General features: G+C 38.6%; 13 protein-coding genes, 1 non-coding gene and 2 pseudogenes across 25 annotated transcripts; 6 read left to right on the top strand and 10 right to left on the bottom strand.

Moving 5' to 3' along the window:
- Positions 1-6,405: 6,405 nt before the first annotated feature.
- Positions 6,406-8,364, top strand: LOC133733116 (protein OCTOPUS-like). The gene has a single exon (XM_062160721.1). The coding sequence runs from the start codon at positions 6,421-6,423 to the stop codon at positions 7,996-7,998; it is 1,578 nt and encodes a 525-aa protein (XP_062016705.1). The 5' UTR covers positions 6,406-6,420; the 3' UTR covers positions 7,999-8,364.
- A 472-nt stretch (positions 8,365-8,836) lies between these two features.
- Positions 8,837-9,717, bottom strand: LOC133733118 (uncharacterized). The gene is made up of 2 exons (XM_062160722.1): positions 9,621-9,717; positions 8,837-9,451 (listed from the first exon to the last, which is right to left on the bottom strand). The coding sequence occupies exons 1-2, from the start codon at positions 9,652-9,654 to the stop codon at positions 8,997-8,999; spliced, it is 489 nt and encodes a 162-aa protein (XP_062016706.1). The 5' UTR covers positions 9,655-9,717; the 3' UTR covers positions 8,837-8,996.
- A 511-nt stretch (positions 9,718-10,228) lies between these two features.
- On the bottom strand, positions 10,229-31,558 carry LOC133728329 (protein NRT1/ PTR FAMILY 8.1-like). Of its 5 annotated transcripts, none has more exons than XM_062155744.1 (6): positions 31,496-31,558; positions 30,160-30,225; positions 12,698-12,866; positions 12,379-12,596; positions 11,398-11,951; positions 10,229-11,282 (listed from the first exon to the last, which is right to left on the bottom strand). In XM_062155744.1, exons 3-6 carry the CDS (start codon positions 12,849-12,851, stop codon positions 10,448-10,450), a joined length of 1,761 nt encoding a protein of 586 aa, XP_062011728.1. In that variant the 5' UTR covers positions 12,852-12,866; positions 30,160-30,225; positions 31,496-31,558; the 3' UTR covers positions 10,229-10,447. The 5 variants fall into 5 exon arrangements, with proteins under 5 accessions (XP_062011728.1, XP_062011727.1, XP_062011730.1 ...); XM_062155743.1 differs by lacking the exon at positions 31,496-31,558 and adding an exon at positions 30,339-30,401; XM_062155746.1 differs by lacking the exon at positions 31,496-31,558 and adding an exon at positions 30,352-30,384 and having other exon boundaries at positions 12,698-12,871; positions 30,207-30,236.
- On the bottom strand, positions 25,258-26,365 carry LOC133730137 (uncharacterized; annotated as a pseudogene).
- Positions 27,522-30,166, bottom strand: LOC133728330 (protein NRT1/ PTR FAMILY 8.1-like). Its single transcript, XM_062155747.1, has 4 exons — positions 29,996-30,166; positions 29,677-29,894; positions 28,696-29,249; positions 27,522-28,580 (listed from the first exon to the last, which is right to left on the bottom strand). Exons 1-4 carry the CDS (start codon positions 30,144-30,146, stop codon positions 27,746-27,748), a joined length of 1,758 nt encoding a protein of 585 aa, XP_062011731.1. The 5' UTR covers positions 30,147-30,166; the 3' UTR covers positions 27,522-27,745.
- A 3,604-nt stretch (positions 31,559-35,162) lies between the features above and the next one.
- On the bottom strand, positions 35,163-35,256 carry LOC133734924 (small nucleolar RNA Z101). Its single transcript, XR_009858669.1, has one exon. It is a non-coding gene; the product is annotated as a small nucleolar RNA Z101 (small nucleolar RNA).
- A 1,261-nt stretch (positions 35,257-36,517) lies between these two features.
- LOC133733556 (uncharacterized) lies at positions 36,518-37,681 on the top strand. Its single transcript, XM_062161187.1, has 2 exons — positions 36,518-37,148; positions 37,291-37,681. The coding sequence occupies exons 1-2, from the start codon at positions 36,688-36,690 to the stop codon at positions 37,460-37,462; spliced, it is 633 nt and encodes a 210-aa protein (XP_062017171.1). The 5' UTR covers positions 36,518-36,687; the 3' UTR covers positions 37,463-37,681.
- A 6,735-nt stretch (positions 37,682-44,416) lies between these two features.
- Positions 44,417-48,419, top strand: LOC133734532 (laccase-4-like). The gene is made up of 7 exons (XM_062162163.1): positions 44,417-44,513; positions 44,642-44,841; positions 45,696-45,847; positions 46,112-46,356; positions 46,445-46,573; positions 46,790-47,716; positions 47,868-48,419. The coding sequence occupies exons 2-7, from the start codon at positions 44,740-44,742 to the stop codon at positions 47,996-47,998; spliced, it is 1,686 nt and encodes a 561-aa protein (XP_062018147.1). The 5' UTR covers positions 44,417-44,513; positions 44,642-44,739; the 3' UTR covers positions 47,999-48,419.
- A 14,674-nt stretch (positions 48,420-63,093) lies between these two features.
- LOC133733273 (transcription factor DIVARICATA-like) lies at positions 63,094-65,138 on the top strand. Its single transcript, XM_062160917.1, has 2 exons — positions 63,094-64,211; positions 64,421-65,138. Exons 1-2 carry the CDS (start codon positions 63,787-63,789, stop codon positions 64,896-64,898), a joined length of 903 nt encoding a protein of 300 aa, XP_062016901.1. The 5' UTR covers positions 63,094-63,786; the 3' UTR covers positions 64,899-65,138.
- A 3,926-nt stretch (positions 65,139-69,064) lies between these two features.
- On the bottom strand, positions 69,065-73,536 carry LOC133730496 (uncharacterized). Its single transcript, XM_062158074.1, has 9 exons — positions 73,231-73,536; positions 72,958-73,162; positions 72,567-72,657; positions 72,193-72,338; positions 71,511-71,754; positions 70,933-71,037; positions 70,667-70,849; positions 70,227-70,428; positions 69,065-69,795 (listed from the first exon to the last, which is right to left on the bottom strand). The coding sequence occupies exons 1-9, from the start codon at positions 73,397-73,399 to the stop codon at positions 69,302-69,304; spliced, it is 1,839 nt and encodes a 612-aa protein (XP_062014058.1). The 5' UTR covers positions 73,400-73,536; the 3' UTR covers positions 69,065-69,301.
- A 170-nt stretch (positions 73,537-73,706) lies between these two features.
- On the bottom strand, positions 73,707-80,840 carry LOC133730495 (uncharacterized). Its single transcript, XM_062158072.1, has 5 exons — positions 79,171-80,840; positions 78,066-79,087; positions 77,507-77,923; positions 74,541-77,099; positions 73,707-74,302 (listed from the first exon to the last, which is right to left on the bottom strand). Exons 1-4 carry the CDS (start codon positions 80,333-80,335, stop codon positions 74,589-74,591), a joined length of 5,115 nt encoding a protein of 1,704 aa, XP_062014056.1. The 5' UTR covers positions 80,336-80,840; the 3' UTR covers positions 73,707-74,302; positions 74,541-74,588.
- A 1,156-nt stretch (positions 80,841-81,996) lies between these two features.
- Positions 81,997-87,249, top strand: LOC133731533 (ATP-dependent zinc metalloprotease FTSH 9, chloroplastic-like). Of its 2 annotated transcripts, XR_009856703.1 has the most exons (14): positions 81,997-83,025; positions 83,330-83,395; positions 83,484-83,618; positions 83,747-83,812; positions 84,131-84,316; positions 84,409-84,495; positions 84,615-84,728; positions 84,846-84,970; positions 85,096-85,204; positions 85,309-85,434; positions 85,626-85,943; positions 86,030-86,153; positions 86,601-86,781; positions 86,893-87,249. XR_009856703.1 is itself a non-coding variant. In XM_062158898.1 (13 exons), the coding sequence occupies exons 1-13, from the start codon at positions 82,162-82,164 to the stop codon at positions 86,726-86,728; spliced, it is 2,448 nt and encodes an 815-aa protein (XP_062014882.1). In that variant the 5' UTR covers positions 81,997-82,161; the 3' UTR covers positions 86,729-87,249. The 2 variants fall into 2 exon arrangements, 1 of the variants encoding a protein (XP_062014882.1); XM_062158898.1 differs by having other exon boundaries at positions 86,601-87,249.
- A 5,775-nt stretch (positions 87,250-93,024) lies between these two features.
- LOC133731535 (phosphomethylpyrimidine synthase, chloroplastic) lies at positions 93,025-97,523 on the top strand. Of its 6 annotated transcripts, none has more exons than XR_009856706.1 (6): positions 93,027-93,767; positions 94,214-94,542; positions 94,681-94,808; positions 94,946-96,455; positions 96,860-96,938; positions 97,115-97,523. XR_009856706.1 is itself a non-coding variant. In XM_062158900.1 (5 exons), the coding sequence occupies exons 2-4, from the start codon at positions 94,223-94,225 to the stop codon at positions 96,451-96,453; spliced, it is 1,956 nt and encodes a 651-aa protein (XP_062014884.1). In that variant the 5' UTR covers positions 93,025-93,767; positions 94,221-94,222; the 3' UTR covers positions 96,454-96,455; positions 96,860-97,066. The 6 variants fall into 6 exon arrangements, 3 of the variants coding, with proteins under 3 accessions (XP_062014884.1, XP_062014883.1, XP_062014885.1); XR_009856705.1 differs by having other exon boundaries at positions 96,860-96,958; XR_009856704.1 differs by having other exon boundaries at positions 96,860-97,019.
- A 16,263-nt stretch (positions 97,524-113,786) lies between these two features.
- On the bottom strand, positions 113,787-114,491 carry LOC133730367 (uncharacterized). Its single transcript, XM_062157974.1, has one exon. It carries the CDS (start codon positions 114,489-114,491, stop codon positions 113,787-113,789), a length of 705 nt encoding a protein of 234 aa, XP_062013958.1.
- Positions 114,492-114,857: 366 nt separating this feature from the next.
- LOC133730366 (2-oxoglutarate-dependent dioxygenase 19-like) lies at positions 114,858-116,196 on the bottom strand (annotated as a pseudogene).
- A 1,181-nt stretch (positions 116,197-117,377) lies between these two features.
- On the bottom strand, positions 117,378-119,088 carry LOC133730091 (type I inositol polyphosphate 5-phosphatase 2-like). Of its 2 annotated transcripts, XR_009856590.1 has the most exons (4): positions 118,976-119,088; positions 117,903-117,990; positions 117,696-117,800; positions 117,378-117,482 (listed from the first exon to the last, which is right to left on the bottom strand). XR_009856590.1 is itself a non-coding variant. In XM_062157766.1 (3 exons), the coding sequence occupies exons 1-3, from the start codon at positions 118,019-118,021 to the stop codon at positions 117,479-117,481; spliced, it is 228 nt and encodes a 75-aa protein (XP_062013750.1). In that variant the 5' UTR covers positions 118,022-118,050; the 3' UTR covers positions 117,378-117,478. The 2 variants fall into 2 exon arrangements, 1 of the variants encoding a protein (XP_062013750.1); XM_062157766.1 differs by lacking the exon at positions 118,976-119,088 and having other exon boundaries at positions 117,903-118,050.
- Positions 119,089-121,896: the final 2,808 nt, after the last annotated feature.

Below are 121,896 nucleotides of genomic sequence, written 5' to 3'. Positions count from 1 at the left end.
TATAGTGTGGAGGTTAAGGAACTCTTCCCCTTTAACGTGATTTCGAATTCACTTTGGATGCAAAATTACTGTAGTACGGTAATAATTATATTCCTAACTGTGAAGTGTTTGAGAGGAAATATCTCACATTCGAAAAGTGATAAATAAAATATAATTTAAAAGGGGGTGGATCACACCCAATTATACTGGCTATGATTAAAACCTAACACCTAACGGGTGTTTAAGTCAGGATAATATCGGTACAATGGTGGATCAGGGGTCACACTTGTCTTTGTTTAATATGGTATCAGAGTAGATCCTTATTCAATTACGTCGCCATCATGGATCCGGATTTGGGTTCATTAATTGATTCACCAGTCTCTTCTCCAATCATGGACCTAGTTTGGGTTCATTAAAGCCATCAGAAAATTCTGATTGGATTATTATCAAGTGTCCGATGTGGGCCTTGGATTGTTATGTGATTGGTCAAGTCGCTAATGTGAGACTTGTGACCCGATTTCCAATGTGGAATTGGGTTCGTCAATTAATTTCACGTGCATACTTAGAGCTAGGTTGCACATGAGGAGACATGTTGGAGAGGAAAGATCTCACATTGAAAAAAGTGATAAATAAAATATAACTTATAAGTGGGTGGATCACACATAATTGTACCGAGACCTTTTGTGTTAAAACCCGACACCTACCGAGTGGTTAAGTTGGGACAGTATCTGTATAATTGTGAGCTACGGGCCACACTTGTTGCTGTTTAACATGAAATATCTTAGCTCGTAAATAAAACCTTATCCAATACTGCATATACATAAAAGGAAGGATATGCTTTTTTGTCTCGATTAATTCTGGGTCCTTTTCATTTTAGTCTCAATTAGTTCTTGGCTCTCTGTCTCTTTATATATATATTTTTTCTGTTAATTACTATGGATTGGATGCCATCTATTTTTAGACTAGTCTTTAGTTAGGAATACTCTCTACTCTGAAAGAAATTGAAACTTGTTATGATCTAGAGTGCTCTGATCTTTTCAGAAGATTCCTCATTTACTTATTTCCAACCTTACGAGTTAACATGGGCAAGAGAGGGAGGGGGAGATATATATATATATATATGAGAGAACTATTAAACTCAACCTGAACTGTTCGTGTAAATTGCAGTTTTGGATGCCTTAACGATCATCAATTTGACTGAAAATTTGCATAAGTGATCTATTTTAAAAGCTAAGTAGTTCACCGAGAGAACTATTATGGTAGTGTTTTATTTAGCTTTAAAACACCTGTATCAACATGCATGGGGTGCACTCCACTGGCTTAGAATGAAATATATGTTGTTCATTTGAAAATTCAGTTCGTGATGCAGTTATCTCATGGCCATGGTGGTAACTCGGATCATGATCATCTCTAAAAAAAAAAAAAAAAAAAGGGACGTATCGTCCTTTGAAAAACATAAACATAACGTTCACATATATATATTTTTTTTTATATAAAGAGTTCATAGCATTAATATGACCCTGAATCATGGGTTAGAATAGTACAAAAGACTACTCTGTATACACATTGATAGCGCAGAGTAGTGTATGTTAGCAAAAACACCTCGCCTCGTAGGCAATCTCTTCTACCTGACTCCAAACGCCGAGCATGCAATTGTGATACGTTGAAACCAAGTACTTCTACAAAGGCTCCTAGAGGAGCTTCAACGAGCATAGACAAGACAAACCCGATCGAGCTAAAAATGATCGAGATTTGTCACCTAACTAACGACTCAAGAACTAAAGAAGCCTAGACTGGGCCGAAGCCCACTAAAACAATCCCCTATAGAACAAGGGGTTTATTGACAAATAAAAAACAAGCAAAACTAATTAAGAGCAGCAGCCCAAAAGCCCAAGAGAGGCCCAGCCCAGACGCAAACCAAAATCTGGCCCAGCCCTGCTTCGCTGTGCAGCATCATTAGACCCAACGACCACCGCCTCCGTCTCACAGACTGGATCACCATCAGAGCCAGATGAACCTTGACATCATCTCCAGAGGGCTTGCCGCAACAATCCTCCCAAAAAACCGCACCCCGATCCGCCGCCTCTGTGGTACCAAACATAGCCGTCACCATCTGGTGACAACCTTACACCAACACACAACCGCTGCCGTCTGGTGAGACCATCCCACGCCGCCTAGCGCCGACCCATGAAACCAATCATGATCATACCGCCTCAAGCGTTGCAGTGAGACTAGACCACAGACTGACCACCACCATTGATCCGCCTCCAAGCAAAGCCATCCCAAGCCCGAAGGCAAGCCAAAACACCACCCGTCCGGCAGCAGCTCTATAGCATCAACGCAACCAAGGTCAACACCAACGCTGGGCCGCCGCCGGACGAGCGCCACTAGAAGAAGAGGAGGAGACTTGGACGGCTATGGGAGAGAGAGAAAGCTAGGGTTTTTCCATATGTGCGGTTTTATGTGATAAACATAACGTACACATTGTCAATAGGTGTTATGTTTATGTTCTTTTTTTTTTTTTTTGAAAGGATGTTTATGTTCTTTAAAACTTAGAATGAGTTGCATGTAGTATTGAAATAGTAAAAAAAGAAAATATATTTAACAAAAATATTCCAAAAGAAGTTCATTATTAACAAAGACAATGGCAGTTACAGGATGTTAATTATGATCTATATGTTTCATCAAACAGCCAATAGAGGATTAGAGTATAGAACTCTGGCCATATTAAACCCTACCCAATCCAATTAAGAACACAAAAGTCTCCCAATGTTTCACTTTTACAAATTACGGAAATCAATAAGAACTTCCTAACATATTTTCTTATATATTATTAGCATCCTTTAAGTTCACAAAGTGAAGTCAATCCTAAATTTTTATTGAGACTCAATCATGAGATGATAAATGTAATATTGACGGAGATTAAATATCCAAGTTTTTGACGGAGGCAAATTCATTTGAAGTAGGGATGGCAATAATCCCCATCGGGTAGGGTACCCATCGGGTATTCGACCCTAATGGGGAGAAATTCGGGGGAAAACGGGTAATGGGATGGGGATCCCCAGTATTCGATTTCTGAAATCGGGTACGGGGTGGGGATGGTATTTTGATCCCCATCCCCATACCCACCCAATAAGAATGATCTAATATATATATATATATATATATATATATATATATATATATATATATATATATATATATATATATATATTATTTATAAATAAATATCTATGTAAACTTCATCTTTTTGTCAATATTTAAATTCTGTCAATATATTTTTGATAGTATTCAATTCACCTTGTTAGAGTGAATGAGAAGTTGTTAGGTTACACTAAGCAGTTGATTGTGGAATTTTTTTGTCGAATGCTGACTGTTTTTGTTCTTTTTTAAGTGAGACTTGTATTTGTTTTTGTTTGATTGAAATAAAGAATTTATTTTATGTTGATGTTTGATATTAACTTCATACTTTACAATCAATAATTATTTGTATGAATTTTTATATAATAAATTAGTAATATTGTTAACGGGGATTGGGGCGGGTACGGGGACCTAATCCCCAATGGAGACGGGGACGGGGAATCCCCAGTTTCTTATTACGGGGATTGGGGCGGGTAAGGGGATGGGGAATGAAGTCGGGTATGGGGATGGTAATTTAATCTCCTTACCCTACCCTCCCCATTGCCATCCCTAATTTGAAGGGAGATAGATTGTTCTGCAATCCATAACACTGACACCATATCCAACCCTTTCTAGAAGCTTATTCATTGAGATTAATTATCACAATGATTTCTATACTTAACTCCCACCCTCCTCATACCTCTATCCAAGAAGTTGTGAGTAGTTTGTAGACGAATAAGTAGTTTGATAAGGAATGAGGATCTTAATGCGCTGCTTAACTCTAAAGTTACAAATTTATCTCACGAAATAATTTTTTCTTAATTAATTTAATTTTCTCCAATATCTTCATCTACTTGATAAACCCAAATTAATAACGATAATGAAAATAATTACATGTCTCGTTCAACACATATGTACATTACCAAAAAACTAATATTGCCTTAAGAAATCGGGAAATATCAATGAAGAACTAGATAAATCTCTTGGTGTCACATTTTTATGATGAGAAAAAGAAATGCCATTACAATATTCATTTCCATTGCTCATGTAGATTCAGAGTGTTTGTTTGGTAGGCTATTTAATTTTCACTAGTTATTTACTGGAACACCAAAACATATTGAGCGTGTAAAACATATCGCGGTTAAAATTTTCAAAATGTCGGTACTAGCTAAATTCTCATTCTGGTGACAAACTACTAGCCATCAACAGTTGCACAGCGTGCCGATTGATTTTTTCTCATGTGAAAAAGTAACTTTTTTTTAATAAAAATTCTTGGGCTAAATACTAGTTAGTACCCTGTGGTTTAGGTCCAAAATCAATTCAGTCCCTAGACTTCTAATTTCATCAAAAACACCCCTGCACTTTCAATTTTGATCTAATAGGTCCAATTCGTTAATATTCTGTTATGAGTTCAAGTTATAGTTGGATTATTTGTTGAAAAACTATTTATTTTTAATAGTAGGACTCACTCCTAAATTGACTATGCAGACCACCTCAACACCACATCATAAAACATAGGCCATATATGAGCCACATTAACAAGTTAAATAACTCAATTGTCGGAAAACTAACAAATTGGACATATTAGATCAAAATTGAAAGTGCAGGGGTGTTTTTGATGAAATTAGAAGTTCAGGGACTGAATTGATTTTGGACCTAAACAACAGGGTAGTAATTTGTATTTAGCCCAAAATTCTTTTACTGAAGTTCAAAAAGTCTTTTAAAAACAAGATTAGCCTCAGACCAACCATTACAGGAGTTGACCTAAAATTTATATCTACACGTACCCAACAAATAGTTGGAATTTGGTAATATTTTTTGTACGGAGAAATCAAAATCCAAGACAATGTAGGGAAAGGCTTCCTTCATCTTCACAGTTCACACCAATATATCTGTGGTTATTGGTCGACTTCATTTACAAGCAATAGTACCATATTCGAGAACAAGTTGAGTTTAAGATAATCAAGAACAAGGTAAAGGGTTTAACTTCCTAAACATAATCGTTTATCCTGAATGACCCAACACCATTTACTGCCTTACCAGCATTATAATTCTTCACGGGTAATTCACTTCATTGTAGTCTTATCATTGAATTTCCAATAATGCCATAGCTCGTGAGTAATGCATTATGAACATATCCATGAGGGATAGTTGGTGATAGCATTCATTATTTCACAATGATGTACGTGTATTTCTAATCTCTTTAAATTCTGTTTTTGGCCTGCATCATGACCATTTTAGACTATTACAACTTTTTACATAATTTTCTTGTATGTGACATATTTTAAAGTATCATAAAAATTTTCACAAATCTTTAGGTAGAGTTACTTCGACATTAAACTTTCAATTTGGGTATTGAGCAAGTGTTGACCGTTGTCTTTGACAATCAGAGGAACTATGAAAACTAGTAGGGAAAGAGTAGTCACTCTTCTTCTTGCTACGATCTCTGATATCCAGAGCATAACGACCCACGAAGGCTTATTTTTGGGAATTATGAGATAGATTTGTCTAAAGCTATATGGAAATATCGCTTTGTTTTTAACAATATGGCCATTGAGTGTCACGTATGCAATTTTAACATTAATTAACATCAATGTATTAAAAGTATTAAATTAGACACTTTTTTGGTTTAGGCACCTTAGTTATTAATTCAACTTTATCATTTTAAGAATTAGCAACTTAAAACTTCTTATATGTTAACTACTTGATTGGTAAGATTGGTCGAGCGACCTAGTATTTAACTTCCACTAATTGTGGTTAGCGGGTTTGAGGGGCATTCGGGTTCGTGCACCTGCTGTAGTAGATTAATCTGGCTTTACTGAGATACTCTCGTAGACTTCAGTTCAAATAGTGACTGGGTGAATATGTTACTAACTCGCTAACAATCTCCAATAACACAAAATTCTTATATGTTCACAAAGTAACCTCAATTACCTCACAAACAAAAACAAAACAAAAAATCCAATGTTAAGATTTTGAAGGGGTTGCAATTTTGGGTGGTTTTTTCCTTGATAAAAAACAAAAGCCCATGGCTGCTTTCATGGGATTCTTCTCAGTTTCTGAGAGACAGATCCTCCATCTCTCTGTCTATAATTTAATGCCCAAACAGGTAGAAAAATAAATTAATTTCCCAAAATAACATTTCTTGGGTTAGTGGGTCGGGTCATGGATACCATAAAAATCCCAATTTGGGGGTTTATCCGGGGTTTCCTTTTTTATCACTTTCCCAACTTCCTCTCTCTCTCTCTCTGTCTCACTCTCACTCCTTCACTTCCTTCTTCTAACATGCACCTCAGCACCGCCCTATAACCACCACCAGCCATGACCCAACACCGCCAAGCCCAAGCCCAGGCCCAACCCCACCGCCGCTCCACCTGTCACCGCCACCCCACCACACCCATCACCGGATTCTGCGCCCCTTGCCTCAGCGAACGCCTCGCCGGCCTCGACTCCTCCTCCCCATCCGCCGCCGTTGCTCCCCAGAACGCGCATTCCGGGTCTTCGGAGCTCCGGCGCAGCAAATCGTGCTGCGGGACCCGACCCGAGTCGTCGGCCTACCCGCCGGAGCCTCCTCGGCGCAAGTCGTGCGACGTCAGGAACCGGAACACTCTCTCGGAGCTCTTCAACATCGACGACCACCGCAAGGGCCTGCCCAGAAGGTTCGAGATCGATTCCAGCGGCCAAGGTTTCGAATTGAAAGAAGAGCCGGAGGAGGAGCACAATGGGGATGAAACTAGGGCTTCGGACGCGGAGTTCAAGACGATGAAGGAGCTGATAGATCTCGAGTTGCAGAGGAAGAAGGGCAACGGTCGAGATTTGAGAGAAATCGCAGGGACATTTTGGGAAACTGCCTCGAACAAAGTGAGGCAATGGCGCCGGAAGCAGAAGCCCAAGAAGCTCGAAAGCGAGGGTTTGGGGTCGGAGAAGCGAAGCGCGAGGCGTGGGTTGAGGGAGACCCAATCGGAGGTGGGAGAGTACGCATTGGGCCGGAGATCGTGCGATACGGATCTGGATCCGGGTCGGATGTCGTTGGATGAGCCTCGGGCTTCGTGGGACGGGTACATGAGCTCGAGAGCGTACCCGAGGATGACTCCGATGGTTTCGGTGGTGGAGGATGTGAAAATGAGTGAGGAGGAGGGTTTGGAGAGCTTGGAGAGGAGTCCCGGGGGGTCGGCTCAGACTAAAGACTACTACTTTTCGCAGACGAGGCGGCGGCGGAGCTTTGAGAGGTCGAGTGCTTGTGCTCATAGTAGCAAAGGGGTAATGCCGGCGCAGGTGGATGAGTTGAAGCTGGTGTCGAATGGCGCTACCGAGTTGTTCTATGGGGCGAAGCTGCTGATTACGGAGAAGGAATTGATGGAGTCGAGTTCTTCGAATTCAAAGTCTGTGGAAGAGGATGGTGTGGTGGGGGGTGGTGGTGTTGGCAGCATTGAAGGTGTTTGTGGAAATGTAGCTGCTGTTTCGTCGAATGGGGTTGATCAGAAGCCGCAGAAATGGCACAAGAGGTGGAAGTTCTGGGGTTTGATGCAGAGGAAAAGCCAGGCGAAACATGGTGGTGGTGCTCAAGAAGAGTCTTGGAAAAAGCTGAGGAGGGTTGCTAATGGAGAAGCCAATAATGCCTCTGTGAGCCAGAAGCTGATTCGAAGCTACAGTGTCAGCTGCAGAAACTCCTGCAAAATGGTGGGTTTGTTTAGTAATGTGAGCACTGTAGAGAGCAAAGGCAATGGCTTGAAGACGTTGCATAGGAACCGGAGCGCACGTTACTCACCCAGTAATCTTGATCACGGCCTCTTAAGGTTTTACTTGACACCATTGAGGAGTTATAGGAGGAGTGAATCGTGGAAGAGTAGGCTGCCAAACAACAACTCCCCACAGACTTTGGCCAAGAATGTGTTGTAAAGGTGCATCACCACTTCACATGTTCTTCTATGGATGTCATGATGATCAGGTCATGTTGTAAAGCCATATATAAATGCATTTCTCGTTCTTTTTGAGAGCAAGTCTCTCCCTAACATGTCTTTCCGATCTGAAGAGTTAATTGTTACTATATACTATGTAATTTTCGCTATATTCTCATAAGGATGTTAAGGTAGTTCCCTTTGACAAACTAGTTTATGTAGCTGCATATGATGTTTGAAGAGTCTGTAATAATACATTGCAGATTCGGATATTTGAATCATGGGTTGGTCCGTGTTTTTATTGTAACTTGTAACAATGCAATTTAGGGTTCTTCGGGTTTCTTGAGATGAAGGGTTCATTTGCTTATTCCCCAAAGGAGCAAACAAGTTTCAAGAATGAGAAGGTTTGTATGAAATGCTTTCTATAAAAGCCCTTTTACCAGCTCATTTGCTGTATTCCCCAAACAAGTTTCAGATGGGAGAGGAAAAGCTTGTATGGAATGCTTTTTTTATAAAGTGCTTTTATTTGTTAGCAGTTTTATGCACCTCGTTTAAAAGCCATGCGTTTCTTTCTTGCATATGTATCCTCGCATCATGTCCTCAGATGGGACCTAATAATTGCCTCTTTGCGCAAAGAGACAGTTTTGTCTGGTTCATCCAAAAGCTGCCAAGAACCAAAGAGTGGGGGAAAAACAAACCAACTTTAAACACAACCCAAGTAGATTGTCGCAACTTTTACTACATTCTTTGCATCAGAAACATTCCAAGGCGAGCTTTTCCGAGTTCTTACCCCCTTTTAACCAAAACTTTAAGGATGAGCTGAACATCAAATCAAAAAATACTGCGAAAACATGATAACATTTCATGCTAGTTTGTTCCACAACCCACAATTTCGAAAATTATTATCAACAACCCAGAGTACTACAAAGACTACTCAATTTTGATACCCAACAGCAGCAACAGGTGAAACCATACACCAATTCACTACCTTACTTACATTCACTCAACATCGTAGCCCTTCTCTTGAAGCTCCGAAACTACCTCATTCCTCATCCTGATCCACAGCTTCTGAGCCTCCTGCTCAAACTTCTTGTTCTGCAACTCCTTCTGATAGTTCAGCGCATCTTTATCCGTCTCAATGAACCCTTTCGGACCAATTGTCGTGCCAATCATACCTCCCTTGGCCACAAACTCTTCCATTGCTTCTTCATCTCCCGGGTATGGAAACTCTCGCCGCTCATACAAGTGAGCTAACTCCCTCTCCTCCTTGGGACGAGGCTTCAGTGTCCACCATCCGAGCGGCGATGTCTCATTGTAGAGCCAAGCTACTCCACCTAGTGTGTACGTGCACAGTAAAGCCTTGCCGATTTGTTTCCAGAAGTGGTAGTCCTCCTTGCCGCATCCTATTTTCTTCAAGAACTTCTGGGCATTCAACGATTTCGCCGCCTGGTAACCTGAAACGTCAAAGAAGAAGAAAGAGCTCAAGACATTTTGAGTCAAGCACTTCATCAAACACATGGTGTGCACTTCTACAACTTGAAAAATTGAACCCAAATACCACAGGAGAACATAGAAGATTTAGATTTCGTCTTTGATTGCTCGCTGAGAACAGTTAGATATTACCTGCTTGAGCCTGCTGATACCGCTTCCAAGTCATTTGCGATTCTGTTTCTTCTGATCTGTTTTCAGTTTTTCTAATAGAAGCTGATTTATGGGCACTTATATGCATATTATCTCTTTGGGCCATCTTTTTGACAAAGCCCATTGCACTTTGCCTTTTTTATTATTATTATTTTTTTAATTGAATTACACGGTTTTTCAAAGTTTTCTAAAGTTCAGAGACTAATCTGTGCCTAAGATTATGTCAAAAAGCTTCATTCCCCCAGCCACCAAGAATAGATTGAGATTTAACTACAATTAGTGTTAGCGGGATTGACAATAAGAATTTAATATAGCTAACTTTCTTCTTCTTCTTTTTTGTCCAAAAACTCCAGCAAAACTACTCAACTTTTGACACACACAAGTCCCATTGTTTACAGGTTGATCATCTAGACCAATTTAACAGAACGAAGGAGAGAACAGCACTAAATTTGGTGAACGCTTAATAGATGATGCCATATTTTGAGAATAAAATCAGTACGCAACGCTTTTGGTCAGTTCATGAACTCTGATGCTTGAGAGTGGTAGATGTGTTGGAAGCTACTAATGTGGGAACAAGGACAAAGATTAACTTGATCAAACAAACTTGTGACTTGCTTCTTTTCTAACATTCTTGCTTAATAAACAGTTTAACACCACCATATGAGTAATTTTACCACTGCGGTCTTACAGCATTGCATACATGCACAAGCTAAATGCTCCTTAAACAGATTATGTACAAGTGTTCTAATTTTCAGACCACCAAGTAAAAGCTATAAGCCTGTAAGGACCAGTCATTTCCTTCTTAGCCATCAACGGATAGATCCCACCGTCTTTTTGTATGTGTACCACTGGGCAATCAACAGAAAAGCTCCAAGGTTGAGAACACTCAGCACTGCCAGCGTCCAGAAGAAATAATCGAGGTGACCGTAGTTCAGATTGTCTGGTATCCACCCTGGCTTGTTGTTCTTTGTAGTCACATTGGTAACAATGGTCACCAGCAGAGAGTTGAAGTAGTTTCCCAGTGCAACAGTGGAGAGTGAGAGAGCAGAACACAAGCTTCTCATTGCGTCCGGTGCTTGATCATAGAAGAAATCCAACTGTCCGATGAAAGTGAACACTTCTGCAGCACCTATGAGGAAATACTGAGGAGACTGCCAGAAAACTGACATGGGCATGTGTTCCCAATCATAGTAGTTGTTCTCTTTAACGCTTCGGAGTCTGATGAGTTCCAAAATCGCAGCACATACCATGGAGAAGATGGAAATGAAGAGACCAATTCCCATTCTTTGCAGTGTAGTTAGGCCATTCCTGTGACCTGTGAATTTCCTTGCAAATGGGACAATGAATTGATCGTATATTGGGACCCATATAATGACACTGAGGGGGTCAAAAACAGAGAGGGAGGCTGCTGGAATTTCAAAGGACGACTTGCCAACATGAAGATCCATAAGGGTGCCTTGCAACACAAAGAAGTTGCTCATCTGATTGTAGACTGCAGCAAAGATAATACCAGTGGCCCAAACAGGAAGTAACCTTATAATTGACTTTAGCTCCTCCACTTGGGTAACTGTAGCAAGTCTCCAAGGGTCTATCGAGTCCTTTATATGGTCTGTTGGTTCCTCAACAGCTGCTTTGTCAAAGAAACTGAACAATAAAAATACAGGTCAGTACAGAACCAACCACAATGAAAGTAAAACCGCAATCCTATCTTATAACTCGAGTAAATAATCTCAAGTTTTTTTTCAGTTTAGAAGCAAACCTAAATTCATTTGTGTGATCCAGCTTGCGGCTTCCTTTGATCACAGACTCTGCATCAGCGATCTCATACAAAAGGGACTTGTCTTCAGGTGCTATGACTTTGTATTTTCTCACAGATGCCACCAGCACCTGAATTATTCGGGTCAGCGGGCTACCACCTGGCTTCTGATTCCTATATAACCGAGTACCCGAAAAGAAACTCACTACAGCAATTGCCATGGCAGCTGCTGGTATGCCAAAACCCCATGACCAACCTTCGTTCATTTGAACCCACACCAGCACAGAACTCGCAATCAAAGCACCGACATTGATGGAAAAATAGAACCAGTTGAAGAAAGAACCTTTGTGCTTCTTCTCAACCTCATCATCATCATCAAACTGGTCTGCTCCATAGGATGAGACACAAGGCTTAATTCCACCAGTCCCCAATGCTATAAGGTAAAGAGCTATGAAGCATGCTGCAGTTTGTCCACTGTTTGCATAGCAATCATCTTTTGAAACACAGGTTGGCTTCATGCCTGGGATTGATGCTGACAATGTCAACAGTGTCATCCCCTATGCAAATTAACAAAGAATCAATAAGTGCCTATTGAGGGAGAAAGAAAAAAATTCCAACAAAAACTTACTTGAATGACCGGGGGAAAGTTTCTGAATTAGCCAGAAACTTACTTGAATGACCCTTTTTAAAGAGTCCTAAGAATATAACCACCATTTAGTGCAGGACTAAAAAACTCTAAACTGTGAAGAATTTGGGTATGTTTTACTCATTTCGATAATGAGGGTCAAAATTTGGAAACATTAAGGTCATGTCTATGATTTTAGACCTGAATATAATTCTGATGCTAAAAGGGTAAACTAGAAGACTCCCATAATGGAATGCCCTCAATAGGGTGTTCAAGCAATCATTTTACTCCATCAAGTTGAGGTCAGAAGCATACAACCCAAACTAGTAAATATGAAATTGAAGGCAAGGGAAACTTACAATGACATAGATGATTGAGAAAAAGGCAATAGTCTTATATCTTCCCAAATAGGCATCAGCCAAAAATGCTCCAAGTAAGGGAGTGAGATAACATGTTCCACTCCAATTTGAGTTGCTCTTAGCTGCTTTAGCACTGCTTTGGTGCAGATGTCCCTTGAAATAAGTGATGAGATTTGAGCTCATCCCATAGTATGCCAATCTTTCACAGCATTCAGTCCCTATTGAAAAATCAAACCCAAAATCAAATATCAGCATACATACACCTCACATCTGATTTATATCCACTAATCCTATTTTAGAAATCTTAATAAAACAGTACCCAGGATAAAAGGGCAGGCTTTCCAGGTTCCTGTGACTTTTTTATTAGCTGGGTTTCCTTTGTAATCCACTGTCCCATCTTTGGTGTATGCATCATCATCTTCTGCAATGGGTTCAACCCTCCCATCTTTTGTATACACATCATCTTCTCCCATGGCTTTTAGACTGTGCAAACCTGAAAATCAGCTACAACCCTGAAACTGAATCAAACATACAAATCTTTCACATCAGCAACAATTTTCTTCAACAGGAAAATGCATTAAGCAAAAAAAAACCGACAAATGTTCTTTCCCAGATCAAAACACATACCAGAACATCAATTCTGGGAGTGTGAAAGTTTTGAGGGGATAAGAAAGTTTTGAGCTTTGGAGAAAAGCCAAAGCAAGAAGAAGGCTTGGGTAGATTGGTCCAAGGCGGCCATGGAGAAAAGTCAGCAGTGTGGGCATGTGGGAGCCAATTGATTGACTTCAAATAGAGTTGATGAGGAAATGTCGTCCCCACATTTTTCTGTGTATCTGGCCGAGGAAGCGGGAAATATCAAGACTGAAAATTGACGGTAGAGATTCCAATTTTTTATTTTTTTTATTATTATTATTTTTTTTTCACTCTTTCTTGACGTCGTTAGTGAATAAGAGACTGAATCTGATGATATGCATGAATAATTTGACCAAATTAACTCAAAGAAGGGAGTTTTACCACTTAACTTGAACTAACATCTTAATTTACTTTTTTAAGACGTCGGTTATGCTGTTTTGAAGAGTATCTAGGGGTCCTTCGTCCTTGGTAAATTTTAGCTAAAATTCAAGCAAAATACTACTTTAAGTCTCTATCCTACTAATACCAAAAAGTCATATTTAAAATTATATCGGGCAAAATTGTGCTCAGGTTTTACAAAGATAGAACAGGGTTCAGAAAATTTTGTCATTCCCATAGAGGTGAGCGCATAGATCACTCCCATACAAATTCTTCATGAATCAAGTGTTGAGCAGTCGAATATATGCTACCAAAGTACCAAATATAGAGAGGCTAATTTAGTAGTATGGACTGTGGACTACAATAAAGGCTCAATTTTATTATGTTAATAAAAATTGATCCCCTGACTACGAGACTTCATAAGTTTAGAGACTTAACAACATAACAAAGTACTTGGATTAACATACAAGCTCACAAAGTACTCCATGTATTTATTGTAACTCGTAACAATGCAATTTAGGGTTCTTCTTCGGTTTTGTTGAGATGAAGGGTTCATTTGCTTAGTCCCCAAAGGGAGAAGGCTTGTATGAAATGCTTTCTATAAAAGCCCTTTTACCAGCTCATTTGCTGTATTCCTCACACAAGACAAGTTTCAGAAAGGAGAAGAAAAGCTTGTATGGAATGCTTTTTTATAAAGTGCTTTTATTTGCTAGCAGTTTTATGCAACTCGTTTAGAGCATCTCCAATGGTTTTGTCTTTTGGCTTTGGTCAAATTTGAATTTGACATATGACTTTGCAAAATTGACATGTTAACATTTTGATTAATTTTATCTTCAATGGAGATGTCAAATTTAAATATTATTTTAATATATATAATTCTATTTGTGTTGTTTTCCTTTTTTTTTTTTTTTTTTATCTTATAAATCGATCAAAGATCATACAATGAATGCTTTCGGTAAAGAGATGCAATTGAGATTATGAGAATTTGAGATATGAGAATACATAGCAGGAAACCCAAACAAATGAAAACATAAGTAACATATAGTACTTCACTGGAAACCAAACAAATTGATACAAACTAAAAAAACTAGAAGGCATTTCTTGACCCCCATTGCAGAGAATGTCCACTTTTTGGGTTATATTGCAAAGCTGTCTGGAAAGCAGTCAGAGCCTACACAACATGTGACGAACACAAGGAATATCAGCAGTACTGGACCAAAATCAAGCGGTCTTGCCCATAATGCCACTAGAAACAATGGAAAGAGTTATCAATTGCAGAAACGCAGCAGCACGGTTGCTGAAAATTGGAACAATTAATAAGAAAGAAGATTCATCAAATGGCATGCATGCTTTGTTACATGTAGAAATTCAACCTATATAGCTTATTCTTTTGACAGTGCTAATTTGTTTAGTACAAGCTATTTACTTCATATGAAGACTATTCTATGTTTTGCATGAACCACTACTAGCAAAATTGACCATACACACTTATTAGAATCAGGAAGTATAATACCTAATAGTTACTGATATTTGTGTGGAAAGCCCAATAACCACCTTACACTCATATGAAGACTATTCTATGTTAACATCCTTAAAGTTCAGCCAACAAGAGAAAAAATCCTAACATATAATATAAAAATGTGAATACATAAAGAAAGTCGAATAATTGTCATTCTGCAACTATCCCAAAACGATTGGAAATAAAAGTTAGGCGTCTCCGAGTTTCTCGGAGCAACCTAGGGTTTTCGAAACTTTTGTTTCGATGGGCGGTGGCGCACTTCCCTTGGGCAAGGCGGCGTTCGTGGTGTGACAGTTTACTGCGGCGACGAGGGGCAATATTCAAGCGTCGATTGTGTTTGCGGCGAGAAGCTCCCGTTTGGGGGCCTCTTTGATCGTGTTTCAGGTTTCATTCCTAAACCAATTTGGACGGTGCTGGGATCGGTGGTGTTTCGATCAACTTCGTCTGGGTGGTTGCGGATCAGAGCGGGGCGATCGTGTCGAGGTCTACGTCACAGTGACTTCACCGGCATTCTGCGAAGGGCGGCGGGTTGTTTCTTTAGGGAAGCAGTCTGATTGTCGCTTGAGTCCGGCCGGGTCACGGTCCAAGTACGAAGGCGATGGTGGAAGATAGTGGTCGGCCGCCGGATTGGTGATGGGTCGCTGCTCTTCCGACGATTTTCTACATGTCGATCTAGGAGGGAGGGGAGGAGGATGGGATCAGCTTCGTTTCGAGTCGCCGAGGTGGGCCAAGTTTTGGCCCAAGCTTTGGTGGAGCGGCCAGAATCGTCTGGTCTGCGTCTCCTTGTTTCTCGGCCGGAAATCCTAGGTTCAACTAGGGTTTTGGGTTGGGCCTGGAGATGTGGGCCATTCCATTTCTTTTTCTTTCTGTCGGATCGGGCCTATGGTGGTTGCTGGCGGGTGGCAAAGCCCTTTTGTTTTTTGTTTTGATTAAGACCAATAGTTTTCGGATCAAGACTGCTACGGGAGTTGGTAATTATCTGGAATAAGATTAGTTTTTTCAAGAGGCTTATGGATAAGGAATTGCTCCTATTTGTTTGCTAGGAAGTGGCTCTCTGTTGGTACTGCAATTGCGCGCCTGGCTAATGGGGATACTAGTCAATGATTTTGCCCTAGAAGACACGGAGTTATTCTTTGTTTATGGGTTCGCTTACAAAGCGGGCTCAAAATCGACTTGTAATGAGTTTACATTACTTAGATAGGAGCGTGGTTGTTACTGTCACGCCCCGTATTTTGAATGAACGTGAATAATAACAATTACAAATAAACGTCCTGAATTTTTTTCTCACAAACAACCACACTTCACACCTCTCAATATTACAATAAATCAAATCCTCAAGTTATTTACTACAGCACACTCTCACTAAATCAAATTGTGAGGCTCAAATGAGCTTAACTCACCTCACTATTACAATTGCTGTAAAACTATAACAAATGCTCTAACTGCACGATCACCGCCCTGATTCTCCTGTCCTGTAAGATTACCCGCTACACAATTTGAATAGTGTACCGGGATTGCAACAACACAAACCCGGTAAGCTTTTGACAGCCCGTATGAGTAAACAAGGAATTGCACGATGTTAAAGTAACAATTCAATTTAAGTATCTCTTAGCATAATAATTGAAGTGCACAACGTCACTTCAAGCATCAATAAACACACGTCTCATCATGATTACTCAAAAACAAACAACTATTTACTCAATATATACTCACAGGCTTATGATTAAATATATTAATCATCCCATACCGTATATTATACTCACGTCTCAACCTGACTACTCAAAAACAAACAACTGTTTACTCAATATATACTCACAGGCTTATGATTTATTTATATAAATCATCCCATGCAGTATATTATACTTACAGGCTTATGATTAATTATATTAATCACCCCATTCAGTATATCATACTTACAGGCTTATGATTAATTATATTAATCACCCCATTCAGTATGTCATACCCAAGGGCATAGATAACTCGTTTATCCCCCAAGCAGTATGGTGTACTCAAGGGCATACGATAACTCAAGGTTATCCCCCAAGCAGTACAAAGGCAGACAGACTAGAGCTCTAACTGAATCGTAATGTGTCACCTTGGCCAAGGTTCACCCTTACGAAAATATTTGCCTCAAATCACTCGACTCCTCATTTAATTCATCTCAACGACTCAACTATCGCACTTTACTCAATTACTCTTTATCATAATCAACTCAACATATAAGATAATTTATATCTTCTAAAGAGTAATGCTCGAATAATAACTCATTTAACCATATCAATACTTCACCCAATATCACACCATCCAATATATATTCCACGTAAATATATATATACGTAGTCACCCACACAAGAATGACTACTAATACCAACTATAGTTCACATGCATTAAAATCTAGAAATTCATTTTTTTATAGTTCAAATACATTTTACTTACCTATGGACCGTAGTTGAGCAAGTCCATATAATTTAAAACAAATATTTATTTTTATAAAACAATTTCCACAAATTCCCAATTAAATAAAATCACCGAATTTCGGTTCGTAAATGAACCATGTGCGATTTACTCACCTCTAATCCAGCTGCGTCTTCTTAACAGCTTAAACAATCACTCTCACAAATCGTCCGCCAAATAAATCCATCGATCACCTAATCCAATAATTATCTTAACTTAGCCAACAACTCAAAAGCACACATATACGGAAATCCAACGGTCAGATTCTAAATTAATGATGATCCAACGGTCGGATTTTAATTAAATGATGATCCAACGGTCAGATCGAAATTATACGATGATCCAACGGTCGGATCCTCACGGATCGCCCTTAGGATCATCCTCCAAAATTATCACGAAGATCCAACTGTCAGATCTTCCTGAATCGTCCTTACTAACATCTTCACAAATTTATACGAAAATCCGACGGACGGATTCTCACGAATCGCCTCCCTAATCACTGTTTTGCATTTATACGAAGATCCAACGGTCGGATCTTCGCCCATGACCACACAAAACCACTGGGACAGTCATAAGATCATCATATCAAAACTACAAGTCCATCGGACGGTCAGATCTTCACAGATCATAAATCGAACGATTCGAAATCGATCTAAACGTAAAAATTCATAACTTAATCATACGATATCCGAAAAATGCGTATAATATATCAAAATGATCGTATTGAAATATAGAATCTAAAAATGCACAGAAACTATATTTTTGACCCCCGGAGGTGGCCGGAAAGGGCCGCCGGAGTTAGTGGCAGAGCTGCCGCCGACCACCGCCAATGGTGTCGGGGCCGGGCTGCTCTTCTTCCTCTCATCATGCTTAACAACTTTCATAACTACCATGTAAGCTGAAAAGGACCCGAAGTGGTCGAAATTACCTAACACAGTCGGGGTGGCCGGATTTTTTTCCAGAAACCGGTGAGAAACTGCAGAAACCGGCGAGCTCCAATTCGACGTACAAAATTCAATTTTAGGCTTCGATTCCTTCTGGAGAGTTGTTAAGAACATCAAGGCTAACTCACTGGTTCAATAATCAATCAAAACGATGCACTATAGCTCGAGATATCACGATCGAAAGATTTTCGTTTTCGATCGAAAACCGGTCGAGCTCCGATGAACGTGAATCCGGTCACTCCAGGTGCGATCCTTCTGGTATGATGATCAGCAGGTTGAGTCGAGTTCATAGAGCTAAGGATCAGAAGTTTTGGTGGCCGGAACTAGGAGAAAACCGGCATTGACTACAATCGAACTCAAATCTGTTCAAGCTCCCCGCCGCCGCTACAGACCGCGCCGCCGTGCAAGGCTGCCACAGAAGGGTGGGCAAGGACCAGGCGAAGCCAAGGGAAGAAGTTTGGTGAAGATTGGTGGCCGGTGGAGGAAGATATGGCCGGTGGAAGTTTGGAGGCGATTTCCGGCTTCGGGAGGAAATCTGCAGCCGGTTTCCTTTTTTGGAAATTCTGAAAATATTTTCGGAAATTTCCGAAAATGGAAGCTTTATACTAAATTGGAAACTTTTTCAAAAAATCAAAACTAATTCATACGAACTCCGATTTTTGCGTTCCGCATGTCCACGAACTCGTATCGACGCGCTCTACAACTTTCATGAAGGAAGTTTTCCCAAATTTCTAATGTATAAAAAGTCAACTCCTTTGACCCCCCTAAAACGTTCAGCTTTCGAAATAAAATCGTTCGAACTAATTCCACAACTTCTCCAAGCCTTGTACTCGCTCCCACTATCGTGAAATCATTTCTAAAAATCCACGGAATTTAATTTAGACTTTTCGGGGTATTACAGTTACCCCGCCATTTTTCTGTCTTTAAGTGTATGTTAGACTCTGGCTTTTTGGCTAGTCATTTAATGCAATGAACCTTTGTTTCAAAAAAAAAAAAAAAAAACTGTCCCAAAACAACAACAACCAGAGAGAGAGAGAATGTCCACCTACCTAGAAATTAAAACCTCCTCCATGTTTAACTCATCTGCATTTATCACAGTCTGCACAACAGAACCACAAAAGAGCTAAGTGAGACATTTGATCAAATAACTTGCAGGCATTTAACTCATCTACATTTATCACAGTCTGCACAACACATTTCATAAACCAATGAAAAAATAAGGGTTAAATACTGTTTACTCCCTGAACTTTCAGGGAAAAAACAGTTCAGTCCCTACCTTTTCAATTTCACACGTTTACTCCCTCATCTCTCAATTTTGAACCAATAGGTCCATTCCGTCGAAAAACTCTATTAAAATGTCTATTATACCCTCAGTTCATCTTTTTTCTTTTTCTTAATTTATTTTTTTATCTTTTTTTTAATTATTATTATTTTTTTTTTGAAAAGATTTTTTCTCTTTTGTTTTGTTTTGTTTTTTTTCCTTTTTCCATCTATTCGATTCCTATTTCACTTTCCATTCGATTCAATTGAGGAAAGTGAAATCGGAATCGAATAGATGGAAAAAGAAAAAAAAAACAAAAACAAAACAAAACAAAAGAGAAAAAAATCTTTTCAAAAAAATTAATTAATTAAAAAAAAGATAAAAAAATAAATTAAGAAAAAGAAAAAAGATGAATTGAGGGTATAATAGACATTTTAATAGAGTTTTTCGACGGAATGGACCTATTGATTCAAAATTGAGAGATGAGGGAGTAAACGTGTGAAATTGAAAAGGTAGGGACTGAACTATTTTTTCCCTGAAAGTTCATGGAGTAAACAGTATTTAACCCAAAAAATAAATATCAGATTACATATGCTTCATTGAATTGACCCCTATAAACAACTCAATTTCTCACAACAAGCTATTGGAAATAAAAGCAACTCAGTTTTTGTGCTGTGAGCTTATGATATGTGAGGCCTTTAAGAATTTCTCACCTGCAAGGCCCTTAGGATGATGGAACTAAACTTATGACAAAGGAAGAATTCCACAAATGGTCACTCATTCTACACTTTGATCACTCAACTTTCAAATATATCACTTTGGTCACTCAACTATTACTCTATCAATCACTTTAGTCACCCAAGGGGCATTTTATCTCACTTTAATCATTTCTCTCAATCATTCTAATACAGATTTCTCAATTTTTCACAATTAATTGGATGAAAATATCATTAATATTGTGGCAAATAATTTTTTTTTAATGAAAAACTTAACAAAGTGACTAAAGTGAATAACAGAGTTAAAGTTGAGTGACCAAAGTGATATATTTGAAAGGTGAGTGACCAAAGTGTCGAGTGAGTCATAGTTGAGTGACTATTTGTGATATTCGCCCTATGACAAATACTATCTAACAAATACACGTAAGGCAATTGCATATATGGATACCACAGTTTTGATTGATCAACAATAAAGAACCAAACAGCTGTTCACAACAAATGAAGGAACTAAACTTGATCATAAATACATAATAATCTAGAATAAACAAATATAAAGAAATTGATACAAACTAAAGAGGGGTTTGGTGAGCTGAGATGAAAGCCAAGGAGCCTAGCAGAGCTGACCCTTCACCAGCAAATTAATTAACCTATCTGCACAAAACCATTGCACACTAAAGCTCAAACCTTTCTTTCTTTTGTTGGGTGAAAAAGCTCAAATCTTTCTAGGTAATAATCTGCAAATTGATCAATTCTTCGTCTGATGATGAATTGGCAAGACTCCAAAATTCCACATTTGCAGCATCTGAAGATGAATCTGAAATTTTTTTATCCATGTTCCTGATATTCAAGAAGAGAGAAGAATTTGAAGACACGAAAAGTGCTTGTTTCTTTGAAATTTTGAAGTTCTGGGTGAGATGAAGGAAGAAAGACGCTAGAAGGAAAGACAGAGACGCACTGAGAAACAATAAAAAAAATAAAAGACAGAAAGAGAAGAAGCTGTCAAATTTGACAGAGGAGAGGCTTATGGCAAATCCACGTGGAAAAGGCATATCGGTTGGAGAACAGTTTGGACTGTCAAAAGTAATCGTTGGGCTTCCACATGGCAAATGACCACACCGTTGGAGATGGTCTTAAAAGCCATGCGCTTCTTTTTTGCATATGTATCTCACACCATGTCCTCAGAAACGATTGAAATATCTGTGATATTTTTGATATATCCCCCCAATATCTATCTATTTGAAGAGACCGATATATCATAGGGGAAAAATATCTTATCTTCCACAATTTCTGCGAAAATTTTCCGATATCGTCAAATATCTTCAATATATAAGATATATCCCAATAAAATGAAGAAATATATGTAAAATCTGATGGAAAAAAACAAAAAAAATAGAAAGAAAGAAAAAAACTCTATTATTCACAGAGAAACATACATTATGGAATATGGAGGTTATGTGGAGATGTAAAATTTTAACAACGGTTTCTAGTCAGGATATGACCTAATAAAGAGGAAAATTAACATGTTTGAGAAAAATATCTAGAAGTGAAACCTCTGAAGGTAGATTTGAGTGAAGCGAAATCCCTTCAAAGAAAATCTAGGTGAGGAGAAATCCTCTCAAAGAGATTCTCGGTGAGAAGTAATTCCCTAAACGTAAATATGTGTGAGAAGAGATCTCCGCAAGACAAATAAGTGTGAGGAGAAATCTCTTCAAAGCGAATCTAGGTGAGGAGTATTACCTTCGAGGAAAATCCGAGTGGAAAGTGGAATCCAGGTGAGGAGAAATTCCCTCAAGACGAATCTGAGTGAGGAGAATTCATGATGGAGCAATTTTAGCAAAAGAAAACAAACTTCATGGAGTCATGTTTGAAAAACTAACTCACTCACTTCATCTTACGGGGGAAACAGTCGGTAGCTCCAAAGATATTTATAACTATCATGTTCATCACTACAATTCGTACTATATGGGTCATATGTCTTAGTCTGATTATTGTACTTTTGTAGACTAGTAAGCGACTTTTTTTTTTTTTTTTGGTTATGGGGCTCGAACTCTTGACCTCTTATATATGAGACCAAAGCCTTACCACCCCACCAAACGCAACCACCTAGAGTCTCTTTTTGGATATAGAGGAAGTTGATATTTATATATATTTATATGTAAATCTAATGAATTGACTCATTCAAAAAAAATGTATTTTCCAGAATAATCCTGATATTCGTTTTTTCAAAGTTCCGATAGATATCTCTATTTTAATCCTTAGTCCTCAGTCCTCAGAAGAGACCTAATAATTGTCTCTTTACGCAAAGAGACAATTTTGTCTAGTTCAACCAAAAGCTGTAAAGAACCAAAACAACGGGGAAACAAACCAGCTTTAAACACAACCCAAGTAGATTGTTGCAACTAGGGAAAACCAAAGATAACAACAATTAGGGAAAACCATTGTCTCAAATATTACAGTACAACGATTAGAGTTATATGTGTCGTGTGAAAGCACACATGCACTAAATTTTGTAGTCATCACACCACATCTCTGCCAGAAGAATAGTCATGTGTATAGAATTTACACAACGTCTTAAAAATAAGAACCGACTTCTGAACAACCAATAGATAAGGCTGGGATTATAAAACCCGTTGTGTGAATAAAAGTCACATAACGGCAAATTACTGTCGACAGCTTGTTGACAAATCTATTCATCCCATCATACCACTGAGTTAGCTGAAAATCGTCGACCCTATGATCGGTATATGATGATGAAAAACCGTCTTCATCAGACGACGCCTCAATAGACCAAGGAAAATCTCAATGCGGGACGACGGTTTTAAACTGTCGTGTGAAACCATTTGTGTAATAGTGCCTTTACTAAATTCTTTATATCAAAAACATTCCAAGGCTAACTTTTCTGAGTTCTTAACCCCTTTTAACCAAAACTTGAAGGCAAAGTTTTGGGTGCTGAACATTTCAACTCATCGAATCAAAAACACTACAAAAACATGATAACATTTCATGCTACTTTGTTCGACAACTCACAATTTTGATAAGGGGAGTGAAATTCACACTTATTTTACAATCTACATTCATGTTTCCTTCTCTAGTAACTTAAAATTTGTTGGACTAAATACTGTTTAGTCCTTGAGCTTTTGACCATAAAACACTTCAGCCCCTGACCTTCTACTTTCACACTTTTAGTCTCTGTACTTCAAAATTTCAGACCAATAGGTCCTTACCGTCTAAAACTTGCAGCAAAATGTCTATTATGCCCTCAGTTTTTTTTTTTAAATAAATTTATTCCTTTCTCTTTTTTTATTTATTCTTTTTTTTTTCAAACAGAAAGAAAGAAAGGGAAAAAAATTCCTTTTCAAAAAAAAAAAAATTTTAATTAATTAATTAAAAAAAAAACTAAGGGCATAATAGACATTTCACCGCGACTTTTAGACGGCAAGGACCTATTGGTCTGAAATTTTGAAGTACAGGGACTAAACGTGTGAAATTAGAAGGTCAGGGACTGAAGTGTTTTATGGCCAAAAGCTCAAGGACTAAACAGTATTTAGTCCAAATTTGTTTTTAGTGACTTAAGGTTTATCATTTTATAAGAGTCTCAACCACAAAAGAAAGGGTTTTTATCCATTTACCCCATTTTTAGAGATTTTTTTCCCACTTACCCAATTAAGTTTTTTTAATTCCCTCTTACCCAAAACACTCTAAGGAGGTCTTCCCTAATACCCCATTAAGATTTTTTTTTTTTGTTTTTTTTTTTAATACCATTTTACCCTCACCTCTTTGTTACTTAGAGAGAGAGAGAGAGAAAATGGAAGAAAGAGAAATCATATGAGACTTCGCCGGAGCTCGGTCACCGGCCACAGGAATCCGGTCACCGGTCGCCGGAATCCGGCTAACTTTTGCCCGAATCCGGTCACCGGCCGCCGGATGCCAATCACTTGCTACCGGCCGCCGGAAAGGTTTATTGCCCCCAATAGACGTCTATTGCCCCCCAATAGACGTTTATTGCCCCAATACACGTGTATTGCCCCCCAATAGAGGGACAATAAACCCCTATTGCCCCCTAATAGAGCTTTCAGTCGCTGGAATGAGAACTAATCTCTCTAATTTTAAACAAATAAAACTTCGATTAAAGAAAAAAAAACGAGAATATTACATCAATTCAAAATGTCTATTGCCCCCCAATAGATCTTTAACAAACCTCTATTGCCCCAATAGAACCCTTTTTTTTTTCTTTCTTTTGATTTTTGGCCCCCAATAAAACATTTTTTTTCCTTTTTTTTGCATTATAGGCCTTCTGCCCTTATTTACTAAAAAAAAAAAAATCAGAACGACACCGTCAGATCCCTGACAGCAAAACCAGGCGAAGTTGCGCGTGGAGCAGACTCGTACCCAGATCGACTCCGCCTTGAAATCAGAGCTTCCTTTGAACTCAGATTGACTCCGGAATCTCGACGAAATCCCTGCCTTCAGATTCGGCCTCCGACGAGGCGTCCGAGTGGTGCAGCTTCGCCAAGTTCCTGTACGCCGACTTGATCTCCGTCTGCTACACGTTATTCTTCACCTGCAGAACCTCGTAGAGACTCGAGGATCTGGCTAGATCAGATCGTGAGAGAGAGAGAGAGGTCGCGCTGGGGAGAGAGAGGTCGCGCTGGGGAGAGAGAGAGGACACAGTGGCAGTGCTTTGTAATTATTTAATTGGGTTGAGGGCAAAATAGTCATTTTCTTTTAATTTGGGTAGGTGAGAATAAAAATCTCTTGCTGGGATAAGTGGGATAATTTTTCCTCATTTTGGTGCTTTGGGTCAAGAACCCAAAAAGAAAAGGAGTGTGGGTTGTAAAATAGGGAGTGTGAATTTCACTCCTCTTTCGATAATTATTATCAACAACTCAGAATACTACATAGACAATACCTAATAGCAGCAACAGTTGAAACTTCTACACAAAAGCATACACTTATTCACGTCCTTGTTTACATTCACTCAACATCATAACCCTTATCTTGAAGCTCCAAAACGACCTCATTCCTCATCCTGATCCACAACTTCTGCGCTTCCTGCTCAAATTTCTTATTCTGCAACTCCTTCTAATAGTTCAGCGCATCTTTATTGTTAGATATCTTAGTGAACAAGACATTGTATAAAGTTGAATGTATATATATGTATGATTGGTTTTTGAGTTCAAGCATTGAAATAAGTACATAGACCATATTAAATCATATTTGGTCCGATTTATAATCTGTTAGAATTATAAAATTCAAATGAATGCAGTTTTGAGGTACTATCTGATATTTATTTTCAAAATACAGTTAACACGTGATGACAATTTCTTGATGGAAGAAACTGACGTGAATGGCTAACTGTGTATATATCAGATTTGGTCCCTGTTGATATATATGTTGTTTTCTCAATCTGAAATAGTCCCATCAACTGAAAGAGAAAAATAAAATGGACAACTCGAGTGGTTCAAGTAAGATCGTTGTTCACTTTCTTAGAATGTTTTACACAAAAAGTTTAATTTCATGTATTCATTTTGAGATAGTCTACAGTATTTACTACGGAGATTTTACTATGGTGATTTGTTCACGATTGTATTTTGATTTAGGTGATTTGTTCACAATTGTGTTTTGACTCCAATGATTATGATTTAGAATTTCTTACAACAATCATACCACCCTTTGCCACAAACTCTTCCATTGCTTCTTCGTCTCCCGGGTATGGAAATTCTCGCCACTCATACAAGTGAGCTAGCTCTCTCTCCTCCTTGGGACGAGGCTTTAGTGTCCACCATCCGAGTGGCGATTTCTCATTATAGAGCCAAGCTACTCCACCCAGCGTGTACGTGCACAATAAAGCTTTGCTGATTTGTTTCCAGTGGTAGTCCTCTTTACCACATCCTATTTTCTTCAGGAACTTCTGGGCATTCAACGATTTCGCCGCCTGGTAACCTGAAATGTCAAGGAAGAAGAAAGAGCTCAAGACATTTTGAGTCACGCATTTCATCAAACATTGGTGTGCACTTCCACAAAACTCAAATACCACAGGAAAACATAGAAGCTTGGATTTCGTCTTTGATAGCTGGTTGAGAACAATTAGATATTACTTGCTTAAGCCTGTTGATACCGCTTCCAAGTCATTTGCAATCAGAGAGAGAAGGACAAATGTTTTTGTTTCTTCTGATCTGTTTTCAGTTTTTCTAAGAGCAAGTTTACATGTTGGGTCACCGGGTCAGTTACTATTCACTTCTTTTTAGTGTTTATTTCCACCCTCTTGGTCACGGACACAGTTTCCAAACTGACCTGGGTCACTGGGTCAGTTTGCAGGTCACGAAAGTGACCCAAAGGTCACAAGGTCAGTTTGGAAACTGTGTCTGTGACCCAGAGGGTGGAAATAAACATAAAAAGCAGTGAATAGTAAGTGACTTTGTGACCCAACGGGTGGACTTGCTCTAATAGAAGCTGATTTATGGGCACACACACACACACACACACACACACACACACACACACACACACACATATATATATATATATATATATATATATATATATATTATTATCTCTTTGGGCCATCTTTTTTTACCAAGCCCATTGCACTTTGTCTTTTTTATTATTATTATTATTATTATTATTATTATTATCATCAATATCACACGGTTTTTCAAAGTCTTTCAAGGTCCAGAGACATTTCTCAAAAAAAGGTCCAGAGACTAATTTGTATCGGCGATTATGTTAAAACGCTTCCTCCCTCCTAGCCACCAAGAATAGGTTTAACTCCAATTAGTGTTGGCGGGATTGACATTAAGAATTTAATGTAGCTAACTTTCTTTTTTTTTCTTTTTTTTGTTTGTCCAAAACTCCAACAAAACTACTTGACTTTTGACACACACAAGTCCCATTGTCTACGGGTTGATCATCTAGACCAATATAACAGTCCGACCACCTAATAAAAGACTTTGGCGTCATAAATAGTTTTGTGGTAAAATCATAAATTACAATACGGTGAAAGTATAGTAAATGCTGAACTAGCAAGAAAGAAATAAGCACATTAGAAGAACAATCGGAGATAATAACAAAACGAACGAGAGAGAAGAGCACTAAATTTGGTGAACGCTTAATAGATGAGGCCATATTCTGAGAACAAAATCAGTAAGCAATGCTTTTGGACAGTTCATGAACTCTGATGCTTGAGAGTGGTAGATCAGATGTGTCGGAAGCTACTCAATGTGGAACAAAGACGAAGATTAACTTGATCAAACAAACTTGTGACTTACTTCTTTTCTAACATTCTTGCTTAATAAACAGTTTAACACCACCATATCAGTAATTTTGCCACTGCTGTCTTACAGCATTGCATACATGCACAAGCTAAATGCTCCTTAAACAGACTATGTACAAGTGTTCTAATTTTCAAACCACCAAGTAAAAGCTATAAGCCTGTAAGGACCAGTCATTTCCTTCTTAGCCATCAACGGATAGATCCCACCGTCTTTTTGTATGTGTACCACTGGGCAATCAACAGAAAAGCTCCAAGGTTGAGAACACTCAGCACTGCCAACATCCAGAAGAAATAATCGAGGTGACCGTAGTTCAGATTGTCTGGTATCCACCCTGGCTTGTTGTTCTTTGTAGTCACATTGGTAACAATCGTCACCAGCAGAGAGTTGAAGTAGTTTCCTAGTGCAACAGTGGAGAGTGAGAGAGCAGAACACAAGCTTCTCATTGCGTCCGGTGCTTGATCATAGAAGAAATCCAACTGTCCGATGAAAGTGAACACTTCTGCAGCACCTATGAGGAAATACTGAGGAGACTGCCAGAAAACTGACATGGGCATGTGTTCCCAATCATAGTAGTTGTTCTCTTTAACGCTTCGGAGTCTGATGAGTTCCAAAATCGCAGCACATACCATGGAGAAGATGGAAATGAAGAGACCAATTCCCATTCTTTGCAGTGTAGTTAGGCCATTCTTGTGGCCTGTGAATCTCCTTGCAAATGGGACAATGAATTGGTCATATATTGGGACCCATATAATGACACTGAGGGTGTCAAAAACTGAGAGGGAGGCTGCCGGAATTTCAAAGGAGGACTTGCCAACATGAAGATCCATAAGGGTGCCTTGCAACACAAAGAAGTTGCTCATCTGATTGTAGACTGCAGCAAAGATAATACCTGTGGCCCAAACAGGAAGTAACCTTATAATTGACTTTAGCTCCTCCACTTGGGTAACTGTAGCAAGTCTCCATGGGTCTATCGAGTCCTTTATATGGTCTGTTGGTTCCTCAACAGCTGCTTTGTCAAAGAAACTGAACATTAAAAATACAGGTCAGTACAGAACCAACCACAATGAAAGTAAAACCGCAATGCTATCTTAAAACTCGAGTAAATAATCTTAAGTTTTTTTTGAGTTTAGAAGCAAACCTAAATTCATTTGTGTGATCCAGCTTGCGGCTTCCTTTGATCACAGACTCTGCATCAGCGATCTCATACAAAAGGGACTTGTCTTCAGGTACTATGACTCTGTATTTTCTCACAGATGCCACCAGCACCTGAATTATTCGGGTCAGCGGGCTACCTCCTGGATGCTGATTCCTATATAACCGAGTACCCGAAAAGAAACTCACTACAGCAATTGCCATGGCAACTGCTGGTATGCCAAAACCCCATGACCAACCTTCGTTCATTTGAACCCACACCAGCACAGAACTCGCAATCAAAGCACCGACATTGATGGAAAAATAGAACCAGTTGAAGAAAGAACCTTTGTGCTTCTTCTCAACCTCATCATCATCATCAAACTGGTCTGCTCCATAGGATGAGACACAAGGCTTAATTCCACCAGTCCCCAATGCTATAAGGTAAAGAGCTATGAAGCATGCTGCAGTTTGTCCACTGTTTGCATAGCAATCATCTTTTGAAACACAGGTTGGCTTCATGCCTGGGATTGATGCTGACAATGTCAAAAGAGTCATCCCCTATGGAAATTAACACAGAATCAATAAGTGCCTATTGAGGGAGAAAGAAAAAAATTCCAACAGAAACTTACTTGAATGACCGGGGGAAGGTTTCTGAATTAGCCAGAAACTTACTTGAATGACCCTTTTTAAAGAGTCCTAAGAATATAACCACCATTTAGTGCAGGACTAAAAAACTCTAAACTGTGAAGAATTTGGGTATGTTTTACTCATTTCGATAATGAGGGTCAAAATTTGGAAACATTAAGGTCATGTCTATGATTTTAGACCTGAATATAATTCTGATGCTAAAAGGGTAAACTAGAAGACTCCCATAATGGAATGCCCTCAATAGGGTGTTCAAGCAATCATTTTACTCCATCAAGTTGAGGTCAGAAGCATACAACCCAAACTAGTAAATATGAAATTGAAGGCAAGGGAAACTTACAACGACATAGATGATTGAGAAAAAGGCAATAGTCTTATATCTTCCCAAATAGGCATCAGCCAAAAATGCTCCAAGTAAGGGAGTGAGATAACATGTTCCACTCCAATTTGAGTTGCTCTTAGCTGCTTTAGCACTGCTTTGGTGCAGATGTCCCTTGAAATAAGTGATGAGATTTGAGCTCATCCCATAGTATGCCAATCTTTCACAGCATTCAGTCCCTATTGAAAAATCAAACCCAAAATCAAATATCAGCATACATACACCTCACATCTGATTTATATCCACTAATCCTATTTTAGAAATCTTAATAAAACAGTACCCAGGATAAAAGGGCAGGCTTTCCAGGTTCCTGTGACTTTTTTATTAGCTGGGTTTCCTTTGTAATCCACTGTCCCATCTTTGGTGACTTCCTCATCTTCTGCAATGGGTACAACCCTCCCATCTTTTGTGTACACATCATCTTCTCCCATCTTTTAGACTGTGTCAAGCTCTAAAACCCTTCTGGGTTTTGGGATTATAAAGCTGCAAACTTGAAAATCAGCTACAACCCTGAAACAGAATCAAACACATGAATCTTTCACATCAGCAACAATTTTCTTCAACAGGAAAATGCATTAAGCAAAAGACCAAACAAATGTTCTTTCCCAGATCAAAACACATACCACAAATCCAGAACATCAATTCTGAGAGCGTGAAAGTTTTGAGGGGACAAGAAAGTTTTAAGCTTTAGAGAAAAGCTAAAGCAAGAAGAAGGCTTGGGTGGAACCGTAGAAGAAGGCTTTAGAAAAATCAGTAGTGTGGGCATGTGGGGTAAATTGATTGACGACAAATGAAGTGATGACAAAATGTAGGTCCCACATTTTTCTGTGTCTGTATCTGGCCGAGGAAGCGTGAGATATTAAGACAGATTCTAGCTGCTCAAGATGCGTTGTCACCAGAAAATTGACGGGTGAAGATTCCAAGTTTTTTTTCTTGTTTTTGTTTTCTTGACGTCGTTAGTGAATAAGAGACTGAATCTGATGACATATGCGAATAATTGAGTCAAAGAAGGGAGTTTTACCACTCACCTTAAACTGACATCTGAATTTACCACATCTTAGTTGACTATATTAAGATGTCGGTTTTGCTGTTTTGAAGAGTTTCTAGGGGTCCTTGGTGAATTTTAGCTAAAATTCAAGCAAAATACTACTCTAAGTCTCTATCCCACCAATATCAAAAAGTCATATTTAAAACTTATATCGAGCAAAGTTGTACTCGGCTTTCTCAAAGTTAGAGCAGAGTTTTAAAAAATTTTGTCACTACACTCGTATTTGGGAGAGGTGAGCTCATAGAGCAAATTCACCTGTTAGGTCACCAGGTCACCCACTATTTACTACTTTTTAGTGTTAATTTCACCCTCTGGGTCACGAACACAGTGTAATTCGTGACCCAGAGAATGAAAATATACACTAAAAAGCAGTGAATAGTAGGTGACATGATGACCCAACGGATTAACTTGCTCATAGATCACTCCCATACCAATTCTTCTTCATGAATCAAGTGTTGAGCGGTCGAATCTATGTTACCAAACATAGAGTGGCTAACTTAGGAGGGCGGACTACAATAAAGGTACGATGTCATTATGTTATATTTGATTCCGTGGTTAATATACTAGAAAAACTAGACTTAATAAATTTAAGGACTTAAGAACTGAACAAAGTACTTGGAATAACATATGGACACATCTTAAAATTACTGTATAAGACTTAACTCCACATCAAAATTTGAGAAGTATACATAGCCTATATAACATAAAGAGTATGAAGAGTAATTGACTTACCAAATGCATAGAAGAAGCAGTTGTTGTTCTCTGAACTGCAGGTCTGAACTGCAGGAGGCAGCAATATATGAAAATCCTATTGCTCCTTGATTGTTACAAATCCTTTGGCAATTCAGGCTTTTAAAGTCAGCTGCCTTCGGATGGAGCTAGGTCATAATTGGCTGGTTCTTGTTGGAGCTTTCGTTGAAGTCAGTGTACATTGTTTTAGCCTTCTTCTTCATCTTGTGCTGTATTTAATTGTTCTGCTGGTTTTAAATACTCATTGCTTTGTAGAGAAGCGTGTAAAACTATGCCATCAAGCCTATATTTCAGATGTTTTTCTCCTTGCCGTTGGCTTCACGAATTTAGCAATCAGAAACGGCCATAACAGATGATCACTCGAATAAAATTACACATTATTATATGCTTTGGTCAGCTTCAAATAGGGTACATAATTTTATATAATACGCAGATACGTAATCTATTCTTCTAAGAGATCATATTTTGAACAAAAGAAAAGCAACAAACTAGTCAAAATACATACAAATCAGACTTCCAAAAAGTGAAGTGTGAACAAAAGAATAGCCAGCACTTGTGTTGTGGAAATCTAGTCCAGAATGGTAAGGACGGACAATGTATAGGTAATATAGGTCAAATTAAGAAGAGCTTCATTCAGGCAAATTGGTTATCTAGCTCGATCATGTTGCTGTTAATAGATAGTACGTTACAGATGTTTTTCACTTTTTCTTGAAAGAGATGGCTGCAGCTTGTAATTCACTACCACCCATCTCTATCAGCACAACTTGCAAATTCCAACTTATAGCCGAATTCAAAACCAACCATTTCATACCCATCATCTTCTTATATGATAAGATTCGATCGACTAATGATATTCAAAATAATTGATAGAATAAACAACACGTACATCTGATAGTAAGAAGGAAAAAAAAATTAATATTGGGTTGAATTTCTAATGGTGTTTTCAACTTTGATTTTATGTTCAACTAATTTAATATACACATTGACCCGCATCATCGACGATGCAATCCAGACCTTTCTTGCCCTCAACCATACCATCTTTAGACAACAAGGGTTCGTTGTTAATTTAATGATTTTCAAGGGCGTTCAGTATATGGAACAGTTGCACTGTCAATATGCATGTTACCAAGCCAAGCCCTAGAAGAAACATGTGTAGATCTCATACTTATTTATTTTGCCTTGTTACACAACTTTAATTTTTGCATGAACATTATGGAAAAAAAAAAATAACAAATAATAAATTATGCCTTGGACTATTTTGCTTTGTCTTCCCATTATTTAGGGGAAACTCAAATCTAACATGAACATGAACAATCTGTAACCTGGAATGAAGAACTTAAATGTTTGTATTGCCTCTTCATTATTTAGTGGCAACTCATCCATATATATCTCGAGTCTTATATTTTCTCTATATTTCCATGGCACTTGAGTTTGACATGGGACATCAATTTAATTTCTTTCAATATCTCACTTAAGGATTCTATGAAGAAAGACTGGAATAGAGAGAAAAAAAAAAAAAAAAATCATGGAAGAGATCAAATTGTATATGAAACAAAATAATATGTTTCAACATGATATTAATAAATATAATTAATATTCATATAACAAGTATGAAAGGATCGATCATGTTAACATGGTGATAAATTTAAATGTATATTTCATAAGAGCATCTTTAACAATGCTAGCTATTTTGTAGTTAAGTTTTAGCCAAAGTAGCTAAAAGTTATTTTGACTAGTCACTTATAAAATACGTCTGCATCTGTTGGAAATTTTATGATTTAAAATTAAAATATATATTATTTATTTCTTTATTTATTTTGGGGGTTATTTTTATTTTGTGTTTATTACTCTATTTATGGTTTAACAGTTTTATGTTTTAAATATATGATTATTATTTGACCGTTATATGGTTTATGAGGCTAATTATGGTCATGGCAAGTATGACCTATATAAGGGTACATGGCTAGAGTTGGAGGGCATATGGTTGGAAGGCATATGGTGAGGCATGAAACATGCACATGTGTGGGAGTTTAGATTGTCGGATAATGAGGGTATACATGACGGTATAATCCACCATAATGCAACCACTCTAGCCAAATACCTCTACCAAAGATATTCTTACAAACTATACATATACATACTTTACTTATACACCGTTTTGAGTGCATGGGTGATTAAGGTTCAATGGGGCTTCTTAGCTGCACGACGGAGCTCGAAGAGTTGTTGTATCTTGGGGGAAGTTCGTCATTCAACCCTGTGCAGTAGGGGACGAATCTTCTCTTAGGACAGTGCGCTTGCACGCCTCGACTTTTTATAAGTTTTCCTATATAAAAATCTATATATTATATTATTTTCTTACTTTATTTTATTCTCTCATCTATATCATTATTCTTATTTCCCAAGATATTACCATATTATTCTGTGTTTTATTTTTACAGGAATTCCGTCCCATATTTTTTTACAACACATCAATTAGGTCAGGAGGATCGCTAGTATCTTCCATAACCACCATGTCATCCTTTTCAGCAAACCCACTCTTCATATCCACCAAAGCATCATCCCCCACTGGATCCTCCACAGGGAGAGACTCCCCCTTAGCTTCCTCCTCAAGCATATATTCTTAGAAATCTTTTCCTACCTTTCACTTTAGATCGAGGCATCTGAACGTGCATTAATTTTCCCCCATCATCTATACAGACCATATTATTTCCTATACCAAAGTTTCACAATGGCATTAACATGTTTTGCAATTACAAAAAGATAATCTCTATCTTTATCTAATATTTTATAAAAACAATTCTTTGATTGCTTTTGCACAAGGAAATACTTTGATTGCTTCTCAAAACCATTTTTTTAAGTGCTTATAAAACTTACCCAAAAGGCCAAGACATCATTTTTTTTATTGTGACTTTTTATTATTATTTCAAAACGCTTCTGAATCTTTAAATTCTACAATTAAAACAAAATCAATGTTTGTTGTGCATAATCAAGTCAACAACCTCCTCTTTTGTAATCACAATACAATTTAATTTTATCAGATAATTACCGTTAAGAAATGTCAGTTTATACAATTTTATTCTTATTTCGTTTTAACTTTTTTTTTTATCGGATGTCATTTTAACTTTATTATATAAATGCTTCATACAGGCCCGGCTGATCTTGGACCTAGATAAACTAGGTATGGGCCTATGATCTCCATCCGAATGAATTCCAAAAAAAAAAAAGTTATATGTAAAAGTAGGGCTGGGCACAGGCCGGGACCGGCCCGGTTACTGAGTGATACCGAGCCCGGTACCGAAAATATTATTTGGGACGGGCCGGGACGGGATTATGTTTTTTTTAAGTTGGTACCGAAACCGAGCTGGATCAGGTTGGGCCCGGGCCCAATTCGGGATACCCGACTCTCTCTCTCTCTCTCTCTCTTTTTTTTTTGCCCACACTTAAGTACTCAAGTACTTAACACTTAACAGGTATCCAAAATTTCCAGATTTCAATCATTCCAGGATGCAGCTGTAATGATCAAAACTTTAGCCAACGAAGCAAACAATACTTGATAAATCAAAATTGAGCACTACAACAAAGATAATCCCACAAAATTGAGCCAAAAATAACAGAAACTTGATAGAACTTGGAAACCGAAAAAAAAAAACTTGGGCATCAGTTCTCCAAGGTGAAAGTAAAACATCATTGAATATTTAGACGCAAATTACCCACAATACCATGAGACTCATCAGCTGCCCAGATTGAAAGAAAAACAAGACAGAAACTTGAGATCCATATGTGTGCGTGAATGTTATGGAAAAATGAGAAAGAAAGTGATCAAAACCACAGCCAATTCAGAGTAACATCACAACCAATTGGTTGTGATCAGAACCACAGCCAATTCAAAGTAAGACAGTGAATTGTAGATATGAATTTTTATCGTCACTTCACTTTCTTTCATTGATCCACAAATTCTTAAAACCCATTCAACTACAACCAAATACAGAAACATGAAAGTGGGGGGAATTGGAAGTGGAAAACGGATTGAAAGCGATCAAAACCTGTCGGGATTCACTGTAACATCACACGTTAGTCACCGTACCTTCCGACGGTGTCGGCGATGCGATCGATACAGGGCTCGGGAAATGGCATGCCGTTGTCCCAGACGAGCCCGTCGTTGACGGGGAGGGGATCTGGGATTTAGATGAAGAACAAAAGAAGATCTGAAGATCGAGTGGAGAAGAGAGTGAATTGGTGATCGAGGTCTTCCGTTTTCGTTTAGCAGTTTAGTCGATTAGGTTAAAGGTTAGTGATCAGGTGTGGTCATTCCTTTGTGTTCCCAACTAAACTATCCAATCAAACTCAGCCAAGTAATGTAAAAAATTAAAGATTTAATTTAATTAATTTAAACGGGACGGGACGGGACCAATCAGTATCTATTGGGCTGATACCGGTACCGGACCCTTTTTCTCGGGACGGGACGGGCCTAAACAGTGAATTTCATATTTTGATACCGGCCCGTATCGGTGGTTTTCGGGACGGTTCGGAACGGAATCGGGTCTTCGGTTTTGGATGCCCAGTCCTATGTAAAAGGCGAAACATGTTTACTGACAACAAAAACCTCCCATAAAAAATAAAATAAAAAAGAATGCATCTTTGCCAATGAATTATTTGGCGCTAAAACACTCACATAAAAAATAAAATAAACAGTGACACACGTACCTTTTACAGACAAACTAATTGTCGGTAAATATCTCCCATAAAATAAAATAAAATAAAAGAATACTTATATGCCGATGCATTTTTTGTAGGAAAAATCCTCCAATAAAACATACATATGTATAATTATGACACATCTAGAATTAAATTCGCTGTATACTTCAAAGATTTTTGCAGGCAATTGACCGGTTCTCAAGGATGATTCCAACATCTTCCCTTAATAATAGCATAAAGCACCAGCTAATTTCTTAATCACTGGCCAGAAAGAAAACTTGTGAATCACTAACCAGTTTTGTCAATTAGTTCTCTTTATCACATGTCACTTCTCTACCCTCCATTGCAGGCCCCCTTATTTGAAAAAATTTGTGACAACATTGGGTAGTTGTGGTGTTTTCATCCCCGCCGGGGAAAAGTTCCGGTTAATGGTGGTGTAGACTGTAAACAGCCGGACAATAACCATACGTATAGGAGACATGCAAGCGCCGGCAAAGAAAGTATTGGTGGTGGCAGATCCGACCCGAGATTCATCGGGTGCGCTCCAATACGCACTTTCTCATTCAGTGCTCGAACACGACGAGTTGATCCTCCTTCATGTTGAGAACCCAAGTAATTGGATACACGGATTCAATCTCAATACATTGCTCAAAATCCCGCCTAATCTAGCTACCGTCGCCGCCCAAGCCATGTCGTCGTTTGATCACGGGAAAGGAAATGGAATTGCAATCTCAGGGATTGAGCCAGTAAAGGATTTTCTTGAAGAAATGAAGAATGAATGCAATCGGGCAAAACCAAAACTAAATGTGCGCATAGAGAGGGTAACATTGGAAGCTGGCAGAGACAGAGCAAACACTATTTTACATCATAGCGAAGTTTTTGGGGTTGACATCATTGTTATAGGGCAACGGCGAGGTCTTTTTCCCAAGGGACATTTAGGGTGAGTACTTTTCGAGTTTCTCTTAAACATTCTAGTTTCATTGCATTCACAATTTCACATATACTAGAATGCAAATATATATGCATCTTCGACTTGTTGTGTTGTCGCCTGACTTTCGATTTTGAATATGATGAATGTGCAGAGCATATACATGGCCTGGAGGGCGATCGACAGGGTCGTCGAAAGGTATAAACACAGCAGAGTATTTGATTGAGAACTGCAAGTGCACTTGTGTTGGAGTACAGAAGAAGGGCCAAGCTGGAGGCTACGTTCTCAACTCAAAAACCCACAAAAATTTCTGGCTTCTTGCATAGTTTACAACTACCTGCACCACATCTCAAGTGATGTAATCTGCTCTTTACTCGTTGTTGTTTTCTTCTTTAATTTCTCATAGCTATGGAGTACTGAGTCATGATATGAAATGCATCACAAATTTTGATGAAAAAAAAAACAATATATAATAATAATAAGGGACATTTTTGAAAACCCTAGCTGGCCTTTTGAAAGCCCAAGCTAGCATGCATGGCAAGGACTGAATCGGTATTACATATTAACGTGACGGATTGAAAGAATGACAACGTAGATTGTTTCACCACGAAGGATGTACGTAGTTTGATTATTGAAATCCCAATTCATCCTTTAGGTCCCTCCAAGTCTCACTTTGATGATCCATAAAATTTAAGTCAAACAAAATTTGTCCCAAAAATGCATACAAAATCATGAAATTGAACTGGTGGAGACGTTAATCAAATGACTAATTGTTTGTCCCAAAAATGCATACAAAATCATGAAAGTGAACTGGTGGAGACGTTAATCAAATGACTAATTAGCTTTTGATTTGGTTAATTTTCTTGCGAATGATAATCGTGAATACAAACGAAAAAGAATATTGATCATTGAATGTAAGCTATGGAGATCGAAAGTGAGGACTTTTAACTATTTCAGCATGTACACAACCTTTCTATTGATGTATAACTTTGTCAAAATCCTGATTGAACTGTAATAGCTAGGTCGGACCCAAAAGTCTTAATCTGAATGCTAACATTCCAGAACTGTGCCAACTCAAATGTTAATATAAACAAAAGATAAATTTTATTCACACGCTTCTAAATACTAAATATACATTTCTTTTTTCGTATACCCAAAATTTTATTTTATAGGTATATTAAATTGTTTACATCAAAAAAGAAAAAAAATATTTGCATCAAAAATAAAGAAACATAGTTAGAAAATTGGAATAAACTATTCAACTTTATTGTTTTCTTCTCCTTTATGTGAATGACTGTGAATGAAGATGCAAACTTGAAACCCAAGTTAGAAACAGTTAAAGACAACGATCAACGAACATCTATAGCTCCAAGAAAAATCGGCAACAACGTAATGGATTTTGATATTGGTGTTTGTTAACCCTCAATTGAGCTAGGTATGACTTCTCCATCTTTGACTGAATTTTATTTACTATAAAATTTAGGTTTTCAATTTCAATTGTTGTCTGATGAACTAGTACTGAAACTTTTTTACTATTTTTCATGGCTTCTAAATTGTCTCTTTGATTATTATAACATATTTTATTATTTTGTCAAGCTAGTATATGTTACACCCCGTATTTATCAATTTAGGGGTTGCTAGAAGTTGACTTTTTATGGGTTAACAATTTGAGAAAATTTCCTTCACGTAAGTTGTAGGGGACGTTAAACCGAGTCCATGGACATGTGGTACACTTAAATCGGAGTTCGTATGCGAAAGTTTTGAGTGATTTAAGAAATTTACTGTTCATGGTAAAAAAATATATAAAGTTGGAAATTTTACTGTGGTAGGTTTCCAAATCCGGAAACCTACCTTCCTCTCTCCTCTCCCCTGATCTCTCCCTCTTTCCTCTTCGGGCGGTTTGCTTTCCCCTTCGATTTGCCGCCGTCCGGCCATCAACCGGTGGACAACCGGCCACCACGGGGTCGCCTCCTTCCCCTCAACACGCTGGTGCCCTTGGTTTTCAACAATTTGGCCGGAAAACCTCGAATCGAAGCAAGTTCCCTCTTAGGGGCAGTTTGAGTTTTTCCGGCGATTCCACCGTTTCCGGCCGTCCCCGACCACCAAATCACCATCGAAGGTTCGGTTTTTGCCCAGGATTGTTTTGCCCCTAGCCTTGAGTCACGATTTGCAGTGTGGAGGTCGAATCGACGATTTCAAATTCTAGGGTTCTTGAGTTTTTCTGGAAAAACTTCTCTAGCCGGTTTCGACTGTTTCAAGGTAAAATTGTAATAAGTTGTAGTTGAGAAAATGGTTGGGCCTGTTTTGAAGTTGCTGTTGTCAAAATTTGGTGGTCATCGGAGGTGGTGGTCACCGGCGGGTGGGGTCCACGCGCCGCCACTGTGGGTGGCGCGTGGTAGCGCGTAGGGATGAGTTTTAATTAATGCTTTGGCCCAATAAATCGTACATTGGTTGTAGAATGTTTATACATGAAGTTTGTTTGAAAATTTGAGGAGTTATGAATTGAATATAAATTATCGGTTGGTGATTTACGTGAATTCGATCGCCGAATTTCTTTCGAATTCACTTTAGAATTTATATATCGATGAATGAATATTATTGGAGAATTTCGGATGGATTCGATGTGAATTAAGGAGTTGGATGTTGAAGGGGGACGCTTTAAATTTCAATTTTTAATATTCGTAAAGTTAATTTCCGTCCTGTAAATATATTTTTACGAGTACTATTCGTACAGGACCAGAGAAGTCTTCGTACGAGGAAAATACCGAGCGACGTCAGGATTGACCATATACTGTGAGTGGACTTTTATTTTCAAAGAATGATGCATGCATTTATTTATTTGTTTCCGAGATGATAATTTATTTATCGTATTACTTTCTCGTGCATATGGTTATTTTCTGAAATGGTTTTGGATATTTGATTATTTGAAGATTTTATGGCGTGCGGGGTCACGTCATTGGATTATGCTTATTTTATCTTATTTATTTTTTTGAATCTGAGTTTATCTTGGCGTGTGGGACATGTCATGGGAATTCTTTTGCGAGAGTTGGGGAAGCCTTAAGTATTTATGATTTTACTGTGGTGTCCGGATTTTCTTTTGCCATACTTTGGGTGACTTATCATTGCTAGCTTTGATCTTCCGCCTTTGTGGCGAGGTGATGGGATCACCGAAGCCCTCCGCCTTTGTGGCGCTGGTTACTGTCTCTGTGACAGTAATTCTGAAGCCCAGTATCCTATCGCTACACGTAGTGGCGTAAGGGTATATTACGGGAGTAATGGGAGTACTTTAGCCTAGGAGGCTATCACCCGAGCCTGGGAGGCTCACTCGTATGGCTATCGTCTTCCCCTACTCACTTTACTATTTTTGACTAGCGGGGCTAGTTCGATTTCTGTTTAACCAACGGGGCTGATCCTATTTTCTTCAGTACCGGAGTTTCAATCTTTTCTTTTAGTTTGTGACTAGCGGTTTTTCTTGTACAGAACTTCTCTTGTTTTGTTGTCCTTAAACATTGCATGCATCGGGAGTTTTTAGAGAAATAAATGGGGAAAGTATTAAATTCCTTTTGTTAAAATTTGTTTATTTTTGTCCACTCACGCTAACGTGTTTTTCAATACTTTTCCCCTGGGCCCTTCGGTTTCAAATGCCCAGTTTACAGTATTGCTGCTCGGCGTTCAGGAGTGAGCCATAGTGACCGCATCCGCTTCCGTCATCACATTTCGTAGGTTACCTGTTTAACCTACTGTACTCTATGTTAATTTACGTTCCTAGATTTGCTCTGATTACTATGGGATTTGTGACCCAGACTTGTAATGAATTATATTTGAGGTCTACGACCTAACTTTGTGAATTGTAGTATCCTAAATCTTGGAGTTTCTTAGACTTGAAGTAATTGATACACTATTATTATTTTTGAGTTTGGGTTGGTTGAATGATGGGAGCAGGGTGGCTCCAGAAGTATGTGGTTGGATTATTAGAAGTGAAATTTGTTTTCCACAGGTTTTTGGGTTGTCCCTTTTTAAGGGAGGTTATGCCGAAATTTTTGGTAAACCTTCTTTAAAAGTGGGTCCCGCAGGGCCACTTCGGATTCCAGGGTGGAATCTGAGGCGGGTCTTGTCAGTATAAGATCAATATATATGAATATAGGGCTAATTAGTATAATGCCTGGGTTTGTTATCTTTATTGAAGGAGTATTGGCGTCTGTTGTTCTCTAACTTGGTTCTAAAGTGTGCAAACAATTTTCATCAAAAAAAAAAAAAAAAGTGTGGCAAACAATGCTCGATCTTGTCTGTTTCCTTATTTGGCTATGTTGTTAATTATCGAGTGCGTGAACAAATATATTGATAGATACTCTTGAAGCAAATCTGCTGATTTTTTTTCCCTTCAAAATAACGTTCAAATGATGTATAATGAACCAAAGATATAAGTATGGTATTTTGGTTCTGTAAGGTGATTAAATAAGGGAAATTTATTTTGAGTTGGAAGATGGAACTAGTAATACCTGGGTTGCGTGTGCTACACCTGTTATTTGTCTTGTTGAGATTCAATTGTAAAGTTTTGAATATGGATCAGAGCACATAATGGTTGAACTGATAGAAGGACAAGTACGTTTAAATTAATGGCTTGTGGGCATAAGGCCAAGTAGATTTTAGCTTGACAACTTGAACATAGCAAATTAATGGTTTGTGTCTCCAGCTCCAGCGCCTTCTAGTAGCTGGTTCTCTTTTGTATTTGCAGCTTTTCTTTAGTTGTATTTTTCTATGGTGTTTGTTTTTGGTTGCTACCTTCGTTTATAAAATTTTCAGTTGACCAAAGAGAAAGAAAAAAAAAAATTGGATGTGTAGTGGATAGGTATGGTGTATTGTGAATGAAGATGATTTAGGAAGGTTAGGGTTGTATTTTTAGTAAAATGTTAAAGAAGTGGTGTGTCATCTAGTATTTATTATTTAGTAATGTGTGAATAAAATTTCTCTAAATAAAAATTTTACTTATAGATTATGAGCATACTCACATACTCAATGAATTTTGTGCTCAGTTATACTCCATTACTATAGGATCGATTTAGATCAACGGTGGGTAATAGTTAAGAAAATAAGTAAATTCAAACCATCTTATTATATAATATTCTCCACTCTGTGATTTGAATCCAACAGAAATTGAGCACGATTGAACAAAAAATTCATTGAATGAGTAGGTGAACATGACTGTATTGATTAAATATTAGAAGTCTTTTGTGGAAATTATTCATGCACCGACGGTGCAAGTGACTCAACCCTTATAAAATAATCTCAACCCTTGATATTTATTATCAACTTTATTTTTAATAAACAAAAAGTGTATTTAATGCAATCTAACCATTCATTTATGTTGGTGCAAGTGCACGGCGGTGCTCTGAATAATCTCTCAGTATTTTGTACTTTGTAGGAGATTGGAAGTCATAATTTCTTTGACGTACTTATATATATAATAGAAAATTTATTGATTGAGTAGGTAAACATGACTGTATTGATTACATATTAGAAGTCTTTTCTACTTTTTAGAAGATAATTAACGCATAATGATTGTTGGTATGAATGTATGTAGTTTCATGTATGAGTCCATTTACATTACATTTGAATACTAACTAATCATATTATTACTAATGGAATGACCCAATCGTGGGAAACGGGAAAAAATAAAAGAACAAACTAGAAAATGACAAGAGCCTTAAGCTGATTAATTATAATTTTTAGCCTTGAATATATGAGAGATTTGTAATAAGACAGCAACAAAGTGATACATGTGAAATTATTTAACTCTTGCATGCCAATGTAAAGGTCGATAGATGAGCTGTTACCCACCTCCAAAATCAATCTTTAGCTTTCCACTTGATTTGGCAATCCATGAAAACTATCGCTCAACTATCTGATGAAAAAAATTGGGTTTGGGTTAACATCTCATCTCCTCCATCTGCTATCAATGTATCCATCGTCCACCCACCACGATAATATTCAAATTTCACGTTCACACGCTTAGTGTTCTTCCCCAATCATCATGAAATGCATGCCTAATGGAAAGTTGACCATAATTAGTATCATAATCTCTATTAATTAATTCGTTATAGTCATAACGACAATTACGTACCGTTCCTAATTAGTTTCTTTAAACATCTAGCTAGCCGATCTATCTTCGATCAAATGAGAAATACAATAAACTAATTTGGAGATCGGATTACCGAAAAGGCTTGGTATATAAACCGGGATCGATCATATTTAATAATACACTAATAAGCCCCCTTTAATTTTCATTGCATTTATTAAAACGCACAAGTACTTAGGTTGACCTGTGCAAGAAGTTTAATTAAAGCAAAAGAAAACACTTGGACAAAAGGTTCTATCAAAAAAAAAAAAAAAACAATTGGACAAAAGGAAACTACCAAAAACTAGCTAGTGACAAAAGCTCAAGCTCTCCTAACTTTTAACAACTTTCTCCAACGAATCGAAGACTAATTTTACTTGACCAACGGCTAGTTATTAATTAGCTATGAGAGGATTGAGAGAGAGATTTAATTTAGTGATCGACTTAAATTTCTTCTTACTATCACGTAAAATACTACTAATTACAAAATCTAGCCCTTGTGTAATATATTCTACCACCAATTAATATCTGAAAATTTATACAAAACATTAGGCTGGATCTAGAAAGGTTGAAATAACATCCGCAAATGAAAATTTGTGTAGATCGACTTCTCATTTCTGACCACAACACAGATATAATCTGACAACAGAAACTGGTCATTTCTTCTACATGGATTATAGGTGCATGTAAAATAAAAATTGCCTATAGTAGTGATAATTGTTTGATGTTCTGAATAAAGAAACTTAAACAATGAACGGTTCTGATAATTTAATTGCATAATGAATTAGGGAGAGTTCAAAAGCACCCTCTAAGAAGGGGCAGGGAGTTGATGTATGGATCATATATCATTATTCAATGACAAGTTACCAATGCAAACTAAAACGAAGGAGATGGATGCAAATTAATAAAGTGATTAAATGGATAATTCTGTTGAGATTGTGGGTCGTTGTCCATGTCGATCATCTTCCTTGACCTTTATTTCCCAGTTCTTTCTGGTTTGTTAGCTGGGGTTTGGGTGTACTTTACCCAATACGGGTTCACCAAACCAGTGGCTGACCAATATCAACTAAGCTCGTTGATTGCTTAGTTTACATGGCTTCAATCCAAGTGTTTTAGTTGACATATAACTACTACTATACTTTGAGTAATACCCAAGATGATTAACTCCACCTTCTTCACCACTAGAGAGGTCTACCTAGCCGGCCTGCCCCTATATATTATTTCTCAAGTTCTATACGGTACGTATAGGGCTTCATTCTCAGGTACTCTTCCATATCTCTCTCTACCCACCAAAAATTTTAAGCAAAAACGACATTGCAGCTGAGATTTTATAGTCTTAATTAGTTTCCCTGTTTATATATATAACGTCTAAGTTTCCATTGTTTCATAGGCTTGGTCAATAGCAACTAGCTACTGCAATACATAGAAATATTCGAAAGAGTGAGTCTAGCTTGTAGAGCTTGCTTTCGGGGATCAAAGAAGAGAGAAATGGAGATGGTGTCGTCGGTTAGGGCCCTGCTTTTGGTGGCTTGTTTCAGCTGGTTGTTTCTGGCACCAGCGGAATGCCTGGAACGACATTACAAGTTTAATGTAAGTACATCCATTTTCATGTATATACATCTGGGAATGAGTGTTTCGCCGTTACAAGTTCAGTCAAAGCTTTCTATTTACATGTTCTTAATCTGCAGCGCACAGCTAGCTTCATACAAGCAAAAGTCCGGTTTTTTTGTTTGGTTCTTTTCTCTCTCTCCTTCAAATGATTTGAGATCGACAAGCTCATTAATAGGTGTCTTTCTTGCATACACTAATTAGATATAGAGAGGGTCCATAGATAAACAGGTATCCATTATCAATATGTAAACCAGTTGCACAAGAAAACCAAGGCTTATAGAAGGAGCGTCTTGGTTGGCCTCTCTTGGTTCCATGCATTGCATGCTGGGTTATTTTTTGTCTTTCTTTCTTGCTAAAATCTTAATGAAAATTCAGTTGACGTGACTAGCCAACTTACAAAATTAGTTCCAAATTATATCAAAAGTTATTTCTTTTCAATAAATTTTAAATTTGTGACCCACAATATCTTTTTGTTAACTTTATGACAAGTTTAACAGTTACATGTACTTCACGTCACCTAATATAATTCATTCACGTGTTTAGTTGTAATGTCACATACGGAAGATAAGTTGAAAAAATAAGTTCCACAATGAAAATAACATGTTGATACAATTTCGAGTCACCCCGATTATCTCTTAATTTAATAAAATTACATTGTTTGTTCTTTAAAATAAAATAGTTAAACAAAATAGCTTTATCAAACGGAAGTGTGGTTGAGAAAGCCACCAAACCACTGTCAGCATTGAGCATCACTCTTTTTTATGTATAGCATTTTGCGGTTCAGTAATTTATTATAACGACTTCCGTTCTATAATCTGCCTGGATTGTCATAGGTGGTGCTGAAGAAAACCTCACGGCTGTGCTCAAGCAAGCCCATTGTCACCATCAACGGAAAGTACCCCGGTCCCACCATATATGCCAGGGAAGATGACACCGTCCTTGTCAAGGTTGTCAACCACGTCAAGTACAATGTTAGCATCCATTGGTACGAGATTTCTCACCACTCTTATATGCGTTGATAAGATGTTTGATGAAATGTCTCAAATAAATAAACTAAAACAAATGATTAATTATATATTTTACATCCCACAAAAACTATATCATGAATCTGTCAATCATTACTGTTGCTTGTTGTGAATAGGCACACTATTTGTGATTATAATTTATGATTCTCTAGCATTATTGATATGATGTTACCTTGATATGAAGTGTTTAATTTTTCTAATACCTAATGATGTTGCCATGAAAGGCATGGGATCAGACAACTGAGAAATGGCTGGGCTGATGGACCTGCATACATCACTCAGTGCCCAATTCAGCCCGGACAACAGTATGTGTACAACTTCACCGTCACCGGCCAAAGAGGCACACTTTGGTGGCATGCACACATCCTCTGGCTCAGAGCTACCGTCTACGGCGCCTTGGTCGTCTTACCCAAGCTTGGAGTCCCATATCCCTTTCCTACACCCAAGAAAGAAGTTGTGGTTATTCTAGGTGAAACAACGAGCAAGTACTATTTCCATTATATACCATTTTAATTTAATGGTGCTTCAAAAATTGCTTATTATTGTTTAAATTGCAGGTGAATGGTGGAAATCAGATGTGGAAGCTGTTATCAATGAGGCTCTGAAATCTGGGGCAGCCCCAAATGTTTCTGATGCTCACACAATTAATGGCTACCCAGGCCCTCTCTCACTCTGCTCCTCACAAGGTATACACCATATTGTATTACTACCGTACTTAGATTGTTCGATAAATGCCTCAAAAAGATTGTTCTAAAAGACAAATTTTGGGCTCCGACACTGCCTTATAGTATTACTGAAGCATAGCATACATTAGCTCAAGTCCATCTAAAGTTGTAAACTATCGTGCTCAATATGCATCCAAGTTTCTAAACTAATCTACTAATGATCTGATGTGCGTGCAGGAGGGTACAAATTACCAGTACTACCAGGCCACACATATTTACTAAGAATCATCAATGCTGCACTGAATGATGAGCTCTTCTTCAAGGTTGCCAACCACAAACTAACCGTAGTTGAAGTGGATGCCGTGTACACGAAACCCTTCGAAACCACCACCATTCTCATAGCACCTGGCCAAACCACAAATGTCCTTCTGACAGCAGACCGTAGCACAGGCAAGTACTTGGTTGCTGCCTCGCCTTTCATGGACAGTCCAACGGTAGCTGTAGACAACAAGACTGCCACTGCTACCTTGCACTATAGGGGCAGCCTTGCAAGCACCTCCACCATTCTCACCGTCCCTCCTCCTCAAAATGCCACACGCCTAGCCACAAAGTTCACAAAGTCCCTTCGCAGCCTAAATTCAGTCACCTACCCTGCTAAGGTCCCATTGAAAATTGATCACTCGTTGATGTTCACTGTCAGCCTTGGACTTCAAACTTGTGCTACTTGTGCCAATGGTAACAGAGTGGTGGCGGATCTTAACAATGTCACATTTGTGATGCCAAAGATTTCTCTCCTTCAAGCACATGTCTTCAACATAAGTGGAGTTTTCACTGATGATTTCCCCGGAAACCCTTTGATGCCTTATAATTATACCGGAGCACAGCAGCCAACGAATATGCTGACCATGAAGGGCACTAGGCTTTATAGACTTGCTTACAACTCTACAGTGCAGCTAGTACTACAAGACACTGGAATGATAGCCCCTGAAAACCATCCAGTGCATCTTCATGGGTTCAACTTCTTTGAGGTTGGGAGGGGAATGGGAAATTTCAACCCCAAGACAGATCCGAGAAGATTCAACCTTATTGACCCTGTCGAGAGGAACACAGTTGGAGTGCCATCAGGTGGATGGGCCGCTATCAGATTTAGGGCTGATAATCCAGGTAAACACATTGTACGTCCAAAATTATATTCAACATGATTAGGGAACTACATTGATACTGTGAATATAACATGTCCACCTGTCTAGCAAGAATAAAGTTCCAAAATAACATAACTTCCAATGTAACCATGTTTTTCATGTTGTATTTTCAGGGGTTTGGTTTATGCATTGTCATCTTGAGCTTCACACAACATGGGGGCTTAAGATGGCATTTGTGGTGGACAATGGCAAAGGCCCCAACGAGTCTGTTCTACCCCCTCCAAGCGATCTTCCCAAATGTTAGCGATGAAGAACACCACTACACAAACTAATGCCAAATTGATTCTGAATTTCTGATCAACTCGAAGCATAAAAGGAAATACAAAGCAACAGAGATCCAAATTATGGCAAGGTGAGGTGAGATCAAAACTAGTACGAAGAATTTTTTGTAGCATCCAAGCTAAAGGAGCATGTTGAATAAGACCATTGGAATTGTGTATTTCAAGGTTTAGCAAGTTGTGTTTGAGTGTCTATGTAAATCTGGATTTGTTGAAGGATGTTGAATTCTAGTGTGCCTCTTCAAACTAGGGTTTAGTTCTAGAGTTGTAATAGGAGAAGGTTCTAGATTTCTTAATTGTATTCAGATTCTATTACCTTGTATGTACTCTATAAATCCCTATATAAAAGGCTCCTATTATCAATAATAGAACACACCATTTCTCTCATCATTCTCTCGAATCATATTTTCCTACAACACGTTATAAGCCCGAGCCCTAACCCTAGCCCTAAAAACCTAAAAACTCTAAACCCGAAACTCCCCACACCACAAACTGCCGCAAGTTCCTAGCTCCAGCCGCACCGCCGCTGCCCTCTTGCAGCATCGCAGCATGCCCGCTGCCCCTGCAGCACCGCCGCACGCCCGTTGCATCCTTCTCCCCTCACTTTCTCTTCTCGTTCCTGTGCATATCAGTCTGTTTACAAGCCCCGAAACGTCTAGTTCGGAACCTCTGATAAAAATTCTTTCTTCATCAAAGTTGTTCACCTCTGTCTCTTCTATCTGACCTCCAAATTTCAGCCCTATTGAAGTTGTTTTGAGACCTATACGGCTGTACACCAATCGAAGTGAGAGCTGTTCAGAAGCGAATCTGCCCCGAATTTCAACAAGTAAGTTTTTAAGATTAAAGTTACTGCTTTCTTGTATTTTAAATTTCTTTCTTTTTCTCGGGGACTTGCAACCTCTCTTTTTCTACATCTCACCTTTCTTATAACGTGGGTTCGATTCTTGAAAAATAGGAATCGTGGGGATTCACGCTATACGAACTAAGAACATTCGTAAACCACGAACTAAGAGTGTTTGTGAGCATCGAAACATTACGGACTAAGAGTGTTCGTAAGCTTCGGACTAAGAGCGTCTGTAAGCATCGATTTATGACCATATAAACATCATTGTTTCAGTCTAATCCAAAATTTCTTGGAAATCGATTTCTTGGTAGCATAGCTCGGAAATCTCATTATTATTAGTTTTTGTGGAAGCATTGACTCCGAAACTAACTTGTTCTTGTTTCATCTTTCAGGATGTCGAACATGAACAAACTCGATTTTGTTCCATTGGATTATGCAAGCAAAAGGTATTTAGAATGGGCTATTGACATCGAGATCCACCTTACTGCCCGTGATTTATTGCATACAATCCAAGAGCTTTGTCCTATAGAAACAGCTCCAGACCCTCAAACTAAGAAAGATAATTCCAAGGCACTTGCCTTCATGAAACGTCACATGGATAGTGACCTCCAGTTTGAGTTCATAAATGAGGATAGCGCTATAAAGCTGTGGCAAGCGCTTCGCAAACGATATGGCAATGTTCGTGACTCCATCCTTCCGAATACAGAAGCAGAATGGAAAGATCTTCGCTTAACTGAATTTGACACAGTCATGCAATTTTATTCGGAAGCCCTCCGCATCAGAGCAATGATGCGTCTCTGTGGAAAGACGATCACAGAAGACCAATTGATTGAGAAAACCCTCAATACCTTCCCTGTCTATGGTATGAGGTCCTCTGATTTATTCCGGACTCATGTAAATGCAAGACGGATCACAAGTTTTCAACAGCTTATTGAAGCTATGACCACTGCTGAAAGACATGGTAACAAACTTGTGAAAAGGAAAATTGATAGGCTTCAAGATAGCCATCAAGAGCATCGTCCCATGGCTAGAGAAAGTCGCCATCAACGTTATGATCCATACGACCGAAATGCTCAAGAAGGTAATCGCCAAAGGCGACAATCACGCGACCGTAGGAGCCGTGACTTTGAGGTACGAAGGGTTGGAAACCATGGAGCCAACATTGGTCATGGTCATAATTTTCCAACGCCTCAGGTCCTAGGGACCATGCACATTGCGCTAATGCGCCTCAATCAAGGGAGAATCCTCTTCATGGTATCTATTTCTGATATGGAACGTCTGTTCAATGGGCCTGAGTTTGCAATGTACCTAAGAAGGTAGCCGCCTCACGGTGATCAAGACATCGAGTCAAAGAAGACTTTAAATCTGGCGATGAAGACAAAATGCCGCAGATTTCTTTAGTATAGTCTTTTATTTTTCCAAGAATTATGTAATGGCAATTCTGCCTTAATCAATAAATGATATTTTGTATCAACTCTCTCTCACTAGGCTCACCCAATTAAGTATGATGTCTAGGAAACTAGTTGAGATTAGTGGTACTTAAGAGAGCCTCGCTCCACTGATATCTCTTCTGACTTTCCTGGTCATGTTTAATTGGAGTTACCAAAAGGATTGAGTGACTACAATTTGTCTTAGTTTGATTTTTATTTTGGATTAGATTTTTGGTTACGAAACTTTGATGTAATCATTGGCTATTAATAAAGTGTTGATTCTTTAATGTCTTGGACATACTTTAATTCGAACTTTATTATTTCAAAGATATAAGAGCCAATGATTTTCATGTGGAAACACATTGTGAGAATGCACAAGAGTTCCTTTGCATCACCTCTAATGACTACGGACATAAACGAGTATTAGAGAAACTTATGTGTCACTCTAGTGGGTTGTATGCAACCACTATTCGCATCACTGAACCCAACCATGTCATGAGAGATGACTTCTGGGATTTTGACACATATAGGCTATGGCATGACCGTTGGGGACACTCAGGTCATGATATGATGATCCGTATACTAAAGACTTCACATGGACATCCATTTTTCAAAACGAAAAGAAGTAAAAACTGAAATTCAGTCCAAGGAAGGGCACATGCACCACACGGGACCGTCCCTATGCACAACCGGCCATCATTGGCCGGCACCGCCTACCCCATGCGGCCCAAAGATGCCTTTGACGCCACCAATGCCTCCTTGGCCCATTTTCCTACTTCTAAAGTCCATTGTGACTTCGTGGCTCAACCAAATTCTTCCTTGGTTGCTTCTAAGGCCCATCGTTCGTTTTACAAAGCCTGTTCTTTAGCAAAATTAGGATCAAGACCATCCTATGCAAAGGACCCAACGGAAATATTTCCATTCTTACAAAGAATCCAAGGAGATTCAGTGGACCGATTCAACCAACGTGCGGACTGTGTAGATGTTGGTTGATGTGCGGACACGTTGGTCACATGTCACGCTATCGCCCAATCGTAATGCTGCTGATGATAAACTCCTGACCCAGATCATATGACTACGGGCTCACTACTCGGATCATCTCATTCAGTCAATTCGACTTGATAATGCTAGAGAGTTTACATCAAAAAAATTTTTGATGACTATTGCTTATCATTATGGATTGATATTAAGCATCATATTCCCATGTACAAACCCCAATGGTCTCGCGGAAAAGCCACCATTAAACGACTATGATGCCAGCCCGGACATTAGTAATGCGCACCAATATTTCCGCTTAGGGTTATGCAATATCGCATGCAGCTATGCTAATTCGTCTATGACTCATAGCCAGTCAACTTTTATCTGCGTTACACCTAGTGACTGGGTGAGAGTCTAAATATCTCGTACTTATGCATATTTGAGTGTGCGGTTTATGTGCCAATTGCGCCACCACGGCGCATCAAAAGGGGTCATTGCAACGAATATGTTGGATATAAATCTCCAACTATCCATCCGCTATGTAGAACCCTTGATAGACGATCTCTTTACCGTTAGATTTGCGGATCGTCACTTTAATGAGACAGTCTTCCCGTCGTTAGGGGGAGATTAGAACGTCAACGTTCAACAGGAACGACAGGAATTGTCGTGGTCTGTCCCCACTATGTCTCATCTCGATCCCCTAAAAGTGAGGAGATCACATATACCTGCTGCAAACATGCCTGCAAGGATAGATGTCCCCTCAAGAGGACATGGCGCCACCCAGAAGAGATGGGCACGGCACCACCACCATGGATGGTGGTATAGTGACGCCACAATGTGGCATAATGGCGTCATAGGTCATGGGTTCCGCTAGAGAGTGTAAGAGACCCATAGGTTCGATGGATTCTCACTCTAGGAAGAGAGTGAGTTTGGCACAACTTGATCAATTGATTATTGATACTCAAAATCCGTCTTATGAGAATATTCTGGATTATAGTTATATCCAAGAGACATCGTTTGGGGACGCCTCAACGTTAAAACCAATTCATGTGAATATAGAGATCTCTACAAACTACACTAGTGTACATAAGGACGTGGGATTATTGAGACCAATGACATCGAACCTTACTCCGTTGAAGAATGTCAACGTAGAGAAAATTGGCCTAAATAGAAAATGTGGTCCAGGTTGAATTGGATTCACTAACGAAGAGGAAGGATTTCGGGCCTGAGATGTCGACACCTCCTAAAATAAAGCCTGTTGACATTAATAGGTCTTCGTTAGATAGCCTGATGAGAAAAAGATATGGTAATCTCGCCTTATGGCCCAAGGCTTCTCACAAAACGCTTTGGAATCGACTACGATAAGACATATTCTCTTGTAATGGATGTCATTGCACTCCACTACCTTATCAGTTTGGTAGTTTCCGAATAACTGAACATGCAGTTTACGAATGTAGTCACTACGTATCTTTATGGGGATCTAGATACGGAATATAATGAAGGTTTTTATGAACTTCATTTACCCAAGTCAAGTAGCTCTAGACCACGGAACGCGTTTGCAATGAGATTGAAACGCTCACTAAAGTGACTACTTGATTGGGAAGGGATATGATGAACTATGCCCACGCATTTCCATGACAAGTTCCCAATTTGTAATTGTCGCGGTTTATGTTGATAAACATAATTTGAACCCTTGAGAGTTAAGGGAAACCACTGAACACCTGAAATCTGAGTTTGAGAGGAAGGACCTTGGGAGAACACGGTTTTGTCTAGATTCAGAACTTGCATACCGTGTCAATAAATGCTTAGTCATTTTTATAAAGTCAAAGATGCACTCCCATGGTCCTCCGTAGTCTTGACCCTATGAGGGATTTGTTTCGTCCCAGGGATGATGACGAAGACGTGTTAATAGCAAAAGTGCTTACCTGAGTACAATAGACGCATTATTGTACTTATCACAATACAAGACCGGACACCTCAATTGTTACGAACTTGTTGGCTAAATATAGCCCCGCGCCAACGCAACGTCATTGGACTGATATAAAGACAATTTTTCGATACCTAAGAGGTACGATTGATATGGGCATATTTTATCCCTACAGAGAGAAAAGTAATGACGGAAAATTGGGATCGGACCCCAAGAGGTAAGACGCCGCCGTCCATTGCATGACCGCCAACCATGCCACCGCCGCCGGCGTCCAAGGTGGCCGGCGTTCTACTCCTCCCCTCCATCAAAATGACAATGATGTTTTGATGGGTACCTCTCTGACCCTCACAAATGTCGCTCACAAACGGGTTATGTCTTTACCATGGGAAGCACTGCGATATCTTGGAGGTCTACGAAACAAACCCTTGTTGCTACTTCCTCAAATCATGCAGAGATTATTTCTCTACATGAAGCCGTGCGTGAATGCATATGGCTAAGGTTTGTAATTAGACATATTCGAGGAACTTGTGGTTTGAAGTCTACCACAGATGAACCTACATGCATTTATGAGGATAATGCAGCTTGTATTGAGCAAATGAAGTTAGGTTTCATCAAGGGAGACAACATCAAGCATATATCGCCTAAGTTCTTTTATAATCAGCAGCGTACAACAAATCACTTCTAAAGATTGAAGTAAATCAAATCCGATCAGAGGATAATGTAGCAGACTTATTCATTAAGTCATTACCTAAATCCACCTTCGAGAAACATGTGAAGAGCATCGGATTGAGAAAGTTATCCGAACTCCCACGATTGTAGCAATCAGAGGGAAATATCAACATCAGGGGGAGTTATGATGTCTACATGTTCGATCTCGAAGAGTGAAGGACGTGTTGTGCTATTTTTGTCCTTCGACCAGGGTTATTTTTGTCCTACTGGGTTTTTGTTACCTGGCAAGGTTTTTAGTGAGGCAACGATCAAAGCGTCATCACCAAGTTTGAGCAGCACAAGGGAGAGTGTTGAAGGATGTTGAATTCTAGTGTGCCTCTTCAAACTAGGGTTTAGTTCTAGAGTTGTAATAGGAGAAGATTCTAGATTTCCTAATTGTATTCAAATTCTATTACCTTGTATGTACTTTGTAAATCCCTATACAAATGGCTCCTATTATTAATAATAGAACACACAATTTCTCTCATCATTCTCTCTCATCATATTTTCCTACAACAGAATTTTTGATATACTGCTAATTACGGAAACCAACAAAGGATTTGTTTTTTTTTTTTTTTTTAGTTAATAAAAATGAGTTCTAGTAATAAACCTTCCGGCCCCTGCCTCAAGATGCACATAACTAGTCACAGACTAACTAGCCCAACGAGCAATAGCGTGCTGATCTTCTTGTATGGGCTTTCTGGATAATTGTCGCTAGCCTCATATCTTTTGCAATCGGTGCTTGGTAGTATGCAACAAACTGGTGTATCAATCAGTGTTAGCGTAACCTCCTAACTTGACGCGGTTTCATCTGTCTTTAGAAAATTACCTAACATTGATCTATTAATTTATTGCATAAAATATTTAACATCAAATTAATAGCTAATACAACGGAAGCTTCAGCCTTCGGAAATGATTATATCCAAGCTACAAATGCCGGTCTCAAGACTGAAGGACATTAAAGTAGAAAAGTGATTTTAAGCACCAATGGTTCTTGACTTCTTGTGGCATCCCTTGGAGGCACAATTTCAATTATAGGAATCATATGCAGACTTAAAGGCTCAATTCTTTTGCTTTTCAGTCTTTTCAAAGAAGCCAAGTTCACGTGTTGATGTTTTAGTAAATTATGATCACTGCATTTATGAAAATCAGACTCGACGTAACAATATTTCTATGAAGACCCATCATGTCTTTAATTTCAAATTTTTGGCACTAATGACCTTGAAAAATATTGTATTTATTTAGTTGGGAATTATTATCTATGTACATCAAATTGCATTAAGATGTACAGCTAATTTTCCGTATAAAATAGAGTTGGGAATGATTCTTATTAGTGTTGTTGGGTTCATATTTTAAAGGAGATGAGGTAATGCACACGCTAAACCGGAAGAGAGGGAGTCCGAGTTGCCACAACTCTCAATCACACAGTGTGACTTTTTGACTTTTAGGGAAAAGGGGGGAAACATATGAAAGGAATCTTTCCTTTAATGGCAACAAACTGGTGGTGGGCGCCCACTGCCCAACCCCCCAGCACCCTCCTTATTATTCTATTGAATTCGCCATCGCCATTTCCAACCAACACTATTCTCGGTAGTTTACCCAATTCAGTTGGCTCCAAAATACCCGGGCTGTTCAACTTTATTTTTAATTAAGAATTTAAGATAACTATAACGGGTGGTCGAGTTGTTAAGAGTCAGATGTGAAATCCTCACATCCGGGTTTGAATATCACCCACGCTGATTGGAATTAAATCTCAATTTATTCTTAGTTATTAGGGGAGAGAAAGCATTCTGACATGACTCCCCCTTCAGATTGATTAATCTCTAAGCTCAGAAAATCTTTAAAAATACTGTAGGATCTCGATAAAAATAAAGGGAAAAAAAAAAACTAGCTTGAAAATATATACCCTCCTCCTTCTCGCGACCTCGCCCTTTTGTTTACAATGACGAAAGGGTGAACTATAGAGCTTATTAACGTAAAAGAGTATTGAAAAGCTACTTGACTACGTTCTTGTTTGTCCCGTTCCTTTCATTGACATACAAACTTAGTGGATGGTAGAGGGTGCTAGGGTTTTGGACAATGGAAGTTTAAGTAATAACTCTTCATTTCGTACCCCCTAAAAGTTTAATTGTTATGTGCCAAAACCCCTATCCTCATCTTTCCATAAAGAATTCACAACAGCGCCTACACTACTGAGGTATGTTTGCAAATTGGTAGGAACACCCAATTCAAACACCGAAGGAGTTGCAACAAGAACATTAGGCTAACAAAAGAAAACAACACTCTTCCCTATCGAGTTGTGGCATCAAAAATTTGTTTTTCTATTTTCTATCTTTTTAGATTTTTTTCCTTTCCTTTTTTGACAAAAAATAATTCACAAATCACAATTATACAACGATCCAACGGTCGGATCCTCACAGATCACCTAGAGGATCATCTTTACCGATTTATTCGATGATCCAACGGTCGGATCCTAACGGATCACCTAGAGGATCATCTTTACCGATTTATATGATGATCCAACGGTCAGATCCTCACGGATCGCCCTTAGGTTCATCCTCTCTAAATTATACGAAGATCCAACGGTTGGATCGTCTCGGATCACCCTTAGAATCATCCTCACAAAATTATATGACGATCCAACGGTCGGATCCTCACGAATCACCTTTTGAATCATCTTTTCATAATTATACGAAGATCCAACGGTCGGATCCTCACGGATCGCCCTTAGGATTATCCTCTCAAAATTATACGAAGATCCAACGGTTGGATCGTCCCAGATCGCCTTTAGAATCATCCTTACAAAATTATACGACGATCCAACCGTCGAATCCTCACGGATCTCCTTTTGAATCGTCTTTTCACAATTATACGAAGATCCAACTGTCGGATCCTCATGAGGAATAAGAAAAATTATAAAAATTGCCCAGTTGAAAAAATAAAAAATAAATAAAAATGGGGAACCCGCATGGGTAATGGGAAACCCTGCCCCCGCCCCCGCTAGACAAATGCGGGGAAAACCAGCGAGTACCCCGCCCTCGTTTGCCCATTCCTAGTCATGGGGGCACCTCCGGGAAGGATTACCCCCTCCGCTTTCTTCTTGTCTTTAGCAAATGACCCTTAAGGTATTGTTCTTTAGTAAACGACCTTCATGACAGAACTAAAACCAAACCCTAAATCATAATACAAAATTACAAATTGAATCGAGGCAGCACATGAAGTCTATCCATCTTATTTGACATCAGAACCAACATGTTTTTTAATTAGTGGATTTGAATATTGATTACTTTAACAACTTAAAAACAGCTCTTCAATTAGTATTTTATTTGTTCTTGTTCCCCATGCTTTGTGGGCATGCGCAAAGCATATATACAAATAATTAATACGTGACACAAGCACAGCTTTGTGAAAAATGGTATTCAAATATATAAGCTCAGATAATACTAATGTGTTTGTTCTGACTTCAGACTTCATACCACGCATCCATTTCCAATGTGAGATCACAGGTGAGAAATTCATGTTTATAATTATGACAGCCTTCATTTGATTATTACTTGTTCCTCGCGCCCAAAGTTGAGGTTTCTCCAAGTACAATATGCTCAATCTTCTTGTTTGGATGTCTTGGCTATATGACTAATTACTTGAAGGATCGAGTGTAGACCTGTAAATGGACCGGATTTGGATCGGATCAATCTAAATTCAAATCCGTTTACTTAAAAAAAAACTTCGATCCAAATCCGCTCCGTTAACCCGACGGATCATTAATAGTTCGATTCAAATCCGTATCTGCTGGATTAACGGATACCCAATTCGCTAATCCGACCCGTTTATAATTTCAAATATTTTAAAATTTTAAATAGTAATATTATATTTATATCATGATACTTCATAAGATATTAATAAAATATTAAAACAACATGAAGAGTATCACCAAAAGTAGAGTTACATTATCAAAATTCTTAATGCTTCTTGAAATTTTGGGTGATGAATTGTTCCTTAGATTTCTGGAAAAAAATTTGTATTAGAAATTCTTAATATTTTATATTTTTAAAAAAATAATAATATATTAATAAAAAATAATATTTTATTATTATGAAAACGGGCCGGATTATTAATGGATCAGATCGACCTAAATCCGTATTTGATCCGTTAAATAAACTGGTTAACGGATTCGAATCATTAACGGATCAAAATTTTCGATCTAGACTTGTCCAATAGCCACGGATCTGGAGCGGGTCCGGATCAAAATCCGGTCTATTTACAGGTCTAATCGAGTGTTTGTGAAGGTGTTAAAAGACTTCCTTTTAAGCACGAGTCATCAGAGTTCTTATGTAGGGATGAACTCGGTGTCAGTAATTCGGACTTTTAGCCTTAAATACAGACCTTATTGATGATACTGGTTGTCCAATATCTAAAACGATAAGGTCATTTTAACAGAATGTTTAGAGTTGGCTCATATTAATTTAAGTTAGCTTCACAATCACCATTAAAGGAATTGAAATCTACTGATTTTGAACATTGCAACTCGAATTGAATTGATTTCAAGTGGGATTCGAAGGGTTTGAACTTATCAATTTCATAACTAATTAAAGGTTGGAACTGAAGGATTTGAACGATCAATTTTGAAATTTGAGACAAGATCAAAATTAGAGTTTTGATCAATAAGATGGAAGAAAGGATATAGGGTTAATTTTTGTAAGATATTTTACGATAACAATTGTACATGCAGAAAAAAATCGATATTCACGAAAAAAGAAATATTCTTAAATTTATCCCTCTAGACGAGTTATAATCATTTGAATTTTTGAAATGTAGAGTCGATTTCTTTCTCCTTTTTGTTGAACCTGTAGTGAGCAAGTTGTGATTCTCCAACAGAAACGACACTGTGTTATGGGACTCGATAGAAGTGTTTGAGGAGGGGGGGGGGGGGGGGGGGGGGCTATTGGGGGGATTGGGACCTTGGCTCATTAATGGACACGTCCTATTAATTCAATTAAAAGGTGCGAGATTCGAGGTGTGCTCTTTTAAAGATGATGATGATGATGCCCTACCACCCCCAGTCAACAACGACAACATGTTTTCCACAATTAAAAAGACACCATGTTGCATGTGATGCAATTGGCAAAGAGCATCTTACACAAAGCACAAAATTTAGGGATTTTTTTTTTTTCATCTAAATTAAGGCAAGTTCATCCCTGGGTTAAATATTATTACAGCATTTTGATATTTATTTCCATTCTCTGGGTCAGTTTCGTGGCCTATAAATTGATATGGTGATCCCAACTCAAAGTCAGTTTGAAAATTGTGTCTGTGACCCAGATAGTGAAAATAAACATAAAAAAAAATATATCTGATCCAGTGACACAACGGTGAACGAAAAGACAGTTTCACGGTTCTGAAATATAAACACTCGAGTATTAATACGAGCTTTTAAATATCACTTTTTGACTTTACACTCCCTTCAGTCATTTCACACATTAAGTGACAGAGAGAGTGGAGGTAAAGAGTAGTGCCACCTTTATTTTGTTACAATAGCGTAAAAAGTGTGTTATATATTGCCACGTCACCAGGTGACCCTCACCTAGGTGGATAGCAGAATTTTCCTCATTCTAATATCATAAATATTTGTAATAGTAGTCTGTCGCATGTACAATATAACCGCTCCATTCATTGAACCTAGGTTCCTCTCAGTGTATCAAGTGGAAACTAATGCCACTGAAAACAACTTTTTAAAGTCGAGTGATTTTTGAGCTTAAATTGCATATCTATACTATTATTAAAAGAAGAGGTTTTGTTAGCCAAAACTGAAAATTTTGACAGATTTAATCCTAAAAGATTAAAAAACTTTGACAATAAATAAAATCACAAGGGTAAATAGGACAATTATAAAATATATTTTATTAAGAAAATTGAAAAGAAATGATCCCATAACCTCCACTTTTCTCTCCAACTATTTTCTCTCTGCAATAACTACTCACTAAATCTATTTCTTTTGAAGATAACCTTTTTTTTTTTTACAGTTAAAATTTTTCTTACACATGCAGAGCATGTGATTGCAGACTAGTTATTATTTAATAGAAGAGCAGGTTGTCAACCATATTTAAAAAATTTGATATAAATCGGTGTATTAAAATTCAAGGAACTCCTTGCTTCGTCAAATGGTCGCAACCTTTCAGTGGCAGGATGAAACTGAGTGATACCGGATTGTTTTTCCGGTGGCAACATATTGGGAAAACTGATAATATTAGTAAATTATGGCTCTGCGTGAGAAATATCTTTCCAGTGTGTCGCCGCAATTGTAAAGCGAATAGAGTAGCCAGTTGTGCACTCTTCGCTAATTGGTGTTTGTTAGAATACATATATTTAGTTGAGACTCCTGTTATTATCTCGGCATGTTTTCTTTATGCTTATTGTATTTTAGGATTTAGGCAAAATGTCCCCCCATGTATTTTACGGTTTCATTAATGATTAAGACTTGACGGCAGCCGTACTGGCTCCATTTCAAAAAAAAATTAAAGGAACTCAATTATTTTTTCAAAACCTAAAAAAGGAAAGAAAGAAAGAAGAAAAAAAAAATTGCAAAGGTGTGCCTGACGCCTATGTTCTTGGGCTTTGCTATTTATACAATATTAAACAGCCCAAGATGAAATTATCTATAACCCAAAAGATTAGTCGTGGGTTAACAATCATTAGTTTGGATAATGACCCTGGTAATGGTTAGTAGATATATCAAAGTACGCCCTAACTAATAGGATAATAGCCCACTAAGGCACTACATAATAAAAAAGGAATGATGGATCCCCCTTTCACTAATCTACTCACCCCCTAATTATGATTCTAAAGTTGAAGGCCCCCCATATAAGATCTAGAGTTCTAGACATCCAGGTGACTGCCGCTGTCAAAAATTAGGGTAACTCTTAACACAATAACATAGGTCGTAATGTCCTAAAAGGCTAATCATAAGTCACTAATGCATACGAATGTAAATGGGAATGTAGAAAGCAGGCTTTGAGACTAGAGTACAATTTCACATCTAATCAATTCCAAATGTCCTATAAAGCTAAACATATGTCGCCAATGCACACAAGTAGGGGTGGCGACTAGAACCTCTTGTCGGGGTAATTGTTGATTAAAAATCTCCTATGAAATATGCATCCACCAATGACTAATAGTCACTCACATATATGTGAATGACCACATTATTTGAAATTATACGTATAATGTCTGTGGTCGTTCACATTTTAACAGTGAATGACCACAGAAAATGACGGTGGGGTGTGTGCCTTACTAGATTCTTCCTATAGCAAACCAGAGTTGGAAAAGAGATGAGAATGACAAAGCAGTGGAGCAGTTGGTCACATCGGACGGGGACCGCTCGGCTGTGCTCGTTCTATTATAGAGCAACTCAAACACGAAGTAAACATCTTCATCGTCAGCGCGTGTATAGCACGCGTTATGCAAATAATCCGATTCTGTCATTGGGGGGGGGCTTGAGATTCTAGAGTGACCGACACGAGCCGAAAAGAGAGTGGATACGGCATTGCTCTCCTACTCAATTCCACTAGCCAACATCTGGAAGGCAAAGAAACGAATAATAAGTGAGCTGAGAGCGGGGTGGTGGTTGGCGAGACGTTGGTTGCGATCCGCTGCGACACGTCAAGTACGCCCCGGGTCCATGATTTGTGACACTTCCTTACGTGGATCCAGGTCATTGGCCAGTCTGTACCAGTAAGTTTCCGTCGTGGACCCCCTCACAAAGTGGTGCTTCTGCTGAGGCGAATGAAATTGGAACACGTGTAATGGGTCATCGAGTTCATCCACTTTTCAATTATATAGGAGAGTGCCCAATGAGTGTCCTGGCAGTGAGGTAAAACCAGGGTGTGGTCCCCACCTCCACTCTGAGGTTGCAACCGTAAAAAGAGTTTGAAAAGGATTTATGGGAGCAAATCTAGTCATGTACATGTAATCCTTTTTGTTAAACCTGAATCAGATCAGATGGTTGGGATTTTATCATAACAGAAAAAGGGCAAAAATGCAAATAGATATTAAGTTTTCGACACTTAATTCACTTATTTTAAAAAAGAAACATTTTTATTCAAAATGTTTGATTTGAGCGTAGTACCATTTGGTTAAATGGCATAAGTCTTCATTTTATAAGTGGAGTTCAACTCACAATAAACTAATTGTTGTATATTTGAAAAAAAGTCTTATTTGATATTTTTGTTTGTTTGTTTGAAAAGCAAATGAATTGAATTCATAGATCAAGATTTGCTACAATAAGTACATGTAAATATAGCGAATTACATCTTTATTAAATATATATATATATATATAGTGAATTACATCTTAAAATAAGAGCATCTTGAGCTAGTATATGAGCAACTTGCAAATCATGGTCATTCTTCTATTTTCGTTAAAAACCATCAAGTATTTAGCCATGCGCCTTATTTTCAAGGCTAACTTCATTCCTTTTAAATCACATGATTGGTGAATTAAAATATGAAAAACTTTTAAATAGGCAATTACATGAAGATTTTTTTTTTTTTAGAGTTACATGATGATTTTTAACAAGTAAACAGCCCATAATGATTGAAGTGTAAGAAGAGATCTAAGTTTAGTGACAAAAGTAGTATCTGTGCATTTATTTTTAGCCGTCAGATTCATTTGTCCCTCACAGTTCCTTAAAAACTGTCTATTAGGTGAACATGCCTTGGAGAATAAATATCGTCAAAATATCAGTACAGTGTTAAATATTTAAAAATTATATGATTATTTGTGATATACTTTTTCTAAAAAAATAGAATAAATTGTTATTTAATAAAATAAAAAAAGTGTTATTTAATTAAAAAAAAGAAATAGAAACATAACAGAGCGTGAGTGTTATTATAATACAGGGAAGCTCTTTTTTTTTTTTTTCTTGCATAAATTTCAGTATCTACAGACTTCTTGCTATCCAATCACAGAGTGATTCTTGCGTGGGGCCAATTCTTAAGTGCGGCTGCCCCACGCAAGAATCACTCATTGGGGCCAATTCTTAGGTGCGGGCAGCCGCACCGTACACGTGGTGCGGCTACCCGCACCTAAGAATTGGCCCCAATCACAACAACCCACCTCTGAGAGAACTCTTTCCCTCTTTCTTCAAAGATTTTAGCAAAATTTAGATTCATTTCTTGAAGCTCGGCTTATCGGCTATGCTGGCTTTGCTTTTTTGAAGCTTCTATATTTCCCTTTCTCTTTCCATTGATAGCTCAGACACACACTTTTTTCTTTCTCCTCTTTTCTTTGTTGCTCAGGCCTCAAGGAAACAAAGAAGAAACAAGAGATCTTCCAACCCCCCCCCCCCCCCCCCCCCCCCCAACTTTCTTCCATTCCTCCTCACTCTCTCTCCCAATTGGGGTTCTCACCCACTTGTGCTTCTCTTCCTTAGTTTTCCTAGTTGGGATTCCAAAGAGGTACAAGAAGCTGCAGATAAAACTGTGTTAGCTTTCTTTACCTCTGTTGCAAGCTTTACCCAATTGGGCTTTATCCTTCTTCTGTGTTTGTGGTTTGCTGAGACTTCAATGGGTTCAGATCCCATTAGTGGTTCTGGGGTTTTATCTTCGAGTTTTTGGTTTTAATATTATTTTCAAGACCAATTCTTTGAATATCGGAAAGGTGGGTCTTTGTAGATTCCTATACAGATAAAGGTATTCTGATTCCTTTTCTAAATGCTCCTTGATTTAACACTGATATTATCATTCTGAAACCTCCACCTCTTCTTCTGCATTTCCTGTACGCACTTGTTCTTCGTCTCTCTGCTCTGTTCCTCCTCTGTTTCCAATCCCCAAAATTTTAATGCTGTGAATTAGAGGTACTTGATTTGGTATTATGAAGCTGGAAATGGAAATTCTCTCCCCTTCATCCTATTTCTTAGCCTCGGATTGGCTCCTTGAGGAGACCAAGAGCTCGAAATGGACTCCAGCGGAGAACAAGATGTTCGAAAACGCCTTGGCCTTGCACGACAAGGATACGCCGGACCGGTGGCACAAGGTGGCGGCGATGATACCTGGGAAGACGGTAGGGGATGTGGTGAAGCAGTACAAGGAGTTGGAAGCTGATGTGGGAAAAATCGAGGCGGGCCTAGTCCCAATTCCGGGATATGGTACCTCCCCATTCACATTGGAATGGGTGAATAGGCATGGCTATGATGGATTCAAACAAACTTATGGGATTGGTGGCAAGAGATCTTCATCAACTAGACCTGCTGATCATGAAAGAAAGAAAGGAGTTCCATGGACAGAGGATGAACACAAGTAAGTTTCCCGATTTAAATTTGTTTTTTCGCTTTGATTGTAATGCAAAGTGATCCCATGCTCAGTTAATAGGTAATTGGTTCTTGAACTGAAATCATTAGTATGTATGCAATGTCAAGCATGAGCAGGACCCTAGTTGTTTGTGCTTTTAGGCTTAACTTTAGTTTTTGGCCTTGTTTTGATGAATGTTTTGATGGTTGTGTGCATAGGCTGTTTTTAATGGGACTGAAAAGGTACGGCAAAGGGGACTGGAGGAACATTTCTCGGAATTTCGTGGTAACCCGAACCCCGACTCAGGTGGCTAGTCATGCACAGAAGTACTTTATCAGGCAGCATTCAGGGGGAAAAGATAAGAGAAGAGCGAGCATACATGATATAACAACTGTGAATCTCAGTGATACCAGAACTCCATCTCCAGATAACAAGCCTCCCTCGCCGCCGGATCACCACCACTCAGCTGCTTTCCCTCAGCAGCCGAATTCTGCCAGGATCCCGCCTTTCCAGTGGCATCAGGGCGGCAATGGAGCAAACATGGCTTTTGGTCAAGCTCATGGGAACATGTTCATGTCCAATACTTTCGGTATTGGTTCTTATGGACTTAACAAAAGCGCGGTTCATGAATCTTACTATGCACCTCAGAATATGGTTTTTCAGATGCAATCCGCACAGCACTACCCTCATGGATGATAATCTAGCAGCTTTTCTACTAAATCATCTGCGGGATTTATGTCCCATTATGGTCTTTTAGTTCATTAGTAGAGCGGGGCGCGCTATATCTGAGTCTTGTTTTTTGCTTTCATGGTTTCTTGTGAATATGTCATTCAGAACTTTGAGTTAGTCTTAAGTATTATAAGGGGGAACAGGATCAACTCCTGGAATTTCAACTTATGGAATATGAATGAAAACCGAGTTGAAGCATCTCGAAAACCCTTTGCTGTGTTTTTTTGCACCCAATGGATCTCATATTCCGTTATCTGATTTCAAACAGTAATGAATTATTGCTGAAGGCATCTAAAATGAGCAAGAAGAGCATATATGACAGAAAATGCTGTTACATTTCAAAGTCCGGTACACTGAATAGTTGACTGCCCCTTTATTTTTTTGATACCTTAAGAATGAAAGTGGGAATTCAATGAGATAATGCATCTTCAATCCTCTCGCAGACATGAAATTCCAAGCTTTCCTGGAATATGAAATAAAGGGGCATAATCAAGATAAGCATCTTCTTCACTGTGGCTTTGTTTGTGATATGTCTAAGTAACATAAACTATGATTTAACTTGAATACACATGGGATCTTCAGATATTTACTATATTTGAATTTGGAGTCATATGACTAATGATTTTGCCACGAAGGCTTGGACTTTGCAACCATATTAGAATACGAGCAAAACCAAAATATAGAAAAATATTCGACCAAAAAAAATAAAATAAATAAGCATCCCATATTCCCATATGACCGTTGGTTTAATCTAAGAGCCATTTGGGATTCTTTGGTGAAGGTGTTCAAACAACTCTGTCAAAAAAGGAAAAAAAAAGAGAATAAAAAAAATTAAGTGTTTTAACAAAAGGTTAATCGTTTTTATAATTAATAAATCACTCTAAACTATTTCTTTCAAATCCTGTCAAAAGGATTTTTGGCGGTTTTATAAGCAACGCTAGCTAAACTTTAAATCTATAATGTGGCTTGATTATTCCCTTCCATTGAAACAAATAATATTCTCGCTTTGTCGGTAGTTATGCACTTAAAATCAACTTGTAAATTCCGTGTTAGCCTACTTTTAACTGTTTAGTCTGTGTCACTAAACTGACTTTCAGAAAAAATGGCCAAGTTGACTAGGAAAGACCATGAAAGTTCAAAACTTTGATCAAATGCTGACTCTGCATGCACTAATGGAAGAATCATATGCTTCAATAACCTTTTCTGGCTTGGTAATCTTTCTTTTTGTATGAGATCTTCTTATAATTAGAAAGAAGAAGATCCCTCCTAGGAGTGATGATTAGTGATTTAATTATAATAATATGTAGCATTTAGAGTAAGATATTAGATTAGGCCCTGGTATTGTATTTTAATTTGTGGTTCATCTTTTTCTGTAAAGTTTGTTCAAGATTTCTCTCTCTCTCTCTCCTGGATTTGGTTTTTTGAGCACTATGGTCTTTCTGATTCTTTTTTTTTTTTTTTGGTACAATATGGTTTTTCTGATTCTAAGTGTACGGCACCTACCCAACTAAATAAAATGTCAGAAAGACTTCATGGTGCTCTAATCAAATCTAGACCTGTGACACCAAATTTGGAGACAAATTTTGTGTAGCTTTTTCATTAACAGAAAAGACTTCTTTACCTTTGGTCTTGGTCATTACATATTATAATTTGGTATTTCACTACTACATGGGGTTTGAGATTCTCTTTGGTGGGGGAAATCTCATTGACTTGTATCCTTTCCTTCCCTCTTTTATTTATTTGGATCAAGAATCTTCTTCATAATTGAGTGCAACTTTGAAAGAGTATCTGACATCTAGTGAGTGAAGCCTAACAATTATTAATACCAACCAGTAAGCTCCATACTTGTATAGAGGAGGTTTAAGATCAAGGTTTTGTTAAGTAAATGATTTAGTTTGATGCTAAGGTAGTGTCACCAGCAAGCTTGTCAATCAGTCCAAAAGACTAAGGCTTCGCTTGATGTTATCATCAAGGCAGAGCTTCTCCGGTGCGGACGTCCGCACTTTTTGCTTAGGTGCGGATTTCCGGTTTTGACTCACTTTCCGATCACATTTTCACATCTTAGCCGTTCAGTTTTTAGGTCATAATGTATAGATCACCTCTACAAAATTTCAGCCAATTTGGTGATCGTTAAGGCATCCAAAAATGCAATTTACCATTATAAATACGAACGGTTCCGGTTCGACAGATTCGGTCCGTTCGTGTAAATTGCAATTTTGGATGCCTTAACGATCATCAAATTGGCTGAAATTTTGCAGAGATGATCTATACATTAGGATCTAAAAACTGAACGGCTAAGATGTAAAAATGTGATCGAAAAGTTGGTCAAAACTGGAAATCCGCACCTGAGCAAACTTCATCATCAAGGTGTTTTTATTTAGTAGCGGTCTTATTTATGCTTTTGTTTTCGGTTAAAATTTTCCGAATGCTTCATGTAAAAGCATGTCCTCATCACTGTCAATGAAGATTGTGGTAAACTTCATCTTAATCTCTCACTACATAACTATCACAGTTTTAGATGTTATATTTTTTTAGGTTTAGAATAAGTTTCCTCATTGTCTTCTTTACCTCTATCCAGGGGCATAGCTAGGATTAGACAATGGGGTGGGCTATATTTTTTGGGCGAAGCCAAATTTTTTTTTTTTGATGTCTCTATAGCCAAACCTGCATAATATCAATGAATCTCATCAACCCATTCCCAATTATCGACATCAATCCATTACCCATTCCCAATTCCGACCTCAGTCACCTCACACTAAACACCAAACATCACGAATTCACGATTCAAACATCATCAGCATGGGTATTGGGTATTGGGTATACGGTGTTTACCTGAGAATCTAAGCATTAGGGATTGAAGATTTGAAGCCTTCAAGAGTTCAAGGAGTCGCACTGTTGCAGGGAATCCAAAGATGCAGACCGCAGTGGAGGTGGCTCGGTGGACGGTGGCGGAGGAGGTAGCTCAGGTGTGGAGCGGCGGAGGTGGCTCGGCGGACTGCCGGAACTAGCTAATCGAACCTGGAACTCTGGAAGGCTGGAAGGGGGAAGCAAATGGGGACAGCGCCACAGCCCACGGGGGAGAAACCGAAGAAGGGGAGAGCTGAGAGTCGACCTACAAGCATCAGTATGTATATATATAATTTTTTTTATTTATTTATTGGGCTATACCCATACTTGGTCGATTTTGGGCCAAATTTTCCCTTGGGCTATAGCCGAAGTAGCCTTTGTCTTGGCTACGCCCCTGCCTCTATCATCTCTATCATTTATCCACTCCATCTTTTCTCCCTTCTTTCCCCTGAAAAAACAAAGAACAAGGTCGTTATCAAACCAATCTCACTATTTCAGAGCATACTTTGTTACTATCCAAACTGACAAACAATGATATTGCTCAATTTGTACTGTGCTATTTTCATCTACTTAGCTTTGTAGCAAATTTTCTTTTGCTTTTACCATGAAAAGCAAACCACCCCTATTTCTGTTCAGTCCCATCCCATTATGCAAAGTATCCAGGCCAACCTGGGCAAAATTGTCATTCTAATCAGAATTTCCACAACAATTGACAAAAATGATCACCATTTTTTTTCAAAAGCCTTACTGCAACTTGCACCTGAAAGCACTCTCTATAGTACTCTATACCACTTTATTCCCAGATTGATTAACACCTTGAAGAATAGTGGAGCCACAAAGATAGTATCACAGCTTCAACTTTCGGTCTCTGTAATTTCTCTGATATGTTCTGATTCTTATCTCTCAAAATGTTACTAGCTCAATGCACTTCAATATATATAAATCTCACTAGGGAATTAAGTGTAGAAGTGGGTTTGATTCTATGTGTTGCTTCAATGGCCCACTAGGATCTGGGAATAACTCTTGTGGGGGCTTAAGTTCTGTATCAAAGAAAAGAATATGGAAAATTGGAAAGGTCGGAAAGTAGAAGATGCATCATATCTGCAGAAACATTAGTTTATGCAATCACAGAATCACAGAGTGACAGTAACAGTTAATTTAAACAGAAATAAGACAAGCGAAAACAGTATAACAGATGAGACAATATCGGTTGGGATCTGAGGCTTTAGTTGAGACTAGGGGATTACAAATCCTTTTCCCGGTTCCACTTTACTAACATGAGACAATATGACAAGTTAACTATTGTGCATTGATGTGATCATAACATTCTCAGCAAACATCTCACACATACACAGATGATCATGTCCAAATTGATTATCCTTATTCAATTAGTACACATTAAAAATTGAGCACAGACACCTTTGACATCAACAGAGACTCAGCCGTTCTGCTTTAACGCCTTGAACAGATTCAAGGAACTTGGTCTAGTAAGGACTTGAGAATGGCCTCGGTCATCAATCTATCTAGTGTGTAGCATTGTCCTTATTGTATTTCAAACCGAAGCCGAAAGGAAACAAAGGGTCATATGAATTGCTTCCAACATTTAATGGCAGCTGTATAATACTTCTAAACCATGTCACCGGTAGCTTGCCCTCGAAGTCATAATCTCCAAAGATAACATCTGTAATCCCCTCTCCTTCACTACCAGGCAACCAAGCAGCAATGAAAGCATCCATCTTTTCCAGGAGATTTGGCTCTAAAGTTAAGGGTCTTCCCGATATCAGAATCACCAATGCGGGGATTCGGTCTGCAACTGAGCTTATGATATCAGGTCCACTAAAAGGGATCACAAGCTCCGATTTGTCACCAGTGAATTCTGCATATGGATCTTCACCAACAGCTACAATTGCGAAAGAGATATCTTGACGTGCTAAGGTGTCTGTTGATGGATATGGCTCATAAATTATTTCTGTTTCTTCTCCAACTGCCTTCTGGATAGCTTCCAAGATGGTTGTGCCTATGAAAAGAGTTTTGAAATGTAAATCCAATCAGTTAAGTTTGCCTGTCCAAGCTAGCTTAAATCAAAAACATGAAAATTCACAATCGATGAATTCTTGTCCTCAACAGAATTGCAGCAGAAATTATTAGACTATTTTTCACCCCAAAGAAAACTTTGGTTTAAGGTGACTATAGAGACAACAATGATTTAACGAGTAACACATTGTTGGATTTACGAGTTACAAGAAAAGAGAATTCTGCAACCTATTTTATTATGATGGGCTTCAAATATTTTCATACTTTTGGTTCAATTTGAAATAAAAAATTTACCGTAAAAACCTAAGGACCTAGTATCATGAAGTCTTCGACCAAAAAAACGTTAATAATGACCATGCATTCAACATATAACCATATTAATTATTAAAATCAGGAAATAGAAACGTTCCATACCAATTGTTATCCTGCCACTTTTTCCATCCCAAGTAGCTGTCCATCCTCCACACTGATATCCAAGATCATCAGCATGTGTTCCAGTAACAAGAATTCTTTTAGCTTTTCTATCTAATGGAAGAAAAGGCTTTTTTGGGTCCTTTCCATTCTTCAACAGTACCAAGGACTTGCGGACAGCTTCGCGTGCTAAATCTCTATGCGGCTGCACAACATACAGTATAGTGATATTAGTAAAAGCGGTATATCAGGTATTAAAATGATTTGGGCTGTTTATATAAGATGATTGGTAATATTAAAGCATTGAATTTATCCACTAATGCCTCAAAACAGGAGTAGTATTACTGAGTATATGCCCAATATGGAACGTTCAAATAATAATATGCAAAGCATGTGTTTCTGAATCAGGTGAACATAACATACGCTGAGTTTGCAAATTTTACCTTGCAACCAACTATGTCAAGCAAAGATCTATCGGCAAAGGGATGCTCGAAAAGACCAGCAACAAACTTGACTCTCAGTATTCTTTCAACAGCATCATCTATTCTGGACATTGGTATCTCCCCATGTTCCACTAGATATACTAAATCCTCCACAAACTGTTCAAATTTGAAAGGCACCATAACCTGCATATACAAACATAGTAAACTCAAGGAAGCAACGAATAGTTTAGGCTTTCAAACTTGGACTATAATAGGTAGTTATGTACCATGTCAATTCCAGCATTAATGCCAGATAAAATGCAGAATCTATTGTTTGACCCTGGAGGTTCGCAAATTTTGTCAAGTGCTGCCCAGTCAGAGATCACAAAACCCTGCAGCAGAGCATACCTTGATATTTATCCGGACATACAGAAATTTAATGGCACAGAAACTGCATTTAATTAATCACACCAAAAATATGAAAGCGGCATTTAATAGACTAATACCAAGGAATAATGTGCCACCATTTTTAAATTGAAGTTTTCTGTATCACTCTAATGTTAACAAAATTGTTCACTTGGAAGTATATGAGGAGCCCAGAAATCTACTAATTAATCAATCAAAATGTGCAGTACTGTATTTTGTATTGAATGTCTGATTTGGTTACTATGCTTACTATTACTGAGGAAACATGAAATACCAATACTATTGTACTTTGGAGGAAAATAATCAAATTCACAGTAGAGTATCAAAAATATACTGCCTTGTACTGATAGGGTAATGACTGAGGAGGGTATGGGTAAATTCATGGGGTCATATTGTTCAATGATTCCTTTTTTTTTTTTAACATCATCTGATTTTTTACCTTAAAACCTAGCTTATCTTTCAGAACTTCTGTCAGGAGAAAGCGATCGGCATGTAGTTTACTTCCATTCCAGCTGGAAAAGGATGCCATGACAGTGGAAACTCCTTGAGAAATACAGTCCAGATATGGTGCCATATGAATCCTCTCTAAGTCATCATAAGATGATATGGTATTCCCCTCATTTAGACCTTTATGTGTACCCCCATCTCCAACAAAATGCTTGGCACATGCAATAGTATTGTTTCTGGAATAAAAAGAAGGTAAAATTAAGAAACAATTTCTGATACTTGAGAGAACTAGATAGGACTTAGATTGGAATACAATATCAACTCATCAACTCATCAAGGGATGAATGTGTTGAGAGAGATGAAAAAGAGAGTACATGCAGAAGATCTATGATGACGTAATTTACATGATATTGGTACAAGTAGGAAGAAAAATCTTCAGAAACCAATCTTATTGGTGTCCAGGTGCATCAATCTCCAACAAGTATTCTTTATTTTACTTTTCTGTTTTCTAATTCGCATGGAACAGTGTTTGAAAACATATAAAGGACAATTTGATTTCTTTGAATGAAGATTATTAAGGACCGAAATGTATTACTTGACATATTCAGACAATATGAAATATATTTGGCAAAAAAGTACAGATAGAGATTTCAATACTAGTAAGTCCTCTTTACCTTCCCATTACAAAAGGGTAACCCTTTTCATGTCCTTGGGGTGGCTTCCCCTGCAAGCCTGAAATAATAGATGTCATCTTTCGAACAATTTCAGTGTCTTCACTGTAACTCTCATAGCATCTTCCCCATCTGGGATCTCTACATACCTATCATAACCCATTTACATGAATATACTAATAAGATCAAATGTCAAGTTAAGATAGTACACTCCACAATAGTATTCTATAAAAATCAATCAAGTCATGAATTGCTAATTTAATCATAGACACAAACTGTGACACCAGTACCACAGTAATCTTTTCCGGCTAAAGAAACATTTTATGGATTGACATTGCAGTCTAATGAACTGGTTACATATATCCATAATGACTTACAGCCACACAGGGAGCAAAAGTGTACTGCATGCCGCTCGCCCTGACTTCAATAGCAGTTGCCACACCAATCCTCTCAGCCAAATCTGCATCTCTGTCACATAATTTAAAGTTTTAGGGACAAAGGAGGGGATTGACTGTTGAAAAGGTTTGGATCATAATGAGTCACTGAAATCCCCTTTTTTTCTATAACCATGTTACTTGACGTGAAAGCAAAGTATCAATAGGACACGACTGAAACACACAACACCAACAGAAAATGAAACCTGATCATCACATACTCACACACAACACCAACATTACAAAACATTTCAATTCTGGGATTTACAATCCCAACTTAAATGGAGTTTCCCACATTTTCTTACTAAACCCAAGAAAGGCATCAAAGACTAACCTGGTAGCCCCAAGACCAACATTGTGAGGGAAAATGGTGGCACCATACACATTATTGTTCCCATGAACCGCATCAATCCCATACACAATCGGAATCTGGAGCCGGGTTTCGAGAGCGGACCTCTGAAACCCGTCCACCATATCGGCCCAGTCCGCCGACTCAGCATTCTCAAACGGCCCACTGCCTCCAGCACTCAGTATACTCCCTGATACAATTCAGTCCGCCATCATCATCAATGACGTAATAAATATATAAACATAGGGAAAAAGGTACCTATGTAGAAGTCTTTAATGGCAGAAGGGGTGGCAACCCGACGCTCTATTTGGGTCATCTGGCCCACTTTTTCTCTCAAAGTCATGCGAGACAGGAGGTCCTTCACTCGAGCTTCAATGGGCTCATTTGGGTTTCTGTATATGCAATTCAAGTCCTCAGCTTTTTCCATCTTCGAAGCTACTACTACTACCCAATAAGCTCTTCAGCTTCTTTAGCCTCTCAGTTCAAAAACCCAGGTAAACAATCTGAAACTTCTAGTGAAGTGGGTAGCTAGAGTTGCATTGCTTCATTATTATAGACCCATCATATTGAATTGAGTAGTGGTAGGTAGAATTAGAGGCCAGCTTCCTCTTCTTCCTAAATGATTGGAGGTCAAAACTAACTTTCTGGTGGATTTGGGTGCTGCTTTTCTATACTAGGCTTGGTTAGTTGACTGTTTGTCAGCTAAATACAGGGGTAATTTGGGCAACTTGTTCATTAATCATTTAATCATAGGAAGATAGGGAGGAGAAAGAGCACAACTTGTCTATGACAAATCTGGTTTTTATTATATAACAGTTTGAAAATGAAAGCTTCGTTCTTTGCTTCTTATAGTACCCAAAAATGGATAAAATATGTCTTGGTACAAAGAACATATCTACAAACTAAAGAGGGAAATGAAAAATGAAGTTTAACATGTTACATATGCTTTTAAAGCTTTCCTACTCTACTCTTCTTGAAATTCATATGAATCAGGTAAACTGTGATTGCACATCATATTACCTATCCCTTTACACCAGTTGCATGAACGAGGAAATTACTTTTTACTGTCCACTTTGAATATGAATCAACAGCCTGTGCACAACATTGATTTTTGATTCACACTGTAGTATTGTACATCTTGGCAGGCTATTCCAAGTTGCCTCCTGCTTAAATTAAACTGGCTTTGATGAATGTGTGAACTCCACAGGTTCGCCTTCACTTCCTCCGATAGGCTTTCTTCTTCCTGCACGTCTTCCTTGTCACTCGCTACTGAGATCACTAGCTTCACTAATAACTTCTTCAGGGACTTCCTTGGAGAATTTTCAGGTTCCTGTTCAATTGAACAAAATTTGTATACGTTAGTCCGAGTTATCTTTTTGCTGGTATGTTGGAAATTTTCTTTTAAATTTCTTGTCCGTTATACACAATTTAAAGTATATAGTGTGGTTGTTCAGAAAGAATAAAATGTAACTATGTAAAGCAAAACACAATGAAGTTTGTGAAGTGTTGCTTGATCGTCCAAAAGAAAAAACTGTTACTGAAATGTAAAAGTTATATATCTTGTTTACCTTTCTAAGTACTGTGATACATTTTCAGCATCTTCAACAATTTGTTCGTCATGTTTTGATTTCTTCAACTGATTTTTTCAATTCCACAGGAGCCTCAACTTTATTTTGCGGTACATTACCAATTTCTTCAGCTGATTTTTTCAATTCTGTAACAGCCTCGTTTGCCTTTTGTGCTAAAGTTCCAATCTCGTCAGTTGTTTTTTTCATCTCTGCAGCAACCTCTGTTGCTTTTTGTGAAACATTTCCAGTTTCCACAGTTGGGCTTTTCAACATGGTAGAAACCTCTTTTGCTTTTTCTGATACATCTTCACTTTTTTTAGCTGGATTTTTCAGTTCTGCAGCAACCTCAGATCCTTTTTGCGACACATTTGCGATTTCTTCAACAGTTTTTTTAATTTCCAATGGAGCTTCTTTTTCTTTTTGTGATACACTTCCATTTACTTCAGCTGGTCTTTTCAGTTCTGCAGTTGTATCTGGTGCTTTTTGCAATGCATTTCCAATATCTTCAGATGGTTTTTTCAATTCTGCAGTAGCACCTGTTGCATTTTGTAAGACACTTCCGATATCTGTCTTAGATTTTTTCATTTCTGCAGTAGCTCCAGTTGCATTTTCTGATACACTTCCAGTTTCTTTAGCTGGACTTGTCAATTCTACAGCAGTCTTAGTGGCCTTTTGCATTAAGCTTGCAGTGTCTTCAGCTTGGTTTTTCACTTCTGGTGGACCCTCTGTAGCTTGGTTCCTCACACCTGCATTAGCCTCTGTTTCCTTTTGCGTTATGCTCCCACTTTCTTTGTCTGATTTTTTTAACTCCTGAAGAACCTCTGTTTCTTTTTTTGTTACAGACTCTGCAGAAGCCTCTATTAATTTTTTGGATACACTCCCAACTTCTTCACTTGATCTTTTCAATTCTGTAGAAGCCTCTGCTGCTTTTTGTGAAACACTTGCTGTTTCTTCAACTGATTTTTTCAACTCTGCAGAAGCCTCTATTGGTTTTTCTGATCCACTCCCAACTTCTTCACTTGATCTTTTCAACAGAGCCTCTGCTGGTTTTTGTGATGCTCTTTGTATTTCTTCAGCTGGTTTTTTCAATTCTAGAGCAGTCGTTGTTGCTTTTTGTGATACACTTTCTACTTTTTCAACTTGTTTCTTCAATTCTGCAGAAGCCTCTGTTGCTTTTTGTGAACCACTTTCAATTCTTTCAGCTGGTTTTTTCACTTCTGCAGGAGCCTCAGATGCTACTTTTTCAACTTGTTTCTTCAATTCTGCAGGAGCCTCTGTTGCTTTTTGTGAATCACTTTCAATTCTTTCAGCTGGTTTTTTCACTTCTACAGGAGCCTCTGATGCTTTTTTCAACTCCTGAAGAACCTCTGTTTCTTTTTTTGTTACAGACTCTGCAGAAGCCTCTATTGATTCTTTCGATACACTCCCAACTTCTTCACTTGATCTTTTCAATTCTGCAGAAGCCTCTGCTGCTTTTGGTGGAACACTTGCTGTTTCTTCAACTGATTTTTTCAACTCTGCAAAAGCCTCTATTGGTTTTTTCAATACACTCCCAACTTCTTCACTTGATCTTTTCAATTCTGCAGGAGCCTCTGCTGCTTTTTGTGATGCACTTTGTATTTCTTCAGCTGGTTTTTTCAATTCTGGAGCAGTTGTTGTTGCTTTTTGTGCTACACTTTCTACTTTTTCAATGTGTTCCTTCAGTTCTGCAGAAGCCTCTGTTGCTTTTTGTGAATCACTTTCAATTCTTTCAGCTGGTTTCTTCACTTCTGCAGGAGCCTCTGATGCTTTTTTCAACTCCTGAAGAATCTCTGTTTCTTTTTTTGTTACAGACTCTGCAGAAGCCTCTATTAATTTTTTGGATACACTCCCAACTTCTTCACTTGATCTTTTCAATTCTGCAGAAGCCTCTGCTGCTTTTTGTGAAACACTTGCTGTTTCTTCAACTGATTTTTTCAACTCTGCAGAAGCCTCTATTGGTTTTTTTGATACACTCCCAACGTCTTCAGTTGATCTTTTCAATTCTGCAAGAGCCTCTGCTGGTTTTGGTGATACACTTTGTATTTCTTCAGCTGGTTTTTTCAATTCTTGAGCAGTCGTTGTTGCTTTTTGTGATACACTTTCTACTTTTTCATCTTGTCTCTTCAATTCTGCAGGAGCCTCTGTTGCTTTTTGTGAATCACTTTCAATTCTTTCAGCTGGTTTTTTCACTTCTGCAGGAGCCTCTGATGCTTTTTGTGATATCCTCCCAATTTCTTCAGCTACTTTTTTTGATTCTCCAGGAGCGACTGCTTCTTTTTGCAGTACACTCCCAACTTCTTCAGCTGGTTTTTTCAATTCTGGAGCTAGCTCTGTTTCTTTTTGCTTTACATCTCTTTTGTCTGTTTTCTTCAATTCTGCATTAGCCTCTGTTGCTTTTTGGGATACAATCCCAACTTCTTCAGCTGGTTTTTTCAATTCTGCAGCAATTTCCTTTCCTTGTGGTGAGACATCTTCTGCTGGTTTTTTCAGTATAATGTTGGCTTCCTTAGTGGACTTCTCCGGAGGCTTACATTGTTCCTGTTGAATATGAAAATGCTAACATAAGTCCAACCGGTTTTTGTGAATTGCAATTTTGGTACTACACACTTTGAGATCTTATTAGTAGAGAACCAAATAAAGAAAACATGAAATTTAATCAAACGCTTGTTTATTGATGTTTGAGATTTATAGTTGACTAAGCTGAGCTATTAGATTAGATTGTAGCAAAATATAAGAATTAAGAGAAATGAACTGCTTCCTGTTCTAGACTAATAAAATATCAATTGTTTTTATTCTTGGTGTTTCTTTCTTCTTTTCTTGGTGGTTTTTATATATTTGTCAATATAGTTATGTTTCTTATTGAAAGATAGATCAAGGTTCAGTAGCATCAATAAAGACTGACTTTCTATCTAATAATGTGTTTCAGTCATTCATGAGTCACAAACCTCTTGAGTCGCCAAATTTTGCTGAACAGCTGATGCAATGGGATCTTTAGAAGCCTGCCTTTCCTCAGAAATTTTATTTTGTGAAGTACGTTGCTCATCTTTACTGTCTTGATTTGGATTAGTGTTCTTTATAGCATCAATTGGCTTTAACATGTCCTTGCTGCCCTCATTTTTAGTTACCTTTTGAGGATCTCCTGCAGGATTATTATTGTCCTTTATTGGTTGTATCACAGGATTTACAGAATCTCCCTCCTTGCTACTTGATTCTCCAACAGTCCCCTCACTTGGTTTTGACATCCCACTCTTCGCTTCACCATCTCTGTCTTTCTTCTTCTTTTCATCTTTCAAATCATTGATTGTGTTGGCAGCCACAGCATTCACCTTAGTAGTCTCATCAGGAGGATTAGATGATGATCCCTGTTTTATATGAAAAGAGATCAGAAAGAGAGTTATTAAAATAAATGATTACTGGACAGATACTTATGTATTATATAGCAAATGGATAGAAGAATAGTTATTTCTTTACTATAATACTTCGTTGCAGCTCAAAACTACTGACCTTTGGTTGAGATACTAACTTCTCTGACGACTTCAGTTTTTCGACTTGATTTACAGGTGAAGGTGCATTTGACAAACCAGAAGTGCTTGGCTTCCCAACTTCTTCCACTACTTGTCTGACATCCTCTAAACTCATTGAATGGGTTCTACTGTCTGCTTTTATTCCTGTCATTGTAGATGACAATGAGTACATGTCATCTAGTTCATCCGGCTGTTGCAAATGCATGGAGGATTCAGCAACGTCCTTGGTGTTCTTACAGCTGTTTCCTGAAAATCCCATGCTTGGTAAGTCCTTCTCACTGAAGCCACGCATGTCCCTGAATTTTGATTCACTTTCTTCTGTTCTGGATGATTGAGATGATGATGCTGCCCACATATACTCTCTCTCGAAGTCCCCATCTAAGTTCAGTGATTCTCTATCAGTGGGCGAATTCGCCCCATCAACTGTTAGCGGAGGTGAACCAATGTCTGAAACCTCCACCTGCAGATCAGAAGCGATAGAGTACGTGGGAGTATGACAAGGACCCCTCTCTGCATAAAACAAACGGTCTTCCAATCTTCCCCTTTCATTTGATGGGCTAGGAATTGAACAGTTAAGAGGTTTAGGCGGAACACGTCCCACTCTTGATGCTGCATGTTGAGAGAATCCAGATCTATTAGCAGTAAAGTGGCGTTCATCTTCTTCCGATGAGGTTGACTCATCATTGCTGTCATCAGTTACATGTGGCTCCATGTGAGCTGCACTTCTAGTAGACATTACATCCACATTTTGATCATTTTTCGTCTCTCTCATTTCTTTGATATCAGTCTCTCTTTGGGTTTGTCTACTTCTTTCGTTTTTGGCTTCCCCTGAAGTTGTCACTTGATTACGTGTTGTAGCTTCGCTGTCAACAACTTCAGAAATGCTGTCAATATGGGAGATGTTTTTTGCTTCTACTTCTGCCAAAAGTGTTTCAACAAGCTCGTCATGCTCTCCTTTGTTCGACAGCATTCTTTCAATACGCCTATCATGAGGTCCCAAATCTGAAGGAAAAATTACAGTCAGGAAAATTACAAGTAACAAAGGCATTTATGGAAGAAGGAAACAGATGAAAAGTCTGCATTACCTGATTGGTTTCTGAATCTTGAGAACCCCACTCCATCTACTGCTCTGTTCCTAGGTTCTAATGGGTAAGCAGCACCGTAACAGAAGCTCTCATGCCTACAATATAGCATGTCTTTCTGGGCGACTGCTGTGAATTCTTGTTGGAAACTATCTGCCTTAAGATCCGGCTTCTCCTCCAGTGCATCATATGGAAGATCAAATGGGTTTTTCGCTGGGAACATTACCGAAGGGGCTGAACCAGGCGTTTGCATGCCGTCCATCTCAGTAATGAATGGATTGTTCTTTGCAATAAAAAGGGGAGCAATTTGACTTGGTAGGATAGTATCCAAGTCAATTAGGCCTTTCTCAATCTGCATTTTGAATAACTTTCTTGCTCTTCTTCTGGCAATCAAACTCTCCAGTCTCTTGTTTCTTTCTATCTCGGAATGTCCAAGATCCATTAGATTCCTTTGATCATCGTCTGTCCACTGCACTGCCTTAGTCCCATCCTGTTGTGCTGCTTCTTCCTTCCTACCACCACCTTCAAAATTTTCAGACTCGTCATCGGATGAGCTTGATGACAAGATATCTCGATCAGAATCTAGGATCGAATGGTCGTCATTAAGCACTTGAATGGATTCAGCGGTGGACCTTTTTGCATTGGAACTCTCTCCATGATCAAATGCTCTTTCTCTCTCGCGCATGTTCAAGGCCCTTACTTCTTTGCCAAGCAAGACAGTTTTACTAACCAAATCAATAGGAGAAGTTGCCAATGTAGACAACTCTTTTTCCTTCTTCTCGCTTTGTGCATCCCATTGCCTTTTGACATTAGTTCGTCTACTCTTCTGCTTTTGTATGCAAGAGCTCCCGTCTCGATTAACCACAGCAGCACCTCCAGCAGATCCAGAATTTTTACCCGGCATTTTATTACTTCTCGGTTTCTCATTTCGCTTGGCTTCTAGGATTATCAGTCCTCCAGAAGTCCAAAAAATTCTAACAAGAATAGCCACGCAGACGAGAAATGGAGAGAAGAAAACAAATAGATTGAAAAATGCATAAAGGAGGAACAAGAATAAAAAAGCGCCTGAAACAAAGGGGTGGTTCTGCATACACTTGGAACTGGTTCCCATCGAAAAGTGAAGGAACCTCCATACACAAACTAGTATATCCTCTGCACCAAAACCCATATCTATAATCTATACAAGAACAGGACCAATATAAACCAAGTGAATTCTAAACACCTATGAGGTATACACACATTCAAACCTAGCACAATTTGGGCACTAGTACTAGGAATTTAGAAATGTAAAATCAGAAGCAGACCCACATTCTGAAAAGAAACGAAACTCGGGTTTCGGCGAAGGCGAAGCAAAGAGATGAGTGGGGAGCAACAAGAAATCCAGAAATGGGGGATGATGTTTTTGATAGAAAACCATAAGAGAATGTGAGAAGCACAAAGGAAGAGCTAAACAAGAAAAAAGGAGGCTCAAAAATGGCGAAGTATCACAATCTTTGCTTTGTTTTCCGGTGAAGCTCTGGATTTGGGTTTTCCAATTTTAGCAATTTTAATTTTTGCTTGGCTGATGGCTCTGTTAGATCCTTTATTGTAGGACTACTTCAGCTTCTGTCTCTACTTTCTTTCTCCTCCATCATTCTAATGACACAATAAGGACAAAATAGCAAACAGGTATTTCCAAGAATTGGCGGTTGTTTTTCACTTAATATTGTATACACTGCTTTCGGGTTAAGGTCCAGTAGGTGCCAAATTGGAGCATGTTTAAGTTGAATTTCGGTTGTAATTGGACTGTTAGAGTAGATTTCTTTTATTTATTTATTTTTTCTATCAAGGCATAGAAACCACCAAACATTGGATGGAATAACATTTTGGTTTCGCAATGTTTCAAACATAGACTTAAGCGATAACCAGTCGTCTCATTAATTGAAAAATTAATGTATAGAATCAAACAACCGAGAGATTCTTCTGTAGGGCAGACGTATCACGTGTTTAGTAGGACTGACAAATCAGTGCACATGTAGATGGGGTGTTGTGGGTATTCACTTTAATAAAGTAAAGATAGCTTCTGAACACACTTAAAATTTTCTGGGTTTTAGTTGGGCAACCCTACCGTCACGTGGTACATTTGTCCTATGTAAGAATTTCTCATAGGTAGCGTACCCATTGGTTCCGCAGCCTCCGCTTAGGTGCCTAAGCACTAGGTCCATTCCCACCATCGATCATTGCCAAACGATTTTTAGAATATTAGTTATCGCTAATATGTATTTTCTTTTTCCTACATTTTTTGGCTCTGGTTTTGCATAATACAATTATAAGCTGGTCGAGCTAGTGTCACTCAACTTTAACGATTATGTGTCAAATATTATATGATTTAGTGACATAAAAAGTCTCCAATTTATAGGTGTGATGTTGTGAGTTTGACTTACAAAACACTAGTTGTTGATGAAATAAAAATAAAAAAAAGTTTAATTAACATGACATGACAAATAAAAGAGTTGTTACGATGAGACTTGAAGATCATATTGGTTTGCTTGAAGACAATACAAATGGGGGCCGGGAGTCGGGTCCTGCGGTCCTCCTCCCTCCGCCACAAAATCGATAAACACTGGTGGTGCGTTAGCACACGTGTCACTAAACGTCACCTCAGACCACATACCCCCTCCTGGCCCGCGACGCAGACGATCTCCCTGCCAAACTGGATAGCGCTAACAGCCTCCTACGGTAAAAAATAGCCTCAAAACGGAAACTTAACGGCCGAGATCTCCACCTCCGTCTTCATCCAACGGCTCACATTCCAAGTTGAATCTCCGTCTTTTATAACTCTCTTTCTCTCTCCTCTGTGTCCCAAAGCTCCAGCCTTTACCTCAAGAAAACCAAAACCTCCCACCAAAATTGAAAAATTCCTTGGAAAATTAGGATAGAGATTTTTATAGCCTGTGTATAAATATATGAACTTTTTGAATTTGGGTTTCTGGATTTCCTAGGGTTCCGTTTGGGATGTCATCGGCGGTGGAGTATTTACGTCCGACAATCCACACTCGGTTCTGCTTGTACTCCAATTCTAATCTCCGTCACTGCAGTAATGGATTGGGCTTCTTCTTCCTCCGCGGCGCCCAGTCTAGGGTTTTCAGTCCCGACGTGAAACGCTGCGTTTCGGCGGCGCCGTTCCCGAAGGTAGCGAGGGTCTCCGAGAAAAGGTTCGGGCACAATGGAGGAGGGTTCAGGACGGTTAGGGTTTTGGCGAACGAGCCGGAGAGCGATTCCGGCGAGAGGAGCGAGGCAAGCGAGGGGCAGGGTGTGAATGGCCAGACGCCGAGTCCGAGTCCGAGCTCGTCGCCGGCGGCGTCCAATCCGAGAAGAGGAGAGAGGCAGAAGAAGAAAGAGAGCTGGTGGTTTTCGAAAGGAGGGAAATGGAAGTGGCAGCCGATTGTGCAGGCCCAGGAGATTGGGATTCTGCTGTTGCAGTTGGGGATTGTGATTTTCGTTATGCGGTTGCTCCGGCCCGGAATTCCGTTGCCCGGGTCCGACCCGAGGCCGCCGACGACGTTTATTAGTGTGCCGTATAGTGACTTTTTGAGTAAGATTAATACTAACCAGGTGCAGAAGGTGGAGGTTGATGGGGTTCATGTTATGTTTAAGCTCAAGTCGGAGCCGGGTGGTGAGGTGGAGAGTGAAATGAATGGTGCCAGTAAGCTTCAGGAGTCGGAGGCTTTGATAAGAAGTGTGGCGCCGACGAGGAGGGTGGTTTATACGACCACGAGGCCAACTGATATCAAGACGCCGTATGAGAAGATGCTTGAGAATGAGGTGGAGTTTGGGTCGCCGGATAAGCGCTCCGGCGGATTCATGAACTCTGCGATGGTGAGTTTTTGGCTGAACAAGCTGTAGAAATGTTAATATGTTGTGTAAACAGAGCAATGGTTGTGAAGTTACGACTTTGGTTAGTTGTTAAAGTAGTTAGCATAAGCAGTTATGATTAGAGTTCTGAACTCTTAATTGATTTAATGCTTTGAAAATGAGTTTTACAATCTTGATCATCCTCCAACAAATACTACAGTAAGGATGATTTTATCCGCAATATTTCATAATGTGTATTGTAAAAGAATTTTCCAGTACTTCATGCGAGGAAGTTCTAATTTATTGGCATTGGCTCTGCCTTTTGCAGATAGCTTTGTTTTATGTTGCTGTGCTTGCAGGGCTTCTCCACCGGTTCCCTGTTAGCTTTTCTCAGGTGCGAGTCATGTGTTGCGACGTTTTGTTTCTATTTGTACTTTGAAACTTGTGCCCCATGGTTCTGAGTAAATATGTGCTTTGTACAGCATACTGCTGGTCAGATTAGGAATAGAAAACCTGGGGGCTCTGGTGGTGCCAAAACATCTGAACCCTCGGAAGCAATAACCTTTGCTGATGTTGCTGGTGTTGACGAGGCTAAGGAGGAGCTAGAGGAAATTGTGGTATGTTTGACGCTCAATTTACTTTTAAATCAACAATAGATCATTGGTCTTGTAGGAGGTAAAACTTCCTTACTGTTTTCCTAAAATCGTGCGTTTCAATTTTATATATGCTGATGTTTACTTGCCAGGAATTTCTTCGGAATCCAGACAGGTATATACGACTTGGTGCTCGTCCTCCCCGTGGTGTTCTGCTGGTGAGCTTTAATTAGGACTTGATGTCTGAATGCAATTATCATACTTTTTTTAGTGGTCAATTTTGATTCCCAAATATGATACGTCTTTCTATTAGAAATCTCCCATTGTATTAGTATAGAGTGCTCCCTACTAAGGGTACTTTCTGGTCATTGTTTTGCTTCTGGCATCCTATTCTTATTTAGTTTGAATGTAAAGGTGTGCAGTATACCTGGCGAGAAATATTCATGCAAATAGTTTGGAATGTTGGGAATGATATGTAAAAAAATTCCCCCGTTGTTTGTTTCATGGTTGCTAAGTATGGCTTGTATATCTTGCAGGTGGGTCTTCCTGGGACAGGTAAGACTCTTCTTGCAAAGGCTGTGGCTGGGGAAGCTGAAGTACCCTTTATAAGTTGCTCTGCTAGTGAGTTCGTAGAGCTCTATGTGGGCATGGGTGCCTCTCGTGTAAGGGACCTATTTGCACGGGCAAAAAAGGAAGCACCGTCAATAATATTTATTGATGAGGTTTGGATATTGATATGTGATCATGTTGCGTAAGTATCTTGATTCTTGACCTACTACTGTGGATTGAATTTCAAATTTCTTCTGTTTTGCAGATAGATGCTGTGGCAAAAAGTCGTGATGGAAAACACCGCATTGTCAGCAATGACGAGAGAGAACAAACATTGAATCAGTTGCTCACTGTAAGACTCTTGGTGCAACTTAGTTTTGAGCATTTCGGTAACTGGCTACAATAAAATTGTATTTTGGTTTATGATTCCTTTAATAAATTAAATCAAATGAATATTATTTCAACTTGCAGGAGATGGATGGGTTTGACAGCAACTCTGCGGTTATTGTTCTTGGAGCTACTAATCGCGCAGATGTTTTAGACCCGGCACTTCGTCGACCAGGGAGATTTGATCGTGTAGTTATGGTTTGTATTACAGTTGTATATATTACCTATCTGAATGTCAATAATGATATGAAAGCCGCTTCACTTGGAATAAGTTTTTTTCATGTAATTACACATCTTTGTGTGTATAAATGTTAGGTGGAAACGCCTGATAGGATTGGAAGAGAATCAATTCTCAAAGTGCATGTTTCCAAAAAGGAACTTCCTTTAGCTAAAGATGTTTACCTTGGTGACATTGCTTCTATGACCACAGGCTTTACTGGGTAATTGCCTTAGTCTTTCACTCTGTTTAGGTTTGCACTGAACAATGAAAAATTTAAGTGGTTGGAGAAGAAGTCATGCTTGTGACTACTTTATTGCCACTAATTGTTCCAGTACATTTCTGCAGGGCTGATCTTGCAAATTTGGTGAATGAAGCTGCTTTGTTGGCCGGAAGACAAAGCAAGGTGGTTGTGGAAAAGATTGATTTCATTCAGGCTGTGGAGAGATCAATAGCTGTAATTCTCTCTCTCTCTCTCTCTCTCTCTCTCTAAACACACATGTGCACACAATTTTAATGTATGCTAACTCTATGTTCTCTTGGTTGAATTTCTTGTTGTAGGGAATTGAAAAGAAGACTGCCAAGTTGCAGGGATGTGAGAAGGGTGTAGTTGCACGACATGAAGCTGGTCATGCAGTTGTAGGGACAGCTATTGCAAGTCTTGTTGCTGGACAGCCACGTGTGGAGGTGAGTTATTACAGTTTTTTTTTTCCCTTGTTTTTTTTTCTCTCATTGAATTGTTTATAGATCAAATGATGTTTTTATTAGAGTAACTTGAAATCATTTGCAAGAGTTTGTAGATAACTGAAGTCCTGCTCATACAATAGCACATTATTGACTTTCTGTAGAGATATATAACAATAACTATATGTTGACAGAAATTGAGCATATTGCCTAGGACAGGGGGGGCATTGGGCTTTACTTACACTCCTCCAGCGACTGAAGATAGATATTTACTATTCATTGATGAGTTACGTGGACGTTTGGTTACGCTTCTTGGAGGACGCGCAGCAGAGGAGTTTGTATATTCAGGTCGTGTATCAACTGGTGCGCTTGATGACATACGGCGAGCCACGGAAATGGCATATAAAGCAGTATCTGAGTATGGTCTTAATGAGAACATTGGCCCTGTGTCTATAGCAACACTTTCTGCTGGTGGAATGGATGAGTCTGGGGGACTTTTTGGAAGGGATCAGGTCCTGTGTTTTTTTTTTTTTTTTAAAAACTCTATTCCTTGTTAATTTATTTTCTGTAAATGCTGATCCTAGAATGATAATAACAGGGACACCTTGTTAATCTTGCTCAACGAGAGACTCAAGAATTGCTGCAATCTGCTATGGAGGTAGCCCTTTGTGTTGTACGTGCTAATCCTGTTGTTTTGGAGGGCCTTGGTGCTCATTTGGAAGGTAATATTCTTTTGCTTTGTTTTCCTTTTTTCTTATTTAATTATATTATCATGGTATTTCATATGTTCCTAATTTTGTAACTTTGAAAAAGCATCCACATTTTAGTTTACTGGGTTTTCAAATCAGTAGAAACCCACATGACATTGTTTGGGAGATGTTGAATGAAACTTTTATTTGGGTATTTTTGACATGTAGGCATGTTGGGTCAGATGTGAAATTTCTAAATATATACATGAGTTTTAGTGTCGTTGAAAGATGCTTGCTCATGGTTGTAATTCTAAAGAATAAGATTGTGGCTTGTACATATTCTTTTTCTCTCGGGTCTCAATATAATTTTATGTTCTTTTTAGTTGGCAACTTTCGGCTTAGGATGTGGACTCTGCTCCTTGCATCATAAAAGTAACTCTATGCAGTTGACATGGTTTTCTGATAATGTTTCTTTCTCAGAAAAAGAGAAAGTAGAAGGTGAAGAGCTACACAAGTGGTTAAAATTGGTGGTTGCACCAGCAGAACTTGCTGCCTTCATTAAAGGCAAGCAACGGGCCCTTCTTCCATTGCAGACCACCTCTGGTTAACAACTACAATCTTGCTCCTACTCCCCGATGCCAAGTAAATTATGGAGTCACTTATATCCTTTTTGCCACTGTCATGTCAGTGAATTCATCCTATTGATTGGCAGCAACTCACCCGTACAACTTTGTATATTTTCTTATGGTGAATTTTGGGTTCATTTTCGAACGTGCCAGCCTACTCAGCTCTTGGTTTGAACTCACACTTTTCCCACCCAGACAGCAAATAGGGATAGAAACCGGTGATCAGTATCTGCCTGAGCCTTCTCAAGTGTGCCAGCAATATTACTACGACTCAAGCGGGTTGGTAAATGAAACTATTGTACATTGACTATTTGTCTGTTAATAACTACACATTATCTGGCTATTTGTGAAGTTAAGCAATATTAACTCTTAATCACATTATCTGGCTATCCGCAATTGTAATTGCCATCAAGTTGTATACAATATCTGGTTCTTTTTGTTGGTGAACAGTATAGACGATGTTTCTTATATGATAGATATATATTCCGCATTTATTGGTTCAAGGAGTTCAGATGAATGCTGTGCATATTTATAATCTGTTTATGGCCAGTTTTGTCCTTGGTCACTTGGTGTACGGTAAAGTGGAGTCGAATGCGTTAGGTGATGGTTGGTCAGTTTGGCTTTTTCTTTGTTGGGTTTATTGTTTTTCCCTTTGCTGTGCTAGTTTTGTTTTCACTGATGGAGTAGATATGATGATTTTTTAATTTTTTTTTATATATCATTCATCCTGGAATACTGGAATTATGATAGAATCTGGAGAAAAACTGAGTCGAACAATTTTTAAGGTTTGCTTTTCATTTTTTCTCGTTGTGATCAAAAAGAGTATATGTAATCCTTGGCCCAAAGCAATGATGGATAGTAATTGCAGATGATGTTGTGACTTTGATGCATTGATATTTTGGGGTACAAAATATCAGTGTACTTTTCTGAAAGCAACCCATCCATTTTCTCTCTTTTGGTTTTAGCCAAGGAAGAACAGGAAAGCTTTACCTGCAAAAGGACCACTGTACCATGTGGTTCTGTTTCTTTTGTCCATTCACAAAGTCTATTCATTCAGTTGTTTTTAGTGAACTCCCACATGTCTCCCATTTTGATCTCGTTATTATTAGTGAAACAAGCAACTAAAAAAGTTAAATTTGTGTTAAAAGGTTTCCTACATTCTTTCACCACTTGAACGAAAACAAGGGATTGGATCATATAGTACCTTCTTTTTAGATGATTCTATGCACAATGCAATGGGGAAGTAATAGAGGTAACATCAACTAATAAAAATATTATCATTCCTTCAGGGGAAGTGATTGCATAGCCAGTATGCATGGAGTAATTTGCTTGAGATGGGTAACAATCCATTCGGGAAAGCAATTGACAAAATTTCTTTGAGCTTCCTATTCTTTACAAAATAAGTGGCATTATGTCTTCCCTTCCCTTAATTGGAAGCAATGTGGGGCAAGATCGTTACATATGTCAAGAATCATAACAGCCTTTTGTTATTACTTAACCCATGATAGTAAATCTTATGTCCGTCCTTTTTAGCCAATCAACTCTTTTTTCGTATCAATGAATGACACTGAAATTTTGAAATTATTATTCATTGATGTTATATGTCTCAGTTGATGATAATTGATCATTTACATATGCACGAATATCTTATATGCATTAATTATGCCATTATCTCTCATATAAAAAATATATACACTTAATGCGAAAGAACGAACAATGTTATCTATATCCATAATTCTTGTTGTCTTCAGGGGCGTAACTAGGATTCGATAATGGGGTGGGCTAAATTTATTGTGGCAATTTTTTGGGCGAAGTCCAATTTTTTTTTTTTTTGTGACCTGCATAATATCAATGAATCTCATCAATCGATTCAACCCATTCCTAATTATCAATGAATCTCAGGCGGACTGAAACTCTGAAAAGGGGGGGTGGCTCGGTGGCTGGAGCCTGGAACTCTGGAAGGTGGAATCAAAATTGATCTGAAGTTCTGAACGGGGAGATGAGGAGAGTGAGAGTAGGAGGTGGCTCGGTGGACTGAAACTCTGAGAATGGAGGTGGCTCCCGGCTCCGTGGCTCGCAGCGATTGGAGGTGGCTCTGTGGCTCGCAGCGATTGGAGCCTTGGAGGTGGCTCCGTGGCTGGAGCCTGGAACTCTGGAAGAGTGGAAGGCGGAACCAATCTGAAGTTCTGAATGGGGAGACGGGGTTGGTGTTTGAGAGTCGGGACAGACTGGTCTTGGGACCGACTGACCGACAGCAGCAACCCAACAACTCTTCGAAGCATTAGTATTTTTATTTTATTTTTTTATTTAGGCTATACCCATACTTGACGCATTTTGGGCGAAATTCTCCCTTGGGCTATAGCCCAAGTAGCCCTGTGAGTGGCTACGCCCCTGGTTGTCTTCTAGCAATAGTAAAATGTTACGCTTAAAATGTCAAATGACAAAATTGAAATTGTAAATAGTTAGTTGTTTGGATTATTTGATTCGTGAAAGTCAAGAAAAGTTCAATATTTATAAATAAAAATACAAAATAAACCTGAATATATAGTATACGGGGTTTTAAATATCGGTATCTTCATATCTATCGGTACTTTGAAAAAGAGAGATATCGGAAATATCGGGGATAGAGGAGAAAATATATCGTTTTTGAAAAAAATCAATTTATTAGAAATGTAGAATTACATATAAATACATATGAATGTCAACTTCATCTACATCCAAAAGGAGACTCTAGGCTGTTGAAAAACCGCTCGTTGGTCTACGAAAATGTAATAATCAGACCAAGACATATGACCTATATAGTGCGAATTGTAGTGATGAACATGATAGTTATAAATCTCCTTAGAACTGCCGACTGTTTCCCCTATAAGGGGATAATAAGGATGAACCCAACTGGATGACTGATCATATCCATATTGATTATATCCATAAGCATCATAACCAAATTGATTGTTACCTTTATGAGATTCATTTGAGATCCCACTGCGCTCTGTGCCTAAACTGATAGAGTCAAAACTTAAGGCAATTGAAGAAACATCAGATGGGGTACTTTGATCATCAGTTGCACCTCTAGTCCTCCTCCCATATCGGGTCTTCTCTTGAGCCATGACCAGCTGTTCTCACTCTGTGGTCTTCATATTGGGTGGTATGATCAAAATTACCTTCACAGGTAAATTGGTTTAATCCTCCATCCACAGAAGATTGTCCATATTCATATCTTTCACCTTCACCACCTGTTCCGCTTCCACCCTCTCCACCATCATCAAAACTATCTGGAGTTGTTGTAACACCCCACGCATCATCACTATCTGAATTATCTTATGGGTTTTTAACAACTTCTTAAGATAAGACTCTCTCTACGTTGATTCCAGCATTAGTTGCAGTTTCTACAACTTGTGGAAGAGGTCTTCCAGCTTCATCATCGAGGTGTGCAGGCATAATCCAATCATGAAGTGGATCAATGCCATTATCAAGCGGCTCGCTTGCAACATGAAGTAGATATATATAGTTGTTTTCATTGACCACATTATTCTTTGCCTGTCTATCTCGCAGGCTCGCAGCCGCAGCTTTCTGTTGTAGTAGCAGTATACAAGCTTTTCCAACTTCTGATATGCCAAACGGTTCCTTTTCTCCTCACTCAGATTTGTCTTGAGGAGATCTCTCTTCACACAGATTTTCATTTAGAGAATTACTGAGTTTTTTTTTTATATATTTTTATGTCAAATTTTACAGATATTTCTTCACTTTATCGGGGATATATCGCAAATATCTAATATATTGGGGATATTTGACGATGTCAGAGAAATTTCGTAGAAACGATAGAAGATAAGATATTTACCCCCCAAGATATATCGGTTCGTCGAAAAAAAAAAAAATCGGAAATATCGCAGATATTTAAAACCTTGAGTATACCAAAAGAAAAATTGCACTCAAAAGTTGAAAATTCTTCTATGCACCGACGGTGTAAGTGACCTAACACTTATAAGATAATCTTAATCCTTAATATTTATAATCACTTTTTTTTAATAACTAAAAATTGTATTTGATGTAATACAGTCATGGGAAATTCGTCCAAACAGTGTCTGAACTTTTCCAGACTATTAATTTTCATACCTATACTTTGAAAAATGTCATAATGGTACCTGAAGTTTTGGCCCCGACCCAATTTCCGTACCTAGCAACAGTAAAGTCGTCAACGGCGTTAAATTTTGAGGGGTAAATCTGGAACTTCAGGTATTCTCAAGAGAAAATCTTCCAAACAGTGTCTGAACTTTTCCAGACTATTAATTTTCATACCTATACTTTGAAAAATATCAAAATGGTACCTGACGATTTAAGCCCGACCCAATATTCATACCCAGGAACAGTAAAACCGTTGACTCCGTTGAACAGTACCAGAAAAGTATGCCAATAACTACCGTTGGGTTCAAACATTGCCCCCCAGACCTCGAAGTCAAAGGTCTTCGTCTTACATCTATAGATGTATGATCCGATCGCAACTTCGAATATGGGAGTTGATTCCAAAGCAGTTGAGAGCCGCAGAACTCAGCTACCTACCTCAGTTTTCTATCAGAAGAAAAAATTGAACTCGGGTTCTTTACTCCTAACAGAAGCTCTGGTACTAGAAGATATGTTGGAATTCGCTAGTACAGATCGAATCCACAATGTGAGGCGTCAACCACCCAATTATTCCCTCTCAGTGATGGCTTCGCCGGCAACGCGATCTTCTCCAGCATCTTCTCTGCTTCGATTTCAATCAAAAATCCCAAAACCCACAATCCAAAAAATCAAATTCAATTATTTGCAGCTGAAATCAATTTCAGTTTTTCTTTTTTTGATGGGTTTGGGAGAAGACAACAGAGAAGAAGGAAAGAAAAGTCGTGATTAGGTAGATGCATGTGGAAATTTTGGTAGCTATAACAGCAAAAATGGTTTGGTTTGCAAGTGTTTGCTCGGTTTTAAGCCTAGTTCACCAGATAATTGGAATCATGGAGATTATTTGGGTGGATGCACAAGGAAATTTCAATGCTTTAGGTTGGAATCCGACGAGTCTAATAACAAAGGAATCTGAAATTTTGGTAATTCCACTTTGGGTCAAGTCTGGGTCCGATCTCTGTCGGAAATGGAATGGCGAAGCGATTCCGATCTCTGTCAAAACGGGATGTCGTAGTTTGGGCAATCTGCTAGAAAGCCTTGACGCGGGACCCTAAGTCAGGTTCTGGGGTGTCGGAGGACGATTCCGAATTCAGGTCGTCGATGTAGATGAAGGTCGGGTTCCGATCAAGTATGGGTCTGAGCACGGCTGTTGGCGGTGGTCTGGCATCGTACGCGTATCTTCCTGAGTTCTTCTGGATACGGGTATATGAATATTTAGATCTAGGTATACCATGTTGATATTGGTATTTGAATCTCGTATTGGGCATGGTAGTTATTGGCATACTTTTCTGGTACTGTTCAACGGAGTCAACCGTTTTACTGTTCCTAGGTATGAATATTGGGTCAGGCTTAAATCGTCAGGTACCATTTTGATATTTTTCAAAGTATAGGTATGAAAATTAATAGTCTGGAAAAGTTCAGACACTGTTTAGAAGATTTTCCCTTGAGAATACCTGAAGTTCCAGATTTACCCCTCAAAATTTAACACCCTTGACGACTTTACTGTTGCTAGGTACAGAAATTAGGTCGGGGCCAAAACTTCAGGTACCATTATGACATTTTTCAAAGTATAGGTATGAAAATTAATAGTCTGGAAAAGTTCAGACACTGTTTGGACGAATTTCCCTACAGTCATCTATTCATAATTCATTTAAGTACACCTCGGTGCTCTAAATTCTTCCCCATCAAAAGCTAATATTTTGATATCTGAAAAATATAAAATTGGGTTGTTGTTTATTTACTCCAATTTTAGAGATTTTTTTTCCCACTTACCCCATTAAGTTTTTTTAATTCCCTATTACCCAAAACTAGGGCAGTGAGATTTTGGCATTTTTTGCCGGAACCGAAACCGAAACCGTGTTGTTTTTACCGGTTCGGTTACTTGAGTTTTCATTGCCGGAACCGTTTTGGAACCGGAACTATTTTTGTCGGTTCGGTTGTGCATCATTTTCGGTTCCTATACACAGCATGTCAAAGCCCCAGTTTTGCAGTTTTTTCAGGCCTAATTCCACACTCCAGCAAATATTGAAAGGGAGGAGAGGAGGGTTTAGACGGAGAAAGGTAGGAAGGGATTTGATTTATATAGAAAGGAGGTGGAGGAGGTGGGAGAAAGGGTGGGAAAGTCCGCCGAGGAGCGATGAAAAAAATGGAGAATTGGTTGTTGGTCTCGGTGAGGCTGAGGTACCAGTATGAGCTAGAAAGAGCCGAAGAGGAATAGGGAATTGGGATTGGAATTGCAAGGAAAACAAGGTGAGACAGAACAAGGAGGAAGAAAAGGGTGAGCCTTACTTTGAGAGACGAAGAGGAGGTTGGTGGAATGGGAGAAATGGAGGATGAGTTTGAGCTGTTTAATTAAAGAAGAAAGTGGGTTTGTGCGGCAGAGAAAAAGAAAGAGTTGGTATATGTGGATGGGGGACATACGGTTGGTGGTAGGTTCTCAAAAAAATTCATAGCACATGGCTCATATGGATGGGGTGAGTACGTAAGGTAAGGTAAAAAAATCATAGCAGCACATCAGAGGTGGTTTCCCACTAAAAAAAAACTGATATTTTGATATCTGAAAAATATAAAAATTTCTATATTATTATTGCATTTGCATCATCCTGGTAAAGAAATTAGAGAAATATCTAGAAAAATGGAAGTCACGCAGGCATGCCCTTTTTGGTATTGATTGGATTGGGATTGGCAGTCACGGGAGGCGCACTTATCGTTCAACTCCCTATAAAATGCTGCGCAAAGCTCTCAGATAGTGTCATAGTGGCCATTGAAACTTTCAGTGTGAGAGAGAGAGAGAGACTGTGAGACACCCCAACGCAAGATAAGATTCAACCACACCCCTTCTTCTCTTCCAGCCCCAGATTCCCAGGTATGTCTCCTCTCTCTGACCTTCAAAACCAACTTCACCATCTCTCTGTTTAAAGCTCTAGCTCACTTGGGTCTTGTTTTTCTGGTTCTTTTCCCCAGAAATGTGAATGAACCCAGATTGTGAATTTTTTGGTTGTAATGAATGTGAATAAAAATAGGAGCAGATCTCGATCATATGTATTATGCTGTGTTGTTCTTTTGCTTTGTTAGTAGTATGTCTCAAATCTTTGGAGCCCTGCAGGTATAATTGAGAAGGAATTTTCATAAAAGAAATGCCTTTTCATTATATTTCTATCTCTCTGTTTTTGTAAATCTCATATGTTGTGAAAAGTAGTGTGGTTGGAGCCAAGTTGCCTTTAGATTTTCATCATGAAAAGAAAAACAAATTGATCTGCTAGCCCAAATTTTGCTTGGATTTATAATGTCTCAATTCTTCGTTAAATACAGAGATCAGAGATGGCATCGGTGCATAGTGCCTTGACATCAGTTGTTTGCAAGAATGGCAATCATTCTTCCCCTGCAAAGTTCCCGAGTACTCCCTTCTTGTCTGGGTTTGATGCTGTGGGGCGTCTTTCAAGCCCATTTAAGAAGGAGATATGTCTGAGTTCCATCAGCTCAGGTCCTAAGGCCACTTTAACTTTTGATCCTCCAGCAACCAATTCAGAGAAAGCCAAGGTACCCAACCTACCGAGGCATACAATCGATCCTGCTTCTCCTGATTTCCTGCCTCTTCCATCCTTCGAACAGTGTTTTCCAAAGAGCACAAAAGAACAAAGGTATGTGTCCCTTTCTCTTCCGTTGATTTACATGATGTGTTTTTCCTATTGTACATGTAACTTGTAACATCCAGTAACACACGCAAGGTCCATTTTTGAAATGAGTTGTGATGTGCTGATTTGTGATATGGTCTGCAGGGAAGTTATTCATGAAGAAACTGGTCATGTGCTCAAAGTTCCCTTTCGACGAGTTCACCTGTCTGGAGATGAACCAGCCTTTGATAACTATGACACCAGTGGTCCGCAAAACATTAACCCACGTGTTGGTATGCACAATAAGTTTATTTTGTTATCTTTTTTGTTGGTAGTCTTTGTTAAAGATTTCTCACATTAGCTTCAGACTTTGTGTTGGATTCTGTATTTAACATTTTTTTATTCACCCTTTTGGTTGATATTATAACAGGGCTCCCTCAACTAAGGAAAGATTGGGTTGACAGGCGAGAGAAATTAGGTACACCAAGATACACTCAGATGTACTATGCTAAGCAGGGAATTATCACTGAGGAAATGTTGTACTGTGCCACCCGTGAGAAGCTTGATCCAGAGTTTGTGAGATCTGAAGTGGCTCGTGGGAGGGCAATTATCCCTTCCAATAAGAAGCACTTGGAGCTTGAGCCAATGATTGTTGGGAGAAAGTTTCTGGTCAAAGTTAATGCAAATATAGGAAACTCTGCTGTTGCCAGCTCTATCGAAGAGGAAGTTTATAAGGTCCAATGGGCAACTATGTGGGGTGCTGACACTGTTATGGACCTCTCTACAGGTCGCCATATCCATGAGACCCGTGAGTGGATCCTACGTAACTCTGCTGTACCAGTAGGGACTGTACCCATCTATCAAGCACTTGAAAAGGTAGATGGAATCGCAGAAAATCTTAACTGGGAAGTGTTCAGACAAACTCTGATTGAACAAGCTGAGCAGGGTGTAGATTACTTCACCATCCATGCTGGGGTTCTACTACGGTACATCCCACTAACAGCAAAGCGTATGACAGGAATTGTCTCTCGAGGAGGATCCATTCATGCAAAGTGGTGCTTAGCTTATCATAAAGAGAATTTTGCTTATGAGCACTGGGATGACATACTTGACATCTGTAATCAATATGATGTTGCCCTGTCAATAGGTGATGGCTTGAGACCCGGTTCCATTTATGATGCCAATGATACTGCACAGTTCGCGGAGCTCTTAACTCAGGGAGAACTGACCCGTAGGGCATGGGAAAAGGATGTGCAGGTAATGAATGAAGGACCTGGACATGTTCCAATGCACAAGATTCCTGAGAACATGGCAAAACAGCTGGAATGGTGTAATGAAGCGCCTTTCTACACTCTCGGTCCTTTGACAACTGATATTGCTCCTGGATATGATCACATCACCTCTGCCATTGGTGCTGCCAATATTGGCGCTCTAGGCACTGCCCTTCTCTGCTATGTAACCCCTAAAGAGCATCTTGGATTGCCCAATCGGGATGACGTGAAGGCTGGAGTTATAGCATATAAAATAGCTGCTCATGCTGCTGATCTAGCCAAAGGTCATCCACATGCTCAAGAGTGGGATGACGCATTAAGCAAGGCAAGATTTGAGTTCCGGTGGATGGACCAGTTTGCTTTGTCTCTAGACCCTATGACTGCCATGTCCTTCCATGATGAAACCCTGCCTGCAGAAGGTGCCAAGGTGGCCCATTTTTGCTCTATGTGTGGGCCAAAGTTCTGTTCTATGAAGATAACAGAGGATGTTAGGAAGTATGCTGAGGAGCATGGTTATGGAACTGCTGAGGAAGCTGTGAAGCGTGGTATGGAAGCCATGAGTGCTGAGTTTCTTGCTGCCAAGAAAACTGTCAGTGGAGAACAACATGGTGAAATTGGTGGAGAAATTTACTTGCCAGAAAGTTATGTAAAATCCTCAGAGAGGTGAAGGTCAGTAGATGTTTTTGGTTTAACTTTTCCTTACGAATACACTGTTTCATAGTATACCTGAACTATAATGGTTGCAATCTCTCCTAATTTCAAACCAAAGATACAATTTGCATGTTATAAAACAATAGTCAATTCTCAAGCTGGACAAACTGGGCCAATAGTCTTAGGATGTCACTCAACTAGAGCACACCATATGGTAATCTATTATTGTTGAAGCAGCATGGATATATGGACTGCTATATGGATATAATAGCATACCTCATTTTTTGCACCCAGCACAGATATAAAACTTCTTTGTGGCTTTAATTTCTACCATCTGCATTTCAGTATGTGTTTAACTAGGCAGTTTGGTACTGATCTATTCCCATTTCCTTGTTCTAATATGTGAATATGCTTATTTTTAGGATCAAGTGTAACCAGAACCAGTTTGACAACCCTGGAGGCTTTCATCCATGATTGGCTTGTCCAGAACGGAGATCTTAGGTTTTCATTTTCATTCTGTGGTATAGACCAGTAGTTGGGTTGAAGTACTTTCCAAGACTTCTATCTATCTTTTTTCTGCTTGTGCGTGTGTTTCTCCGTAATAAAATGCTTCCTTCATATTGCATAGACATTGGCTTTATCTTTTTGGCATTCTATTAACATAAACGACGCACCAGGGGTGCCTGTATTTGCTCGAGCTCTGGCTCTTTGGCTGGGATTTGAGCAGGTCAGGCTGAGATAGTCCCTTTGAACCTGAACAGGTTAATGCCTGCGTAGGGAGTGTGCATTTCTTTTTCCTGTCTATCACAGGGAGAGAGGTTCATGGCTCGGGCTAGCTGATTAGTCACGTACAAGGCTGGGAGCAGCTGGCAGGCAATTCTATGATGCTTGCTCTTCTTTAAGAAAGCTTTGCCAAACAGGAAAGCTATGCGATATTAACCCCATAAATTTCCTGCAGAGTATAGTAAACCTTATTTCTTTCCTCTCTTGTCTACTCCAGTTGTCCTTGGAACTCGGTTTTAGATTCATTGGTAAACTTATTTGAACTAATACTAAATTCAATAGTAAGCTACTATTCAACCATAATCGGCAATTGGTAAACCAGAAAAGATAGCCTATACCAGCTAGAAAGTGACCTCTTGCAGAAACAAAGACAGTCTAATAATTCTGCAGGGTCATTTCATGAGACCATATTAGATTTGGAACCGAGTTATATACCAGTAGCCTAACGAACATGGTCATGACTGCAAATCTCATTAGAATCTGCAGGGCAAAGCATAAAATTTGAGTAGCATACATGCACACGTATGAGCTTGTATAGTAGAATTTCCGATATCTTTTGCTGAAATCTATACCCTATTGGCTTGTTATATTCAACACCACATGGTTGGGAAAATCTATGACTTCAGGATTAACCCGGCCCCTCCGACTAATTTTTGTTCTATTTTTGGTTTACTAGTTTTATTTTTCTTTATAATCTGATTGTAGCATCGAAAGTTTGGGTGATAAAATTTAGATGTAGGGTGGCAATAATTTACTACATATGATATCCAAGTAAAATTTTGCAAACAACAAAAATGATGCACAAAAGATTTACCAACCAATCTGCAATATGATTTAGTGTTGTGCTTCAGTTGTCAAATTTGTACCTCTATTTTCTTTTTCTTTCTCCTAACAGATCCAAACCCGTTATTACCAAAAAAAAAAAAAATCCCGTTTCTCAGTAATTCAGTATTGTGTTGAGCAAGTGAAGGAAATACGCATGTTTTTGCTAATTGAACTGAATATTAGTGCAGTTTCTATGAGGAGACGGAATGGGATTGCTGGATTGGGATTGGGACAGATGGGGGATGAAATTGACCCCATTGGTAATTTCACATTGGATTTCCTTTTGGGCGCCGTTGAATTGACCTGGATCAGTGTTTTTTTTTGTTTTTTTTCTCGAACTTTAGGGTGCGAAAATGTGGTGACATTGGTTTCATCAGTAATCACCAGGAAACACCCCCATGAGTCCCCATCGTTGACGCTTTTTGGTGCCCAGTCGTGGGACATTTTTAGTTTTTATCTATTTTATTATTTCGGTTCTAAATTCGTCGTTGGACATTGTATATATACATATAACAATAGCTTAATTCAGCATATAGAAAAAATGTCTCTCCCCCATTCTAGTCCCCAGCCCTCATTCAACATTCTGGTCATCATCAATCAACAAGGGATTGCTGCTGCTGCTCCACCTCCTCCTTCCACTTCAACTTCCACTCATGCCATTTTTGTTTTCATCATCACCGTGTTCGTCTCCTTTGTGCAAATCAGGTTCCCAGAAACTCAGTCCTCTTCACCATTTGAAACACATCACCCAACCATCATGGTTTTCTTTGCTAGCTTAATTTCGTATTGCTCATCTCTTTGGGCCACGAAAAGATTTCCTAGTTACGTCTATCTTTTTCGTGTTACAATGAGATCTGCTGGTCTACTCGCACTAGCTTCATTGCTTTCACTTCTTCTTCCTGGCTCCTGTCACCGTGTGCCATACATGATCCTAATCTTCTATTTCATTGTGGAGTGTTTTCAGTTGCTCCCAATGCCATGTCAATTGACTTACTCGCAAGCCATTCATGGATCTGTGTCACGCATTCGTCGTGGTCGGACACGTGCACTATTGCCACTGTGACATTCATAGTCAGCAACATGCATATATTTCTAATTTTCCATTTTATATTTCAGGACATTCTAGGAAGATTTAATAATAGTAGTAGATATATAGTTTTGAACAAGAGCAGAGTGTAACAAGTAACAACCACAGCGATGTCAAAAGATCATGATCTAGATACAGAAAGAGTCAGATTAGAGTTTGAGCATACAAGTGCATAGCAGGGGGAATTCCGCTCTGCTGGCTGTTTCTTGGGCGTCTCTTCGGCCATTGGTCTCTACACGATTTCAAGATCATTCTCTATGATTGAATGCAGTTGGACTTAGATTTTGTTGCTGTTTATTGTTAGGCTAGTGGACTCTTGTCCTCTTTTGTAATTGTTTCTTTTGTTTGTTTCTCATAAAAAAGTGCATAACAGAGAAAACAACAAAAGTCATGCCTTCTGCCCAAGGAATTGCCTCTTCAACTCAAGACAACCCTTTTATATTAACCAGATAATATCTGTGCTCAACTGCACACCCCATGGAACCTTATAAACAACCATAAACTTCTATAATTCATTGATACTTTTACCCTTCAAATTGTCCAATTCTTGGTGTGAACAATATGAAATATGAGACATTAAGGCACGAAAACATGATTATTCCAAGGACACAATATAATAAATCACGAGCAAAAGGGCACAGAAGCATATTTCAAGATTCAAGAAAGATACTAGTGCCTTTAGATATTATTCGGGATAACTCACTGAAAGATACAACATCGGACGATGTCCAAGTGTATTGATCTAATTTGCAAATTGTTAAGGCACACTCAATTTACCAAACCGGCCTGCAATCTAGTCAATCCAAGCAGATATGGTTGTTACTTAGAAGGCACAAACCCTTACCGGGATAAAATGAAATGAATCCTAGGTCAATTTTTGGAGGAACAAAAAGCTGCTGAAAATAAACTCTTCATTTTGAGTCATCATTTTGCTGCATCAGAACTCTCATCCTCCACAGCTCCTGTAACACAGATTAATAAAAACGAAAAACATATCAACAAACTGGAAATTCCCATAAGACCATCCTACACATCTGTTGTGCAAATTTGCAAATAGCAGCAGCTTTCATCTCACGTAACACGTAACACATAGAAGCCACAGCTGCTTGCATAAGCTTGATATCAACTTCTACTTTTTTGACAGCCAATGTCAAATGAAAACTACTTTCAGCCATGGTTATCTATTACTAATCATTCCTGCAAATCCAAACTGACATGCCTGAACCAATATGAGTTCCATAAATAAACAAGCACGATTAAAGATTCCTCGGAAAAGCATAGTAAATACACACCAGGTCAAGTTATGCACTTTGCCTTGCAAAACTGTTTTCAATGTAGAAAATTGGAAGCCAATGACATAGATTATTCTAGCAATTAAGTATGAGGATGACTGGAAATTTTGGCTAGGTTAAAGAATAGAATGTGCACGAATTGCATAACCTCATCAGACCAAGCAGAAGCTTTCATTGCTCTATATATATGTAAATTCTCACTGCTAAAACATTGCAGCAGACATACAGAAACCCAGTTTGAAAACTAAATGCAGAAATGCATATAAAGCAAATTGCATACATTGACGTCTATGAGTTGCATAACTTAACCTACAAGCACATATGTGCAAATTGTCAATGCTACAGAAACCCTGAAATGAATTCCAAGTAAACCGTGTAAGATCAAATATGGACATAACACATATCATCATAAAGTAATTGATGATTAGCTTAATATCAATCCTAGTTTAACATGGATACAAACAGTAAATCAATACTAGTGACTTAATGAAGTAGTGTATCAATTCATTAAGGATAGTAATCCATTGCTTAGTCGACAAGAAAGGCTATAAGTTGTGATACATTAGGAATCTAATAGTGAAACCTAAACCGACAAGGAATGCTTTAATGGGAAGCTTCTTGAGGTTTAAGTCTCATATATATACAGATGAATTGGTCCCTGATTACTACCACGACTATTGCATATTGTTCTGTCCATTGAGAAGCAAGTTGGTAAGTAACAGAAGACCATATTCAGTGATCGTGTTTAGCAGCTGCATAAGATGGAATCCATGACAGTAATTGCAGAAGGTAAGCCTTGATCTTTTTATGATTGTTGTGCATATGTTGTGAGCATGTAACTATGGTTTTACAATTGGTATCAGAGCATAGGCTCACAAATATGAAAAATCGTTTTAGGGTTTTGCAAAACGAACATAAAATTTTTAAGGGTTTTTTGCTTTACGGGTCAAGTAACTGATCAGGTTACTGACCGAGTCACTGGTCATGTAACTGATCAGGTACCTGACCAAGTAAGTAACTGACCAGGTAACTGACCAAATAATTGGTCAGGTACCTGATCAAGGTAAGTTACTTAAGTCGACTGCTGCATCTGGTTAATTATAAAATTCACGCTTCCGCTATGATTTTTTAGCAGCAAATTGGGGAAAAAGCAAAAACAGGTTTTTCTGTGAAAATTGTTTTCGATTCATAGCATGATAATTAAGTTTTGATTGTGCCCAAGAACCCTAGTTGCATTCCCGGCGTGCGTTAGGCTAGAGTAGATGGTGACCGGATGAAATTTACAATTTCTTGATTGTTCTGTGGTTTCTTGGAATCGAATCAATTTTGGTTATGCTTGAATATGCATGTTGAATTGATTGATGATATGGTATTGTATCTGTGATTGTGTAAAATTGTATGAAGAACAAAAATCTCCCAGATTTTGTTTACACGTTAAAGTTGGCAGATACAAGAGCTTAATTTTCTTACAAGGATGAATCTGGATAGAATGTAAAGTAAAAGAGCTCATATGTTTTGTGGTTTTCTGTTGGCATAAGTGATTATGATGCACAAAGCATCCTTCATTGATGTTGGCAGAAAACATTGATCAGGTACGTGTAACTGGTCAAGTAACTGACCAAGCAACTGACCAAGTAACTGTACCTGATCGAGTAACAAAACTGAAATTGTGTTTTGTGTTTTAAAACTATGCTTCAGTTTTATCTTCCAAAGAAGTGGTTAAGTATGGTTTTAGAATACAAAACAGCAGTATGCATGCTTGATGAAAATAAATACGGATACTTAGAAATTTTTCTTCTGTCTAAAGATGTGGATAAATTTCTTTGGATAACTTGTTTTCATTAAACATGACATATTGATAAAGAACTCCAGGATGTTATGCTTCTGCTCAAAAGTGTTGCTTAACATTGTTTTTTTTTGTTATGGACTGACATGAATGCAAGTATGGTTGTTTAGGTTTTCTGTATGTTCTTGTTTTGGTTGCTTAAAGCTAAATAAAACACAGAAAACTTAAAATTAATTTTCTTTACAAAATTGAGAACTCACATGAATTTTGTTTTGCTCCTTAGGTAACTCTTACATGAACTTGAACAGTGTCTTGATGTTAACTGGAACAAATTATAGAGCTTGGCTAGACTCTGTGGAAAATTATATGGGAATGCATGAGAACATAGACTACTGCTTTACTGAGGATAAGCCTGAAGAGTTAAATGAAAAGAGCACCAAGAAAGATACTGACCTTTACAAGAAGTGGCATAGATCCAATAGAATGGCTAAGAACCTCATCAGAACATCTATGTCTAAGACTGTCAGGGGAAGTATAGAAGAGCCTGAGCTAGCATCAGATTTTCTGGAACTCATAGGTGCTAAGTTTAAAGAAAGTGAAAAAGCAGAAGCAGCTAGGCTGACTAAGGAGTTTCATGATTTGAAGTACATGGGTTCAGGGGGAGTTAGAGAGCATATTATGAAGATGATCAATATAAATGGCAGACTCAGGGAACTCTTAATGGGGGTTAGGGATGAGCAAGTAGTGCATTATGCACTACATTCCTTGCCTAACAGTTTTAGTCATCTTAGGACCAGTTACAACTCTCAAAAGGGAAACTGGACTCTAGATGAACTTATATCCATCTGTGTGGATGAGGAATCTAGGATCAAGGAAGAAAAGGAACCTGCTACAACCATTAACCTCATTGAGAAGCCTAAAAGGAAAAAGCCCCAGAACAAGCTCAAGCCTACCAAAGCCATAACTAAGAGTTCAACAGCTGCAGTGGCCAAGGAAAACAGGTCATTCAAGTTCAAGTGCTACTTTTGCAAAAGAGTAGGACACATGAAAAAGGACTGCACTGGCTATAAGAATTGGTTAGCCAAAAAGGGTAAGATTTTTTCTAATACAGTTTTTTCCTTAGAAATTAATCTTATAAATGTTGAACCACAGTCTTGGTGGATAGATTCAGGCTCACCTATTCATATTACTAATTCTTTGCAGGGATTCATAAGGAGGAGAATCCCAAAAAGTGATGAAGTGAACCTGTGTGTAGGCAACGGCATGAGAGTGGCAGTCAAGGCTATTGGAACCTTAAAGCTCGATTTAGGATTAGGAAAATTATTAGTTCTGGACAATGTTTTTTTATGTACCTTCCATGAGAAGGAATTTGGTTTCAGTTTCTCTTTTAGTAAAATCTGGTTGTAGACTTGTTATGGATAGTAATGGAATTCTTATTTCTAAAAATTCTGTTCAAATTGGTTCTGGTGTTATTATGAATGATTATTTACAGTTAAATTGTTCAATGGCTCAACAAGAAATTTTACTTGTTGAAAATAACACCAACAGTACTAGCACTTTAACAGGTGTTAAAAGAACCAAACTAAATGAAAAGTCTGCATTTTTATGGCATAGAAGACTCGGCCATGTTTCAAAAGAGAGATTGAAAATTTTGGTGAAAAACAACATCCTAAATGAACTTGATTTTTCTGATCTAACAGACTGTGTTGAATGCTTTAAGGGGAAAATAACTAATACTCGAAAGAAGACTGCATATAGAAGCCAAAATTTATTAGAACTCATACACACCGATATATGTGGACCATTTAGGCATCAAACTATCTGTGGGAATGTGTATTTTATCACATTTATTGATGACTTTTCTAGATACAGTTATATTTATCTACTTTCAGAAAAGGCACAAGCATTGAAAGCCTTTAAAATCTTTAAGTCTGAGGTAGAAAATCAACTAGAAAAGAAAATCAAAACAGTGAGATCAGATAGAGGGGGTGAGTTCTATGGCAAGTACACTGAATCCGGCCAACAAAAGGGTCCATTTGCCTTGTTTTTGCAAGACAATGGAATTAAAGCTCAATATACAACACCCTATAACCCACAACAGAATGGTGTTGCAGAGAGAAAGAATAGGACCCTTTTGAACATGGTTAGATGCATGATGTGTACAACTGGTTTGCCAAAATTTTTGTGGGGTGAGGCTTTAAAAACTGCAAATTATATTTGCAACAGAACACCTAGCAAAGCTATAGAAAAGACTGCTTTTGAGCTTTGGTGTGGCAGAAAACCTAGTCTTCATCACTGCCATGTTTGGGGATGTCATTCAGAAGCTAGGATTTATAATCCAAGCTTGAATAAACTTGATCCTAAGACAGTTAGTTGCTATTTTATAGGTTATCCAGATAAATCTAAAGGCTATAAATTATATTCTGCTCATCATTCACCTAGAATTTTTGAAACACATCAAGTAAAGTTTCTAAGTGAAAAAGTTCACAATACAAACCTTGAGGATTTAACCTCAGATTTTGAGGAAATTGTGTCGGATGAGAATATAAGTGTTGTATTGCCTTTAGAACAAGATGTAACTGATCGAGTCACTGGTCGAGTAACTGACCACGTAACTGTCCCTGATCAAGTAACTGGTCATGTCACTGACCATGTAACTGCCCAAGTAACTGTACCTGGTCTTGTAACTGACCATGTAACTGGTCAAGTACCTGTCACTGGTCAAGTCACTGACCAAGTAACTGTCGCTGGACAAGTAACTGACCATGTCACTGGTCAAGTACCTAACCAAGTAACTGTCACTGGTCATGTAACTGACCCAGTAACTGATCAAGTCCCTGTCAACCCTCAGCCTAGAAGATCACAGAGAGCAAGAAAACCAACTTATGGGGGGGAAGAGAGTGACTACATTGTTTATCTGCAAGAAGCAGAAATTGAAATGGACTGTGCAGAGGACAATGATCCAACTACATTTAACTAGGCTATTGAAAATAATGAATCTCACCAATGGCAGCTAGCAATGGAAGCAGAAATTGATTCCATGAGCCAAAATGCAGTTTGGGAATTAGTTGAACCTGACCCTAAACAGAAACCTATAGGTTGTAAATGGGTTTTCAAAACCAAAAGAGATGCAAATGGCAATGTAGAGAGACATAAAGCAAGATTAGTTGCCAAGGGTTTTACACAGAAGGAGGGCATTGATTTTACTGAGACTTTTTCTCCAGTTTCTACAAAAGACTCGTTTAGGATAATCATGGCTTTAGTTGCTCATTTTGATATGGAGCTGCACCAGATGGATGTTAAGACAACCTTCTTGAATGGTGAACTAGATGAAGTGATTTATATGAAGCAGCCAGAAGGTTTTGTGCAAGCTGGAAGTGAAAACTTAGTATGCAGGTTAAGAAAATCAATTTATGGCCTTAAACAAGCTTCTAGACAGTGGTACAAGAAATTTGATTCTGTGATTTCTACTTTTGGATTTACAGAGAATCTTGTTGATGAGTGTGTTTACTTGAAGACAATTGGGAACAATTTTATTTTCCTAGTACTCTATGTCGATGATATACTTTTGGCTAGCAGTAATTTTAAACTGCTTAAAGACACCAAGAGCTTTCTGTCAAAGAATTTTGACATGAAAGACTTAGGAGAAGCATCCTATGTACTAGGCATTGAGATTAAAAGAGATAGAGCACAGAGACTACTTGGTTTGTCTCAACAGAATTATATCACCAAAGTTTTGAAGAGATTTGGTATGGAGAAGTGTGCAGCTGGAGAAGTCCCCATGTCCAAAGGAGATAAACTAACCAAGAAGCAAAGTTCCAAAAGTGATGTTGAGAAAGAAGATATGGAGTCAAAGCCTTATGCTAGACTTGTAGGAAGTCTCATGTATGCACAAGTCTGCACTAGGCCAGACTTGTCTTTTGCAGTAGGGATTTTATCGAGATTCCAATCTAATCCAGGCCATGAACATTGGGTAGCTGGGAAGAAAGTGTTGAGGTACCTGCAGAAAACAAAGAATTACATGCTAGTTTATAGGCAAGTGGAGGATCTGAAACTCGTTGGATTTTCAGATTCTGATTTCGCAGGGAACTATCCAGACTCCAAGAAGTCAACTTGTGGATATGTGTACATGCTAGCAGGAGGTGCAGTTGCTTGGAAAACCATGAAGCAAACACTAGTTTCAACCTCCACCATGCAAGCTGAATTTATTGCAGTATATGAAACTGTGTGTGAAGGACTTTGGATCAGGAATTTCTTGATGCAGACCAAAGTGTTAAGTCACATTGTGGCAGGCACACTTGTGATTTATTGTGATAATGAAGCAGCTGTTTTCTTCAGTAAGAACAGTAAAAGGTCAAATAATTCTAAACACATTGATTTAAAGTATTACAGTGTTAGAGAAAGGGTTAAGCATGGTGAGATAGCTGTTTTGAGCATTGACACGAATTCGCAGCTAGCAGACCCCTTCACCAAGGCCTTGTCAGTAGCAGCATTCCAGAAACATACAGCCAGCATTGGAGTTTTAGCTAATCTAGATGCTTAGGTTCAGTAGAGAGTTAATCTAGTTGGAGCAATTTAAATTTCTAAGGTTTTTGAGTTCTAGTATTTTTTAGTTGTGATCTTTTGACTTTATTTATCACAACTTATTTGTAATGACAGATTTTATTATTAATAAATTTTGAGGTATTTTCAGATTTTGGTTATGGCTGCAGCTTTTATTAAATGTTCTGAAAATTATCGATTTTGTGTTTAAAGTTATACTTGCTATCAGATGGCTTAAATCATGTGAAGCATGATGTTAAGGTTCAAGCAATATTTTTAAGCCATCAGTGTTCAGTGAATTTGCTTGATTTTCTGGTTTTAGAAACATAAAGTAGGACCTAATATATGTTTACTTGTTGATACACATTAACATATATTGTATCACTTCTGGTTGAACATATGTGGATTGCAGAAGCTTGTGTTAGTGGTTTTGAAACTCTGCATTTTTGTTAAAATGTATACTGTTTCTTGCTCTGCATAAGTAACTGTGATCTGACCATGTTGGAATGGATTTTCGATTTAAGTTTGTTATCTGGCGCGCACTTCAGTAAGTTAAGTAGGTTTTGATGTTCTCTGGTGCAAATCATCGAGCATGATATGTGTAAGTCCAAGGGGGAGATTGTAAGATCAAATATGGACATAACACATATCATCATAAAGTAATTGATGATTAGCTTAATATCAATCCTAGTTTAACATGGATACAAACAGTAAATCAATACTAGTGACTTAATGAAGTAGTGTATCAATTCATTAAGGATAGTAATCCATTGCTTAGTCGACAAGAAAGGCTATAAGTTGTGATACATTAGGAATCTAATAGTGAAACCTAAACCGACAAGGAATGCTTTAATGGGAAGCTTCTTGAGGTTTAAGTCTCATATATATACAGATGAATTGGTCCCTGATTACTACCACGACTATTGCATATTGTTCTGTCCATTGAGAAGCAAGTTGGTAAGTAACAGAAGACCATATTCAGTGATCGTGTTTAGCAGCTGCATAAGATGGAATCCATGACAGTAATTGCAGAAGGTAAGCCTTGATATTTTTATGATTGTTGTGCATATGTTGTGAGCATGTAACTATGGTTTTACAAACCGCACATCAATGCACATTGATAGCATATAACAAACAAGCAACAGAGACAAAAAAAATCAACCTTCACTTCCTTCTTCTTCCTCTGCATCTTCTTCATCCTCATCCTCAGTCTCACCTTCGAAATCAACCCCGTACCTTCCATTCAAATAATCCACCGTCTCCGGCCTAAGAATCAGCTTATCAGCATTCAAAATATCAAACAAATTCAGCGTCCTGGGGTCAACATTTTCAAAGTTCCAAGTTTGTGGTTTCGTGTCTTGCCGATTCACGCCCCCTCTAGGCCATTCTAGTACTTTCACTCTAGTTTTTAATCTTCCTCTTAGTAGAATCCAGCAAAAATTTTAACCTTTGGAGGAATATTAAGGTGCTACATATTCCTTAAAAGATCAGACTGAATGTGATCATTCTGATCCTTACATTGTAACCAAGTGGCTGTCTTAATAGAGAATTTCCATTTGAAGAAGGACCCCAAATACGTCCATCCTCTTGGTCATTTAGAGGCATAGGGATGCCTATAATTTGGTCAATAATACTTTGTGCAGACATACAGTACAACAATTGATGAAAATCTGTAGGAAATTATTACTAATGTTACCTGTTTGAAATCACTTTAGATTGGAAAGCATAGGACATTTTTTTTTTTTTAAATAAAAAATAAAGTGTACAAAAGGGGAGAGGGGGACATAAACCGTAACCCCCTCCCAAAAACAAAAAGAAGAACAACCCGAAACAAAATACGGGAACTGCGAAGGTCACCAAAAAATAAAAAATAAAAACCAACAGACAATAGACCTTTGGAAGCCAAACAACAACAATTGACAGGATCCGGTGCATCCGCGGAGGAGACTTCCATTACTAAAAAGCATAGCAAGCCAAGCTACTTATCAACCCCATGTCCCACTGATAATTAAGTCAAAAACTGAAGCGATAGTTGGGAAAACCATTTAAATAACGGGAATAGGCTGCAATTGCACAAGGAGGACATGAATCCCACCAATGAACTCCCACATTATCCACACCAAAATTTGCTAGGCAATCAGCAACACTATTACCTTCCCGAAAAATATGTGAAACTTTACATGCATAGCAGCCAGAGTAGCTCGACAGTTAAACCAATCAGTAGTAAAACGCCATGGCACATCCATTTTAAGCGATGAAAGAAAATGAATAACTAAAGTAGAATCACTTTCAATCCAAATCGAATTCCAACCTCGTTGTGAGGCCAGATGAATGGCATGAATGACTGCAAGCAGCTCAGCTTCCAAAGCAGTAGCGACACCAAGATTACCCGCAAAACAACCAAGAACCCGACCCAAATGATCTTTGAAAATGCCACCAAAACCTACCAAACCAGGAGAGCCACGAGCTGCACCATCTGTGTTGATCTTGATTTGATGAATAGAGGGAACATGCCACATAACTTCAACAATTCTTGGAGCTTTAGAAGGCCTGCCACTAATACCAATCCGATGCAAAATACAAAGCTCAATAACTGTATTCTTCATAGTACCCGTACTTAGAAAATTAATTTCATGGAGTTGCATCCGAATAGAATGAAATAATGAACTCGGCAAGAGAATTGAATCCTGAAAACGGATAGCATTCCTAGCATGCCAAATAGCATAAAAGCCAGCTCCAATCATTCCATACCATAACACAGTTAACTGAGAGCTAAAACCTTGACGTACCGGATAAGAAAAGAAGGAGAAAACGTCATTGAAAGTACTCTGGACCTGAAACAAGTCCAAAAGACTCCCCCATATAGCAATTGCAAAAGAACAATGCAAGAAGAGGTGCACTGCAGTCTCAACACTACAATGACAGAGGGAGCATACTGATGACAAATGGTGACCACGACGTTGTCGAATATCATCAGTAAGTAACTTCCCATGTAAGTATTTCCATAAAATGACTGAGTTCCTAGGACGAAAACTAGAATGCCAAACAAAACGAGTCCATGGAACACGATGAAAATGTGTGCGCTTCAAATCATATGCAAGAGCAACCGTTAGCTTACCATCCTTTGCAGATTTCCAAACCAACCTATCATCCATACCATCCTTACAGGGGAGAACAACCTTGACAATTTCGTCCCAAATAGGTGCACAGATTAATTGTAAATTAGGAGGACAAACCCAGCAACCATTGTCAATAAACTCTGAAAGATTTCTTCGAAGTGCTGTAGCTACTGTAGTTGGAATATTCAAACGATCAATGATAGAAGAACCCAACCAATTATGATGCCAGAAGTCAAGCCTTGTATCAGAACCAATAACCCACTGTGAACCATTCAAAATATCATGAAAAAGAGGACGAAAACCAGGCCAGATGGAAGAACGCTTATAATAAGTGCATGGTTGCCCCAATCTATTGAAAAAACGATGATGTAGAAATTTCGAAGCCATGGAAGAAGAGGTTAACACATCCCAAAATTTCTTCAAGAGAAAGGCTTTATTAAGAACCGGGAAATTCTTAAGACCAAGCCCTCCTTCATTGACAGGAGAACAACATTTCATCCATGCAACAGTAGAATAACCACTAGTAAGCACATTCCCTGTCCAAACAAAGTTCTTTACCCACCTTCGTAAATCCGACAACACTGACTGAGGCCAGGCATAAATAAAAAAACTATGAGAGAGCATGCTGTTAATCACTGAATTAACAAGAACTACCCGACCAGCCATAGAAAGATATCTTCCACGCCATTGCGAGAAACGACTCTTTACCCTATCAGCAAGCCCTTGAAAGTAAAGCCTCTTTGGGCGACCCGTGAAAATGGGAACGCCCAAATAAGTAAAGGGAAGCTTACCAATTGGAATGTCTAACCATTTGGAAATCAATGACCGCCGACGAGTAGCTGATTTACCCAGAAATACCTGAGATTTTCCCTTGTTTACCAACTGTCCCGAATTTAATCCATATTCATCAATAAAATTTAGCAAATTCAAGAGGCCTTTCTTATCACTCTTGCAAAAAATCATTATGTCATCAGCAAATAAGACATGACTAGGAGCTTTCATACCTCGCGGAGAAGAAATAGTCTGAAGCTTACCCGTTGAGACAAGATTAGCAATTCCTCTACTAAGCACTTCCTCTGCTAGACAGAATAAAAGAGGAGATAGTGGGTCTCCCTGGCGAACCCCTTGACTACAACTGAAGAAACCTACCGGCGAGCCATTAAAGAGAATAGAAAGCTTAGTTGAAGCAAGGATTCTGCCCACCCATTGAACGAATGTAACATGAAAGCCAAAAGCTATCAGAACCCGCTGTAAGAAGTCCCAATTTAGAGTATCAAAAGCTTTGGCCACATCCAGTTTAATAGCAATATTGCCGTCAACACAAGAGTTATCCATTAGGTTCACACACTCAGAAGTGAGAAGAATGCAATCTGAAATTTGACGACCTTTAAGAAAGGCAAACTGATTTGGCAAAATGATGCGAGAAGCAATTGGAGAAAGCCTATCAGTAAGTATTCTTGTGATAATTTTAAAAATAAAATTGGCCATAGCAATTGGACGAAATTGAGTGATCACATCTGCTTCTGGAACTTTAGGAAGAAGAGCAACAAAGCTGCAATTAAGATTAGGCAAAATATAACCAGATTCGAAGAAAGAGCGAACAACATTTACCACATCAGGACCAATAAAACTCCAACAAGCACGGTAGAAATGACCATTAAAACCATCAGGACCAGGTGCACTATCCGGATCCATAGAAAAAACAACTAGCTCAACCTCCTCAAAGGATGGAATTGCTGTAAGGCTACCATTTTCCTCCAGGGTAACTAAAGACGGAATGAGTTTCGAAACTAAACCTGTATCCGCTGAGCGCCCATCATTTGTAAATGCTTTAGTAAAGTGATCGACCACATGCTCACGCAAAATATTTACATCATCTTGAAGCACAGAACCGATGCGTAAGCGAGAAAGAAAAGACCGAGCACGTCGAACCTTAGCAATCCTTTGATAATAACCAGTATTTCTGTCACCATCTCGCACCCATTTTTCACGTGCCTTGGTAGACCAGAATTGATCCTGAATGAGTAAAGCATTAGTCAAAGCATTATGAGCTTCCACCTCTTTTTTATAACGATCCTCCGTGAACCCATTTGATGAGATGTCAAGTTGAATTTCCTCAAGGTTTACACGAGCCAAGTCAGCAGCAAGATTCACATTACCAAACGTATTATGATTCCAATCCTTGAGAATGGGCTTCAATAATTTCAATTTTTGTTGTAGAATATATTGAGGGCAGCCACAGACCTTGAAAGAAGACCAAGCTAACTTCACCATTTGAAGAAAAAGTGGATGCTGTAACCAAACCGATTGAAATGTAAAAGGAGAAGGGCCATGTGAAGCAAATTTTTCAAAGACCACAAGAAGTGGATTATGATCAGAAGAATGTCTAACAAGGGTAGAGCAGCTGCTAACCTGCCAAGAATCTAACCAAGGAAGTGAGCAAAAGCACCGATCTAATAACATTTCTATATGAGAAGCAACCCCTCTACCATTTGTCCAAGTAAAAGGAGAACCCTTGATATCAATTTGCACCAACCCACAAGTGTCCACCATTGCTTGAAAATCATCGCAAGACACTCTACGAGGTAAGTTGCCCCCAGATTTTTCATGAGCTCCAAGAACAGCATTAAAATCACCCATTACAAGCAGAGGCCCAGAGAAACCTGAACAAATATGAGCTAGAGAAAGCCATAATGGTCTGCGTTCTGCCACTGTTGTTGCCACATAAACAAAAACCATTCCATGTGAAATACCACCAGCATTGAATTGAATAAAAATATGTTGGCTAGAAGAAGAAATAAGTACAGGAGAAAGCACATTAAGTGAACAAAAAAGCCAAATATTTGGGAGACGCTGACCACAATCATTGACGCCAACCAAATGCATACCTATAGACCGCCAGAAAGTTTGCTTGATTTTCGAAATGGCAGCCATTGGTTCTGCAAGACAAAGAAAATCTGGAGAATGCTTCTTAACCAAACTACGGAGTGTTCGTCTCGTGGGGCTATTAGCAAGACCCCGAATATTCCAAAAAATTGCTTTCATTGAGACGATGATAAAATGGCATCCCTCTGAGGGGTTGATGAGTCATTCAAAGCCTCACGAACTTTCTTCCTTAGACGTTTCCTTTGGGACTTCGTTAACACTTTCGAAGTTACCACCTCTTGGGCTTCTAGAGCTAGATTAAAGGAAGCTTCACTAACATTCCCTTGCTCTAAAACAGCATTAACATGATTTGACGAACGAATAAGAGGCCTCTGTAGCTGAGTAGCACTTGAATCACTCAAATCACCCTCTTGTTCCTCCTCAACCAGACGGTGCCAAGGCCTGCGCACCCATGAAGTTGATTGATTGATAATGATATTGCTGACATGAGAACCCAATGTGTCAGATATAGTACGTTCATCATCTGAAGAGGATGATGATGAATGAGACCCCTGCTCCATTCTCCCGGAGGAAAGTTGCTGTAACACAGGTTCTGCAGGTATATCCACATGATTGACAATGGTGTCATTGACAACCACATTAGCAATACGGTTAAGTTCCTGGTTCACAGCCTCTTGAATAACATTGTCAGCAAACTTTGCAATTTCGGCATCCTTCTTAGAATGATCATCAATAATAGGTTGTTCTGCAATATCAGGAGAACGCAGCTGAACTTGATGTTTGGCCTTAACTCTGTACTCTTGCCGAACCTTGGGCTTTAGGCTTTCACTACCAACAACCCCCTTGGAATAAGTAGAAGCTTTAGCCTGCTCTTTAATAAGGTGTTTACATCGATCCATTGTGTGTCCAACAATCCCACAATTCTCACACATATTTTCATAAATAACCTCAATTGGAAAACAATGAGATTCTCTTTCAACCATCAGTGTAGATGGCAAATCACCTGCTAGATCAACATCCACAAGAACCCTAGCAAAGTAGCCAAATTTTCTTTCCAACATCCACAAGAACCCTAGCAAAGTAGCCAAATTCTCTTTCTTTAGTTGCCCTGTCCAATTGCAAAGGTGTGCCTACTCCACGAGCAATCTCCATTAGATGTTGCGGGTGCCAGTAATCTTGACTCAGTCCATAAAACCTAACCCAGATTTGAGAATGGGTCTGAGGGAGAGTGTCCCCAGGCTTGAAATCAGGCTGCCATTGTGATAGACGAAACAACCCACTAGCCAACGTACAGGTACCTCCACCCCAAACTCTCCGCATGTCTTCCTCTGTAGCAAAGTGAATATCAAAATAGGCCCTCCCTAAAGGAACCAACCGCCATGGTGATGAGGGTTTCCAAAGAGAAGTAAGAGAGGCCTTCAAATCATGAAGTTTTAATGGAGTCGATCCCTTACGCTGAAGTAGTCGACCAATCAAATTAGTCTTGAAAGTTTTCAACTGTTCCTGATACAGCGCTTCATTAATCTTGACGTAAGTCATATCACCACGAATGACTGGAGTAGGTAGTTGGCTAAGAGCCACCGTGGACTCAACAGACCCAGAAAGGACGGAAGCAAAGGTCTTCGGTGTGGCGGCCTGTGCCAGAGGCGGCGAAGGCTTCTCCGTGGCCGACGCCAGATTCAGAAACGGCCAAGGACAGATCGCCCTTGGCTCAGCGGAGGTAGAAGCCGCCATGGCAATCGGCGGCGCAAGGGCAGAAACCCGCGGACGCAGATTTTTGCTTTCCTATTTTCTCGGAGCTATACCTAGTTTCTTTTCAAGACATTCATTTTCAGGAAAGCATAGGACATTAGCCTACTGGCAGTATTACACTGAATGATAGAAATGGTAACTATTCAATTATTCATGCCAAGTCCAAATACAAGCACACTGAAAAGTAGAGTACAAGAGAGCTTATTGACACTTTGACAGGAACACAGCATTGATGAAAAACTGAAGATGACATGATTATTGAAGGGGGAAACGAAAAAACCAAAGGAAAGTTGCAATTCTTTCATATATATGATTGATCTATATATCAGAAACCAGGCTGTGGAAAGCCTAGACTCGTATGTGATCGAAGGTTGACTTCATGTAGTTCTTGCCACTTTGTTGAAGTTGTATGTATTCCTTGTAGTTCATTGCAAGGTATTTTGGAGGCTGACCTTCTCTGTCACATAATTCTGGTGAAGGTGCAATGGTTGTATCTACAGATGGTCCATGTGGTATGGCTATAGATATCCTTGTAGCCTTGTTATTCACAATTGCCCGGTGCATCACACTCTTGTACTTTCCGTTGGTAAGAATCTGCATAAATTGACAATGAATGATGTTAAATATGAAGAATCAATATCTATGGTTGAGGTTTATTCTTCTGAATGTTCAAACTATATCTGCAGGTAATTCTAGCTCATTCTTTTCGTGTTTCAGATTAAATACCTGCATTTGGTCAGCAAGATTAACAAAAACACGGTTGGCAGGGCCATCGACAGTGAGCCATTTCCCATTGTGTTCGACTTGGAGTCTTGGAGACCCTTCATCTCATTCTGAATGAGAAGTGTCACTAGACCATGATCTGTATGATGTGGTATACCAACTGCCTGTTCTGGCTGAGGGCAAAGAGGGTAGTAGTTCCCGGCTAGCATTTGTAAGCCCCGATCCATATTCACGGCATTATATATGTAGTTGGGGTCCAATCCCAGGCTTTCCGATATAGCTTTGATGATTTCCAGTGCTACTTCTCTTGTTCTTTTGCTGAACTCCAATGATATCTCACTGAAGCTAGCTGGTTTGTTGAGGGAGTAGAATTCGGGATGTGTTCTGACCTTGAAGAAGTCCCTCCAGAGAAGGACTTTGTCCAATGCAAGATTATAGCTAGTCCCATACTTGAACATCTCCAGCACATCGTTTCCTGATTTAAACTCCTGCTTCTCACTCTCCGGAAGACTGAAAAATCCATGACATGAATCGATCATCGCCTTCATTAGGCTCTCTGGCACCCCATGGTAATCACCTGATATAAATAGAAACGGTACAATGATCAGCTTTATAGTCTTAGTTCATAGTAAAGTATACAATATGTGCAACAGAAATAGAAACATATTAGCTAACGTACTATGAAGAATCCCCATTCTTGACAAATTTTGACAAGGTCTTGGATGATCTTGGAGCGTTGATCAGGTGAACAGCAGGTGAGAAGAGACATATCGATAATTGGAATTGCGAATTCGGGGTCATTAGGATCAGCTTCATCGTTGGGATTTATGGTAAAGGCGTATGCAGAAGGTACAGAGCTGAGAGCAGCTGAACTCTCAGCAAGTGTTTTAATGCTAGTCACTTTGGTTGGAGTGATAGTCGATGTCTCCACATTTTGAGCTATTGCTGGCGCCATTGACAGTGTGATAAACAGAGTAAAGAGTAAGAAACAGTTTCAAAAGATCTATTGACAGAGGAGGAGGAGATGTTGAGTTGTTATGGAATTGTGAAAGAGCTGATACTAACTTATAGGCACTCAGCACTAGAACGTACATATGGGTCATAATCATCAGATTATAGAACGAAAACAAAGAAAGGAATGTTTAAGGACAAGCATAAATTAACAAAGAGAGAGAGAGTAATGTTGCAGAGAGAATGGAGATTAGAGTGTGTTTATTCATCTCATACTAGAGGGTATTTATAGGAATACAAAGCTAGTGTGAATGCTCTAAGAGAAACTCAAAATGATAACAATCTTCCACTACTAGAATTTTTCTCATATACATCGGCCAGAAACCGATGTAAAAAAAAATTTGTACACATGTGTTAGTGGGTGATGTAAAAGATCGCCAAAAAATAGACATCGGTTAAAAACCGATGTCCCATACTACAATAAACATCGGATTAGATTCTATAATCGATGTTAAACTGCTATTATGATAACAAATTGGTGTTTTTAGATATTGTTAAACCTTCATATTTATGCATTTAATGCTTAACGAAATATAGGTCCAATAGCACTAGTATTCATTTTAACATCGTTACTCATTCTAGAAACGATGTGTAATATATTCTTACACATCGGTATTTTTGAAATTTGCCTGCTGTTTATAAGCTTTACGGGTACTTGCCATATATCACACTATTTAAGATTGAATCTACATTCTTTTGTATTACTTAACCGATGTTCATTATTATGTTAAACATTGTTTCCTTTTACAAAGTGATGTCCAAGCTTATATAAAACATCAGTTTTTGAGGTTGACACTGATGTTTATACGTATACTAGACATCGTTTTTCATTTAATAAATCAATGTCCATTGCGTTGTTTTACATCGTTTTTTACTTAATAAGTCGATGTCCATTGCGTTGTTTTACATCGTTTCTTACTTAATATTTTGTTATCCATTGGCTAATGGGACATCAATTTTTTCTTTTAGAACTGATGTATTAGTTCTTATATGACTTCATTTTTATAGTTATAAACTGACTTGTAACTATTGCTAGGAAATCTAATGAGAATACATATTGTAAGTAAATAAATTTTGATTAATATTGATGCTCAAAGTACATAACAACATCCCAAGTATTTTTATGCATAACATGTCGAAATAAAACAAAAATTTAAGTCTAAATGGTACATAATACTAGAAACATAAACGAAAGCAAGCCTCGCCATACTTATATCTCATTTGTTCTTCTGTTTTCACCTGCAAATAAAATGAAATGAACAATTAGCTATAACAAGAAAAACAGAAGGAAAGGAAAAGGGAAAGACAAAAAGACATTGACCTTACAAGACATTCCTATCCTAGCATCCATAACACAATCTGTTGGTTAACTTAACTATACCTTTCTGGGATAGAAAGTACTGAAAGTATGTGCCTAGGTTGATTATGAAAAGGAAGATAGAAAGTACTGACCCGAAAATGTAGATGTCCGATGGCTCTTCTGAAGAAATCCAATCATCAATATCAAGGTTTTCATCCGGAACTCTTCCAGCAACATTCCAAGTGCTTATTGTCAGCCTACATGAAACAATGTACCCCAGGAAATTCCATTAAGAACCAAACTGGTGCTACTTCTAGGCCTAGCATTGCAGGAGGCTAGGTAGAAAAATATAGACAAACCTCACATCCTTTGTGTTTATGTACTGAGCACGAGTAGTTTCTGATTTTCCTCTCCTATGTCTTAACTGATAGCCAAAAGAAGGCGGATCTGAACCAATAAATATCATATTTATGTACATTATTAGACAAGAAGAATGTAAAAGCACTCCAAAATATGATAGAACAAGCAGCTATATACATTTTTAAAATTCCCAAGTGGTTTCATTTTCAAGGAACCCCATCATTTTTATGGTCCAAGGTTGCAACAATGATATCACCTTGTAGCCCCCCAAATAAAAACAAACTAATTGCTTTATCATACAATAGAAATACTGGATTATAGCACACATTGAACATCTAGAAATGGTTATTTGAGATCTGATTTGTAAAGTAAAACTGTGCAGCAGAAATGCTCATGCACAAAGCCAAATTTGTCGTGATATAAATCTTTCATACGAACTCCAAATGGAGGCAGGCTGGTTTCATATGAAAGGTGGGAATGCCTACTTCTAAAGTACTGGTTTCTCGAAGCAAGATTGTACATAAAAAGATACTAAAAGAAACATAAAGAACATGACAGTGATACTGTTTTCAGAAATTCCTGCAACAGACCTATAACTTTGAAAAATCATAACTAATTATAGAAAAATCTTTTTTAGGAGATTCCAAGTCTCAAATACTCTTTAACAAGTCCACTACAAATTCTCAGAAGAAAATAACTTCAAATTATTAACATAAAATTACAGTTTTACAGAAACAGGTCACTGGGTCTGGAAACCGTAGTTTCTGAAATAATTTATACAAGTGATAGTCCAATTTGATAAGTTCATCCAAACTCATATATAGTTTTGAAGAAAAGTGAGAACCGAAAGACAAACTATCAAAGATCATGCATCAGTTCAGTTTGTCAAACTCAAGCTATTTGGAAATATAAAATTGAAACAGAGTATGAGTTAACAACATAGAATGTGTCTAAAATATCAGCATGAAGAAAAGAAGAAACCTTGTTACTGAAGTGGAAGAAGTTACAGCATTTTTTTTTTCTTTGTCAGAAAACACAATATGATGTTTTGATCATAAACAAGGTAACATACCTGCATATTTCCAATTAAGTGTGCAAACAAAACCAGACCCAAAATAGCAATGAGTATAGCAAAAGAAGTTTCACTGATATATGTGCTTGTAGTCAAAGTCTGACCATAGGAGCTAAGATAGATTGAAACAGATTGTATGAGAAAAATATCCTACAGTTTCTTACAGTCAATAGCGCAGTAAAGTCCAAATGGCACTAAAAATATCCTACAGTTTCTTGTTAAACAGAAAGGGCTAGCATACACTTGTATGACTTAATTTGACTAAACTTATCTAATCATGTTCAGTAAGCCAAATTCACAAATCAAAATGCCAATGAATAGTACATTGTAGATGAATCACTCTAGACCAGTATACTAATTGAGCAAAAGTATGTTTATGATGATGATGATGGCATACCTGAGGGAGAGGCAGTGTAGCTATAAGATCTACGAAGAAATCTTATCTCAGATACCTTCTAGCAATCTTTTTGGGATCGATAACAAGTTCACCCCTCCCAAAAACTCTAGTTTTTGGTGATATATAAGTTGTCCTCAACTTGATGAAAATATGAAGCAGATAGAGCATGTCGGCAAGAGTACGAAAACAAGTCACAACAATTCCAAAGTTCAAATCAGTTGATATCATGATTTTCAAAAATAAACTGGAAATTGTAATATAAATATAAGGGCATCTAGTTTCATATTTATTTCCCTTCCCTCTATCTTTTACACATATGAAAAGGAAGTCATTAATTTGTTTTGGCAAAGAAACAGAATTAGACCATTTAGTAAGACACAAAGGCAGTGTCATGCCTAACCTTCACTCCTATCCATCTCAAGAACAATAGAACTTCCCCAAATCAATCAAAACTTACAGGGAGTTCATATTAAGAAGCAACACTCATTGGTACAATCTATTGAAATCTCATCTAGAGCCGAGTAAATATCCCCAAAACAATGAAAACCAACAATGAAATTCCGGAATGTCGACTAGTGTTTAAGTTTTCATTACATGGGATCATATTGAGAAAGTAAAAATAAAACTATAATTATTTCCTAGATTATTCAGCCAATACTTAAAAATAAATATGAGTTGGCAGCTGCTTGAACTTGCAATTGACATCAAACATAGCTAAAATCTTAAGACAATTCAAGCTAGAAAAGGGTGACCTTGCAATGACTTGTTAAATTCTGGTCTTTCATAATCAATAATCATTCCTCAAGTTCCAACCCAAATCCGAATAGTAATACACCATTACTAGAACTGAAATCATTATCATGTTCTGAGAATTGAAATCATTATTCATGTTCTGAGAATGAAATAAACACGAATCAAGCTGTTTTCTTTGGAATGAAACAAAGGAGGAGAGAAACGGGGGCTTACGAAGATCTTCGCGACTGGAGAACTGGCGCTGACCAGTGGGCTTGTTCTTGTACTTTCCTCTGCCCATCGTTTCACTGCAAATTAAAGGCAGCGAAATTCCGCTTCAGAGATGATCGATCTCTCTAGGAAAATCTTTCCTGCCAGAAGTTTTGCTTGATTAGGATTTCCCAAACCCTAGTCGTCTTAGGACAAGGAGTGGTAGCCGGTCGCCCCTGGGATGTTGTCTTGGTTCACAGAAGCAATTGATTTTCCCCATTCGAGAGTGAGATTGAGAAAAGGTCTTTGCCTTCTTTCAGTCTTCCGAGATCCCAGAGAGAGAGAGAGCTTGCTCGTGGAGGTGATGGCGCCGGCAAGAGGCGGAGGCGGTTAATGAGAGAGAGAGATAGTAGCGGGAGTGAGCGGAGGAGAGGGAAGCGGTGGTGGCTGTGGAAAGAGAGTGGGAGAGGAAGGAGGAGAGGGCTAGGGTTCGGGGAATAACAAGAGAGAAGGTCGCCAGCTTTCAATTGTGTGAAAGTAGTGGAAAAATAATAAGTGTGGGGAATGAAAATTTTGTTCCCCCGTTCCTGAAATTTTTTAACTTAGTCTTTCCGCGTTTTTGAAAATTTTTGATTCAAAATATAGACATCGGTCAACAGTAAAAAGCGATGTTAGTTATATGCATAGAAATCGGTTTTTGAGGAATCGATGCTAATGACATTGTTTTACATCGCGTGTATTTCTCACCGATGTAATTGTCGTGATGTCTATGAGCATAATTCTAGTAGTGTTCTCTTGGTTGATTGAGGGTTGCAGCTCCACATGGTGGCTGCAATGATCACAATTGCCATGCTTGTTGCCCTTTGGCATAAAGCTTGTCACACAAGTCTCTATACCTACATTATACACTCAAGTACCTATTGTATACATGATATAGACATTTATACTATGACTCATATATACATCATGATTCATATATACTACAACACTCCCCCTTGGATATTTCATGTCAATAGTATTGTCTAGGCCTTGCGCTTCTAAGTTGCCTCGTTAAAAACCTTGCCAAGTAGTAAAACCCTGTGGGAAAAAACAACCTTGGTCGAAGGAGAAAAAGAGCACAACGCGCTTTGAGTGTGGAGTATGTTTCTGGATACTCCCCCTGATTTAGACTCCTCCTTGTGTCTCCCAAACGTGGTGCTTCTCTTGTTGCCTCATTAAAAACTTTGCCGAGTGACAAAAACCCTGTGGGACAAAAATAACCTCGGTCGAAAGGGAAAAAGAGCACAACACACTCTTCACGTTTTGAGACCATATATATAGACATCTCCCCCTTGTGCCGCTCAAACTTGGCGGTGACGCTTCATCCGTTGCCTCGTTAAAACCTTACTCGAATGTAAAACCATGTGGGACAAAAAACAAGCTCGAGGAGGAAAAAGAGTACAACACGTCCTTCACTCTTCGAGATCAAACATGTAGACATCATAACTCCCCCCTGATTGCTTCAACCATGGGAGTTCGGATAACCTTTCCAATCCGATACTTTTCACATGTTTCTCGAATGTGGATTTATGTAACGACTTTT

This window comes from Rosa rugosa, chromosome 2 (genome assembly GCF_958449725.1).
Source record: "Rosa rugosa chromosome 2, drRosRugo1.1, whole genome shotgun sequence".
NCBI classification, from domain to species: domain Eukaryota; kingdom Viridiplantae; phylum Streptophyta; class Magnoliopsida; order Rosales; family Rosaceae; genus Rosa; species Rosa rugosa.
The sequence above is the reverse complement of the archived record's forward strand: the minus strand, read 5'-3'. Positions and strand labels throughout refer to the sequence as shown.

Excerpts from the sequence above, each read along its gene's own strand:
- LOC133731535 (XM_062158900.1), top strand. The coding sequence starts at position 94,223 with ATGGCATCGGTGCATAGTGCCTTGACATCAGTTGTTTGCAAGAATGGC. Across the intron at positions 94,543-94,680 it reads AAGAGCACAAAAGAACAAAG|GGAAGTTATTCATGAAGAAA; the intron begins GTATGTGTCCCT and ends TATGGTCTGCAG. Across the intron at positions 94,809-94,945 it reads AAACATTAACCCACGTGTTG|GGCTCCCTCAACTAAGGAAA; the intron begins GTATGCACAATA and ends ATATTATAACAG.
- LOC133733118 (XM_062160722.1), bottom strand. The coding sequence starts at position 9,654 with ATGACTTGGAAGCGGTATCAGCAGGCTCAAGCAG. Across the intron at positions 9,452-9,620 it reads GTATCAGCAGGCTCAAGCAG|GTTACCAGGCGGCGAAATCG; the intron begins GTAATATCTAAC and ends TTGACGTTTCAG.
- LOC133730495 (XM_062158072.1), bottom strand. The coding sequence starts at position 80,335 with ATGGGTTTTGGTGCAGAGGATATACTAGTTTGTGTATGGAGGTTCCTT. Across the intron at positions 77,924-78,065 it reads AGTTAGTATCTCAACCAAAG|GGATCATCATCTAATCCTCC; the intron begins GTCAGTAGTTTT and ends CATATAAAACAG. Across the intron at positions 77,100-77,506 it reads AAAATTTGGCGACTCAAGAG|GAACAATGTAAGCCTCCGGA; the intron begins GTTTGTGACTCA and ends CATATTCAACAG.
- LOC133734532 (XM_062162163.1), top strand. The coding sequence starts at position 44,740 with ATGGAGATGGTGTCGTCGGTTAGGGCCCTGCTTTTGGTGGCTTGTTTC. Across the intron at positions 45,848-46,111 it reads TACAATGTTAGCATCCATTG|GCATGGGATCAGACAACTGA; the intron begins GTACGAGATTTC and ends TTGCCATGAAAG. Across the intron at positions 46,357-46,444 it reads AGAAGTTGTGGTTATTCTAG|GTGAATGGTGGAAATCAGAT; the intron begins GTGAAACAACGA and ends TTTAAATTGCAG.
- LOC133730091 (XM_062157766.1), bottom strand. The coding sequence starts at position 118,021 with ATGTACATAAATATGATATTTATTGGTTCAGATCCGCCTTCTTTTGGC. Across the intron at positions 117,801-117,902 it reads ATAAACACAAAGGATGTGAG|GCTGACAATAAGCACTTGGA; the intron begins GTTTGTCTATAT and ends TGTTTCATGTAG.
- LOC133733273 (XM_062160917.1), top strand. The coding sequence starts at position 63,787 with ATGAAGCTGGAAATGGAAATTCTCTCCCCTTCATCCTATTTCTTAGCC. Across the intron at positions 64,212-64,420 it reads TGGACAGAGGATGAACACAA|GCTGTTTTTAATGGGACTGA; the intron begins GTAAGTTTCCCG and ends TTGTGTGCATAG.
- LOC133728329 (XM_062155744.1), bottom strand. The coding sequence starts at position 12,851 with ATGGGAGAAGATGATGTGTATACAAAAGATGGGAGGGTTGAACCCATT. Across the intron at positions 11,952-12,378 it reads TCTCAATCATCTATGTCATT|GGGATGACACTGTTGACATT; the intron begins GTAAGTTTCCCT and ends TAATTTGCATAG. Across the intron at positions 11,283-11,397 it reads GATCACACAAATGAATTTAG|TTTCTTTGACAAAGCAGCTG; the intron begins GTTTGCTTCTAA and ends TTTATTGTTCAG.
- LOC133733116 (XM_062160721.1), top strand. The coding sequence starts at position 6,421 with ATGACCCAACACCGCCAAGCCCAAGCCCAGGCCCAACCCCACCGCCGC.
- LOC133730496 (XM_062158074.1), bottom strand. The coding sequence starts at position 73,399 with ATGGAAAAAGCTGAGGACTTGAATTGCATATACAGAAACCCAAATGAG. Across the intron at positions 72,658-72,957 it reads GTTGGTCTTGGGGCTACCAG|AGATGCAGATTTGGCTGAGA; the intron begins GTTAGTCTTTGA and ends ATTATGTGACAG. Across the intron at positions 71,755-72,192 it reads TACCCTTTTGTAATGGGAAG|AAACAATACTATTGCATGTG; the intron begins GTAAAGAGGACT and ends TTTTTATTCCAG.
- LOC133731533 (XM_062158898.1), top strand. The coding sequence starts at position 82,162 with ATGTCATCGGCGGTGGAGTATTTACGTCCGACAATCCACACTCGGTTC. Across the intron at positions 83,026-83,329 it reads GATTCATGAACTCTGCGATG|ATAGCTTTGTTTTATGTTGC; the intron begins GTGAGTTTTTGG and ends TGCCTTTTGCAG. Across the intron at positions 84,496-84,614 it reads CATTGAATCAGTTGCTCACT|GAGATGGATGGGTTTGACAG; the intron begins GTAAGACTCTTG and ends TTCAACTTGCAG.
- LOC133728330 (XM_062155747.1), bottom strand. The coding sequence starts at position 30,146 with ATGGGAGAAGATGATGTGTACACAAAAGATGGGAGGGTTGTACCCATT. Across the intron at positions 29,250-29,676 it reads TCTCAATCATCTATGTCGTT|GGGATGACTCTTTTGACATT; the intron begins GTAAGTTTCCCT and ends TAATTTCCATAG. Across the intron at positions 28,581-28,695 it reads GATCACACAAATGAATTTAG|TTTCTTTGACAAAGCAGCTG; the intron begins GTTTGCTTCTAA and ends TTTAATGTTCAG.
- LOC133733556 (XM_062161187.1), top strand. The coding sequence starts at position 36,688 with ATGCAAGCGCCGGCAAAGAAAGTATTGGTGGTGGCAGATCCGACCCGA. Across the intron at positions 37,149-37,290 it reads TTTCCCAAGGGACATTTAGG|AGCATATACATGGCCTGGAG; the intron begins GTGAGTACTTTT and ends ATGAATGTGCAG.
- LOC133730367 (XM_062157974.1), bottom strand. The coding sequence starts at position 114,491 with ATGGCGGCTTCTACCTCCGCTGAGCCAAGGGCGATCTGTCCTTGGCCG.